This window comes from Anabrus simplex, chromosome 8, assembly GCF_040414725.1.
Source record: "Anabrus simplex isolate iqAnaSimp1 chromosome 8, ASM4041472v1, whole genome shotgun sequence".
Classification (NCBI taxonomy): domain Eukaryota; kingdom Metazoa; phylum Arthropoda; class Insecta; order Orthoptera; family Tettigoniidae; genus Anabrus; species Anabrus simplex.
In genome coordinates, this window is record NC_090272.1 from 123,083,062 (window position 1) to 123,194,740 (window position 111,679).

A 111,679-nucleotide genomic window follows, 5' to 3' on the forward strand; every position below is an offset into this window, starting at 1 on the left:
GAAAAGTCCCATTGTCCAGCTGCCAGTGTTACCTGGTGCCGAGCCTCCGTTTACGGAGAAGGGACAAGCCAAGCCTGCAGTTTAGCTGGGGATAACGTCTTCTTTAATGTCTTCTTCTTTTCTTTATCGCTTGGGTGTCGCGGCATTGCCGTGGTGGTCAATCAAGCCATATCATTCCAGAGATAAACATAATTATAAACATAGAACATACATGCTAGGATAATATAGTGATCACAGTATACTAGGTTTGAGTGCGGGCTGTGGGTTCAATTCTCTTGTCGCTGTAGCCAATCTTATGTGATCGTTGCCCGTGTGCTTCTTGAGGCGCGGGTCGCCTGTTCGTCCCTCGCATTGCTGTAACATAACATAAAACATATAACATAGGATGTAGCTCGAGAGTGCGAAGGTCACCTATTGCCGTTCCATAAGGGAGTTTCACCGCTGCCCGTAGGCATTTGTTTTGTATGTATTCGAGACTATTAAGGTTGGTTTGGCTGTTTATCCCCATGCTGGGGCAGCATACATGATGATTAGTCTGATTAGGGCTTTATACATCTTGAATGCTACCTTGGTTTTTATACAGGATTTGCTGTTCAGTATGGGGTACATTTTGACTAGTCTAATGTGTACTTTTCGCCTTATGTCTCTGACATGATGTAGCATCGTTAGCTTTTCGTCCAGGATTACCCCTGGATATTTAGCTCTTTCGTGCCATTCTATCTGTTTGTTAAATAGTTCCAGTGGTTTGACGTTGGCTGGTTTGTGTGTGCGTCTACTTTTGCGTGTGAACATCACTGCCTGGAACTTTTCTACGTTGATTTTGATGTACCTTTTATTGAGCCACAGTCCTAGTGTGGGCAGCGCTACATGTAGCAGCTTTTGGGTGCACAGGAGCTGAGGGTGCTGGACTGTCATTGCGGTGTCGTCCGCATAGAGGTACGTGGTAGTCAACTCCGCTGTTGGCATATCATTGGTATATAGGACAAACAGGATTGGACTTGTTAGTGAGCCTTGGGCTACGCCCGCTCTGATATTTCGCATACTTCATAGAGAGTTATGTACGTCTACTTGAAATTTCTGGTCTTCTATGTACGACTTGATGAGTCTTACATATCCTGGGTGGAACTCATAATCTATTAGCTTTGCCCGCATGCCTTCATGCCACACTTTGTCGAATGCCTTTTATATGTCTAGGAATACCGTGCCCGTGTCCCTTCGCTTGTTAAACCTGATGGTGGCATGTTTTAGAAACCACGAAAGGAGTTGTGTGGAGGAATGTCCGTTACGGAACCCAAATTTTCGTTCCTTAATATTCTTTTCTCCTTGACGTGTGCTTCGAGCCTTTTAAGCAGTATTTTCTCGAATACTTTGCTTATGGCTTATGGGTCGATAGTTGTTAGGGTCCGATTTGTCTTTCCCTGGCTTCCCGAATACTAGGATGTTCGTTCGAACGTGTCCCATTTGGCTGCTTTACAGTTTAGCCTTCGCTTGGGATTTAGTTCATGTCCCTCTGGGCCTGCATGAAGTGTTAAGACTACTGGCTGGTGTTTTGACGCTAGATCATTTATCACCTTCATACTGTAATCCAGAGAGATGCGGTTGGGTAGGGCTATGTCGAGTATGTCTGAAGTTTGCCCTTTCGGAGCTAAGAATGTGGGTTCCTTGGGTGCTGCTGTTACGTATTTGCGGGCGATCATGTGCATGTACAGTGTGGTGCCTTCTCTATTAGACTTAAGGCAGCCCAGCTTTCGTGTTTGAAGTTGATATCTCCACCTATTATTGTGCTCCTGGCTAACCCTAGTAGTATAGCAATGTCGCCTGTGTTGACTGTCCTTGGGGCAGTGGCGGCTGGTGGTATCTGAAGTTGGGTGTTGCACCAACATTTTCAATGTTGCAATTTTAAATGAGAATCTTACAGAAATAACAAGAATCCCTAGCATCCGTATGTAATGAACTGCATTCCTATTCAAACTGAAATATAACCAGCTATTAAAACACAGGAAATAATAGGCTATTTATACAGTTTAACTACAGTTATTCTTACCTCACTTGAATTGAAAATTTGCCCTCCAGTTTTTCATTGATGCAAACTTGTCAGTCTCCCGTTGATTGAAGTCTGCGATTTTCAACACCAAATCTCTTTCTATAGAAAGCATTGCCAAGGCCGACAATATTTCCTGGGTCATAGAGTTCCTTAAGAAAGTTTTTATCCTATTCAAAGTAGAAAAATACATTTCTGCTTCAACAGACGTCATAGGGATTTTAAGAATTAATCTCAACAGTTTCAAGCACTCACTGAACGTTTCCTATAGGTTGTTGGTTATTATAAACTCTGCTAGACGTAGTTTTAGTTTTAGTTTGTCCAAAAACGTATACACTGAACACACTGTCTGTAAGGTACCTTCAGGTAACTTAGAACAGTACAAGGAGAACTTCTCTGGAAGAAACAATGATGAAGCTACAGGATGACCTGAGAAGCTAAAACGATTTTTAGCCTGGGAAATTATCACATCGCACACTTTCTTTGCTTCTCTTTTCCATTCAGTCTTATCCAATTTCTTTTTCTTCAATGAGTAATCTGTAGGTTCATTACCGCTTGTGAGGTCAATTTTTTCTCGGATCTTAGAGATGTTTACTTCAAATGCTGAAACGGCCTTATGTGCAGAACCCGCATAAGTGTCTCCGTGTTGTAGCTGACCGAAGAGAACTTCGAATAGAGCTTAACTTTACGGAATAATTCCAGCCAAAAATGGAAACTACAACTGGAAAGAACTTTTTTTATGACCAAGAGCCTGACAAATTGTAGGTTCACTCATTACAGAGTCACCTTCCAATATCTGGTTCATACACTCAATAAGATATTCCTTGCAGTCATAAACTGTATTTACGCATCGTGATTGAAAATTCCACCTAGTAGGGTAAGCCCGTGGCAAACGTTTCCTCACTACCTCGTCAAATATCGCGGTCCGCTGTGGGCTGTTGGAGAAGAATGCACAAATTCCTTGCAAACTTGAAAAAAATGTTTTTACATTGCGGTTGATTGATGTCGCCTTGCTCATTAAAAGATTAACTTGATGTGCATAGCAATGCACATATTCTGCGTTGGGATAGTATTTTTTTAATATAGCTTGTACCCCACCAGAGGAACCAGCCATAACGGATGCCCCGTCATATGTCTGTGCAATTAACTTCTGGGGAGTTTCATTTACTTTGTGCTTCTTTAATTCTTCCAATAAACATGCAGCTAATGTCTGTGCGTCACGTTTTGCAGGAGACAGGAAACTCCAGAACCTTTCTATTGGTTTGCCTGTTACTACGTAACGGTACACAACAGTTGTCTGGAATATATTGGAAATGTCACTGGTTTCATCTGCTATAATAGCTAAAACTTCTGATTCCCTTATTTGTTTTGATATTTCTTCCTCTAACATAATTTTCAGAGTTCTTTTTGAATTGTTTTGGATGTTCCTTTGAAAACAGTTACCTTTTCCAAATGACCTTTTAGCACGGCATCCAATTCAGCGCTAAAATTAATTAGTCCTCTGAAAACACCTGGGTTTGATGATGATTCAGTTTCATCGTGCCCCCTTAAGGCCAGTTCAAAAGAACCGCAGAAACGAATATAGTTTATTAAAATATTTAACACATAGGCCTATCTGTTATGCCTAACTTCTTCGTAATACTCCGCAATTTTCCTTCTATATACACTATCGAGTTGTGCAGTTACGTTGACAGTTCCAAAAAGTGTCAGTCTTAAAAACAGTTTTGAATGTGAACAGCTGAAGATTCATGTTTCTTTACTTTAGTTCTTAAATAGTTTATCTCCGTAACTCCTACTTTGGTCCACGCGGGTTCCTCAACTAACAACAAGCACGGGAAGCAGAATAACGCAACCACATAACCAATCACTATTTGTATAAATATCCCTTTTAAACACCCTCCTAAACGGTCGATTTCCAATATTAATATTCTGCACAATATTTAAGTCCGGTAATGGTCTTCCGAGTGTCTTTACGGTAAGTTTCTCCTATTCAGAAAGCTGGAAAAACTCTCTAACTTGTAAATTACAGTATTCATTTTCACTCACACTCCGATACACATGAGATTACACCTTGGAAAGTTAATATTTCAAACCAAACACTCAGTAAAAACAAAATACTAATACACCCACAGGTGATAGATTTGAGCGATAATGGCATGACACACCAACAAATAGTCAAACTAAAGTACACTAACACCGCAGCTTTGTGACGAACTATTACTCACATCTAGAATCCATCAGTTATAATAATAACGCACAGAAAAACTGTCTACAACCATAACACTCAATCACCTGAAAACACACCAAGACCTACACCTGATAAATGTAAACATAACGTCTACAGTAACACCAACAACTCCATGTCGCAAATCGCAATAGTCCAGCCGTTTATCAACAATCAACATGTGACAATGTTGTCACAAAACTCGTTTTACGGTTGACAAAAGTATAACATGAAGTTATGCTGATGAGAAAACGTTTCCTCCGAAAGTATATCATCAAAACAAATTTTGCGATTTAAAAAATGGTCATGATTGCCCATGAAATACAAATGTTGGTAACATTATGAATGGTGCGGTACAGCTTGCCCTAGTGGCGTGGAAAAGAAATTACCGTTGCGAGAGGAGGGAAAGCAGAGATGAAGTCATCTCTGCAGAGTGGTGTAATCTAACGGGGACATTTTTTTTAAAGATAAGATAACTCTTTATTGCCATCCTAGTTTGCACCATCGGTTACATGCAATAAAGAATATGAAATACACATGAACCCAAAAAACCAAACAAAACAATATAAACCAAACAAAACAATATAAACTAACATACTACTATATATAATGTAAAGCTCTTACTATCTACACTAAAACTATTAACTATGAACCCAAAAAACCACACAAAATAATATAAACCAAACAAAACAATTTACTATCTACTCTACTTATTTAGTGGTGCCCGTGCTGGCGGAATCCAGCCTAGCACTGCACCAACTTGCCTAAAACTATTGAGATGCCTCTGGTATGCGAAGAACACCTCCGCATGTTAGGGCATCCCCTACCTTAATTCTAATGTACTAACCCATATCTACTCTCTACAGCTAACTAAACATAAAGAAAAAGAAACTTTGGCTGCACGCGGCATTCCCTGGTAAGGAGAGACCCATCCCACCCAGCACCGCTATCAGCCACACCTCCTAACGGGGACATTTGAAATTGTTTTTCGTTAGGGGACTTGCTGTTCTCGTGCAACTTCCTAGGACCGATACTGGCGGGCTTGCTACCTGATGCTATACATCGTATACAGGCTTAGGTTCGTCCCTGCTGAAACTAAATAGCGGCGCGCTGTGCGCTAGGGAGTTTGGCGTAGGAGTCAATCCCCTGAGTTTGATTTGAAGACGGCGGAATTTAATTGTCCGTTGCGAAGCATTAGTACATCGAACGACAAAAGATGGTTGGTTTTAACACATTTTAGAGTACATGTTAGGTTTATTAAACTGCAAAATAGGAAGAAAAGACGACCAATGAAGCGTAAAATTATTGGGAGTTGTGCAACCCTGCAACAATACCACGCACCGCCCTTGCCTTGAGGGTGGGAGAGTATGTAGCTATGACGTTAATTAGCATCCCGCGTACAAGTAGGCGTATTCCGCATGCTTCCGATGGTGGCATGTTCTGGGACTTCAAGTTCCATATGTTTTAGTTCTCTTCTTACCAGAACTGCCACGCCACCTGTTGTACTTGTGCACTGTGTACCCTCTTATTGTTATCTTCGTGCCAGGAGCTAGTTAGTTCCTTTTACGTCGTACCGACACAGATAGGTCTTATGGCGACGATGGGACAGGGAAGGGCTAGGAGTGGGAAGGAGGCGGCAGTGACCTTAATTAAGGTACAGCCCCAGCATTTGCCTGGTGTGAAAATGGGAAACCACGGAAAACCATTTTCTGGGTTGCCGATAGTGGGGTTCGAACCTACTATCTCCCGAATACTGGATACTGGCCGCACTTAAGCGACTGCAGCTATCGAGCTCGGTAATGTGCCAGGAGCAAAGAATGTCTCCGTGATTAGCGCTACGTGTATTGCGAGTTTTATTAGGGTGGCTTCGAGTTTTATTGCGTATTCCTTCACAGTTCCAAATTAGAACTCGTAGCCAGTGTGTGTTATTTATATTTATGTGATGTGTGTTTTGTGCAGTCATTTGAGGGTATAGAGATAAATGGGATTTACTATATTCCTCAGCCACTTAAGATCCTCCTCCTCGGCCACCCTCGTTAAGATGGAGTTTAGGATGCTGAGTGGAATGTTTATGCCCAATGACTTCAATATGTCTTCGGCTGTGTTAGTCTTTTGGCCTGGAGAATCCTGTGGGGGTTGTGGTTGGGGAGGTGGGTTTGGGGTCGTGTTAATGCTGGTGGGTTCTGTTTGGGTAGCGGATGCTTTGTGTACCGTGCGCTGACTGCGAGGGGTGGAGCAGGAGGTGGATTCCCCCCGTTGTTCCTGTTCGGGTTCCCTGGGTGTGGCCTTTGTTTCCCTCTAGTTGTTGCCTTTGGTTTGGGATTGGGCCCTGCTTTTGTAGGTTGAGGCTTGAGTTCGGTTGCCCGAGTCTTGGAGGGGCTTGGTTGTGTTTTAGCCTCGGGCTGATTGTTTTCGCGTGTTTGTTTAATGTATATTTTGCCTCGGCCTGAGGGACCTGTTCCCTTAGCAGGGCTCTGGTTGCCTGAAGGGCCTCTTTTCCCCGGTTGGCCGGATTTGCCTGAGGTGCCTTGTGTGCCTGATGGGCCTGGGTGGCCATTGTTGCCTGTGGGGCGTTTTAGACCCTCGGGGCGGCCACGCTGTTGATCTCCAGCGCCCTTTGGTCTCTTAGCTCTGAGGGAGCTTTTGTATTCTTTGCGGCTGGGGCATTCTCTGGGTAGTTGACCGCGTTTTCCCCCTCGCAGTTATAACATTTAACATATTTTCTGTCGCCACCGTTCGAACAGTCACGGGAAGAGTGGGACCCAGCGCTCCACTTGTACCTGTGGCTTAGCTTACACCTCACTTGAGAGTGACGGAATCTTTGGCACACTCTGCACTGGGTACACGTGGCTTTAGGCCGGTAGGGCTCCATCTTCACAGCCATGTTAGGAGGGTACACAGACTTTCCATCCTTTCCACTCCCGACTCGTCCGACAGCGTGACAAGGAATAGTTGGGCTTGTTTCCTCCCCTCCCTTGTTCGCATCCGCTGTACACACAGGACAGGGATTTTCTCAGCGAAGATGGCGTCTCTCATCTCGTTGAGTGTGTACTTTGTGTACAGGGGTTCTGAGCACGTACTTCTTAGTCATCCCGCAGTTGAGTAATATTGCACGTATAGCTCGTCAAGTGCAATAGCTGCCAGGTGATAACCTGTTTTCTGAGTACAGTATCAGCTGGACAGCTTAGTGTGAATCCCTCCTGGACTCTACGAACTTGTAGTTCCTATCGCTTGTGGGAGGTACTTGAGCAGCGCGAACTCAAATTTCAGTAGGCCATTAGAGTATATTGTGACCGAGTGGTTTTTCATGTTGTTGTGGTTCCTCTTGGATTTATGTATCGTGGAGTCGAGTGACCCTTCAGAGCGGACAGAGGCGTTAGGGTGATCGTTAAGCTGTGTTTCCTTACCCTGCTTACGCTCCCTTTGGCGTGTCCTTAAATTCTATGAAGCGCCCTTGCTGGCTCTCCGGTTAGTGGGCCGTGGCCTGCGAAGTAGGCGCTTCGTGCTCTGATGCGCCTCCCCCCCTTCCTCCTTCTCAGACGTCTCCGTGGTCTGGGTGGCGAGAGACTCGTCTATCACCAGCTTCGGAATTTCTGAGTTGGAGTCCGAGGCCGAGTCGCTCCAGTCCATTAGTTCGAGCGGGTCCTGTGATTCCTCCGCTTGGGAGAGGACTGGCTCTTCAGGGCACTGCCCTGGTCCCCATTCGCTCTCCCATTCCACAAACCAATTAGTTCTGCTTTCCCTGTGCGGCGTACTTCTAGCTAGGGGCTCTATTATAGAGCGAGCTGGCCAGCTAGGTACCGCTTGCACTGATATGTGAGTCCCTGAGCTCATGGTTGTGGTGGGGATTGTGTGTGTTGTGGTGGTTGTAACAGTATGAGTGGTGTCTGTGCGCGCCATGTTCATAGTGTAGCGCCCTGTGAGTTGGATGTCCTGCTCCACGTATAGTGCCTGCCCATCGGGTGATGAACCCGGTACCAGGTTCACTATACCTGTTCACTGTGACTTGTCCGATCTCGTGAAGCGTTCATTGCGTGGTTGTGTCTGGTCATTATGCGGTACGCTACTAGTATGTGTCGCAGTACGGCCATCTATGCGTGCAGCGCTTAACGGTGTCCCTGCGCACTGGGGGGCAGCCGACATAGCGACCTTCCTCACTTTCAGTGCATCGGTTGTGGATCCGATGGCAAGGGAGTTGTGTCCAGTGGGGAAAGAGGGTAGAGGCGCTGGTCTGGGCAGCTACCAGCTCTTGGAGACCTTGTAGTCAGTGAGAGAGCTATGAAAACAGCGCTTCATTCACGGCCGGAGTTGGGACGCACGCTAGTTGGGTAGAGTGCTGTGATAACAGCTGCTCCGCCCTAGCGGTCGTCTCTGTAAGTTTTCGGTGCTCGTTGAGTGTCTGTGAGGTCCCAGGCTCATTGAAAATTTGCTCTTTCGAAAGAGTATAGCTCATTTAGAAAGAATGAGCCTGGTCGTGTGAATGTAATTGTGGGGAAGAGCTAGAGCAAGTTAGTGAGCGCGGGCTGGTCCGACGTGAACGGGGACCTTTACTCACGGCAATCCCTATCTAACCCTAGGTACCAAGAGACGGTAGCCGGTTGGGGCGAGTGTGTGTCAGTCTCGAAGTTGTCGACAGTCTCGTGGCAGGGCGAGTAGCGCATAGCACTACCCGCAGCCGATGAGAGGAGAGAGAGAGAGAGAGAGAGAGAGAGAGAGAGGAGTGAGAGGCACGTACGTCCTCCCGCTGTTACTGTCCGAGCTGCTCCTCTGAAATGGTGTTTCTTTCGGGGGGCCCCGAATCCCGTCCCCCCCCCCCCCCGCGTGGCAATCGTCTCTATTCTACATCACCTCCGACATTACATTCGTTCTAAGAAAGAGATAGCAAGGACGAGTGGGAGATGATACTACAGGAGTATCCGCCTGTTTCCATGTCAGACATGCTACCAGGCAGATGTTTGTGTCGGTAAGGTGGTGTTGAGGCGAGGTATTAAGCGTCAGGGAAAAGCCACATAGACGGAAAAAGAAAGGCCTACACATAAAACCTGACTCTTGTAGATAGCACATGCAAGGATGTGGGCTGGAAGAATCCAGAGGTTGTGTCAGTCAGGAATATGTGTCAAGCAATCATAACCATTTCCTTGTCATTGTCAATTATTATGGGGATCATTCCTTCTTGTCACTGCCGGATGCGGCTCGGGTCCACAGATTCGTCCCATTGTCCAACTTCCAGCGGTCCCTGGTGCCAAGTCTCCGTTTGGAGAAGGGCATTAAGAGTCAAGCTTTACGTGGTGTAAGGGGCTATCTTCCTCCGCCTGGCAATGTCCCCCTCGTGCGGTGTTGCAGGAACACACTTGCCACTGCAGATCTGCAACTATGCTAAGGTTATTAGGTACAATATATTTACATATACACAGTCGTCCATTAGAGTGCAGGCTTTCTTGCTTGCTCTCGCGTCCAGAATTATACCTAAGTACAGAATAAAAATAACGTAGAATAACCATTTAAATTAGTACTGCTGTCTTCGTTATAGGGCGCGGGCTGGTTTTCCGCTCCCATGTCTCTGTTCGGGGGGCAGAGGTGGATTTATTCGTCCTTGGCCGTCTGGCTGCGCTGCCATCGTCTTCTTGTGTTGAGTTTCTTATCAATCTTTTCTAGCCTGGGTCCCTCGGGGTGAAGACAGCTGTAATCATGGAACATATTTACATAGATAGCTTGTGTCTGCAGTGCAGTGTGTGCTTATGTAATGTATAGGTGGCAGCTTAGGGAGGGGGCCGGCTATCGGCCTCCCGCCTCCTAACCCTGTGGCTGAACAGAATGTGTTTCGGTGTGGGGTAATTGGTGTAAAGATCAACGACATAGCGTCCTGTCCCACTTACTAGTGGGTTGATCTTGTTACCACATGACTTGGTGTACATCCGAAGTGTTTGTTTGCGAATATGATGTCTTATTATGCGAACATTCTATATTTTGTAGAGGTGCCGTAGTGGTGTGTCTCTCGGTAGTTTAGCCGCTGATCGAATGCATTTGTGTTTATGATTTCCAGCTTATCCAGGTTCGTCACCGCAGTGAACCCCTACGCAGGGGCTGCATACATGATTATTGGCCTAATTAAGGCCTTATACATGTTTATAGCTACCTTGGTGTTCATACTGGACTTTTTGTTCAGTATTGGATACAGCTGGCTGAGTCTTATGTGTACTTTTCTCTGGATGGCTTCAATGTGATACAGCATGGTAAGCTTTCTATCTAGGACTACTCCTAGGTATTTGGCTTTGTCATGCCATGCTATATCCTGATTAAACAACTTTAGTGGTTTAATAATGGCTGGCCTATGTGTGCGTCTGTTCTTTCTTGTGAAAAGCACAGCTTGACACTTGTCGACATTGCCCTTGATGCGCCATTTCATTAGCCAGGGCTCGAGAGTTCGTAGTGCTACTTGTAACATCTTCCGAGTGCACGCTAGCTGAGGGTGTTGAACCGTGATAGCAGAGTCGTCAGCGTAGAGATGTGTGGTGATAAGTTCCACTGTTGGCATGTCATTTGTATATAGGACGAAGAGAATCGCGCCAGTAAGGGACCCTTGGGCTACGCCCGCTGTAATCCTTCGTGTGCTTGACAGCGTGTTGTGTACGTTTGAAACTTTTTTTTTTTTTTTTTGTGGGCGAAGAAATGGGGAGTCCCAGGGCGAAACCTATGCCCTTTTAGTCATCTGTTTCCAAGGAATAGCCGATGAGCCGGAAAATCTCAATTGAGTGCACTGGCGGGGGTAAAAGCGATCTGTCTTGTAGGTGGGGGCCTACAGGTCAGAGGAGAAAACCCCCTTTTCGCTACAATAATTTGGAAACATATACTTATGAGTTAATGGCGGTGAAGAGGAAGGAGCCTTCTTAACAAACGGCGCTTTTCAGCGTATAATTTAGTGGTATTTAATGGACGGGTGGTGCTAAAATTTGGAAAAGGCAGAAATTATTTTTTAAGGCGGGTCATATAAGAGCCAAGGGCCTCCGTACTTATAACGAGTATTAGGCTTCTTGGTTCTGATGACCCGCTTTAGTAGCGAGATGCCCTGATCGGTGGACTGGACTTGGAGTGTTCTAGCCTTGGTCATATTGATTATCTTGTTTATCTGAGTTCTAATAGTCGGAATACGGACTTCAGTGCGTATCTTCCTATTAGTTCTCAGAATGGGGGCTCTTGTCATTTTTCTTAATATCTTATTTTGGAAAATTTCTAATTTAGAAACTGCAGTCTTGGGAATATAGCCCCAGGCCTCGCACCTGTAGAGCAGTATGGGCCTGGCACATGCTAAATAGAGCTTTCTCTTGATGGAGTTAGAGATGTATCTATTATAAAGCAGAGGTTTCAGGTTAGCCACACGTGCCCACCTTCGTCGCAGGGCCTGTTCTATGTTCCCTCTCCAGATAAGACTTCCGTCCATTGTTAGGCCGAGATATTTGATTTTATTGGTCCAGGATAGGGGGGTATCGTTTAAATGAAGATGACCAAGACTAGGCCTTCGTCTAGAAAAACTAATTGCTTGGGTCTTGCCGGCATTTATTTTAATTCTGTTCCGAAGGCACCACTTCCAGAACAGTGAGATCCAAGCTTGCAGAGCGGAGATGGTATCTCTGTTTCTCCTTCTAGAGACATAAACAGCTATATCATCAGCGTACTGTTGGATTTCTACTCCCTGCCACTGGGGTAGATCATTCACATATAGGATATAGAGTATCGGAGAGATTTTTCCACCCTGAGGGACTCCGGCTCGAAGCCTCTGAGGGGTGGAATTTTCTCCGTCTACTGTAACGCAGAATTTCCTATGGGTCAGATAGGAAGTAATAACTTTGATTAAATTATTTGGAATTACATTGAGGTCCAGAAGTTTGGCTATTAAATTTTCGTGCCAGACGGTGTCAAAGGCCTTTTCAATGACGAAAAATACCGCTGGCACGCTACGCCGTAAACTGAATGATCTACAGACGTACTGTACTAGCGGCGCTGTGCTTCGACCGGAACCCATATTACACCTTAATTTCGTGGATATTAGTCTTCTTAACCTCGGGCTTAGGTGCGTTTGCTAGGAATTCCGCTACCTTGGCCTCTGTTTGCCTAATAAAGGCGGGGTCTGACGGTTCGTCACTGGGCATAAAGGCCTCTTCCAGCGAGTCGGCTATCACCTCGGCTTTATCTTGATTTTCATATACTGGTCCGTTAGGTCCCTTAATTGTTGGGATCACGTGTGGTTCTCGCGTGAAATATCTCGCAAGTTCCACACCGGTCTGGTATTTGTGTCAAACGTACTCAGTTTGTTATTCCAGATCCGAGACCTATACTCCAATATTTCGGTTTCTATTTCTATTCTGAGTTCATTTTTACGTATCCGGTCTTCATCGCGGTGGTATTGGGCCCAGTTGCGCTTGTGTCTGTTGCGCTGGCGTATTAGATCTTTAATGTGGGCCGGTATTTCGATGTTAGTGTTTTGTCTAGGTTTGTGTACCGGGATGCTGGCAGTTGTGGCTGCCTGGATCGCATTTATGAGTGTTTTTAGGGATTCATCCGTTTGGGCTGGGTTTACTGTTTGTATGTCCTCAGTCCCCTGTAGGAGTGAATCGAGTTTTCTTTCGAATTTACCCCATTTGGCTGCTTTATAGTTGAATCGGCGCTTGGGGTTATTCTCATATTACCGAGCTCGATAGCTGCAGTCGCTTAAGTGCGGCCAGTATCCAGTAAACGGGAGATAGTGGGTTCGAGCCCCACTGTCGGCAGCCCTGAAGATGGTTTTCCGTGGTTTCCCATTTTCACACCAGGCAAATGCCGGGGCTGTACCTTAATTAAGGCCACGGCCGCTTCCTTCCACTTCCTAGGCCTTTCCTATCCCATCGTCGCCATAAGACATATCTGTGTCGGTGCGACGTAAAGCAAATAGAAAAAAAATATTCTCATATTCCTCCGGGTTCGCTTCCAGTGTAAATATTACTGGTTGATGCCTCGACCCTAGGTCGTTTATGACTTTAATGCTGTGTCATTGAGGAATGTTTCGTAGTAGGGCTATGTCCAATATGTCGTCGACCTGATCGTTTGGCGCTAGGAACGTGGGTTCACTGGGGGCTGTTACCACGTAGTCCTGGGATAGCATGTGGTTGTACAGCCTTGTGCCGTCTGCGTTAGGTTTCAGGCATCCCCAGCTGGCGTGTTTCGAGTTTAGGTCTCCTCTTAGGACCGTGTTTCGATTTAGCCTTAGTACTGATTCAATGTCTTGTGTGTTAAGGTTTTTAGGTCCGGAGTATGCCGATATGATATTGACGAGTGTTCCTCGCACTGGCATGGCAATTCCGCATGCTTCCAGCTTGACCAGTTCTGGTAAGTCTATTTCCATGTGTTTAACGTCCTTCCTTACCAGAACTGCCACTCCTCCGACTCTATTAGCCTTGTCGCTTCTGTGTAGTTTGTAGCCTCTTATGGTGAACTTCTTCCCTGGTGGGAGGAAGGTTTCTGTTAGGAGAGCTACGTGTATGGTGTTCGCGGCTAGGAAGGCTTCGAGTTCATATTTTCTAGACCTGACGGCCTGGCGGTTCCATATTAGAACTCGAAGCTCCCGCGTGTTATTATTATTATTATTATTATTATTATTATTATTATTATTATTATTATTATTATTATTATTATTATTATTATCTTCGTTGGGTTGTTCAGCCATCCGGGGTTAGGAGTTCGGAGATTGCATTAGCCAGGGGTAGGGGAGCATGTTGGCCATCATAACCCCTGTGGTTGTGGCTGCCGTGAGGTTCAGGTTCGGAAAGAAGGTTTTCAGGATTTCTTCTATTCTTTCCCTGAACGCCTTTACTGCCATGTTCCCCACTGGCTGTTGTGCCTGTTCCTGTGTAGGTGGTGTGATTGGTGTGGTGTGAGGGGCGGGCATTGGGGGCGGTGGTGCGGATGCCGGCTTACTAACGGCAGGTTCTCTGCGGGGGGTGAAGCTAGCCTGGGGCGGGCCCTCAGGTAGCTCGGTGGGAGCTTGCGTGGGCTTAACCTGCCTTCGTTTCTTTGCATGGGGCTGGGCTTTCGTTTTATTATGGTTTGAGGTCTTAATTTGGACGGTGGTGGGGGCTGGTTGGGCTGAGGGCCCGGGGTTATGTTTATGTTATGTCCGTGTAGGCTTGAAATTTAGGAGACCTCCGCCTGATGGGCGCTGATTGTCTGAAGGACCTTGTTTTTGGCCCTTTGTGCCTGACGGGCCTGCGGGACCTGAAGGGTCCTTTTTGCCATGTGGGCCAGTTTTCTTCTTTCGTGAAGCGACTGCACCTGAGGGGTCTGCTTGGGCCTTAGGGTCGCCACGCTTGTTACCCTTTGGCCCTTTGCCTTGATGGGCGGCTTCGTAGTCCTTGCGGCTAGGACAGTCCTTAAAATTGGCCGCGTGTTTACCCCGCAGTTAGCGCACTTGGAGTACGCGGGGTCGTTGCCGTGGGGGCAGTCGAGGGACAAGTGGGAGGCGGCGCATCTGCGACATCTGGGCTCCAGTCGGCACGCCGCCCCTGGATGGCCATGCCTCTGACACACTCCACATTGGGGGCCAGTGGCTGGGGGGGGGGCGGTACGGCTCGACTGACACCAGCATGTTCGCGAGCATCCGCATTTTCCGCAGATTGTCCGCGTCTGGGGTGTCCGCCACGGCAACTAGGAATAGGTTGCCCTTGGCTGACCTATTCCCTACTCGCATCCGCACTACGGAGAATGCGGGGATATCCTGTGCTTTCAATGCAAGCTGGATTTCGTCCGCATTACTTCCGTTAATAGGGGTCCTCACTACGAACCGCTTCATAGTGCTGTTGGGCAATACTTTTACAAAATTAATATTTAGCCCTTTTAGCACTCCGATAGCAGTTTCGTAGCTCTGAAAGCTTTGCATGTGGAGCCGGATCGCTTCGTGCGCATCAACTCTCGGCCTGGAGAAGTAGTATTTTCTCTGGTCATGCGGCAGCCTTTTGAGGAGCTCCGTTTCAAGTGTCTTCGTGTTGGTAGTATAAACCGTAAGGGGTGGGGGATTGACCCCTTACGGGTGATCGCTTTCTTTTGTTGTGGTGGTGGAGGTGGGCTCTGACGAGTCTGCCTCTTGTGTGTGGTGAGCTGGGGTTGGGTTGAGCCGATAGATGTTTCGGTGCTACTATCGACTCGGGTACTTGGTTTATTTCTCCCGCCTGCCTGGGCCTTGCGGCTCAGGGGCTGGGTTACTTTGCTTTTCCCCTTCCCCTTCCCCTCCTCCTCCCTTTTGCCTCTCTGAAGCCGTCACCCTGGTTTCCCAGCTGCTTGGCTGGGACCTCGGGGTCTCTCCCCCTCGGAGCTTTCAGATTCGGCCTCCCGGGATGCGCCTGAAAGGTCAATCACCAGCGGGGCCTCGTCCGAGTCCGGGTCCGAGATTCTCGCTCGCTCGGGTGGGGTTGGACTTTAATTGGCGCCATTCGCCGAGTCCGGTTCTTCTTCCCTTCCCCTCCCTTGTGCGCTGTTGCCTTTGCGCTCAGGTTGGCGGTACTAGGTCCCGCTTTCCCGGCGTCTGGCTGGCTGACCACTGGGCTGGGTGTGAGGGTTCGGTTCATTTTGGGGGAAGAGGTAGCCTCCAGTTTGTGTTGGTGTTGCTCCACAGTCGCTGGCTCAGTGGAGCCATGTGACTGTTCCTTCCCATGCTCGGGTTCCGGCACATCGGGGCCTAGCCCTGGTTCCCGGTCGTCCGAGCACAACGTCACGCACCCCAGCTCGATCTCCAGGCGCCGCCTGCTCTTACTTCGGGGTTCAGCTTTGTGGCTGTCCGTCCAAGTGGGAGGCGGCTGCACTGGTATATGCGAGTGCAGCGCCAATGCTACCTCTAGTGTATTATATACTAACTCTATGGCTACGACAGCTACCTGGACTCCCTAAAGTTTCCGTAGAAGTAATCAGGGCAATTAACATGTTATCCATGTACAGTCAAAAGACGTGCAGAACTGCGAGTTATAGGAATTAGAATGGGTATTGTTAATATATAGGAATGGTTTCATTAATAGTTGTTCATCATGTCATATACCTGTGTTCATGTTAATCTAGACCCTCCCTCCTACTCCCCACCCCCCCCCCCCCCCCCTCAAATAATTACCCGAAGTTGGCGGCCTGACATTATTAAAGCAACAGCCGCGTGATCTCAACGTGAGTGGTCAAGATCTGAGTTTGCCTATGCTTTAATTAAGCCTGCTCGTCCTAATGTGAAAATCTGTTGTCTGTGATGCGACCGTGGCGAGAGCGCACCGTGACCGTAGGCCTACCCATAGTGTGAATCATCCTTATTACACAACGGATGGAAAAATTATATTCTGTGTAGTATGTAATATAATCAGAACTTTCGAGACTGTCACTCTGAGTGATGCGAAGAAAATTGAAATAAAGAAGTGTATACAATTATTTTGAAAATAAATTTCTGTATATAAAAATGAAATGACGCCTGTCTTCCGAAAAGGTTTCACGTCTAAACCGCTGGGCATAATTTCATAAAATTTTGCACATAAACATTTATTTCAAAATATAGACCTGGAAATATAATATTTGAGAAATATTACATACCGGTAATAGCTTACGCAGACCAGGTACCATGAGCATAGCATAGCAATGTAGGCCTATGTCTGCCCCTTAGTTCTGTTTCCTGATACGGGTTCGCAGATGAGGCGAGATGAAATTATACGTCATACTTTTACAGCTCGGTGCCCTTCCCGATTCCAACCTCAGTTGAGGATCTAATGAAGATGAAATGGATGATGATGAATGAATGAATGAATGAATGAAAATGGTGGTGGTGGCGATAATTGTTTCAAGAGGAAGTACAACTAGGCAACCATTCTCTATTATCGTTAATCAGGTGGGGGGGGGGGCTTGGAGGGGTCCGACACTTCGAAAAATTAAGGTATTGGCCGAAGAAAGACAAGGGCCACGAAGTAAGTGAAAATGAAAGACCTCCTAGGCATCACAATCCTATTAGAATCGGAGTCCAAAAAGAACAAGAGCTGACCAAGTGAGATCGGATAGGATACATGGAAGTGATGATCATGGCACAAGAAAGTCGAAGCAATGCCAGAACTCAGCTGAGGAGCTCGTAGTCGCCAACCCACGCTCCCAAATTAAGGGCCCGTGGGGCATGTATTAAGCTGGGTAGGGAGGTGGAAGAAATAGGCAGTGGCCTTTGAATAAGAACAGTCTGGGCATTTTACCTGGAAGTGAAAATGGGAAACCACAGAAAACCATTCTCAAAACAGCTGACGGTGGGGTTCGAATCTTCTCGACTTCCGAATGCAGAACTTGGCTATATAGTAGTAGCTTAGCGCTAAGCCACTTCGCGGAGATAGCGGGTTCGAACCCAACTATCGGTAGCCTGAAGATGGTTTTCCGTGGTACCAGGCAAATGCCGAGGCTGTACCTTTCCCACTTCTAACCCTTTCCTATCCCATCTTCGCCGTAATACCTATCTGTGTCGGTGCGACGTAAAGCAAATAGAAAAAAATATGGAACAATTAACATTCGGCAGCAACTAGACGGCAGTCCTAGACTTTATATTCGTAAAGGCAACGAACTCGTTCATTCTATCAGGAGTTATCGACGCCGTCTGTGGCGAATTTGAACTTTTATTGAGGGGTCATAACGAAAGGTGGTGGTGGTGGTGGTGGTGGTGGTGGTGGTAGTGCTGGTGGAGGTTGTGGTGGTGATTATTTGATGTTGTAAGGTTAAGTGCAACTCGATAACCATCCTCTCTTAACACTAATCAGAATGAAAATGAAAGAGGTCCGACAAAATGAAAGACTGCCTAGGCGTCGCAAACTTAATACCGTCGGGCTCGAATAGGAACCATAATTGACTGAGGGAGGTCAGATAGGAAAGATGAAAGTTAGGAGCCTGTCACAAATGAAAGCTATGCCAAATTCAGTTAAGGAACCTTGTCCATGTGACAGTGGTGGTGGTGATTATTGTTTTAAGAGGAAGTATTACAAGGCAATCGTCCTCTATTAACACTAATCCATCCTCTAACCATAGGGAAAAAGGACGTGGTCCGCTAGTTCGAAAAATGAAGGTATCGGCCAAAGAAAGAGAAGGGTCATGAAGAACATGAAAATGAAAGACTCGGGTAGGATAGATGGACGTGAGGAGCCTGGCAAAAGTAAGTGGAAGAAATATCAGACTCAGCTAGGAGAACCGTGGTAGCCAAACCACACTCCCAGGTTGAGAGCTCCTGTTCACCCATTTAAACACCTCTTACGACAGACAAGTAATAACGTGGATGTATTCTACTGCCACTACCCACACGGGCTGGCATAATGAAACCGGATGTTTAGCTAATGCGGGAGTATTCAACTATACCGCTGCAATTGATAATGTTTTAAAATAACATTTGGATACTGAAATAGTGTTTAAAAGGACATCGAAGACAATTCAGAACAACCTGCTAAATGCAGTTCTATGAGCATGTTCAAAGCATATTTTTAATATTAAATCAATATTTAATATCTCCAATGAAAACTAATCAGAAAGAGAAAAGGAAGAGGTCCGATCCTTGGAATAATGAAGGCGTCGGTAAAAGAAAGAGAAGGGCCACGAAGGGTGTGAATATGAAAGATCCCTAGATCTCGCAAACCTAATACCATCGGGGTCAGAAAAGAACAAGAGTTGACTAAGTGAGATCAGATAGGAAAGTCGAAGGCGAGGAGCCTGATAAAAATAAGGGGAAGCAACATCAGACGCAGCAAAGAATCCGTGGTCGCCAACCCACACTCCAATCTCCTCTCTTAGGTGTCTTTTATTTACGTCAGGCGCGGGGTATCCTGGTGTATTCTACCGCCCCCACCCACAGAGGAATCCTAAAACAGAGTTGCAGAGTTTGATTAGGGAAAAATTCAGTGCAAAATATGTATACCCACGACTGCGCTTGCCAGATAAATCGCATTTTGTAGAGCATTCTTTCAAGATCTGCAAGGAATAGGCCTCTTTCTTAAGAGCTCCGAAAATAATCGAACTCCTCAGTGATCCATGCTCTGGCTCACATTTTATCATAAAATTATGCCTCACGAAACTGTGCTCTTCCATTGCACCCAGCAAAGGAACACTGATGTTGTTTAGAGTAAAGAATTTCTCCAACAGTTTTTTCATTCGTGTAATTGTGCGCAAAAGTTTTAAGCACGAAATCAAGGATGCTTCTGAGCCTGCGGAACAAACGATGACGTACAGTACTGACTGTGAAATGTCAAATGACCGCATTTCCCGCGTGTTGCCTTAGTTGAATTTTGTGATTTTATAGGTTATTGTCCTTACGTAAATGAAGAATATCTTGTCCTTTCAGTTTACAGTGCTTCTCTGAAATGATATCCATTTCGGATGAAGTGTATGGTCTTTATACTTTGATCTTTGGAAGTCGTTCTCCACTGTCAATTGACTGTCAATAAAGCAACCACTGAGAAGCTTTTGTTCAAGTGTGTGTGCGCGTGTATATGGTTATGGATTAGTTATAGTGGTTTACGTAGATACTGATAACAGATAATATAGAATGAGTTTCCATCTGGCATATATCCAGACGTAGAATAGCGCGTTGTCTGTACAAGTTTACTATGTTGTTTAGGACGGTTTTGATTAACTGTATGGAACTAGAACAGTTAGCCTGATGTGTGTCACTCAACTTTCTTTTAGTATTTTGAGTGCTGGTAACAGCCGGCAAGACGTAGTGTGTGAAATATCTTCCCTTCTCTAATGATAGGATATTTATTCTAGCAGAATTTGAGATGTCGACAGGTTCTGTCATATGTGTTATTGCCATTTTCCTTGTGTGCGCGATATATTCGCGTGAAATACCGTTAAGTGATGATAATAATAGACTTTATAGTGTCCTGGCTTCTGGACAGGGACTCTATGCAAATGATTCAAAAGTTTTTGTTTTGAATGCAACGAATTTTAGGAGCAGTGTTTATAATACTAAGAACTCATGGCTCGTCGAGTTTTATAATAGTTGGTGTGGACACTGTCAGCGATTTGCTCCTGTTTGGAAATCGTTTGCTGCTGATATTTATGGTACGTAAATTTAATGTTTATGATGCTTGTACTGAATGCTCATTATACGGATCTGGTTACCTTTACAGCAATTTAATGAGACAGTTAAGGATCACACTGAGACAACATGCTGTAGGGCTGTGCAGTCTCCCTTTAATTGCTCTTATGAGCACATTGTATAATAGGGCAGTTAAGATTTTAAACAATGTTCTTACATTAAGTGTGTGTTTAATCAACACAATACTTGAGTCGCCTAAAAGCAAAACGGATAAAGTCCACTCCAGCACATTTTGAGAAAATGGCAAAAAACCACTACCACCTTCCATTAAGGCGGTTACTTACAAAAATTAAGCATAAAATCACAAAAAAATTCACTGATTATTAGAGCAAGTAATAATACTCGTAGTATTATTATTTAGACTGTTATTGTTGTTTTAAAAGTGGACTTTATTGATTTTGCTTCTAAGAAGTGGACTTTATTCATTTTGCATGTTAGCAGTATGGATTTTACTCATTTTGCTATTATTTATTAAAAGCACAAAATACAAGAAGACATAATATCCATGTTTCATTCACTATGGTTTAGGAGTGCCCTGGGTAGATATTTAAACACACAGTTCAGGAGCTTCCTCTTTTGCACTGCAAAGTTCATTATCAGCATTTTCGTTGACGACTGATGACACTCCCAAGAGTCGCAGTAGTCAACGTAGAATTTCAGTGATGGGCTCAACTTCCAGTCAGAGCCAAAGTGCAATTCAAGAAACCTTTTCACATCTGACACTTTATTCTTGTTGACTGAAGTAGTGTTCTTTATAACAGGTGAAGGGTTTATAGCTAACACATTCTTCTTACTTTTATCAGGGATCTGTAGGTTCCAGTTCTATCATAGTAAAACAGCTCCCCATCCACAAGGACCATGTGATGAGACGTTTTTAATCGTCTGAAAAAGTAGCACTTGCAAGGCATGCATTTAAAGTGCCATTGTTGAATAGGTTTCATGTGCTCTGTTGCCTCTTGTTTCCAGTTAAATATATTCATGTCAATCCCTGGTTGACGAATGGTTAAAAATCTTTCAACGATGTTAATGTAGGTTTTTGAATCTTCGATTCTTCTCTCTTCTTGAATTTTTTTCAGAGAGACCGAATACCCGATCAGGGGGAATGAAGGAATGACCTCTTACTGGAAAAATTAACTGTACCTCCTCTACGTCTCTTGGTGCTTACAGAAGCCACCTTCGGAGCATAGCTATTATCGTCCTATCGTCAACATTAGTGTGTTCTCTTGTATGAAAGCTCTCTTAGTCGCACTGAGATTGACTCTTTTCTTTCTCACCTTTGATGGAGACACTACAGAAGGTGATACTTCCATTTTCAAAAATGGAAATTAGGCAATCTCTGATATAAAACTAGGAATAAAGCACTAGTAGAAAGCATGCAGCTTTAGCATAATCGTAGCTATGTTATATGTTGTCACATGCCATAGAAGTCAGGTTCTGGTTGGTTGAAGTGCCCTTTACTCATTTTGCTTTTAAAACGCAGTGGACTTTATCCGTTTTGCATCTAACCTGAGTTTTTAAAGGGGAAATACTTAAGGATGTTATGGATTTTGCTAGTATATTATTTCATGCTTCTTTTACCGATATATTTCTACCATTATCTCATTTTTTGTAAAAAGTGGACTTTATCCGTTTTGCTTTTAGGCGACTCACTTATCTTGTAAAAATCAACTGAACCATATACACTGTTATCTGTTTAGTGTAGGGTCAACTGGGGCTAATATGGGACAACAAAATGTTGGGGTAAAAGTGGGATATCATCATAGCTCCTTACGAGTAAACTATCTGTAAGCTTGATTAGTGGCAATGGATTATTTTGAGTTCATTGAATGGCAGACAATGACTAAATGACCAAAAATGACCATGTTATGCACAGCAAAAATAATGAAAAACTAACACTTATTTTCACATTAAAAAATTTGCTTTGTGGTTAGAAATGTATGTAATTTTAGAAAAAAACTGTTGCAGATACAATTAATTTCTTTAAATCCAAATTTAAAGAGAGCATTGCAGAAATTGCCTCTAAAGCCATATATTTGTAGGATCAATATTAAGCAAGAAATTCTTCTTTTCATATTCGGGGCAATTGTAGTACATTTCTGGGGGCAATTCGGGTGACAGAACTTGCAGGTACTGCATCAGCTAACAGAGGTGCAGAAGTGGACATGGTACAAGACTTGCCATATCTGCCTGGAGCGATTTCTGCACGAAGGGAACAACATGCTTAATTGCGTTATCGCAGTTGACTAAACTTGGTTGTGAACAAATCAGAACTGAAGCGTTAGTGGAATGGTGTCTTCTGGTGACATCACGATGACACGATCCATCGTCTATGAAGGATGTGCTCATTTTTACATATGACAGCAAGATGTTCTCGAATGTCATCCTGTTCATGAGGGCCAAGGTAGCCCAATACTACCACACTTTTCTGCAGGGCCATCTGCATTGAACACTTCGGTAGAAATGTCTAGCACTGTTGGACAATGCCATACTCCTTCAAGATAATGCAGTGGCCAACGGCAGTGTGAAGTCTTAGACACTCTTCCTATTCACCAGATCTCAGTCCATGTAACTTTCATCTCATTCTGAAACTGGAGAAGCTGTTGCATGGGATACACTTTGCAGACATGGTGGCTGTTGTAACAGCACATTGGCGACAGGTGATTCATATTGATGCAGCCAACACTGTCGTTTGCATTGGCAAGAATGTGTTGATGCCCTGGTGGACTATTTTGATGAATGTTACCTGCTTGTAAAGCACATTTGTGTTCAGATTATGCTTAAATGAATACAACACTATGTTCTGTGTGCATATCTTTTAGTTGCCACCCCTCTACTGTCACCTGCTGTATCTGGGTTGGCAGCCATACTCCTCACTTTCATCCTTCTTCTCTGACCTCTCTTTTCGTCAGTTCTTGTTTTTTTGTGACCCCGACTGTATTACATTCAACTTTTTCAGCTTATTAGGGATAGAACTTGGGTATAGGCCAACCACACTAGATAGCTGCAGGGTCATGAGGCCTAGGGAATCTTTTATTTTCATGCCAATCATGGTTCTTTCCTTTCTGTTACTGATACCTTCATTCTTCAAAGTGTTTTCTTTTTTTTTTTTTCCTTCTTTTTTTATATATAGTGGTTTAATGTCGCACTAATACATCAAAGGTTTTCAACGATGCAAGAATGGGAAAGGGCTAGGATTGGAAAGGTAGCGACCATGGCCTTAACCCATTAGCACTTGAATTAATTTTTTTTCTGAAATTAATTTTATTGTGTTTTACCATATGTTTGGGACCAAACTAAACTAATGAAACAAGTTCCAGAATTTTGGGACCGCTAGGTCATAAGATATTTGATGTTGCCATGTGGCAACGCTAGGCGCTTGCACTACTGTACCTATTTTTTTAATAATGAGTTTTGATAGAAGAATTTAGGTTACAGAGTAGTTTTTTGTTTGTTGTGGAATAACAGTGTTGAAAAATCTCAGCATTATTTCTAGCATGCTCGGGCAAAAGAGTTTAAGTCAAAAAATTGCCAAAATGAGTTAAGTCCGGATTCTGTGAGGTAGTCATCACTCAGCTATGGTAAAGGGACACACTACTACGACTGCACTTCTTCGGGTAACAGATGACATAAGACTAGCAATGGACAAACGGCAGGTGACAATACTGACACTCCTTGACTTTAGTAGTGCGTTCAACACGGTAAATATAGACATACTATTATCTAAGCTCCGCTTTCTGCATATCAGCCCAATAGCCCTAAATATTTTTAAGTCGTACCTTACAAATCATCGCCAGTGCATAGTGGTAAACAATCAAAGATCTCAATGGGCTGTAAAATCATCAGGTGTCCCTCAACAGTCTGTTCTAGGGCCCCTATTGTTCGTCTTACATTTAATGACGTATCCTCCACACTTCAGTATTACAATTACCACTTATATGCTGTTGATCTGCAGATATACAAACACACCACTATAGTTCAGCATATTAATTCAGATATTGAAAGGCTTACAGCCTATTCTAAAAACAACCGCTTAATCCTAAATCCTCGTAAAACACAAAGTATAGTCATAGGAAACTCTAAATTATTACATGTAATAAGTAATATCAATCCTCCTCCAATCAGAATCAATGACCTTAAATACCGTATGTAACTAATCTTGGAATCTCCATCAATGAGAATCTGACCTGGAATGAACACGTAAGAAATGTATGTAGAAAGGTTCATGCAGCTCTATATCCCCTGAAACATCGCAAGAATTATTTTCCTCAAAAACTTAAAATTAATCCAAGCACTATTATTCCCAGCTTTAGACTTTTGTGATACAGTACTAGTCAATCTAAATGCTGAACAAGCGTTGAAACTTTAGCGAGCATAAAACTCATACATTCGATATGCCTTCCAACTGCGACATTATGTTCATGGTACACCAAATTTCAAAACATTGGGATGGCTATGCATAAATGAATGAAGGTATTTTCACCTAATGACACTTGTTTACCAAGTGCTCTCGATGAACACTCCTACTTACCTATCTTCTAATTTTCGTTTCCTTTCCTCATTCCATGAAATTAGTACACGTTCTGGTTCCCTGCTTGAAATTTCACTAAATCGAACCAATTCCTACAATCATTCCTTTTTAGTTAATACATCGAGACTCTGGAATACACTCCCAACGGACATTTGGCATGTTACTTCCTCTCATAAATTCAAATCTGCCTGCTGGAACTTTTTCCTGGGAACATATAACTAAGTTGTGTGAGTCATTGTGTGTATGTTGTATGAATGGGTTTTCTTTGCCTATTATGGACTTCAGTCATTATTCTTATTATTACTATATTTCCTCTTTATAGTATTATTATTAGTATTGTCACACTAATTGCCATACTGATTTGTAAATTAGTCTTAGAATTACCTGTACGTAGTATTATTTCTTTGTAGAATTACTGTCTCTTACTTTTATGTTGTTTTTTTTAAATTTTATTGTTTATAGTGGTTAAGTGTAAGAGAAGATCGTGAGACCTACCTTCGGCACAAATGTAAGTCAGGAATAAATAAAATAAATAAATATAAGTCTGAAGAGAAGCAATTAGCTGCAAGGGCACATTGTAGAAATAGTATAACTGAGAAAGGAATTTATCTGCTTGGTCAGAACAGTATATGTCAACATGTACTGTTTATACCACTGCACCTTCCTACAAGGCATACTGAGTAAACGAGTACAAGTCATTTCCTTCCTTGATTACGATTGTTGGATACAATTTTGTGCACAGATTGATGCATTAACAATATCAAAGAACAATTCCAGTTATTGTTGTTCATTACTGTGTATAATTATCAGAAGTATTAGTTCAGCTGCTACTTGGTGCTGCTAATAAAGTAGTTTTTCTTACTGTATGAGTGAGTGTTTTGTGATGCAACATAGTATCAAGGGCTAAGAAGATTTTGGAGATGATTCTGGCTCAGGAAGAGGACATCTCCGATACAGAAGGTATAATGATTTGTTCCCCCCCTTTTTTTTTTTTTTTTTTTTTTTTTTTTTACAATTCCTTGCGATACATTATAATATTTTTTAGTGTCAGTATGGTGGATGTTGATGTCATATCAGATCAGCATGAATCCAGTGGAGTTTTCACAAATGAAATGAAATGGCGTATGGCTTTTAGTGCCGGGAGTATCCGAGGACAAGTTCGGCTCGTCATATGGAGGTCTTTTGATTTGACGACCGTAGGCGACCTGCACGTTGTGATGAGGATGAAATTATGATGGAGACGGCACATACACCCAGCCTCTGTGTCAGCAAAATGAACCAATTATGGTTAAAATTTCCGACCCTGTCGGGAATCGAACCCAGGACTCCTGTGACCAAGGGCCAGCACGCTAACCATTTAGCCATGGAGCCAGTAGGAGTTTTCATAACTGAACACAGAGAAGTCGATTCATGGTCTTCCTCGGAACTTAACGATGAAGGGATAAAAACAGCAGAAATTGTTGAGAAGCTCCTGAACAGTAACAGTGACGAACAGTGTGCCATAGAATTCAGTTCACTGACTTCAACCACTTCTAAAAATGCCAGCAATATTTGTACAGAATTGGTTGCAAATTCTAATGAAAACCACAGTGAAATATCCAACTTTGACGATTCTGATTATGACAAGACCTATATTACCGAAAGCAGTGATTCAGGCAGTCCGCAAAACGAAGGCACTTCCAGCTCGCAAATTCATACAAAAAGTGAGAAATGGTGTTGCAGTGTTTTCCAGGAAACTTAGAGCTGAAAGGAAAGGAATGTGTAAACGCAAATGGTAATGTTACCCAGATCTAAGAGGTTAAAGCCACTTGAGGACTGTTGGATGAAGTGTAAGAGGATTCTGGAGGCAATCCACAGGGAGAAACCGATTAGGGAAGAGCTGTTTGATGAATTTTTGTCTTTGCGTGACAGAAACAAAAGGGCTAATTACATCACTCAACTGGTAGAAACGAAACAGCGAGGTACTTCGCGGAAACACACAGATGATCCAGATAGACAAAAAACTAGGAAAGTGACTCACCTGTTTCATTTCAGAGTTGATGGTGAGCGATTTATGGTTTGTAGAGACAGCTTCATGCAGACACTTGATGTGTCACAAACGTTCGTTACTGTTGTTATTGCAAATCAAAGTGTTAGTGTGTCCGGTGCAATCCAACTAGATGGGAGGGGGCGACATCCACCTGCCAACAAACACAGTGACAGTAAATTACAAGAAGTTAAGCAGCACATCTCATCTTTCCTAGCGTATGAATCGCACTACTCAAGGTGGGGAAAAGCAGTCGTCTGTATCTGACACCCCACCTAAATTTGCAAATAATGTACAAGTTGTATCGTGAGAACATATGCGACCTGATATTTCATCCAGTATACGATAAAGAGTTCTATAAAATTAACATTTCTTTTAAGAAAGCCTAAGTAGACACATGTAGACGCGCGCGCGCGCACACACACACACACACACACACACACACACACTTGAAGACCAAGAAGGGGGGTTAAAACTGCAAGAAGAACTTGCACCTCATCATAAACAAGCAGATGCAGCTTATTTACCAAAGGACAAAGACAAACAGCTGTGCAAAGAAGACCTTACGGCCTGCTACTCATTCGATAAGCAACAGTGTTTACCAACACCATTTCTTCAGACATTGTTTCTTTTTACAAACGACAATTGTGGACCTTTAATCTCACTATGTATGAAACAAGGAAGAAAGATGTAACATGCTACTTGTGGAATGAGTCTGAAGGAGGACATGGGGAAAATCAGATCGCAACCTGCGTTTACAAATAATTGATAGGCCTTCCATCAGAGGTTAGAAGGTTACCGTGTACTCGGACACATGCGGGGTTCAAAATAAGAACTTCCATGTTTCCGCTATGTTCTTCTGTGCATTGTACGATAACAAAAACTTGGAATTGATAGAACATAAATTCATGGTTAGCAGCCGTAGCCACTTAGATTCTGATGTTGATCACAGGCTCATAGAGAAGCAGAAGAAGAGACTGCAGTTTCCTATGTATCATCCCCATGACTGGAGCCAGTTGATGCCTTCTGTAGGAAAGGAAAAGAAGTTTCAAGTCATCAAACTTTCCCACAAGGACTTTCTGGATTTTGGAGGCCTGTACAGAACTTCATTTATGCACCGCATAAAGGATAGGCTACTGATGGTAATCCTTTCAGCTGGTGTAATGTAAAGTGGATACGTTATACCAGGGATTGGGGTGTAATGTACTTCAAAACTACACTGAAAAAAAAGAGGACTCGTTTATAGCCTTGGACCTCGAAAGTAAAGTACACATAAAAGAACTGCTTAGACCAAGTAGGTGCTACAACGGCAAACTTCCCGTTTCTAGGGAGAAAAAAAAAGGACATGGGAGACTCTTATTCCAAGTGCTTTCCATCAGTTCTTTAAAGATATGCAAACATCCAGTATTGCAGACGTCCAGATGGGGAAGGAAACGAGGATGAAGACTGAACTAGAAACAAACATTAGACAGTAATTTAGTGATAGCTGATGAAGAAAAGCCATAGATCGAGTTCACCGAATACCTCAGGACAATTACTGACAGCATTTTATTACCATCATTTTAATGCTTTTAATTTTGTGACACTTTTTATATCTCTTGTTTGAAATTAATGCAATTTCATTATGTTTACATATACAATTTGATGTACTTTTAGCTATTCTGAACCTGAAAACATGAATGGTCCAAACAGTATAAGTGAGTAACTGTAGGTAGTAAAACTAGTATAAGTCAACAGTTTTCTAAAATGTCTCATTGAAATAAATTTTCATTTATTTTTACAGCATTTGGACTAAGAACCTAACATTTTTAACCACTCACATGATTTGGAGTAGGTATACTACTTGAATAAAGGAAAAAATGTTTCACTGAAAAGATACTTTTTTTGACTTAATTTATACTCTTTTTGCCAGAGCATGCTAGATTTATTGTAAGAACTAGCTGATGTGCCCGTGCTTCGCTATGGAATTTTCACTCCAAGCCAAAGGAGAAACCCCTTTTCATTGCTAATTTGGTATAAAATGAAAGAAACAGCTATTTTCAGGGTTGAATTTTGAGTTATTTAGTGAATTGTGGTGCTGTAATTTGGAATAGGCCTTAATTGTAATTCTAGACCAGGTTCATACTACTACCGAGTTAGCCTCTGTCTTAAGTGTGCACATTGCTCATTCAAAACAGCGCTTCAGAGTATGGATAGAATAGTGGAATGCTATGATGAACCAGTATGTAATGTACCGGCAGTATCAGCTATTTCCCGCCAATATTCAGTCAGGCTGTTATATTCGGTACGCAGCAGTAATCCCATCTATCGGAGTTGAGTGGCAGCATAAGAGACAAAGAACATCACGAGAAACAATGGTCAATGTAATGTTATTGTTGATCAATGTTCGATATTGTAGGCCTTCGCATTTAGTTTTCTTCCGACTCTGAAATACCACTCTTATCATATACGGTGCGGTAAAACTGAATAAAACATAAATGATCAGAAAATGTATACTCTATAACATTTGTTAGCCTATGTGGTACTTTTCGATAGGACCAATAGGACAATAATAATAATAATAATAATGATAAATTAGCCATGTGAATCCCCTAAGGGTTATGGCCTCCTGAAATGCAGGGACAGTGCTCAGTTTAACTCATCAGGTGAGTAGGTCCTAAAGAGCATTATTATATTGGTATATATTTTTATATATTATTATTATTATATTGTTATCTTACCAGGTATTTAAAATTTAAATTTTAGGCGCCTTCCCATAAACTGCCAATGGCCGTAGCCGTGTTGAAACACCGGATCCCGTGAGATCTCCGAAGTTAAGCAACATTGGGCGTGGTTGAGAAGTGGGTGGGTTGCCACGCGCTGTTGGTGGGGGGTAAGGAAATGGAGGAGCGGAAAGGAACTGGCCACCCTAGCGTACATAAACTCTGGCTCAGGTACACCTCTTCGGAGGTTCGGATCTGCCTTCGGGCAGAACACGCCCCCCTCCCCTAAACTACTATTTCATCCAGGGTGAACAAAATTGTTTATAGCTTATACTGTAGTTTCTTATTCCCCAACTATATACCGATTTTCATTACATTCTGTTAACCCATTTTCTCATGGCTTGGCGTTGATATGGACTTACAAAAACACAAATTCATGAATAACCGTGTTATCATAGCCGGTACGGTAAAAATATATTACATAGGCCCTAAATGATCAGAAATTTAATTCTATATAACTTTCGTTGTGTAGTATTTATCAATAGGAGCACTAATAATATAAATATTTGAGAATTAAATTTTAGGCCTTCCCCTAAACTACCATTTCACTCAGCGTGAATAAAACTATTTATAGCCTAGATTGTAGTGGCTCTTCCCCCAACTTTACATACCGATTTTCATTAAATTCTCTTCAGCCCTTTTCTCTTGATGTGTGTACATACAGACAGACGGACAGTCAGAAATTATGGAAAAGTAAAAAGTGCATTTCCTTCTTACTGTGGACATGACTGATACAGAAATACCATTATTTTCAAATTCTGAGCAATGTACAGACAAAACTCACATTTTATATATATAGATATGGAATATAACTTTTTATTCACATCACAGCTAAAGAAATAGAATTATTGAATAAAGGAAAATCTATTTGTTTGCAGTACAGAGAGTTAGTTTTTTGCCTATCAAAACAAAACTCTCACTGGAACATATAATAAACTCAAAAATAGCAAAGCAGAGAACCAAAGAACTTCAGATGCGGTTACACACTATAGAGTAACTATAGTAGCCAATATTTTTTGAGGTAGATAAAAGCCTTCCCTCATTACTTGCGTGTTAGGCACAGAGATAGAGAATGACAATGTTTTCCTGTCTTTGTATCATCCTGTATGTCCCAAACGGAACACTTGGAGGGTAACTTATTGTATCCAGAAATGAAAAATATGGTGATAGAGCAACAAATTTCATCAGAAGTTATTTGTGGGTCTGTAAAATTTAAAACATTGCATACTTTCTGATCTCTTGAACTGAATGTTCAATCAGCTAGTTATCCACGAACAATTCAAAAATATCAACAATATTCATGGATTTGTACTTGCTGTAATTAGGCTCCAGAAATCTCAAGTCACCCTATATCAAAATTAGCCCCTTCGGTCTATCTTGGTTTGTAATTTGATTTATTATTTTCTCTGTCAGTTACCTGCTCATTTGCAGTTTCAGGTATTGAAACAGATCTTGCATCAGTAGACACAAAAGGCACTTCGTCCTCTGGTAACTCACTTTCACCATCGTAACTAATCCTAATTCTTTCATTATTTACAAGCTTCATTTCAGCACTGGCATGTAACTGTCAAGAACTGAGATTATCAATAAGCCCGACATCATCTTCATCACCAGGCGCCCTCATCTGTAACTACACTTACATCAGGTGGTTCCACTAAAATATCACCATTGAGATCTTCAGTCATTAGCATATCCAGTGCTTCTGAAAGGGAAAATCCCTTCCTGCAAGGAAGATGTATGAATTAGGATAAAGTAACATGATCTGACAGCTGCAGAAATTTTACTGAGTAGGCTATAAATGCCTAGCGTTGCCATATGGCAGCACTTATGATTCAACAAGCACTACTACAGCATTGTGAGCCCATACTATTTCAAATGCTTACAACATACAAGTGTGTACAACACTATTATAAACATAATCTAATGAAACAACTTCATTTACAAATTTTATATGCTTCTTACATGAAGCTGGCAGCCATTTAGTAGGAATTTGAAAATAACCAACAGTCCACCACTCCTTGTGTCACAACAGTAGATTTTAAAATTAAATAAACATGATTACTCAATTCTGATGGTAGGATTCAAACGCACCATCTCTCAAATGCAAGTTTATAGCTACGTGAACCTAACTGCACGTAAAACTCGCTCAGTCTTCGATGTGTCAGCTTTCTTCCATTTTCATTTCAATTAGTGTTACATAACAGAGGATGGTTGCCCAGTTGTACTTCTTAAAACAATAATCACTGCCACTTACATGGAGGAAAAACTTCTGAATAGTAGTCTATAGGAGTTGGTTGTAGATACAATACATTACATACCTCTAGTCGTCATGTCTCCAGTCACCATTTTTACACAAATACTTTTTCTTTAAATATGGGTTCATATTCAAATCACTTTTGATCTGTATTGAACTTCTTGTCAGCATCAGTTCTATTGGCTGTAGTCCATAACTTCTGGAGTGTCAAACTCCATTTATTGGGCCAATGACCTAGCTGTTAGGCCCCTTTAAACAACAACAAACAAACAAACAAACTCCATTGATCTAGTCATCATGGTGGTGTTACAGAAGTTTTGTGATCTTGCATCACTTCTAGTGCTCCTTTTGTAGTAAGTGAAGAGTTGTATGGTACATGCATCTTGGAATTTAATGTGCATTTGCTATTGAATTCATGCAGTTTTATGTTCTATTGTACTGCCTTTCTCAAGAAGAGTTAGTGTTTGCTACACTCCGTCCAGGTTATCCGTTATTTTTTAAACAGTTGCTGCAGCAGCATTGTCAGAGGCAAGCTATCAGCCAACGTATGAAGTAGTTCTGGGAAGAAAAATACTGCATCATAATCAAAACTGATTTGAATGGGAACTCGTATAAGGAAAAGGACCTGTGTAGAAATGGTGACTAGAGACTAGATGGCTAGAGGTATGCTAGCTCTCTTACCTGAACATTTGTATACTGTAGTCTTAAGTTTTAAGCAGTCTATAATTATCCAAATTCATAATAAATAAATATGAATATAACTTACACACCAGCGATCTTCACAACTGTTGACAGAAGATTGTTTTGCCTTACAGTAGAATTCAACCCACAACTACTAGATGGGTGATAAATCGGGTGACGGAGGGGGCCAAGTCATTATACTTGTAGAACTGCTGATGATTCTTTGTATCTTACATACTTCTTACTCAGCTTCGACATATGTTTCGGGTCATTGTCCTGCTGCAGAATAAATCCTCTTCCAATAAGTTCCAGATGGTACAGCTCCTTCCTAAAGATACCTTCCATTCCCACCAAGCCTCCCACCTTAGTTACCGAAACAATCCGTAACCATAACACTACCACCTACCACCCCCATGCTTCACAGTTGGCTATTTCATAGTGTTCACTGACAATGGTTTTCTCTAGTTGTGTTGATTTCGACACAGATTTCCACAGCTGTAAGCCGAACATTGGACTGAGGATAAATGAAAAGTAAATTAAGTTCATTTAAAACCTTGAGTTTAAATCAATAGTACCTTGAACAAAACAGAATTATTTTTTTAATAATCATAGTGGAGAATATTAAAGGAATCCTCCTTAAAAAACCTTTTAATCAAATAAATTAAAATCCTTCCATTATTATTTTTAAAGTAAATTACAATTCATTGGTATTAATAGACATTCACAGAACCTTGATTAGGGTAGAAAAGTTCACAATCCAAATACACAACATTACGAGCTTGAATTTCTCAACTTTCACTTACTGTAAATCACCCGAAATACCCCATCAAAATAGCAAGGAGATATCCAGTAAGAAGATAAACTTCACAAAATCTTGGAAGAAACACACAGCATTACAATTAATAACCACTTAAAAACTTAATACACCATTAAGTTCATGTTAGAATGTACCAAAAAGGTAGACGGTCCAGATCACTCCCATGTCCATTCCCCAAATTCATGCCATGCAACTTGACAACAAAACACATATTGATGAGATAAGATAAAACCCAGATGGGATAATAAGCCCAAAACAAAAATTATGTAAGTTAACAATGACAAGAAAGCAACTACAATTCAAGCTTTGCAATTATAAGAATTGAATCAAATTTGTTTTGAGTATAATACCATATCTGAGATTATTAAATGAAATAAAATCTTACACAGAACAATAATAATAATAATAATAATGATAAACCGTAATAAATCTTTTTTTTACCAAATCAGAGCACACAGCTCACACAAAATTAAAATAAGGGGAAACACACACCAAAGAAAAAATAATAGGAAAAAGAAGAAGAAATTAACATGACTGCTGGATGGGATGAAAGTAAAATATGAAAAATATACACCTTAACAAATCAGAAAATAGTAGTATAGAATTCAAAACACCTATTAAGGTTCAGATCTTCCGTCAAGTTTGCAAGAGCACGTTTAAACTAAATCATAAAGCATTTATACCAGGGAGGAGTCCGGCTCCATGGCTAAATGATTAGCATGCTGGACTTTGGTCTCAGGGGTCCCAGGTTCGATTCCCAGCAGGGTCGGGAATATTAACCATCATTGGTTAATTTCGCTGGCACGGGGGCTGGGTGTATGTGTTGTTTTCAACATCATTTCATCCTCATGACGATGCACAGTTCGCCTACGGGTGTCATATCGAAAGACCTGCACCTGGTGAGCCGAACATGTCCTCGGACACTCCTGGCACTAAAAGCCATACGCCATTTCATTTTACCAGGGAAGAAGAATGTGACATAATATCTCTTTAACACACACACATACATTGAAGGTTGCACATATTGTAGTCAAATATTCATAATAAAATTGTGTAAATTTTTTCACATATTAATGCTCAAATGCACTTTAAACACATGAGAAAACTTCTGGTCGCACAAAATAAGATTCACGTTTGTAGTGTTCATACTTGCGAAATGCTCACGGTGATAATTTCAAATTGGAGTGAAGAGTAACTTACTGCCAAGTCAGAAGACACCCCTCACTGTGCAATTAAGAGAAACCAGCCGAACAATAAATGAAGAAATCCTTTTTGACGGTGCTGGAGATCATTTACATTCAGCCGGTGTCAAGTACTATAGCCCTAGACTAGGCTAGCTTCATTCTTGAAGAGATCTTGATGTAGTGGAGCAGAGCTCCTTCCATTGCATGCTGACAATGACTGACTTTTAGAACATAGCGTCTCGCCTCACGTAGCCATGGTATACAATATGCTCGATATGGGGCAATCACCGGAGTTCGTGCCACTGGCACCAGATGTCAGACCAGTACAGTACAGTACAGGTTGAGTTGCCAAGTAAACAAGTAATAAATATAGAAAATATAGATAAATATATATAAGAAAAATAATTCTCATGTCCACGGCCAGAATAAGATGAACAGTTCCAACTTTAACGGTTCCAGAAAAATAAAATAGATGTGAGGCGTACGTGTAGAATAGTACTCATTGGGCATTAAGAACGCCTCAGTAACCATCATCGTGCAGAGATTCTCACAAAATTCTGAAGTGTTATCTAATGAGACCATATTTTAGCAAGCTCCTTCAAAAAGCAGATGTTGCCTGTTCTCTTGGCAGAATATCTTATTAAACACCTTCAATGCTTACCGGTATCACAATGTTTTTTGGACATTAAAATGCTTTTTAGCCAATACTATAATTTCACAGAGTTTACAGTATAAAATAACACAATCACTACAAAAAATCCATTCCCCAAGTTCTTGAATGATTTGCTTCTGTTGCACACTCTATGAACATATCCCTTTTAGAATCAGAATATTTATTTTGAATATGGGGTACTTTCCACAGTGGCAAAATCATAATACAATTTATGCACACCATACTACTGATAATATAATCTCCTGCTGAGTTCTCCTGCCTTGAGACCTCATTCTACATTTGAATAAATGTACATCTCTTAGGAAAGGGTTGAAGATGTCCATTGGTAAGCTGTTCCATTTTCTTTCACCCCTTCCCACAAATTAATAGGCCTATTTCCTCAGTTACTGGCTTAACCTTATTTGAAACTCACGATGAGACCTACACCTATAAACCCCTTCATTCTTCAGTCTCTTTCCAATATCATCTCATGCACTTTCCCCTGTATATACCACGTTCATACATATTATTGCCCCGCCCCCTGCTCTTAACCTCTTTTCTTTTATACTTTCCCACCCAAGTTTCCATAGCACAATACTACTAACACTGATCTCCCATCACATACCTAGCTGGTTTCCTCTATATCTGCTCCAATGTTTTACATAAAAAAATTCTTGATATGATTCCCATACCCCTTGAGCATACACCAGTTGAGATCTTACAAGTGTTAAATATGCAATCTCTTTTATGCCCATGCTTGCTCCTTGTAACATCCTTATTACCATATGCAGTGATCTAAATGCCTTTTTGACCAAATACCATATATGTCCTCCCCAGTGAAATTTGCAACTCCCTAATGTGACCCCTAAGTGCCTCAAAATGTATCAATTCCCCAGCCATTTTGTAATTGCCCACTATCCTGCATGACTTGTTCCCAAAACTAAGTGGGTGAGTTTTTTCAACATTAATTTTCATCCCATTTTTCTGAGTCCAGATATGTATTTTGTCCAGATCCCCCTGCAATACTTTACACTCCTCTAAACAGTTCACTTTTTCTATATCTTTTGTGTCAGGGACTATAAGTTATGTTATATAGGGTCCTCACAGTCAGACTCGCTGGCTGAATGGTCAGCGTTGAGGTCTTCGGTTCCGAGGGTCCCGGGTTCGATTCCCGGCCGGGTTAGGGATTTTAATTCTTCTGGCCTGGGGACTGGATGTTTGTGTTTGTCCCAACACTTTCCTCTTCATATTCAGACAACACAGTACATTACCAACCACCACAGAAACACACAATAGTAAGTACATCCCTCCATATAGGGTTGGCATCAGGAAGGGAATCCATCCATAAAACAGGACCAAATCCACATGTGCAACATAGTTCACACGCGCGACCCCACAGGGGTGGGAAAAGTGGTGGAGGAAGAAGAAGATATAGGGTCCTCACAGTACAAGTCGCTGGTTTAATTTTCAACATTAAGCAGAAGAAAACAATATTATTAAAACATAAAAATACAATTTTCTGAAATATGTTGATGTAGGCCTATTCATTTCAAACTCTCTACAGTGGGCTAGACAAAAGAGTGACTGAATGGGTGGCTATATTTCTAGATAATAGAACTCGGAGAATTAGAGTAGGTGAAACATTATCTGATCCTGTAACCATTAAGAGGGCAATCCCTCAAAGCAGTATTATTGGACCTTTATGATTTCTTATATATATAAATGATATGAGTAAAGAACTGGAATCAGAGGTAAGGCTTTTTGCGGATGATGTTATACTGTTAGAGCAATAAATAAGTTACAAGATTGTGAGCAACAGCAAAAAGATCTCGACAATGTTATGAGATGGACAGCAGGCAATGGTATGATGATAAACAGGGTTAAAAGTTAGGTTGTGAGTTTCACCAATAGGAAAAGCCCTCTCAGTTTTAATCACTGCGTTGATGAGGGGAAAGTTTCTTGTGGGGATCACTGTAAGTATGCTCCTTAAGGAAAGATCTTCATTGGGGTAATCACATAAACAGTATTGTAAATAAAAGGTACAGATCTCTGCACATGGTTATGAGAGTATTTAGAGGTTTTAGTAAGGATGTAAAGGAGAAGGCATAAAAGTGTCTGGTAAAACCCCAACTAGAGTACTTGATTCGAGAATTGGAAAAATCAAAAGAAAAGCAGCCTGATTTGTTCTGGGTGATTTCCGACAAAAGAGTAGCATTACAAAAATGTTGCACACATTCTCCTTCAGAGAAAGGAGACTAAGCTGCTTGACTAAGTGGTCTGTTGAATAGGTTGAACAATAAATGTACTCCTTTTGTAAACTAAGTGAGATACGTGGTCTGTTCCAAGCTATCAGTGGAGAGATGGCGTGGAATGACATTAGTAGACAAATAAGTTTGAGTGGTGATTTTAAAAGTAGGAAAAATCACAATATGAAGATAAAATTGGAATTCAAGAGGACAAATAGACTCAAATATTAATTTATAGGAAGAGGAGTTAGAGATTGGAATAATTTACCAAGGAAGATATTCGTTAAATTTGCAAATTCTTTGCAATTATTTAAGAAAAGTCCAGGTAAACAACAGATAGGGAATCTGCCACTTGGGTGACTGCCCTAAATGCAGATCAGTGGTGATTTGATTGATTGGTTGATTGATGAAATGTGGAGAGAATCTAGTTTGGGGGTGTGCTTTAAATGAACTGCACCTCTCAGAACCAGAATGTGAGTTTACTTTTCTTTTTTTTTCCTGCAGGTTTGGGTGTGTGGTGGTGGTGGTGCTGGTGGTGATAATTAGGTAGGGGTAGGGTGAAAACCAGTATGGGCACATAGCCTACTACTGAACTCTCTCTCTCAGAATATATTGTACCAGGAATGCCTACGGCTTGGCACATTTTATCTTTAATTTGCAATTTATTTGCGACATGAAGGCACTAGCACTTGAAGACAGGGTGTGAGGTGAATATTCTAGACACAATTGCAAGCTATGTGTATGAGAGGGAGAGCGTTACGTCACAGGCGGGGAACATGCTGGATGACGTAATCTCCACGTGCAGCCAGCTCGCTAATCCAGAGAATGCTATAATATTTTTTATATCTGCTAAACCCTTTTAGCTACAAAATAATAAAGTACATCACCGTACAGCCCACATTTTAAATGCAAACTGGCCAAAGTTTCAAGAAAATTGACCTACAGATTTTCAAGATATTGAGGTGGAAAGGAAACATATATTTTTTCGCGAGAAGCAGGCAGCCAGCCTCGACTTCGGGTATATAAGAACCACAACGAGAGAGAGGTATTATCAGTTGCAATCTACAACTCGACTATGACGGATTGTATGGTCGCCGTGTGCAGGTGTTGAACCTGAAACTTTGTCACGTTACGCGAAGTTAGTCGTCGTACTTATAAAATTTCTGCAGTGCTACGGACTTAGAAAAAATCCGGCGTGTACTAAGATGGACTCTAGTATTTTTGGTGACTTATAAAATTTATATGCCTTTGCTGGCAGGACCTAGTGTTTACAGAGCACTATGTCTTCAGGTATAGGCTAGAGCACCGGGCGAGTTGGCCGTGCGCGTAGAGGCGTGCGGCTGTGAGCTTGCATCCGGGAGATACTAGGTTCGAATCCCACTATCGGCAGCCCTGAAGATGGTTTTCCGTGGTTTCCCATTTTCACACCAGGCAAATGCTGGGGCTGTACCTTAATTAAGGCCACGGCCGCTTCCTTCCAACTCCTAGGCCTCTCCTGTCCCATCGTCGCCATAAGACCTATCTGTGTCGGTGCGACGTAAAGCCCCTAGCAAAAAAAAAAAAAAAATAGGCTAGAGCAATTTTATTGCTTTCATAGATCTGTCTCTGTCTTATCCTTGGCTTTGACAATATGAAAGTGACTGAGGTATGAGCGATGCTAGTAATACCAACCCTAATGCAGCCAGTCCCTGCTATGATATGGTGTGAAAATGTTGCTCATAGGGTTGATTGGTGTATGCATTTCAGTGGGCTTGGCAGACTAATATGTAATAGCAACTGTGGCTCTTTGAGGAAAGCAACGGGAAACTACCTCACTCCTCATTTCCCTAGTACGCCTCTTCAGTGATGCCTAGGCTATCTATGACAGCTGATGGCAGAGCTGTTGAGGATCCCACCAGCGGCATCGCTGTCGGACTGAACATACACACATACATATAAAATTTCTGCAGTGCTACGGAGTTAGAAAAAATCCAGCATGTTCTAAGTTGAACTCTAATATTTCCGGTGACATCTCCAAACTTAGTAAAATTTCAGCATGTGCTAGAATGAGTGTTTAACTTTGGACAGTGACACGTCAGAACTCGGAACTTAGTATTTGTCGTAACCGAGTGGGGACAGTTTTCCCCAAATATTACTTGTATTTGAACAGTGATCTCAAAAAACTTAAGGACATTTTATGGCAATTCCATAAAATATTAATGCAAGTAAAATGAAATAACACATAAAATCCCCTTAATATTTGTGTTAGTAATAATTAGGATCATTTGAACGCATCTTACGTGTATAGTACATGGACTGAACTAGCACTTGATATTCCGATAAGCTTTGAACTTCAGGTTTTATTTTGAACCAAGTATAACGTGTTCTGACTGACAGAAACATTATCATGTGTAAATAGTGTAAATTATATGAACAGTGTTATGAAAACTCGTATTACTTGACTATGCTTAGAAAGTGTGAATACCCAAAACTGTGGAAACTTTCGAACAGTGATGTGTGCTTCGAAACCACAAATGTTTCAGACTGTGCTTTAATTTCACTCAAAAGCCATAATTATACCTAAGTGTGATTCTTACTTTGAATTTTACATAACAGACTGTGATTCAAAGTGTGATTCTGAGTACTGTTTACCAGTGACTTGCTAATATTCACACCGAGCTCGATAGCTGCAGTCGCTTAGGTGCGGCCAGTATCCAGTATTCGGGAGATAGTGGGTTCGAACCCCACTGTCGGCAGCCCTTAATTAAGGCCATGGCCGCTTCCTTTCCTGTCCCATCGTCGCCATAAGACATATCTGTGTCGGTGAGACGTAAAGCCAATAGCTAATATTCACTTGATCAGATAGTGCTATTTTTAACACTCACAAGTAATCGTCAATTGAACTTTCTCGTGTGTCTTCACAATTAAGTGACACGAGAAATCTTCACCGGGTGTTTAATCCTCATATCAACCTAACACCTAACTGGACGTGGGAGATGGTATGTGGTGTAACATGGGATATGGTATGTGGTACAACGTGGTGTTCACAACATCGTAGGAGTTCCAGATGCTGGTCGTAGAACCGCATTCCCCAGCTCCAGTGTCATGAACATTCAGGTGATATGAGTGCATTTAGCTTTAAACTTTAAACTTTTGAACTGTTAAAAGCAGTGATTATTTTGAAACCATTCATAGCACTAGACATTTACAAACTTCCTGAAAAGGCACTTTATTCTTTTCAAGTTTTTTTTCAAGTGCTAATTTAACATCAAGTGATATACTTTCAAGTGATAATATACTTTCAGGTGATAATTTAATTTCAAGTGATAATTTAAAAAGACTATAGGAAATTTTAAGTGCCTTTGCTGGTGGGACCTAGTGTTTACAGTGCACTATGTCTTCTGGTATAGGCTATAGCAATTTTGTTACTTTCATTGATCTGTCTCTGTCTTATACTTGGCTTTGACAATATGAAAGTGACTGAGGTATGAGCGATGCTAGTAACGCCATTCCTTTTGAAGTCAGTCCCTGCTATGAATGGTGTGAAACTGTTGCTCATAGGGTTGGTTGGTGCATGCATTTCAGTTGGCTTGGCAGACTGATATGTAATAGCAACGTCTGGCTCAGTGATGAAAGCAACGGGAAACTACCTCACTCCTCATTTCCCTAGTACGCCTCTTCAGTGATCTATGACAGCTGATGGTGGAGCTGTTGAGGATCCAACTAGCCTTTGGGCTGATGACTAAACATACGGCATACAGGAAATATAAAGTAATTTCATCTTAGAAAGACTGTAGGTTATTCAAATAATATTGTGAAGTGTTCATCTTAGAAAGACTGCAGGTTTTACCAGAGAATGATTTAGAAAGGCTGTAGGTCTTACAAGAGAATAATCTAGAGAGACTACAGGTGATTATTCCAGAACATTCTAGAGGTGATTTTTACTTTACCAAAATTCATGAAGAAAATAATTTCTTTTTTAACTTTCATTTTATCGCAAGAGTTTTCAAAATTCAAATTTTTATTGAAACATTCAAGAATAATTTTGACAGAAAATATTTCCAATTAATTTCTAAATGTCAATGCGAAATAATAATGAAGTTATTTATACACCAAGTCATTTGAATAAATTTTAATTTTTCAAAATAACATCTATTATTTCGCTCCGCAAACTCCTTTCTCTGTACCGGCTCCTAAGGACCGAACACTACCTAGACCTTTCCCATGCTCCTTATTCCAACAGCTGTGCCTGGTACAGTATATGTGCTGCAGATTGGATAATAATAATAATAATAATAATAATAATAATAATAATAATAATAATAATAATAATAATAATAATAATTCTGGGCTGCATTGGCGTTAGGTAATATTCTCTATGTTTTTAAAACTTCAAACTTATGGCATGAAATGCAGCTGCTTTTGACTTATACTCTTTGGCTCTGGCAAGAAAGATATACAGCTAAATCATCTGAAAAAGTCTAATTTATGAGGTCTTAATATAAAAATGTATAGGTGCTACTTTACTGCGCTGCAGTACACCCCTCCCCACTTACTGAGGTTCCAATCGTGACCCATCTACTCTTATTCACTGCCTCCTGAACTTCCAGAAAGCTTTCACCCAATCTGCTACCCTCTTATCCGGTTGTATTTTTCTCATTTTCATATCATGATTTACTCTGTCAAAGGCATTAGACAAGTCTATTGCACTATATAATCCAGCTGTTCACTCTTGTCTAAAACCTCTTACAAATCCTGCTGGATACCAGTGAGCTGAGCTTCACAAGAGTATCCTGCCCTGAAACCAAACTGCCTAGTTTTAAGCCAGCCTATTATGCTCTAAACACGTGTGACCCCATTATGTAGCCAATAATCAAATACACTAGTGTCCAAAAGTTAAGCATAAGTTACGAGTAAGCAGGGCAACAGGAAATAGACCGCAAATCGCACGACATGTGCACCTTCCAACCACAAGGTAAACACAGCCAGTGTCTGCACCCCATATTCCCTCAGTTGTGTTTGCCCTGTTATAGTGTGAGGAGTGTAGCCTCTTAGTGAACATGACAATATAATGGCACATTGACGCCATTTGGATCCCGTTTTGCAGGGTAAACTACTCGGCTGCCTGGAAGCAGGCCAGACACAGGCCGAAGTTGCCGTATCCTTGAACGTGCCACAAAGTGTCATTTCCAGGCTTTGTTATTTTTTTTTTTTGCTTTACGTCGCACCGACACAGATAGGTCTTATGGCAATGATGGGACAGGAAAGGGCTAGGATGGGAAGGAAGCGGCCGTGGCCGCAGGCTTTGGAAACAATTTTACAATTTTGAGACACAGGAGATATTAGTCGTAGGCCAGTACCAGGTCGACCAAGGGTAACCACCCCACAACAGGACCGATATCTGGCCCTAACCGCCCGATGAAATCGGAGTGCACATGCAAGACAATTGTCGGAAGAGCTTGCAGCTGTCTCAGGGGTTGCCGTTTGTTTTGGACAAGTTGTGTGATATATGGTGTGTGAGTCAGCTTTCATTTGTTCAGCAATCCGTCTGACATTCTTATCAGGCGGTATGGCCTCGTTTAGTGTTTATGCTTAACTTTTGGACCCTAGTGTGTAAATCTTAAGGAGGTATAATAGTCCATCCCATTCTCCACTAATGCCGTCAACTCCTGTAGCTTTTCTTGCTCCTAATACCTTAATTTCCTTATAAATTTCACTGTTAGGCATGTTGAGATCACACTGAAGACTGAAGTTACAATCTCAAAACGACAGTTGAAGGGTGGAAGTTAGTTCAGTTGCCCTCGCTTTTTATGCAAACAACGATCGATGCAACATGACCATTGAGGTAAGAGTGAGAGTAAAGTGCCCCAAACCAAGCTGTCTTATTCAGACTACTCTCTTTCACTGTCAAGGTTGTGCTCATTCGGAATTTCCAATAAGCTTTCTTTGTCCATGCTCTTAATACTGCCTGCTAAAATTAGATTAAAGTTTAGAAATATTCTATCCGCAGAAAGACGCCATCAACCTGTTGCTGTAGTAATATATGAAGGTTTGTTACAAAAACTCTCATACCTGTAATATAAAATGCAGTGGAATATGACTTTTGTATAGCATTAAGCAGAAATATGACCAATATCCTCCCCTGGGAACCATGTGACCTTGCCACAGTAGGGAGGCTTGCGTGTCCCAATGAAGCAGATAGCCGAGCCGTAGATGCAACCATATCGGTTGGGTATCTGTCTAGAAACCAGACTAACGAATGGTTCATTGAAAGGGGGTTAGCAGCCTTTCGGAAGTTGCAAAGGCGGCAGTCTAGATGGACTGATATGGTCTTGTAATATTACTTAACATGGATTGGCCATGTTGACACTGATACACGGCTGAAAGCAATGGGAAACTACTGCCGTAACTAACTTCCGAGGACATGCAGCTCTCTCTGTATGAATGATGTGCTGATGATGGCTTCCTCCCAGATAAAATATTCCGGAGGTAAAATAGTCCCCCATTCGGATCTCCAGGTGGGGATGACACGAGAGATCATCAGAAAGATGGATACTGACACTGCGTGTTGGAGCATGGAATGTTAGAAGTTTGAATCATTGTGGTAGGTTAGAGAATCTGAAAAGGGAGATGGACAGACTAAAGTTAGATGTAGTTGGTATAAGTGAAGTACGTTGGCAGGAAGAGCAGGATTTTTGGTCAGGCAACTACAGAATTATCAACACAAAATCAAATAGGGGAAATGCAGGAGTTCGTTTAATAATGAATAAGAAAATAGGGCAGTGGGTAAGCTATTATGACCAGCATAGTGAAAGGATTATTGTTGTCAAGATAGACAGGCACCAAGCTAATGCCCACCACAATAGTGCAGGTCTATATGCCTATTATTTCAGCAGATGAAGAAGAAATCGAAAGAATATACGAAGAGATAGAAGACTTAATACAATATGTAAAAGGCGACGAAAATCTGTGATGGGAGACTGGAATGCAGAGGTAGGCCAAGGAAGAGAAGTTAGCATAGTAGGAGAATTCAGATTGGGACAAGCAAATGAAAGAGGAAGCCGACTGGTTGAATTCTGCACTGATCATAATTTAGTCCTTGCTAACACTTGGTTCAAACACCACAAACGATGGCTGTATACATGGACAAGACCTGGAGACACTGGAAGGTATCAAATAGACTTCATGATGATCAGTCAGAGATTCAGAAACCAGGTGTTGGATTGCAAGACTTTCCTAGGAGCAGATGTGGACTCTGGCCACAACCTGTTGGTCATGAAATGCCATCTGAAATTGAAGAAAGGAAGGAATGCAGGGATGTAGACAAGTTGAAAGAAAAGAGCGTGAGAGATTGTTTCAAGAAACATGTAACACAAGGACTAAATGAAAAGTATGAAGGAAACACAGTAGAGGAAGAATAGTCAGTCCTGAAGAATGAGATCAGTAAGGCTGCTGAAGAAAAGATAGGAAGAAAGGAAAGGTCAAGTAAGAAACAATGGATAACTCAAGAGATACTAGACCTGATTGACAAACAACGAAAGTACAAGAATGCAGAAAATGAGGAAGGCAGAAAATAATACCCCTAGGCGAATAAAGAATGAAGTAGATAGAAAGTGAAGGACAGTTAAGGAAAAATGGCTGAAAGAGAAGTGCAAGGATGTTGAAGGTTGTATGGTCCTAGGAAAGGTAGATGTTGCATATAGGAAAATCAAGGAAACCTTTGGAGAAAGGAAAAACAGGAATATGAATATTAAAAGCTCAGATGGAAGACTACTTCTAGGGAAAAAAGACAAGTCAGAAAGATGGCAGGAACATATCCAACAGTTGTATCAAGGTACAAAGTAGCTGATAGGGTTCTGGAACAAGAAGAGGCTGTTGATGCTGAAATGACATGGGAGACCCAATTTTGAGGTCGGAATTTGACAGAGCTTTGAGAGACCTAAGTGAACAAGGCACCAGAAATTGATGACATATCCTCAGAACTACTGACTGCCTTAGGAGAAACCAGCATGGAGAGGGTATTTCGTTTAGTGTGTAAGATGTATGATACAGGAAAAGTGTCATCTGATTTATGGCAGAATGTTGTTATACCTGTTCCCAAGAAAGCTAGTACTGACAAGTGTTAAAACTACCGCACCGTTAGTTTAGTATCTCACGCTTGCAAAATTTTAACACGTATTATTTACAGAAGAATGGAAAGAAAAGTTGAAACTGATGGGAGAAGATCAATTTGGCTTCAGAAGAAATGTGGGAACATGTGAAGCAATCCTGACTTTATGCCTGATCTTAGAGGACCAAATTAAGAAAGACAAGTCCATGTACATGGCTTTTGTAGATATAGAAAAGGCATTCGAAAATGTTGATTAGACCAAGCTGTTTGAGATTCTGAAGGTGATCAAGATCAGATACCGAGAAAGGAGAATTATCTACAATCTATACAAAAATCAGGCTGCAGTGATAAGAATCGAGGGCTTTAAAAAAGAAGCAGCAGTCCAGAAAGGAGTGAGGCAAGGCTGCAGTTTGTCCCCTCTCCTTTTCAGAGTTTACATAGAACAGGCGATAAAGGAAATCAAGGAGTAGTTTGGAAAGGGAATCAAAGTCTAAGGGGAGGAAATCAAAACCCTGAGATTTGCCCATGATAATGTTATTTTATCTGACTCTGCAAAAGATCTGGAGAACTTACCGAATGGTACGGACAGAGTCTTGGATGAGGAATACAGGATGAAAATAATCAAATCAAATCCAAAGTAATGGAGTGTGGTCGAGCAAAGTCAGCTGATGCAGGAAATATTAGATTAGGAAGTGAAGTCTTAATGGAAGTAGATAAATATTGTCACTTGGGTAGTAAAATATCTAATGATGGTAGAAGTAAGGAGGACATAAACTGCAGACTAGCACAAGCAAGGAAGGCCTTTCTTAAGAAAAGAAATTTGTTCACCTCGAACATTGATATAGGAATTAGAAAGATGTTTTTGAAAACTTTTGTCTGGAGCGTGGCATTATATGAAAGTGAAACATGGACGATAACTAGCTCAGAAAGAAAGAGAATAGAAGCTTTGGAAATGTGGTGTTACCGAAGAATGCTGAAGGCGAGATGGGTAGATAAAATCACGAATGAAGAGATACTGGATCGAATTGGTGAAAGATCGATTTTGCTAAATTTGACCAGAAGAAGAGATAGAATGATAGGGCACATCTTAAGACACCCAGGACTTGTACAGTTAGTTTTTGAGCGAAGTGTAGGTGGTATGAACGGTAGGGGTAGACAAAGATACGAATATGACAAGCAGATTAGAGCAGATGTTGGATGTATTAGTTATGTAGAAATGAAAAGGTTAGCACAGGATAGGGTGGCATGGAGAGCTGTATCAAACCAGTCTACGGACTGATGACTCAAACAACATGAGTAATAGGTCAGAAAGGTGCAAAATATGACTTTTCAAGGCAGTTTCCTGCAGAAGACTTACATGTATGTTTTTACGTAGTTAGAAATCAAATCAAAATAAAGCTCTTACAACAAACATGACTGATGTCCTCATAGAAATCGCCCCTTAATCATCACTATTAATATCATCTTGCATATACCTATTATTCTTATACTCATTTCCCTATCAGATCTGGCACAGGAGGACAGAATGCTCACCGGTACCAAATACCCACACTTCCCCCTCTCTCCCTCCACCTTGGGGGTGGGTCTATACTGTTACATATGAGGTAATGGACAGGCAGGAAAACTCAAGAGTAAAAATCACACAGTAAATGGCAACTTTAGCGCGCCTAGCTTATCTGCCTCTTGTTGACTTATCACTCCCCGCTCTGCGGCGTAGCAGCAAAGATAGTACTTCGCTCACTTTATCCGTGCATGACATGAGATAATTACAGTTAAGAAAATTAGTAATCAAGAATTGAGAATATAAGCTCATACCTTATAACAGGAGATGTTGGAAATGTTCTCCTCCTCCATCCACACATTTGTGGCATCGTCTTAGGAAACTCCAGTTCGCACACATAAGTTAATCTTCTATAATTGAGGCTATTTCTCTCCGGATATGTTCTTTCAGTTCGTCCAACTAGTAAGGGTTTCTTGCATACACTTTATCTTTTAAGCGTTTTAAATTTTAATAATTTCTTAGCCCGCCATGCTGAGCTCTTCGAAACCCCGGCTTCTAGTCCAAGTCATCTAGGATTAGTAGACATATGTTCTAATCTTTCTGCAATTTCATTCACTTTTTGCTTGTTAAGTACACATTTTTTAACACTTTGCTTCTTATCGAGTAAAGAACCAGTTCCTCTCAATTTGTTTACAAGTTTCTGCACACTCTCTCTATGTGGAGGGCGTACACTTAGAAATTGTGTTACAAATCACCGAACTACTTCCCTGCAGGACTTTTCACATAATTATCTTAAATGAATACCCTTTTCTCTACCGTATACACATGTGGAGGCATTATAAGAACTATACCCCGAAGTAACACTATCTATCTATAATATCCAGAAGTGTCTGTGCATATGTGTATGATCCCCAACCAAATTATACGGCAAGTAGAGATCTGAAATTGTTAACGTAGGTGTATTCTTAGATTAATCTGATACAAGTAGTACGCCTCATTTTGGTGCTGCCATTGGTTTTTGGGGTTTCCTTATAACCGCATAACCTTTGGTGGTGCCATTTGAGGATTCAACCAGCCTCTGGGCTGATGACCTATCAGACAGACGGGTAGAGAGATCTGCTTTCTTTCTTTATATGACATTTTTTATTTATTTATTTATTTATTTACTTATTTATTTACCCGTTATTCATTTCATTTAAAATTTTAGGGAATATGAGATTTTCGCTACAGCGTTAATAAAATGTGAACCATATTTTCTTTCAGCCAACTCAGTCCTGTATTTTATTATTTTATTTAGAGGGAACATGTAAATCACATTTAGAGGAAACATATAAAGCCCGCCTGGTGGCCATGATCGTTAAGGCACGAAGTCTATATGGTCTGACACAGTGGTTAGCCGATTCGAGTTTCATTGGTCGAAAAAATTCACTGTTGGAATGTTGGCTGACAGGGTAGGAGAGGTGGTGGTATATCATTTCTAATCACTAGATTGCGTGCTAAACGCCTGGATTAAATTCGAAACCTTTTCGCAGTGCTCATGTGGAGTGAGGGCATATTATGCTGTTGATGGTTATTCGTCCATCGGATAGGGACGTAAAGACTTGAGCAGACCCCTTGGTGCTATTTGACAGGAGTAGTTTATGAGCCAGCATGGGTTTCACCTCTCCATTCCTACTGTTCACATCATTCATTTCATCTCATTAACTCCTCTGATGAGATCGACATCAGAAAGGGCATCCGGTCGTAAAAAAATCGCTACAAAGATTCATCTGACTTCATACCCAACCCCATAGAGAAATGGGACAAGGGTTGGACATACCTACATTTAGAGAGCAATAAAACATGAACATATTGTGTTATGTACTATAAATAATAATAATAATAATAATAATAATAATAATAATAATAATAATAATAATAAAAAGCTAGAAATGGTAATACATATATCAGTCAAGGTGCCATTTTAGATCCATGGCATAGGAAGCCATTTTTGTTCAGTCTGTGATATCCAGAAGTGTTTGTCTGTGTGTAAGTGTGCGATGCCTAGCCAAATCTATGCCATGCAGAGATCTTAAACTTTTGTCAGGTGGGCACTGCATTTCTTGCTGCTGATGATGATGCTTGTTGTTTTAAGGGGCCTAACATCGAAGGTCGTCGGTGCACACTGCATTTCATCGATCACACTTGGCTGTGTCAAAGAGAAATTCATGCTCCAAGAAGTTAAGCTGTCAGCATCATCAACAAGCAACATTTACGGGCATGTCTGTCGACATGACATGTAATACAGACGAGTCTGTCAACTACGCAACAGGGTTTTTGAACAACTTGGAGTTGCCTGGAGTACGCTAGAGTATCTTGGAGCTGACGATTGTGGCACCATTCATCCTTCTCAGGAATATGAATCCACCTTCCCTCTGCAATGGAACAAGACTCTCGGTTAGAAACTGATGCCGAATTATTATTGAAACATCATTACTGGACATGCTGTGGGCCTGTAGTATTCATTCCTTGGATTCAAATCATCTCTTTGGATGTACTGTTTCAATATAGACGTCTGAAGTTCCCTGTTTCTTTCAGTTTTGCAATGTGCATCAGCAACACATAAGGACACTCACTTAAAGTTGTAGGTCTCCATCTTTGGAAACTGTGTTTCTCCAATTGTCAACTGTACGTGGGTTGTTCAAGAGTTGGAAAGGCAGATATTCTATACATCTTAGCTCCAAGTGGAAAGACACTTAATATAGCTTATCCAGAAGCTCTATAAGGAAAATTTTTTTAAAAATATATAATAGGGTCTTTTATATTGTTTTTTTATTTATGATTATTTTTTGTGTTATCCACCAACTTGTATCTTAAGCATTGAAAGTATCAACATTATGATAAAAATAATGTATTTCATGCAATTTATATAGTAACATGCAGTAAATATATCTTTTTTATTTTGCTTTTAAATAAATGGTTTAAAAACATGTAGCGGTTGAATTAATAAACACAGGCGAAGCTGCAGGTACAACATGCTGGTATAATACTAAACTTATTTATATGAATATTTAAGCCAACAAGTTAATAAAAAAATAAAAAAAGTTGTTTTTGCTGTCCAGTCCCTCTCTCCATGCAAGTGCTGTTTGCATGCCAGCATAGTAATTGCTATGGTTTTCCTGGGCCCCTGCTTGCAGCACAATGCAATGTATGGTCTGAATTTCAGTGTCACATTTACACTAAAATGAGAAAATTACCCTACTTGAACATGTCTGTGCAGTTAAGTGTTTTCCATACAGGGTGTGATAATTTCATGCCAGCTGATCTCTTGTAAGTTCGTGGGAAACAGGTTTCATTCCATGTCTTAACCACATGTTGTTGATGCTGAATTTATTTTTCTAATAGAATTGGGGCAGGGCATAGAGATCTTGAATGATTTCTCTACAGCGCAGATATCGTGGTGAATATGCTAGTTGAAGTTGAGTTTGACTTTATGATACTCCCTTGGAAGAGCATTTTATCTTCGCAACTTTGATAATGTCATGTTGCTTAAGGCTGGGGGCCAGTAGAGAGGTGTTTGATCTGGTGTGCTCAGTTATGATCCTCGTAAGAGAATTGAGTTGGGTATCAAATCATCTTCACATGGAAACTGTCATTATTGTTTCAATATTAGTTGTTCGGTGAAAGCATTGATGGACTATCTTATCTTAGAAATTTACCATGCTCTTGTTATATATTTTAAATTAATTTGATTGCTTTATATTTTTAAAATTAATTAATTGCTTTAGTAACAATTCTGATTTCATTCCCAAGAGCCGGACTGAGTGGCTCAGACGGTTGAGGCGCTGGCCTTCTGACCCCAACTTGGCAGGTTTGATCCTGGCTCAGCCTGTGGTATTTGAAGGTGCTCATATATGTCAGCCTTGTGTCTGTAGATTTACTGGCACGTAAAAGAACTCCTGTGGGACAAAATTCTGGCACTTCAGCATCTCCAAAAACTGAAACAGTAGTTAGTGGGACATAAAGCCAGTAACATTATTATTATTTATCATTCCCAAGAATAGCCTGAAACTCTGCTCTTAGGTTCCTCAGGCTCCTTAAATTAATAGTCATCTAAAAATATTTTCTATGTACCTGTTTTTGTCATAATATTTTTTCATTCTTTCTCACTTCTACTTACTCTGTGTACTTTGAACTGTGAACATTGGATTTTTTATTTTGTGAATCTTTCTTTTAGGTTGGAAAAGTGTCGTGAAGATAGCAGCAATAGATTGTGCAGCAGATGACAATAATCCATTGTGTAGAGAATATGAGATAATGCATTATCCAGCTCTCAAATTCTTTCCAGCTGGAGCTAATATTGGTCATATGGGTGTTGAAATTGAAAAACATGAAAATGCGAATGAACTCAGGCATTCCATTCTGGAGATTTTGAAAAAGGAACAGATTGAAGGGAGAGGCAGCAGTTGGCCCAATGTTACTCCTTATAGGTAAGTTGGAATATATTGCAACATAACAAGCATCATCATATTGTACTTTTGTAAAATACAGAGTATGTTAAAGAAAATGCTAAGGAATTTAAAAAAAAGGTAGTCATAACATTCATAACTGTTTTTATATTAATATTTAATTAAATTGATCATTTGAGAAACTCAGTTTTTGTTGAAAATGGAGCTATCATTAGGTTCTTGTACTGCGAGGAAGACTACCCTCTGTGGGTGGGAGACGCAGACAAAGAATACACCCACGGTGTCCCCTGCCTTTTGTAAGGGGTGACTAAAAGTGGCCATAGGGGCTCTCAATTTGGGAAAATGGATTGGCAACCACAGGGCCCTTAGCTGAGTCCTGGCATTGCTTCCACTTACTACTTGTGCCAGGCTCCTCACTTTCATATATCCTGTCCGACCTCCCTTGTTCAACTCTTGTTCATTTCTGACGCCGATGGTATTAGAGCATTTGAGGCCTAGGAAGTCTTTTTCACACCCTTTGTGGCCCTTGCCTTTCTTCATCCATTACTTCATTTTTTGAAGTGACGGATCCCTTATTCTCTCTCTCTCTACCCTCTGTGGGTGGGAGACGCAGATGAAGAATACACCCACGGTATCTCCTGCCTGTCGTAAGAGGTGACTAAAAGGGGCGACCAAGGGATGACTGAATTGGAACCATGAAACTACTTGCAATTGGTACCGTCACGTGGGGTGCACCATGAGTCGCCTTTACTTGCAAGTAGTACCACTATGTTAGGTACACAATAGGTTTGTGATTAGTAGCAGCAGAGAGTGGTTCACTGTGGGTTTACAGTACCTGTGATTAGTACCACTATATGCAGAACACACCAGCTTATGTTGCCTGTGATTAGTACCATTATGTGAAAAACACCACGGGTCTGGGCGTTGCCTGTGTTTAGTACCACTACATGAGCGGCACTGTGGGTCTGCGTTGCTTGTGATTAGTACCCACTATGTGAGGAGCACCATGGGAATACCGGCACCCTTGATTACAAAACACCATTGGTTTGTGTTGCCTATGAATGGCGCCATTATGTGAGTCTACATTACTTACGATTAGTACCACTACATGAGAAATACCATGGTTCTACTTTACTAGCGATCAGTACCATTAATAATACCAATATAAATAGTCTGTCATTGGACCATTATGAGGGGCAATTGACCTAAATTTTGGATCCCTTTATAAAACAAGCATCATCGATTCAGGATTGTGCTTTGGAAGCAGCCCCTTGGTCAGTAATACTATTGTTTTAAGGTAGTTTCTGGGAAGGTGGGTTGTTTTAAGTTCATAATCATTGTTCATAGGTGTCTCTTTGAATTCTAATCTGTGGATCAATTTTGGAATTATTTTTAACTTTCAGTATTGTCAGTTGGATCCGCTGATTACTTTAAATTCATATTAATTCTTCATTATCACGTTTTGAATTCTGGTCAGTGGATGAATTTTGGACTTTCAAATTGTCATTACATTTTGTCTCATTTCGTACCATTAGGGGCCGATGACCTAGATGTTAGGCTCCTTTAAACAACAAGCATCATCATCATCTATGAGGAAGCCTGTGCAGAATTCAGAGAAATACCTTGGGTTCATTCATTATTGACTATAAATTTTACATTTTGATTTAATTTTCTTTTTGATAGAACTCCAGTATAGGACCTGCAGAATAGTTTCTAGATGGTCCACTGCATTGTAATGTATCTCATTACAGCATGGTTGTCTTTTGTTGCTAGCAATTTGATTACTGCCTACAAAGTGATGCCAACTGTTCCAGTTTCTGAAGCATTCCTTTAATGGTCTGTGCACATCTTGACTAGTGACAAAACCCATTGTTGTAAGACGTCAGGGGTGCATAGCATATAGCCTCTCGAAGGGAGTGTGCCCCTGTAGCGTGGCGGTGCTCTGTCATGTCAGATCATTTGCCTAACATCAAAGACATTGTTTAGGAGATTTTATTGTGCAGTAGTTGGAAATGAAATCTGTGTTGAATTCTGGGAGTAAAGTCATATTCCTTGAATATCAGCCAGTGGCAGTGGTACATACTTGCTGCAGGAGGTACGGAAAATGTCACTCGATTTATGATATTAGGTTATAAAAGTAAAGTAGTGTCTAGGGACAAGCATATAGGACCCTAGCTTTGGCACTGAACACTTCACTCTTCCACAAGTAATACGAGGTAAGATTTGCATAATTTACTTTCCACAGAAATGTCATTTATCTTGAAAGTCCATTAATGAAGTTTTTCCTTCTTTCTTATCTGATGGTAGGCAGACAGTTTTATTTGCTTTTTTCAGAAGTTACTTCTTAGGATTGAATCCCACTGTCGGCAGCCCTGAAGATGGTTGTCCTTGTTTTTCCATTTACAGACCAGGCACGTGCTGAGGTTGTACCTTAATTAAGGCCACGGCTGCTTCCTTCTCATTCCTAGCTCTTTCCTATACTGTCGTCGTCATAAGACCTATCTGTGTTGGTGCAACTTAAAGCCAGTTATTTTTTAAAAAATCTTAGGACATGTGGGGATTTCTCAAATGACCAATTCACTTAAGGGGGCGAAGGTTATGCCGAAAGTTTTTAGCAGCGCATAAACCATAATTCTGAGGACAATGGGATTATTTTCATTTGAAAGAGCAATGTTTTTCGACCTTGAAACATGCGCGCGCAACCCCTCCTAGCGGTAGTTCCTCCACAGCGAGGGAAGAAAGCACAGGCAGAGCTGAGTCAGATACGGTGCAAGATGGATCTGTCACGCCGTGATTTTCGAGCAATGACTTTTTATGATTATAAAAATAAATTAAGTGCCGAAGAATGCCGTTTCTTCTTTGCTGCGCATTTTTGGTGAGGCTGCCCCTTCTAGAGTCACAGTTGGAAATTGGTTTCGTGAATTTTCAAGGGGTCGGCAGTCAATTGAAGATGAACCTCGTCCCGGTCGCCCAGCAACAGCTGCGACCCAAGAAAACGATGCTGTGAGGGAAATGATCAAAGCAGATCTTACATTTTGTGACATTGAAAGGACCTTAAATATTGGGTCAAGAGCAGCAATTATTTAGGCCTTATGTGCCCGTTGGGTGCCACATTCTCTAACAGAAAGCCAAAAGAAGGAGAGAGTGGACTGGTATCATTTCATGCTAGAAAAATTTAATGGAGGGCAGTCCGAAGACATGGGTCTACCATTATGACCCTGAAACAAAGAGGAACCACCCACAAAAGTTTGACGAAGTCGGAGCTTCGGAAAGAAGATGGTGGCACTTTTTTTTTTTACGAAAATGGGGCATCTCACCTCTGTGACCTTGGACACCCGTACAGTCAATGCTGAATGGTATGTGAATGACTGTCTTCCCAAAGTCCTCACCACTTGGAGGTCACAGCACCCAAAGTCTAAAAGTGGACACCTTCTGCTGCATCACGACAATGCATCTGCACACAGGGCTGCCAGAACAGTGGACTTTTTGGAAAGGGAAAAAGTGCGAGTGTTATCTCATCCTCCCTATTCACCTGACCTAGCCCCATGTGACTTCTTTCTGTTCCCTAAGACCAAGGAAAAAATACGCGGGCAGCGGTTTTCGTCAGATGAAGAGGCCATTGCAGCGTACGGGAGTGTAGTAAGTGACATCCCGAAAGAAGCTTGGACTGAAACGTTTTCTAAGTGGTTTCAGAGAATGGAAAAATGTATACGTGCTAATGGAGAGTATTTTGAAAAGTTGTAATTGTTGTTTTGCAAATAATTTTTTTTCCTCACACTCTGCTAAAAACTTTCAGCATAGCCCTCGTACAAGAATGTTCTACCTCATCATGCCATAAGTTTTATACCTAGTTTATGGAGTTAGATATATGGTGGCTGGCACACCTGCAGTGGTATTTACAACAAAGCAAACATTATCATCCGAGCTCTTGGGATGAAGAGAGTTGAGATAGATTGCTGCACGCTTGATATGGGGTGGAGAATGGGAGAGAAACATGTTGGTTTGATCACTTGATAAGAGTGTAACAAGACTCCATTAGAGATTTCTTACTTGTTAAGACTGCTGTAAATAACTAGCAAATATGTGTTTTGAAACTTTCAATGATACAGTGGGACTTCTGTCAACAGTGCTGGAAGTGCTTTACCATCAAAGTCGTCACTGAGAGAATTCAAAGAAATCCGCTCCATAAGCAAAAAAATCACTGCTCGGGGAATGAGAAACCTACCACAAACACTGTCATGCGTCATTAGGCTTCGGGGTGAAGATGCCTGGGATAGTGACTCTTAGTAGCTTTAAGTTAGATAAAGAGTCGAGAAACTGTTGACAAATGGCAGTCACCACTATATTCTCTTCATGGGCAAAAATGTTTTCACCATGGAAGAAAACTGAACTGCTAGAATGATTGAGTGTATACTTACAGCTTCTGGGAAGCTGCTGTCAACTTCTCAAAATGGGAAGAAGTTACCACCCAGGCTCAGTGATGGTTTGGTGGTGAGTGTCATGTGAGGACGACACATCATTGCATTTCTACAAAAGTGGAGTGAAGACAATTGTCACCAACTATCAATGCAACATTCTGGAAAGGGTTATGAAGCCCCTAGCCCCACCTTGTTCTCAGGTACCGGTAAGCTCTGGATATTCCAGCAGGTCTCACAAGGAGACCATGCCAAAGTATTCTGCGGATTTGATCCATTTTCAATATATATGCAGGCCATGGCGAGAACCTTTACCGGTTCATATTGCAAGGAACAACGCCTGCCTAATTCCGAGAAAATGGAATTTGAATACTGTATTTTGAGAGTGCTTTAAGCACGCGACACATTCTCAAAATGAACGCACAGTGCACTGAGCAAACTTCATGCTTCACAAGCTTGAGATCCACAGATTGACTCTCCTCCATAAATGTTTTTTTTTTTTTTTTTTTTTAACTTTCAATTTTTACGTTAATTTCATTACAATAATATTAAAGGTACGTACAGTGATATATATTTAACAGTATTGGTTCACTAGTGTCCGTATTGTCATCTGCTTCTCTCTGAGAAAATCAGATGTTATGTATTGAAAATGTGAGTATCTTATTGTTAAAATGTTCATTGTTTTGAGAACTACTTAAGTACAAGTGATGATAATGATTTGGTATAACAATAGAATAACCAGCATTTGAGCAGTTTTTGTTTTATGTTTGGGTAAAGGATTGTGACCAAAGCATCCACAGAATCATTTCAGATGTCTTCGTCATTATATTTGATGTCTATCATTTATAGTAGAGTACCTTGGACCTATAAAAAGTAGCAAATCAGGCGAGTTGACCATGCAGTTAGGGGCGCGCAGCTGTGAGCTTGCATCCAGGAGATAGTGGGTTTGAACCCCTCTGTCGGCAGCTCTGAAGATGATTTTCCCTGGTGTCCCATTTTCACACCAGGCATCTTAATTAAGGCCACGGCCGCTTCCATCCCATTTCTAGGCCTTTCCTGTCCCATCGTTGCCATAAGACCTATATGTGTCGGTGCGACGTAAAGCAAATAGAAAAAAAATAATAATAATAACATGGAGACAAGACTCAATCCATGGATCACAAATATGTGAAGCTGGCAGCTTGCTCATTGGGCTGTGCGTTTGTTGTGGGCATGTGTTGCGCGTTGGAGTGGTCTTGTGAAGCACACTCGATATATTCAAATGTTATTTTCTTGAACTTGCAATGAACAAGTGAAAGTTTTCACCATAGTCTGCACGTATATTGGAAATGGGTGAAATCGGTGAGGACATGTTGGCAAGGTCTCATGTCAGCACAATGCTAGCTGGAGCAGAATGTGCCCAGATTCAACACCGCATGTCCAAGCTCTTCTGGCCACTAGGACCCACTGTACGGGAGGCCAGGCTGTGCCTGTCACAAGTCAGGATAAAAAGGATTAACGCCTCTTTAAAATATCTTGGTCCACCTGACCTGGTTGGTAGCACCTTGTAAGAGCCCCCTGCCAGGGTTATAGTGAAGTCCTTAACTGTAACTTTGGTGGTAGAGACCTTTGAAAGGGTGGTGAGGTATTCCAGTACTCAATATGCTGTCTTGTGGATGAAGTAGAAAATTTCTCTATTTTTGAAAAAGTTTCTCTACTTTTGGTTCAGTAAATTTGCAGCTTAGAAATAAAAAAAATAACTGTACAGCCTCGGCTGCTGTGTGCAAGCATTTTAATTTGACGCCATCTGCCTGCTTACTCGTCAATTTCAGCGTTCCATTTTACTCTAGGCCTACTAGATGGAAGAGTAAACTTAATCTCTCTTGGGAGTCTATGGCTGAGTTTCAATTAATTTTATTGAGTAAACATCAAATGTGTCACCAGAGATCTTTTATATGCCGATATTGTATGACACGGAGTGCCGAATGGACATTTTTTCCATTTTTTCCGCCCTTCAAATATCTCTGCCGGATTTGAACCCGCTATCTTGTGATCTGGAGGCAGACAGGCTGACACTCTACTTCTCATCCACAGAGGAAGCTAGCTTAGAAATAAATTTGGATGAGACAAGACTTTCAAATCGGTATTTCTAATGAAATAATACCAGGTCATATGATAGGGTATGGAATCCCATAGCCCCATAATATGGTATTAAATTTATTATAATAAATAGCATTAATACTGTTCTTAACTATATTAATTGAATTTTGACTTAACAAAATTTTTTGAAGTAACACTATACTGTTGATTGATCTAAATACAATTATTAGTAGGCATGTTGACAATTTCCATACACAAGAAGCATTCAAAATAAAATTATCAGTTTGTAAACTCATTTTGTAAATATAAGTTTGTTGGTCTCAACACACAGCTTAAATTGAAATTAATGTAGAGAAAATTACTGGTAGGTGAAAATTCTGATTTTTTTTTTTTTTTTTTAAATTCTGATTTACTTGTTTTAAAAAAATCTTATCACATCACTTAACCAACCCTGGTTCTGGATCTGTAGAAGTGACATTTACATTTACTGGACAATAGGAAGATAAGAACTTACTGGTAAGAACTGGAATGGGTGCTCAACATCTCCCCAACATGAGCGAACTACTGTTTGTGGTATTTCTATTCAGAATACAGAATTTTCAACATAATTTGTTTGTACTCTCCATGCTTTCTTGAATATGTGAATAATAGCATACCATTAACTTTTTGCTTTGGTGAAGGATCAGGAAAAAGTTCACTGATTGTCTCAGGACTCCTTACTCTTTGTTTGTAAATACAGTATCTTAATAAACAAGTGGTGTATGTTGGGCGACTATGGTACAGCAGAATTGGTCATTTCACTGACTTAATCAAGAGTTATTGGTGGTGTCCTTTTCTCTTCCGCCCATCTCTAACATAATTAATCTCAAGTGTCAGACTAACACACTGTAATGAAAGGCTGGTGAGAAAAGAAGTCCTTTAATTTTAAGGTAAATTTAATATGTAGGTTGTTGGTGGATGTAGGATTATTAATGTTGTTCCTTTTTTGTTTCAGGAGTAATGATGTGCAGAATTTATGGAAATATGCTCCCGATTCAGTTCAGTTCACCATTCTGATTTTTGAAGACACTGATTCTGATGTTGCAACCCAAGTTATTTTAGATCTTAATCATGTTAAAGATGTTCAAATTAGGACTGTGTTAAATCAGAATGAAGCCCTTGTCAAATTAATTGGTGTCTTAAAATTTCCATCAATAGTAGTTCTACAGCGAGATCTCGCTGTAAATCATCTGAAGATTATAGAAAACTCTCGAGAAGCATTCCGTGAGGCAATAAAATCATTTCTGAAATCTAGAAATATTATTGTTGCTGAAGATGATATAAATGATTTTAAGAAGCCTGTTTTAAATGAACCAGCAGAAATGCAAGGTGTTGGAGTGAGACACCTGGATGATGTTGTTTATCAAGTAGATTTAGAAAATACAATCCAGTACTCTTTAAAGAATGAAATACCTATTCATAAACTTATAACTGGTGATGCTCTTCAAGCTCTTAAAAATTACCTGAATGTTTTAGCAAAATACTTCCCTTTTGGAGAAACAGGAGTAAAATTTCTTAAAAAGCTTCATGAAAAGGTTGAAGATATTTTTGAAATTAAAGGAGAACAGTTTTACAAGTATGTAGAACAGTTTGAATCAGAATTGAAACCAGTTTTCATGAGCACTGATGGGTGGATTGGATGTAAAGGTAGTAGACCTCGTTATCGTGGATATCCATGTGGCCTGTGGACTACCTTTCACATGCTTACTACAAATGCTGTGATTGAGGAAGGACATAAAAAAACATTTGATCGTTTGGAAGTTTTAAATGCCGTATTAGGATATGTGACTTACTTCTTTGGTTGTCATGACTGTTCACAACACTTTCAAGAAATGGCACGGAAATCTATGTATGCAAATGTTACTGGGCCTGATGAAAGTATTCTCTGGCTATGGAGTGCTCATAATCAAGCCAATAAACGTTTAGCTGGGGATATGACAGAAGATCCACAGCATCCTAAAGTCCAATTTCCAACTAGAGAGAGTTGTCCAGCCTGTAGAAGCTCTGATGGTAGATGGGTGAAGAAACAAGTCCTGATCTTTCTGAAACAGATGTATAGTAAAAAGAATATCAGTCATATGAAGGTTAGTAATGATGATCTTCCAGAAATTCCTGTACCTGAACCTCATGCTTCCGATGTTTCGGTTGTCACAGTCCAGAAAAAGCGGTTAGGTTGGAATTTTAATATATTTGACATAAGTCTTTGTGTAGTCCTCTACTTTTGTTCAGCAGTTATATTAATTTTAGTTTTTGTTAAATTTATTGTAAGGAAACGATATAGAAAGAAAATGTATATTCACGATATTCTGGGAAAAGTTTAATGGGATGAAGAAAAACTTTCTGTTCACTAAAGGTATATTTACTGTGTTACTAATCCTTGATTAGCAATGGTGATATTCTAGACTTGAGAACCAATCAATCATTTTATTATAATCTCTGGTTGTATGTTGGTGTTTGGGATTGTGTGGTTGTATTTATGTGTGTATTTGGTAAGCCATGCACTTGTGCTTGGATGACATTCTGTGATTTTTATTCAATTTTACCATATATTAAGGAAGAATTGCTGAATTTTGTAGCAACAGGGGACTTCTTGACAGAATTACTTGATAGATTGGCTATTATGTCTCTTGTTTTATATTACTTGGAATTGGAATCACTTGTCCAGTTAGCAGTAACATTCCCATGCAACTCTTAATTCATTTTAAAGTTAAAAATTGAGATAGTCAACTAATGACAGCCCTTAAGACTTTGTTGGTCTTCATCTCAGTGTATTGGAGAGAGTGGATCTCAGTATTACAACTATCAAACACTGGGAATTAGGAGATGTAACTTGAAAATTGTAAATCTTCTCATACAGGTTGAGGTCTTGTCATGCAAATAGATTTATAGCCCATTGAATTGAACCGATGACAACACAAAACATATGAATGATGGTTTCGTCTTGCTGTTAATTTCTGCAGCATTTACAATTTATTTTAATACAGATTTCTTTTCAGGGAATTGTAATTTCAGATAAACAGTTCACAAGTCTTGTAATGCACATTCAAGAAAGCATAATGTTGGCTTCCAGTGCTTGAGATGCTTTTCTCCACTTCTGGAAAGTTGGTGTGATTGTTCATACAGCAAGTCAACCTAAAACTTGTGTTCGATGAAAAGCATCCCTGCAACATTCTTTGCTAATCTTTCCTCTCCTTTTCCAAGGAGTGTATTGTCTTCACATTTACATCTGTTAACTATGCTGTATTATCCTGGTATCATGAGTGAGGGAGTGTTTTATGATTAGCATTTTATGGGCTTAACTTCATGATTAATAAATGGCAGTTAACAAAAAAATGTTTGGACAAGACTGACAAAGATCTAGTGTTGTTTTAAGGAGTAAAATGGTGGAATTATCAGCCCCAAGGAAGACAGTATAGAGTATTGTGTGTTATCTGAGGGAAAATATGTTGAATTCTCTTGCAATTGCACCAGAGTGAGTGGTTCTGGTGGTAGAGCACTGGCTTTGCCAGTCCCAGTTGGCAGGTTTGATTGCAGCTCTGTCCTGTGGCATTTAAAGGCGCTCAAATACTCCAGCCTTGTGTTGGTAGCTTTATTGGCACGTAAAGGAATTCCTGCTGGACAAAGGAGGTAGTTAGTGGAACATTAAAACCTGTAACAGAGTTATTCTTACAATTGTCATCTATGTAAGCCACTGGAAATACAGGAATGACATTACCTACTCTAACCATAAATACAATTTTGAATGTTAATATCATACCCCTTTTCATCTGAAAAAGAGAGTATGTTTTTCTTGATTCATCTCACTTCATACCCAACCCCATTGAGAAACAGGACAAGAGTTTTACTTACTTACATACATACCAGGCTTTTTTTTTTTCTCTGGAAACAAGATAACAGATACTCATTCGACTCATCCCAAACAAAACATAGAGTACTGGAGTCGCAGGCTACAGTTGCAATAACACATCAAAGGTTTTTTGGCGACTGAAGGATGGGAAAGGGAAGATTGGGAAGGTAGCAGCCTTATCCCTGTTCTTAACAGCCCCAGCATTTGCTTGGTGTGAAAATGGGAAAGCACCAAGAACCATCTTCAGATATGGTGACGGCAGGGTTCAAACCCACTATCTCCCGAATGCAAACACATCTGCGTGACCCACACAACTAACTCGCTTGGTGGCTACAATTTCTGTGTTGTCATATAGTCATATTATACTACCAGGTAGCCAGTTACAGTAAATTAGTTCAAAATATTTTAAAACACGTAGTGTTCCATATTTTCTAACCCAATGTACAGGGCAAAACACAATTTAACCTAATCTTTACTTAACTTTCAGATTTCAACATAGGTAACTAAAATATTCATAAAAATGAATACATGACATTAGGACCTTTTACATTACAATAACTTCCAAATTGGACCTGTGATGCTGGTGCTGCTATCTTCGCGTGAACGTTCTTTGCTCTTTTTGTCTGTCACAAGATGTCTTCCTTTCATGTACCAGGAGTTGACATATGGTAGAGGTTGAAAATGTCATAGAGGAGGAAGATCTACCAATGTGGTAAATATCAGTGAACTCACAGTTTATTTGTAAGAAGCTATGTTCACATTCAGAGGGGTAGAAGTGAGAATGCTGTTGATGGTGTTTACAAGTGGTGGTAGTAGTGACACTGGTATTTTCTTCTCAACAAGGAATTCATAATAACCTTTTAGAACTTGTCTATCTTGAATCCTTAATTGCCTATACAAATTTTTTACTTCAATTTCACCAAAAATGACATTCTTCTGAACATTATCTGGCCAACATTCAGGATACAGTACTTGTTCATTCTGGTATTTGTGTGTCTTCTTTTGTTAACAGACAATTTTCCATCCATCGTCTTAAGCTGTCATAGAACATTTCAGGATCAAGAGGGCTTTTTTACATTGGCAGCTCAACTATTTTTCTCTCTTCTCGAGGGTAACACCCTTGAATTTAACATTCTCAGCTGCACTTTGAGCTTCACGACAGCAAGACCCACTATTAAATTTCCTACCTTCAAACAGAAGGATCTGCCTGGATATTACTTTATGAGCCTTGTAAAGAATCATATTGTGTGCTTGTAGTTCAATGCTGAATTGTGACAACTCCTGAAGAGTTGTTGACAGTCAACATTCATTTTTTTTACATACCTCTTTCACTCTTATCCCTGTTCTAAACCTGTTTTGCTCTTTCAAAATGTGCCACAAGTAATCTGTAGTTTTAAAAATCTGTAGAAACACTACTGTAACATGAAGCTACCCAACAAGTATTCAGAAATCAGTTGCTGCTCCAGATCATTAGAAATATTTCTCAATTCTCTGGCAGTTTTAGGTGACTGGTGATAAAATGTATAAAGTTTGTCAAGAAATGACATAAAATGATTCACTTGTGATGAGAAGTTGTTTGTAACTACATCTCCAACAGAGTGGAAGAGTTCAGGTCTATGGTTTGCTCAGTGCCAGAATAAGAGATATGGATATTGATCTCTAATCAAAGTCGTTACACCTTTTCTTTTCCCTAACATCATAACAGCTCCATCAAATGCTATTGCAATAAGGTTTTTTTTTATTTTTCAAAGTTCTTCAGAGAAGCCCAATTTATTAAAATCCTTAATCAAACATTAAAAAATAACCTCGGAGAAATACATTTTACAACTCAACAATATCAATAAATAGATTTGTATATTCATGCGCATCAGGAAGCATTGACCTTACATATATTATTAAAGATGATAATTGGCCAACAGTAGTGCTCTTGTCAATTAAAAATGAAATCTTGGAATTAGATTAAGTTATTTTCTTCATTAGGGTTTTCTTAATTTCAGCTCCAGTATGCTGAACTGTGTTCATACAAGCATTGGTCGAATAAAGAATTAGGCCCTTGTTGGTACCATTCACTTCTTGGAGATCAATTTCAGATTCCAAATCATTGAACACCTGATTTCTTTTGGGCAATTTTGTAGGCTGTTCAGAAGATTTTGGACGTTATCTCTCTGTTATGTTCAAAAGCTTCAGTAAAAGAGACCTTCAACTTTTTTCTTTTGCAACAGTTAATATGTTAGTGGCAGTCTTGTGAGTGGAACTAATTTTATGATCATGGATTTTTTTTTGTAAAGAAGCCATTTTAATTTTTTTAAATTTTCACCAAAAGAAGTAATCTGAACATATTTAGCCCATAGCTTAGAAATACTCATACCTTATTTGTTTCTGTACGGGCCCTAATTGATTATTTCTTGACATATTTTACAGCCAAGATTTTTATTTTTCATGATTAACCAGTCATGTTTTCCCCTCAAAAATCAGTTTTTTGTTGCGAAATCCAACACACTAAGATTTTCAATCGCAACTGCATGTTCGTTAGTCACAACCGTCTGTTCAGCTTTTACAGATTCCATCGCAGCATTTTCCCCAAACTTGTTTTCAGCTCACTGCATTCACTCTATTCACTCAGAAAGATTCAAACCTTCTGGAGCAGAAGAGAAGAACAGTGTTTTTTGACTTCATTGCACTTGATAAAGACCATAGTAAACAAACCAATTCACATATAGAATGCAGAACAGATGCAAACACAGCACACAAAGCAACAAAGTTAGGTAAACAGGAAGTGAAGTCACTTGAAGGAAGTTCCTATATTTTAAGCAGCAAGCATGTGCAGTTGAAAGAGTAGTGCTATTGAACTGGATCCATATCATATACTTTGATAGAGTCAATATCTGTAGATGAGAGTTAATCTATCAACGTAATTCAACTTCAAGCAATGATGGCACCACGTAAATGGAGACACGCTTTTAAATAATCAATCGAAATCTTCACCACAATTTTTACAATCTAAAGTTTACTGGTACGCGTACCAGAGCGTACTGACAGAATAAATCCTGCATACATATACATACCCGGTCTAGAAAGCCAAGAATAACTGTCGAGAGGATTCGTCGTGCTGATCACACGACACCTTGTAATCTGTAGGCCTTCGGACGGAGCAGCAGTCGCTTGGTAGTCCAAGGCCCTTCAGGGCTGTAGTGCCATGGGGTTAGTTATACATACTGAAGGAAGGGGCCAGAATCCTTCAAGAAATGAGATGATCATTTACATACTGAAAAACACCAGATAGTTTATTTTGACCATTTACCCTTTGCAAATATATTTTCAAGAAGCGGCAGTGCGCCAGCCTCTCACCGTTGGATACTGTGGTTCAAATCCCGGTCACTCCATGTGAGATTTGTGCTGGACAAAGCGGAGGCGGGACAGGTTTTCTCCGGGTACTCTGGTTTTCCCTGTCATCTGTCATTCCAGCGACACACTCTCAATATCATTTAATTTCATCTGCCAGTCATTAATATTGTCCCAGAGGAGTGCGACAGGGTTTGGCAGCTGGCACAATTCCTGTCCTTGCTGTTAGATGGAGGCTTCATTCCATTCCTGACCTGGTCAAATGACTGGAAACAGGTTGTGGATTTTCATTTTCAAATATATTTTCAAGTATTTCACTGAGACTAGGACACACTGTTGCATCATGGAAGGATAGCTACAGAATTGTTAAGACTGAGTATTTTTTTTGTTTTTAATTTCCCACTGTGTTGGTGTGCAAGGAAGAACCTCTGTGTGAGGAGCAAGAACATATTGACATCCTTAACATTACAGCTGTCATACAAGTGCAGTACTCTCTATAACACCAGCGCATTTCAACTCAATGAATTTGAAGACTAAGATCCCAAAGAGAATTGGTTTCAAATATTCCAATCTTATCCATCACTTAACTGGTTATTAATTTAAAATTTCTAGCATTTGTAGATTTCAGGAGCCAAGATAAATTCAGACAAACAAACAAACAAACAAACAAACAAACAAACAAACAAGGGCTGCCAACAGTGGGCTTTGAATCTACTATCTCCCGAATACTAGCTCACAGCTGCTTGACCCAAACCATGTAACCAACTTCCTCAGTTGAGGCCTGAGTAAATTCAGACCTACCACCTTAAGGGAACTGTAAATTTTGGTGGAATAGATTTGTTGCAGATGCAAATAGCTGTGCTTGCATTATAGTAATGTGATCTTTTGTTTTATTATGATTTGTTGCATCTGATCAGAATTCCTTTAGACCTGTACCCAAAAATGTAATGTTCACATAGTTAGCAATTACTTAAGTATGCATGGCCTTTTACATGACCTTTGTTTGTTTGAATTTATCTTGGCTCCTAAAATCTACAAATGTCAGAAATTTTAAATTAATAACCAGTTAAGTGATGGACTAGATATGAAAGCTCTAATATGTGCCAAAATATGAAATCATACCTGCTGGCAAGAAATGGGAAGTCTCAACGAAATCTCTCGTGCTTCTACTTTGTCTTGCACATATTCCATTTACTGTATTTACTGTTTTTACTGGAATGATTTCTGTTACTTTTGAGATGGTGTAATGCCATTGGAGTCATGGTAATCTTATACTGTACTCAATTATGTGAATTATTGTTGATCATGAGAATGAAAAATGTGTCGGTAATGCATTCATATTTTGCTTTGAGGGATGGTTTTAGTTTTTAACTTTACACAGGTTGTAGAGAAAGAGAGGAGATATTATCAAGCATGAAATAAATTTTTTCAAAATTAAATGTTCTAAATTTAAACCTCTTGGCTAATTCATCATATTGATATGCAGATAGGATTCCTTTGAAGTTTATTTTCACTTCATAGCTATATGTTAAGGATGTGCTGGTGTACATCTACAAGTAGTATAGGTCTTAGAAAAAATTGTCTGTATGATAAACAGATCTCTCTGCAAAAAACTTTGTAAATACAATTTTTTGTATGTTGTGGAAGAGACTTTTAAAATTTAATTTTCTGGTTAGATTTTTACAGCAATTAAGTGAAAGCATACATTTTAGGGTTTATAGAAGTCTTTTAAAAATTTTACATTCTCTCAAAAGTAATTAAATACCATACACGCAGACAGAATTTTATATTCTCAAAAGTAATGAAATACTTGTGGAATTTTATCTTAAATACTACTGTCTTGCAAACAAGCATAATTCATGAGACTGGTAATCCAAAAGATTTTGTGCTCAGATCTTGTGATCACATTTTTTTTAAAAATATTTCAAATTCCCTGTTCTTCAGAATGTTATCAGTTGATGTGCATCTACTTTTAAACTAAAATATTATGGCTTACTTTGTGTTGCTCATTTGCCTGACAGTTATTCTTCAAGAACATGCAGTGTAACTTCACATATTTTTTGGTTAAGATATTTGTGCTCTTGTCTGTTGTAAATTACTGTAATGTAAGATGAAAAATGTTCTCTTTGAGGAAATATAGTATCACTAAAATTAAAAACAGAGAAGCAAATTAGTCAGCTATTTGATGCAAAGTTGACTTGATAATATTGTAATACGGTAGAATTTGGTTATAACAACATCCAAGGGACCTGATAAATTATGTTGTTATTAACGAGTGTTGTTTTAACCAAGATTTATGTTTTCAGTTGAGTATATGTATGTGCAGTCCCATTTCCTGATACGAAGTTGGGGATAAGGTAGATGAAATTTATGGCATGTTTGAATCTCCTTTCAAATTCCCTGTTCTTCAGAACGTTAAGTTTGTCGAGTCAGTTAATGTGCGTCTGCTTTTAAACTAAAAGGCTTACTTTTAAAACATAGTATCCATGTCATAATTCACTAACTAAAATATAAAATTGTATGAGTGAGGTGGAAAAATGATAAAGATAATGTAACTAGGCTTTGTTAAATTGTACATATTTGCTTTTAAGCCTGACATTGAAGTGCAAAACTGAAATGCGTACAGTACAAAATACAGTATTGAATTTCTTAGCTTGTAGAATGCTTATTATTATTATTATTATTATTATTATTATTATTTATTTTCCACTAATTGTAGTTACAATTTAGGGATGGTGAATGGAGAAAGGGCATAGCCCCATATACACAAAAGTGCCTCCATCACCACTTAAAATTATAATATACAAATATACAATTACATTCTACATGATGTTCTTATATACAGTTAAAATATTTACATAGGCATATTTACATACAGTAATACTCACAAGACCTGTTCAACATTCAAGTCATTCGACACATACACATACACACACACACACACACACACACACACACACACACACACACAGAGTCTCTCTCTCTCTCTCTCTCTAGAAACCCCACATATATTTTAGCTAGGCCGGCTCACTCATACCCATTTACCGTCTCAATCACTCGGGACCCCATAACTTTCATCCATCCTCCCACTCATACTGAACATTCTCACAGTAGATAAATTATGTTTTGTACAGAGGGTTTCGTTATATATACATCCGTTTTACGTCTTTACAGAAATTTTCTGCAGGTAGTTCTTTTATCTGCGGTGGGAGTTCATTCCACAACCGAGCAGAATGACTAAAGAAGCCACTTTGATATGATGCTGTTCTTGCAAATGGAGGGAAAAGGGACACACCTCGACCTCTTTGAGCGGAACGATAGTTCAGCTGTAAGCGGTTGAAAGGGTTTATATGAATGTTACCTGCGAGGGATTTTCTCAGGAAAGTAATATCTATTTGTTTACAGAGGGATGTTATGGAGGGCAGTGACCTGGCTGTATTTAAATGACCGTGTTGAGTAATTAGTCGTTCTGCTCGGCGTTGAACTCTCTCTAGTTTCGTCATGTTCTCCACTGTATAGTAGGGTGCCAGGAAGGAAGCCCGTACAACAGTATTGGCCGTACTAATGATAGATAGGCTGTCTGAACAGCTTTCTTCCTGGCTCCCAGTAGAGATCTGCGGATGAATTCCAGAACTCTATATGCTTTACACCTTATTTCCTCAACATGTTTATTCCATTTTAAATTGCTGCAGATGTGAATGCCAAGCAATTTTATTGAGGTACAAGGCATCAGGTTTTTACCACACAGTGAAATTTCGTGTTGTAACTGTGATCTTGCTCTAGTAAAGCGGATATATTTACATTTCTGTACATTTATACACATTCTATTTATTTTGCACCACAGAACCACGTTATCGAGATCTGACTGTAACTTATTTACGTCGTTCTCATTGCGAATGGCTCTGTAAATGATGGTGTCATCAGCGTACTGTGCCATAGAAGACGATACACAACCTGGTAGATCCAGCGTAAATATTGTGTACAGCAGCGGCCCTATCACGCTACCTTGAATCACACCTGAGGTGACTGAGGTTTGTTTTGACCTGGCCCCACTGAACACAACGCTCTGCGTCCGACCTACCAGGAATGATCGAAACCATGCCTGCAGGTTGCCTTGAATGCCATACTTGTTAAGTTTTAACAACAGTCGTTGATGAGGTACCTGATCAAAGGCCTTACTCCAGTCGAGAGTTACGCAGTCCACTTGGGATATATTAGACTGGTCCAGGGAATGTTGCCACTCATCAATTACTGTTGTTAAAAGTGTAGTACAGGATTTTCCAGGGAGGAATCCATGTTGGTTGTTATTCAACAGGTTTCTCTCATTCAGAAAATCCAGCACATGTTTAACAATTAGGCGTTCCATGCATTTACATAAGCCAGATGTAATAGAGACTGGGCGATAGTTGTCTACATTTTCCCTGTCACCATTTTTGAATACGGGAACGACATTTGCTTTCTTCTATTCTTCTGGAACAGTCCCACTGTTCATTGAAATGTTAAATATTGCACAGAGAGAAGGTGCTAATGCTTCTGCACAGCGATGGAGAATTCTGGCCGGCACGTTGTCTGGGCCGTTCGCAGCATGAGGTCTAGTTCTCCGAAGACTTGTTACGACCTCGTTAGCAGTGAAGTACAAGCTAGTTAGGGGCAGAAAGGGAGGGGTTGACCTTGGAGTGAACATGTCTTCTTCCTTGTCAGCAGTGGAGAAGTTATTTTTAAATTTACTATTGAATGTGTCTGCTATTTCTTGGGGGAGAGGAAACTGACAGTCCGTTGTACTTGAAGACGGATGGAGCACTTTTGCCACTTTTGTTTCTAATGAAAGCCCATAGCTCTTTACTATTGGAACTAAGGCTGTGGATATATGAACTGTAGGCATCACGGATTAATGATTTGAGTTTGTTCCTAGCCAGTCTGTACTTCTCCCACCTACTGTCACTTGGGTTTTCCTTCCATTTCCTGTATAAACAATTTCTCTTTCGAATACCTGATGTTATCTCTTTATTGATCTATGGCGTTTTTCGCTTATCAGAGATAGAAACTTTCAGCACAACTTGATCGACACATTCAAAAAATACTTTTTTCCAGTTTTCCCAGATCTCGTTGATATTTATATCGCCGGTGAAGGACGCGAGGGGAATAGGAAGACTTTTTGATAGAAGAGAGGAAAGATCGTTCCAGTTGGTGCGGGAAAAATTATATATTGTTCTGGAGTGGAGTTTTGGGGAGGGTTTTCTGTAGCTCAAAGTTGTAATTATGGCTTGGTGATCACAAAATCCAGGTATTACGTCCAGAAACTGGACGGATGATGGAGAGTTAGTAAGGAACAGGTCTAGTGTGGAGCGGGAATTTTGAGTAATACGAGTCGCCTCGAACACTAACTGATGGAGGAAAATATCGTAGAAGGTGGAGAGAAAACTATTAGCAAGAGGATTGTTTGGTACTGGGGCGGCATTTCTAGACCAAGTAATTTCAAGATTGAAGTCACCAGCAATATAAATTGCGTCATAATTATTCTGTACTTGTTGCACACGATCCAGAGAGGAGAGCAAGGCATCGTTCATTGTTTGTGAGGACTTCGGTGAACGATATACAGATCCGATGAGGAATTTATTACTACCGCACGTAATTTCTACCCACACGGCTTCAGCTGTCGTCTCCAACTCGGGACGTCTAGTTGGATTACACTCTGGTTTTGCGGCAATAAGAACTCCGCCTCCTGTGGTTAGAGTGCGGTCCTTACGGAACAGGATGAAAGAATCTGGTAGCACTTCTGAGTCATTAATTGTGTCTGAAAGCCATGTTTCACTGATACAACAGAGGGATCTAGGCTTGAGAGCGAAGCGAGAATATATTCTTTTCTACCTGGACGTAAAATGCTGCGTGCGTTAAACGCAAAGAGAGTTAGATTATTATTTATATATTTACAGTTGTAGCTATTTACAGAGTCACTGGTAACGTCACTGGTATTGGTAAAGAAAGAGTTCGTTAGTGGCGGCATTTCGCATTGCCAGCAAGTCCACGTTCTTCCTCCCTTCTTTAATTTCCTGTATTCTGAAGTAGAAATTTGTGCACATGTCCTATGACTGCTTGACGAACAATTATTGCAGTTTACAAATAGTTGATTACGACGCCCGCTGCTTTCACATATTGTACAATTCTGAGGTCCGGGGTTCAATTCAATGTCTCCAATTAGCGCGAGAGTTAGGCACCACAGCGGCCGCCCAGCAATCGGAAGTCTGACAACTCTGCCTTCCCCATTACGACGCGGCCGCCCTACCGCCAGCAGCCCAAGGCTTTCACTGCCACACCAAGTGAGACACTTAAGAGAACATTTCTCACTTACCAACAGTTTTTCCAGTAGATGAACCTTCTTCAAATCACCACAAGACTTATCCGAATGCACTGTTACACTTTTCGCGTACGTCACGGCACTTTTTATCAACAAAACTATGATTAATGCACGGAGAACACTTGTAACGACCAGCATGCACGCCGCCATCTTGTCTCTATTGATTGCCAAGCTTCTTCATTTGGTAATGAAGATGAGTAATTTTTGTCTGTCTTCTCTTGTTTGAACAATGCACTCCTTCTGAATTACACTCTCTGTTTATAATTTCTCACAATTTCACTGCAACCTCCCCTAGTTTCATAGAACTTGTTCCCAACTCGAGTGGCTTCTAAATCATCAGTCATTGTTGGGATAGGCACTTCAGACTTTTCTTTTTCCTCTTCTTCATGTGGTCACTATGCCAGAAATTTAATAATGGTAGGAGGGCTGGTATGTGGTAAAAATGGTACATGCAGCTCGCCTCCATTGGGGTTGTTCCTGAAAAGAGCTGCACCATCTCGGAACGAGGACACAAGTTTACTCTTAGGGTCACTGTGGCCTTTATTCCTCACTTCACTTAACTTGCGGTATCTACAATATCATCATCCGTTTGTGTTTCCGTTGATACTAAACAATAATCTATTGTTGCATACATGTCATAGCCACATTGATTGAGATCACATTCTGTTTTTCTCAGCAATTCATATATCAACAAACTGTCATCAATATCATCTTCAGCTTCAGAATATTCAAGAATCAGTAGATATCTTAAAATAATTTGTTTCTTAGAAATTCCTGATCCAGACTGAGGTTTAAAATGACGTTATATACAAGGTATATTTGTTGTGTAAGCAAGGCTGCATATGAGGAATATGAGAATACCAGACACTGTAGAGGAGGTGCCACTAAAACCAATTCCTCTTCTATTGTGGGTAGACTATTTTCTAATTTGTCCTTATAATATTTGATGTTATAGCTTATATGGTGCAGAGTATAAGTTCTTGTCTAACACATGGCATGATGACATATCTAGTCATCCGTGTATGTGTTTGTTTGATTTAATCTGTGATCTGGATTGTTTCGTTTATTTCCGAATAATAGTGTCTGAATATGATCTTCATTGCTTCTCATCCTTAATGGTGTATTAATAAATTCTAGGATTAATATTATGAAATTTGGATTTGAGGTATTTACTAACTATTTGTTAAAAATTAAAATCACCTTGGTGGTAAAAATAAATGAATGGTGCTGTGTATTCTTGGCATACTTTTGAGTAATAAAATATTTATTTATTTTGAGTACAGAAAGGAGAGTAATAAGTATGGGTCCCATAAGTAATTGGAATAAATCTAAGTACTGCATTCATTAGAGTGTAATGAAAACCCTTAAATTGGTCATTATACTGACACACAGATGAATTTCCAATAAAGAGGAATTTATTGCAACTAGTTATATTTTTTGCTATGTGCATATTTTGCTTAGTAGGCCTATACAAGATACATTTGGGTGCTTTATAGCACACTTAAATATTATTTTATTATTATTATTATTAAATATTATTTAAGTGATATTACATTTCAAGATTCTCTTTTGATTGAGGTTCCCAGATGCTTTTAATCTGTAGGCTGATATTCTAAATTACGCATATTTTCTCACTGCATTTTTTTTTTTTTTTTTTTTTTTTTCTTCAGAAATGCCCATTTATAATATGTTTCTCCACTGTGTAGCTAACAGAATGGCATTGCTGTAACTAACCTTTGATCCTTCCAGTAAACTTATGAAAACTTTCCTGAATCCATTCACTGGTGGCTGCCACGGAGAGAAGCTAGTACTGAAATCATTCAACTTTCATGGCGCTCTTAATTAGCCATCTAGTAAAAGACATTTATTATTTTTTTCTTTAGTCAAAAGTATATATGGTACCATATGTATCAGGCTGAATGACTCAGACGGATGAGGCACTGGCCTTCTGACCCCAACTTCGCAGGTTCGATCCTGGCTCAGTCTGGTGGTAGTATTTGAAGATGCTCAGATACATCAGCCCCGTGTCGGTAGATTTACTGACACGTAAAAGAACTCTTGCGGGACTAAATTCTGGCACCTTGGCATCTCTGAAAACCATCATAGTAATTATTATTACTGTATATTATTATTATCATTTATCATTGTTGTTGTTATTATTATTATTATTATTATTATTATTATTATTATTATTATTATTATTATTATCATCATTACACACATAATAGGCTGATATCAGACCACGTGGAACATTGATGACTGTTCTTCCTGTTCTTCCAGTGTTCTTTCATTTGGTCATTATTATTTGTATGTGGAGAAAATAACTCGTAAGTTTGACCTGTAAATCCCTGAAGATATGACCAAATATAACAGAGTTTTAATTCACTTTCAGCTTGACTTATAAGACTTGCTTAATACCATATTAGATATTGCAGATCGTCTAGAAGAATTCATGAAAACATAGAATGGTTAATCTTTAAAATATTTTTTAAGGAAAGAATTTGAACTACTCTCTGCATTTTTAATGAAATTTTTAAAAACTCACGTTTGGGGAAGGACCATGATATAGCTTACCTGGACAGTTTTTGTTTATTCCTGAACTATCTGCTCAAACTTCCAGGAGAAGTAAATATTGGTTCCAACTCTCATGATTTGTGGCATTTTGAAAGTTAAGTGCTGAGTATAGGGTCTCATTATTATACTAACAGATATTTTGTTGTATTTTTTCTTGCAAGTTTAAATATTATTGCAGTAATTTATGTTAAGTAAACATCATTTACGTTATCACAAAATAAAAAGATTTTACGTTATTTTGTAAGAATATTTTATAGTGCTTAAATTTTATTCTATTACATTTAAAAGTTATTATATACAGGAGTTGATTCAGGAATCATGGCAACTTTTATTTTCTCTCTTGGAAAGAGCTTCACCACAGGAAATGTACGAAGTAAATTTGAAAGTGTACAACAGGACTTTTTATAAATGACACCCCATAGTGTAGGGATGCAGGAATCTCTGGTAAAGTAGGACAAACATAGCATTTTGAAATCCTTCTTTTATTTGTTTTATTGACATGCATCCTTCATACAATCATTTGTACATATCATACAAGCTGTTTATCATCCTTCAGCATAGTCTCTCCTAGGTTGACCATGGTCCATTACCACCGCTGAGGAAATCTGAAAATAGCATCAACACTATGAGATTTGTTAACGTGCACTATCTTGTGTTGAAATGCTCGTACAATGTCTTGTTTGTTGACGAATTGTTTCTCACACAATGGGTACTTTGGGAATAAGATCGAAGTCACATTGACTAAGATGTATGAATGGTATTCGCCTTTGACTACTTCCATCACGTACCACTGCCATCAGATAACTGACATAGGGAGCATGATCACAGTCAGAAGTGGTGGTGGTGTTTATTGTTTTAAGAGGAAGTACATCTAGGCAACCATCCTCTACAGCCTAAAACACTAATCAGAGAGAAAAAATGGAAGGGATCTGACACTTCAAAAAATGAAGATATCGGCAAAAGAAAGGCAAGGGCCATGAAGGGCGTGAAAATGAAAGACTCACTTGGCCTCGATTGCTCTAGTCGGGGTCAGAAAAGAACGAGAGTTGACCAAGAGAGATCAGATAGGATACATGAAAGTGAAGAGCCTGGCACAAGTAAGTGAAAGCCATGCCAGGACTCAGCTAAGGGCCCCATGGTCGCCAACCCACGCTCCCAAGTTCAGAACCCCTGGGTTTTAGAGCCAGAATAATGCGCCAATACCCCAACTGCCGGCAACATTACAATGTTTGTGTAATATACTTTCAAATGTATATTGTCATCGTGCCTTGAAATACTGCTATGTGACAATGTTATTGGGAGAAATACTGACCTGCAGCACATGTATCACTAAGAACGAAAAGTAGTTGATATAGTTCATGCACTACTGAACCTTAGATGACAGAAACTTTCTGATCAGAGTTCTAAGCTGAAATATAATAACATAGCAGTTTTTCTATGCACAACGATGATAAGTTACATGTTTGGCATGGACACAATTTCAGGGAATAAAAAGTCATTGCCATGACTTCTGAATCAACCCTCGTATTATTATTTGTAATATATAGTATGTCTTGGGTGTCAGGAAGTGTGTTTAGCTGTAAAAACATGCCATATAAATTTATCTTGCCTCATCCCCGACCCCATATCGATAAACAGGACTGAGGGATATCAAACGGTTATATATTGTCTTGTTTCTTGGTTAGGGTTGCCAGATGCACAGTTTTACCCAGAACAATACAGTTTGTTTTCATTTTGTTCTGCATATGGTGTTCCCTTTAAATCATACACTGAATGTTCCATTTTTCAGGAAGCAAATTCCTCTTTGGCTTTAATGAAATATCAATTGTCAGTATCGAGAATTGTAAGAAATTTCACGGAAGAGTTTTGTTGCAAAAGAAACTGTTAAACATAACATGTTCAGATGAGATATATTAGGCCTGTATCCTTGATCTCTTCTTTCAATCGTTAAAAGACTGCAGAGCTTGGTTTTTGTGCTATAAGGTAAAGAAATCAAAGTGTTCCTTATTTGTCATCTGGAGATCTGGCAACCCTATTCTTGATAGCAGTATAAAAAAGTGATATGTTCAGTGCTTTCATTGCTACATTGCAGGTCTATATTTTGTTTGGCTTGATGATAAATGTTACATTTATAATTGACTTAGAATCATAGTGGGTAAGATTAAAATTAACTTTGTCCTAAATCTCTATGCTACACAAATTCGAGTTGCAGCTAAAACAGGTTAGAAACCCCTGGAATGAGCATACTGTGGTAGATGATGTGAAATTGTTAACCATGTAACTAAATGTCGTGTGTTTTTTTTTAATTTCAAACACCTGTGAAAATGCCTTTTTTAATGGAAGCTAAACACCATTCTGGTTTCTTAAAACCAGAAGAATAAACATGTAAAATGCGGTTGAGTTTTAATCCAAAACTAAATGAAGTTTGTGGCATGCAAAGATAGACGTAACAAAAATCTCCTTTTGAGGCAAGTTTCTCTCCCTTTTCCTCTACAAAGGAAAATTTCCTACCATCTGACAGCACTACTATGACACCCCAAAACTTGGTAATCTTCACCACTAGCATCCTCCATAAGGTTTGCACACTACAGGCATGATCTTCCTTTTACTAGGCCATCCATCTTTAAAACCATCCTCTGGTGCCTTGAGTGCTTATCAACTCCCTATCTTTGCATGGTCAGTACTGTTTTTTCTAGAAGCACTATTATTAGATACTATACCACTTTAAGGTTACATGACTGCACCCAGTTCAGTATTATCAGTGATATTGTTATGTGGGATGTACTGTATTATTGTATACCACTAAATTCTACTTGATTGGTGCAGATACTTATTGTTTTATGAGTTTAAAGTACAGACTTACCACTTCCTGTTCTGGCTTGGTCTTTTGTAATAAGATACGGTTAATAGTTTTTTGTTGTGGCTTACTCTGAATATTGATTGTGCAAAATGAGCATCAAGTCAGGCATACTTATTGCTTTTGCCTGTGTTATGGTTTATAGCTATGAGCGAATTTATTCCTATGGAGGCCTGCAATGCTGTATGTGCAAAAGGGGAAGACAAATTTGTTTTTTTCAGTCTAGTTCTCTTCATTTTTCAACCAACTTCACCATTTTTCAGGATTAAAGAGCTTTTCTTGTCATTCATGCCACTGAATTTTTAGATATTGTTTTATCTTCTTCGTGAGCTGCTTGTTAAAATCATAGATATTCTAATGTGAATATATTGTCTCATCTAGTCTAGTATACTGTAAGTCTATAATTTAGTAATAAGCTTTGTATATTAACATATTGTATCGAATGTCAACATCGATTTTTTATTACTATTTATTTATTACTGAGATAAGTTAATTATTATCTAAATGTTTTTTAAAAATAGTTTTGTGTTTTTATCCTTTATGTTTAACATATAGTTTATAAAGTTTGTTATTTGTTATCCTTTGAGAAGTCAATATGAGATGTGTACTGACAATTAACATGTTAAAAAACTTTTTTATAAGTGATAGACTGTTCTCCACTTCCCAATCTGGGCATGTCCAGTAATACTGCTCTGTTTTAAGTCTTACTAGAAACTCAAAAGTGTTTCTAGGTTGTCAGATAGTATTCTTGCCACTTATTAAAAAGTAGGAAGTGCAGATAGATCATTGGAATAGTCTCCTTGTATTGCATGTTGAGTTCATAGCCCTAAGGTTGGTTGGATCCCCAAAAATTCCTCCATCAGCTGTCATAGACTAGGAAGAGGATTGTATTAGTAATAAATTGCTTTCCCATTTTGTTTTAGTCTCTTTCCCTTCAATCTTTTGGTATTAAGGGCAAGCCAAATCAGACTTTCCTTGGTACACACAGACATTTTCTTCATCTTCTTTTCTTTTTTTTTTTTCTTTTTTTTTTTTTTTGAAATAATATTATTAATAATAAAAACATATCACAATACTTAGGATCTTTCTTCTTTTAGGATGACAGCCCTAAATACAGGTGAATGCTTGATTTAAATATAGATTTATCTTGAAGATAAGCATGTATGTGTAGATAATTTTGAAAAATCAGTGTGTGTTTAGGTCTTTTTTTGAAGTTTTTAAAGTGCTGTAAAGAAATATTGTGAGACAAACCACTATTTTAAGGGCCCTCAGATCTAACAAAACTATCTAGATAGACTGTATTGTGGAAATACTCCATAAAACTGTTGTCATCATTACCTCTTGTGCACTCCAGTACTCGAATGTGGGACCTTGAAACTGTAGGAGAAGAAATAAAGTAAAATACATTTAATTGCAGTCAGATAGTCGAAATTGAAGATATTTGTGAGCATTGTCAACGAATATTACTTTTGTTAATTAGATTAACTGTATGTCTTTGGATAGATCATGGGAATAATTGAAGCCTAAGGGACAAAATACAGATGATACAGATGCATTTTCTGAATGCATCCTACATTAAGCAGATCCATTGTTCAAAGATGAATGTAATGAACTTCTAGACATTCGATGATGCTTCCATGATTACAGGTGCAAAAAGAGAAGTTCAAGTGCTGGGCTGTGCAGTTCAGACGGTTGTTGAAGTGCTAACCTTTAGAGTCCAAGTTGGCAGGTTCAATCTTGGCTCAGTCTGATGGTATTTGAGGGTGCCTCGTGTTGGCAGATTTACTAGCATGTAAAGTAACTCATGTGGGACAAAATCCAGCACCTTGGCATCTCTGAAAACCATTAAATTAGACATAAAGCAAGTAATTATTATTATTATGAACTTCACACATTCCAAGTCCAAAACATAAGTATTTGGCATTTTGTTGTCCTATCTAGCACTCTCAATTTGGGGTTTCTGTGAGTTTTCTGAATCCTATACGTTGAAGTGACAGATCTCCTTGCAGGCAATGACTACATGTTCCACAATAATACGTATCTTAAGAGAGAGAAATTCACATCTCCATACAATAGGGTGGCCGACTTAAGTTTTCCAACTCAAATATATTCAGACTATTGAAGATAGCAATGAGCAGTTTCCAAGATAGCAATGAGCAGTTTCCACCTCAGTGAGTAACAATAAGGGCCACGTGAAAGAACACATAATGTGTGCCCTGTGCTTTAATAAGCACCCAGGCAGTGATAATCACATATATAGTTAGTCATAGGTAGCCATGCAGAGATGCAGTTATTTCCATAGTCAGGCATGTAGCATTGGCAAAAAAAAAAATTGATTCTAAAGTATGAACGTTGTCAGATGTGGCCCCAGCATTCTGAACATTGAAGACACGGTGAGGGTGATGCGTCGGAGATATTTTGTATGTTCACTCTCCACACTTGACATCAACACGAAGTACGAGTTATATGTAATCCTAGTCTTCTTGACTTATAGGCTGCTAGCTCCTGTTGATCCCATGTTTGAAAACATGCACACTTAAATACTCCAGATTGCCAATGTAGTATAATTTCTTTTTAAACAACTTGGTATTACTGTCTTGGTACTAATTAAAGCATGGGACAGACGTTATAAGGTACAGTACAGTACAGTCTTTCACATGCTCCTTATTGTTATTTACTGAGGTAAAAACTGCCTAATGCAATCTTGAATCAGTTAGAAGATATTTAAAGTGAAAGTCTTGTGCGTAACCTCTACTTGGGACAAGAAGCCAATGTTAAAACTGAACATGGTGAAACAGAATGGTTCCCCATTAGCAGAGATGTAAGACAAGGCTGTATACTTTTGCCTTACTTGTTCAATTTGTGTGCTGAGTACATCATGTGGAAATCTGGATTTGATGAGTCCTCTATGGTTTTAAGATTGGTGGATTGAATGTACATAACTTAAGGTATGCAGATGACATCACTTTCATTGCTGAAAGTAAGGAAGAGCTAAAGGACATCATAATGAAAGTTAGAGATCCAGAGTAAGAACATGGGCCTGTAGCTGAATATCAAAAAGACCAAAATCATGACAACAGGTTTGTCATCGAACATTGTGATAAATAATGAAGTATACGTTGAAGGTTAGGTCAAATGTTCCACCTTTACAATACTAAGATTCTTTATTAACTAAATATTTACATGATTTTTAATTATATCGGGACATGTTTCGTCTACCTTGTAGACATCATCAGCCATAAAATGAGAAAAAGCTACAAGGACAAGGACAAAGTAACACATTAAAATAATTCGGGTAACCGAATATGTCATTTAAAATGGTGAAGAATTCAGAACTGTTTTGAGCACAGCACTTAAGAATATCGTTGACATTAAAATTAAAATTGTCCACATGGGATGATACAGTAAAAACTTGCGTTAAAATTCTTCTTTTTTGTGTGATGTGTTAATATATAATATTCTGTTATGTCGTGAAGGCTTGATAATGAATTGCACAATGTTCATTCCAATAGGATAATAACGATGTATAAGAAATACAGCGAGCATATGTTAAAGCCGTCTTATTGGTGTAGTATTGGCATTTCCTGTTGAGAAGTTAGGTGGAAAATTTGAACGTGATGACGTAATGTGGAATGTGCAGTAGAGGGCCGTTCTCGCCTGTCTGACAGCGACTAGTTCAGTGTGGAAGCCTGTGGTTCAACCAGCCTGTGGTTCAACCAGGCTTCCACACTGAACTAGTCGCTGTCAGACAGGCGAGAACGGCCCTCTACTGCACATTCCACATTACGTCATCACGTTCAAATTTTCCACCTAACTTCTCAACAGGAAATGCCAATACTACACCAATAAGACGGCTTTATCATATGCTCGCTGTATTTCTTATACATCGTTATTATCCTATTGGAATGAACATTGTGCAATTCATTATCAAGCCTTCACGACATAACAGAATATTATATATTAACACATCACACAAAAAAGAAGAATTTTAACGCAAGTTTTTACTGTATCATCCCATGTGGACAATTTTAATTTTAATGTCAACGATATTCTTAAGTGCTGTGCTCAAAACAGTTCTGAATTCTTCACCATTTTAAATGACATATTCGGTTACCCGAATTATTTTAATGTGTTACTTTGTCCTTGTCCTTGTAGCTTTTTCTCAAAAGTTTTTATGGCTGATGATGTCTACAAGGTAGACGAAACATGTCCCGATATAATTAAAAATCATGTAAATATTTAGTTAATAAAGAATCTTAGTATTGTAAAGGTGGAACATTTGACCTAACCTTCAACGTATACTCACGACAATACGGGCTTTATAATGAAGTTTATTTTATGTAAAAATAATGAAGTAATCAAAGTGGTGAATAGTTTCTGTTTGTTGAGATCGACTCTAAGTAGATGTGGCTTAAACAGTACAGAGTGATTGCTGATGCTACGGAAGGTCGTGCATAACTGTTTAGAACAAACACAGAACAGCTGGTCCAGTAGACCATAGAATGCTCTTGGCAGGATGCCCTACACAAATTATGCCTGCATGATGTTTCATATTTCTTACGATCGGTTTCAGATTCCATGTTATGCCTAATTACTCTTCGAGTGTTTAATTACCTTAAAATTTAATGACAAGCTGCGACCTTGACCACGTCTTTTGACAGACATTTTTCTCTATGTTGTAACATCGCTTGTTTATAATGCATATATATACTATTGCCTTGGAGAAATAGTACATAATTTATTGAACCATTTTATTAGAACTTTAAATTTTATCCAAGAAGAAGATCTAGTTTTAATCTCAGACTACATTATTTTACAATTACCATAGATAGTGCTCCTTTGACATTTCATCATGAGTTTATCAAATGTTATCCATTTCACAATATATGTACCAATATTTTAGATAATCAGGTTACAAGGCTAATTTTCTAGCTTCTTTTTTAGTGTTCAAGTGTATTATTTTAAGATTGTATTCGAGGCTGAAGATGCCCTTAAATGGGGCGAAACATGTCCCGAAAGTGATAAATGATTGTATTTATAACCACATATAAGTGGATAAAAAGTATTGAATAGGTGTATTAATAAAATACTTTCATTGGATTTTAAGTTATAACAATTTTCAATACGAATAAAACATGAGGTTTTTGACATGTAACAGTACAGAAATTTGTCGAAGACTTGCCCTTGGAAGAGTACCATTCAAGGGACTGGATAAGATCTTCAAGTGTTCAGATGTATCTTTGCATGCTACTTAGAATTATTAAGGCATTAGTCTTTCCCATAGCTACATATGATTGTGAAAGCTGGACCATAAGGAAGTGAGATAGGAAGCATATTGATGCATTTTAGCTCTGGTGTTGGAGAAGGATATTGCATATCTCTTGGACAGCCAAGAAGACAAACGCATGGGTCGTTCAGAAAATCAAACCAGATCTGTCTCTTGAGGCATTAATTTTGGTCACATTATGAGACACTCTGATTCATTGGAAAAGACTGTTATGCTTAGGAAAGAGGAGGGATCTCAGAGATGAGGGCAGCCAGCATTAAGATGGATAGACTTCATCAAATCCAACATAAACATGTCACTGAAGTATATGGTTGAAAACCAAAACATCTGGAGGCAGTCCATCCATGCAGTCGCCAGGAGCCGACGTTGACTTGATGGCACCTGATCATCATCAAGAAAGTTCACTGCTCATCTGAACTGAGTGTGGACTTAGGAAGATTATTATTGTGTATTTAACAGTCCCCAATCAAGAAAGTCAAGCAATTCGACTGAGGAGTTTATCACACTGCTCATGTGTCTTCAGTATATGCAGGCTATTCAGCTGGACAGCAGTTATCTTAGCTGACCACTGTGTTTAATGGGCCATAGGTACCATAGGTTTCTCTCATAGTTAATACTCGTCCTTCTGCACCCTTTTTATATTATGAAGATGTTCTTTGTAAATTTGAGTTCATATTACGTTGTTGGAATGCTTTGAAACACGAACAGTTGAAACTGTAGTTAAAAGTTGTCAGTTATTTTTGGAAACATATAAGCTTGCTTCTGACTTGATGCATGTTATTTATTCAAAATAAATGTAAAACCTGTAAGTCAAAACTTAATTCCCCAGAAGGCAGCCATAATTTAATTTCATTGATTGCAGATATTGTAATGAGTATTCAAGCTCTTCAGGCTGCAAATGCCTCAGCAAGCAGAGGTACATATCTCCTCTAGTGTACTGACTCTGCATGTGAACTTCAAAGGTGGCTTGCAGTAATGTTTTAACAGCACACTAGCTGTCTGTATCTTAGAGAGATGCAATAAACCTGCTGATGAGCCTGATGCCACATTGGGGCAAAACCCTAGTTATTTCATAATTATTGAAAAAGCCTGAAGAGCTTAAATAGTTACTTATAAAACTTGTGTGGTTGTGATATGAGGAGAAAGCACAAATTTTATAGCTCTCTATTGAAGAATGAATGTAATATTTTTTCCTCAGATATTGTATTTTTCTTTTCACTATTTTAATATTTGTTCCATGGTTACATTCTGAGTATGCTCAGTTGAGGTGCTGGTCTTCTGACCCCAACTTGGCAGGTTCGATCCTGGCTCAGTCTGGTGGCATTTGAAGGTGCTCAAATATATCAGCCTCGTGTCAGTAGCTATACTGGCAGATAAAAGAACTTCTACGGGACTAAATTCTGGCACCTCGGCTTCTCCAAAACCTGTAAAAATCCTTAGTGGGACGTAAAAACAAGTATTATTATAATTATATTTTGAATAGGAATTTCAGTTGATATATTCTTTATTCATCACTTAAATGATGATCTTTAAAATGTTTATTTTTGTATTTTATCATGTAAATGTTTCTTTCTCCATTTTCAGTGAAAACTGCATGCATAATGAAAGTGTTTGTTAGTGAGACATCCTTTGATTTCCTGGAATGCCTGGGTGATAATCTGATAGAATATTCTTCAAGAACTGTAGTCGTAGGAAATGTGCTGATTAATTTTCAATGAGATTGAATTCTGTCCGTATGTTTGTCAATGGGTCTTCAATAAAGTAAACAATTGTTCTATTTGAATGGTGGATATTATTGCATTTATTTACAGATACAGAAGAAAAGAATATTTATGGTGGTTAAGCTATCCAGATATTCATTTGAATACATTTTTATAGTTGTCATTGATGTATTTGTTGGGCTTGCATGTGAGTTACCAATTTGTTTCCTCTTCTACCTAATGTTTATAACTTCAGTCATTGTTTTCAGCATTCAGAAGTTTTACAATCCATGAGAAAGTATGTATATTTGCAGTAATAGCCATAACAGTAAAATCCAGCCGTTATTGACTTCATATATATACAGTATACGCATTAAGCAACACTCAAGATTCTTTTCTCATTACATTTTGTCGAGCTCTGTGCAGAGCGCTGCACAGATGCAGATATCTGCGAAGCTAGTGTCTTGACAGATGAAAATTGTATGACAGTGTGGATAATTGTGATAATTTCTAAATAATGAAATTGATTGATTTTCACTCAGGTATATTCTTATTTTTGCTTGTGGTTAGGTGACCCTTGACACTGGTATGGGAGATTGGTGATATATAAAGAACCTTGAGACCATAAAGCCCTCAGTCTGACCTAAGCCTAACTAGTTTCTTCCTGCAGTTAGCGAAAGGAACAAAAGTTCTAAAAGGAAACTGCTCAGTATGTTGGTAGTTGTCGCAAGAGAAAATCCCTTATAAACCTGTTACTGTAGGGGGTCTGTGCCAGGTATAAGGCCTGTTGTATTATGTCAACAGATCCATCTGTTTCAATATCTTGGGTGTAATATAGTTAAATATTTACATTATCCACAGAAAAACATTCACAGATGCGGATAATATTTTGTATATCCGCGCAGGACACTAGCTCTATGGTGTTAAATACAGTACACCTTCCTTGCTGAAGGTTCTGATATGTAAGAAAGTGTAAATTTGTGAGACCCTTCTTTGTAGATTTTCTAACATGTTAAAGAACCCTGTTAGGGCAGAATTCCAGCATGATGGCATCATTTGAGGCCATAAGTATTTTAAGGGTCATTAAGCATACACCATTAATAATAGCATATTGAATTTAGTGGTGTCCAGAATCTCTCAAACAGCACCATGTGAGGATAGTTAGAGTGCTCAGTATTCTTAAACTATGCCATAAGGTATTTAGGGGCTCTATCTGAAGATAACAAGAGAACTTTATTTTATTTATTAAAACCTCCATTTTGCCAATTTTGGGGATTCCTGAACTCTTTTGGTAGACTAGCTACTTGTTTTGTCTCTTGTAACAAAGTCTTCTAGAGCACTTTATCCCACAGAGACCTATAGTTTGTATCATCATAATTTTACAACAGTCCTTGTAAACAGTGTTGTAAAAGTAAAGAAATATCTTGTTAGTGCCCAGTAGGGTTGGGCACTATGTCCCTGTTTTGGCACACTGTGCCGGTGCACAGTTATGTTCCGTTGTTCTGGAACATGGAGCGTCAGTTGTTCCGAAACATTCTCAAGCGAGACCAAGACAGTGACTCGCTATCCCATCAGAAGCGCCACTACGCACTGCCCTTCGCCCACTAGCTGACTTTCGACACCGGCAGTGTACCGCCATATGCTGGAGTGTTCCATCGTATCCTCTTTGTTCTGTGAGTTACGTTCCACCGGCAACTGGTCTTCGGTACATGCGGATAGCTTAATGTGTTCTGTTTTGTAAGAGTGTTTTCATTGAAGCCTAGTAATATATACCATACGAAAGACGGTAAACTTTTAATAATGTCGCACTGGAGTCCTGTTTACGACGTTTTTACTAGAATAAAATCGGACAGAGTGAAATCCAATTTATGTTCTTCTATTTTGTCTGCAAAGGGATCTTCAACCGGCACAGTGACGAGAAATTTGAAACTTAAACATCCCACAATTTTTATTTTTGTGTTCTGCTTGTATAGTTTTATTTTTAATCTTATGTTCCGCTTGTATATAGTGTTTAATTTTTATCTTTGTGTTTTGCTTGTATGGTTTTTTTTTTTTTTTTTCGTGTTCTGCTTGTATATTGTGTACGTAAATAGTGTACTGACTAATGTTTCTTCAACTGTGCGAGTATATTTTTAATTGGTGAAAATAACATTGTGACATTTGTAAACACATCTACTGCCAGTGTAATTGTGATGGGTGTATTTCAGAATGAATGAAAACATTCTTATCATGAAAACAGCATTTAGAAATGATATTCTGGGTGCCTATTTCAGAGTTCCGACTGCTTTTTCACATGCCGTGAAATTTTATCCTGGCCCTAATTACTTACAGTATAGGCTGATACATTCAACCGGTGAAAATATCCTTGATTAGTTAGTTTTAAACACCTGTACTGCCATTGTAACCATGTTATGTGTATTGAGTGACAAAATCTTCACCTAAAAGCAGCCTTTAAACGTTATTATTGGGCGCGAATTTCAGTGTTCCGACTGTTCCTTCACGTAAATACAAAGTATGTTACAAGTGTTATTTTTAATATCCACCTATTCGATACAAAGAGATCGAGAAAATTAAGAATTAAATCTTATTATAAAATGTTACAAGGGACATGTTTCACCCATATTAAGGGCATCATCAGCCTCAAATTCAAACCTGTATGGTGAATAATCAGGATCCTGATTGTTCTTACAAATCATAAAAAGAGGATATTAATGTAGGTGTTTGTCTAACATAAAATTATTAGAATGTCCTTGGTTAAAACCGTAGTATCAAGCTGCGTGTCACAAGTTCACAAGAATACGCTTTCCGAAGCGCTGAGTCAATGCGTCCAAAAACTGTTGAGGGTAGAGCAATAAAGAACTCAATCTTTATAATAAAATAGAAATGTGTTTCCTTGAAATACTCCTATTAGAGGATAAGAAAAAATAAAGCTGATAGACTGTTAAAGATGTTAATTTTGTAATTTAAGAGAAGTCAACAGTCTTCTTAAGTAGATCTCTTTGTATTGAATAGGTTTATATTAAAAATAACACTTGTAACATACTTTGTATTTACGTACATTTCAGTACTGCTACCTTTCCACCCACGCCATTTGCCCCATAGAACCACATGACGGCATGATAATCCCCAAAATATCAGGATATCGCCATATAGCACCATACGCCAAGGCGTTCGATGGTAAGGGACCTTTTTAGTCTAGAGTCAAATGCCACCTCATCTGGAAAGAACGAAAAAGAAAATCTTATTCTTTGATGGGTGAGCAAAAGCTCTTCCGACCATGCAAGGATCAACTGCACCTCTCCGTTCCATAGAATCAAACCACTGGCCTCCCAGGGCCATGGTGCGTTCGCGGCAAAAGATCAAAGAAAATAACGCATAACTAGCTTAAAGGCATAAATGAACGGAAGGAAATTTGGGATGCAATGTTTTCCAGCAAAATGACAGGCAAACAAAAGTTTAATTACCTATTCATTAATCCTTGATAAATCAATTTCATTAAAATTTACCCTGAATACCTATAATATAATCATAATAGAATATGCAATGTCCGAAGGACTAAATACAAAATTGTGAAAAGTCAAAGTTGATTTCTCCTTTCCCTCTTTCCAACATGACGATAAATATTACATTAAAATTGGTATAACATTTTTTTTTTTTTAATCAGAAATATCCTTATAAATGCAATGGTTATCATGAAGAACTTTCTTCACTATCAGAAGAAACAATTATCTATACAACAACAACAAAATTTGAAGATAACTTGGAGTGGTCACCTAGATTCTAACCATGAATATGTTTTCATTTTGCCATGAATATTACATTCATTTTAATCTGTCATTCACGTTGCATACTGATCCAATTATCAGCATCCCATAATTTGAACAACCATAGTGTTCCTTCATATAATAATTGGTCAGCAACAACTGATACACTGCAAAAGGTTGACAAGGATACTCAGAACAATCATTAATAAAAAACATCAGGTGGATGGACAGTGGAGATTATTGCCTAATGCAGTGGTTTATAGGGAAAGTGAATCAATAATAGATACGCTGAGAAAAGGGAGAATTCCCTTTTTCTGTCATCTTTCTAGATTAAATGATAATAGGATAATAAAACAACTATTTAATTACTTTTGGAAAAGTAAAACAAAAAATAATTGGTTTAAAGAAGTTCAGAATGACTTAGAAGAGCTGAATATTACAATGAAGCAAATTGAAAATAGAGAAGAAAAAAGGATTCTCAAGAACAAACAAGACTGTCATTAAAAACTGTACAACACAAACAATATGTCATATCTGATGAAGAAAGGGCAGCCAGGTCAGCCAGAATGAAGAGGTTTTGGGAAAGGAAGATGATGATGCAAGCTAAATCTTCAGTTAATTCTTTGTTAACGTATATGTATTTGGGTTTGATTTAAGTGCTCCAATGTGGGCGTAAACTATGTAAATAAATAACTAATAATTGGTCAGTCCTATATTCCTAAATATGACATTACCATGCCTAACGCCCATTTTCGCAAAAGTCAGCTTTTGAAATGATCTATCAAAAAATTCTGAAAATGCCGAAAAAATAAAAAAATGTGAAAATGCCAAAAATACCTAACATTGTAAATGCTCAAAAATGCCGAAAATTCCCCACGTTGGGCGCCAAATGCTACCTCTCCACCCTGAAATACTAGTAAAGTCAGAACACCAGCAAACCGTGGTTCTGCCTTGAATCCTCCGCGTCAAGTGGAGTGGTGTCATCACTGCCACCCCTTTTAAAAGCTTTCCCCTACTCACGCAACAGACAGTGGCTAGTCCCCACTATTTTTTTTAATTAATAGTTCAACATGTCGTATGACATCGGTAATATGCTCAAATGCGTGACTCAGACTCTTAAGTAATCTAGTTATGTGCGGAACCTGCATCGATTGGCCGTTTATTTAAATTTAATTATCAAAATAATGCCCCTACAGAGTCTCCCATGATGGTTCTGCGTACATAGTGAGCGTACTGACGCTAAGTTGTTATATAATCCAAATGATCGCGTATTTTTCCACAAGTTAATATTTTATAAAAAATTGGAATTTTGGCAGAGGTCTATTATGAAACCATGTAACATCCCGAGGTTTCCCATACTAATTGTTATACATATCTCGAAATCTTATCATACAAATGAAGCTTGCAAGCTGGCATCGCCGCGTTTCGGCCATTTTTTCAGCGGGTGGAGGTATCATTATTGATTTTTCTTGCTTGACATTTTTCATCTCTCTCTCTCTCTCTCTCTCTCTATCTGGGGATTCTTTTAGTTAAGACGGACTTGTGTTTACCAGGCTAGAAAAGTTGTGTAAGCATGTGCAACCTAATGCAACTTTCTGTAACATGTACAAGGGAGCTTAAGAAAGGTTTTTCACTGCCTAAAATAATAAATAAATAAATAAATATGTACATGACCGATATTGTCACAGTACAGACCCAACATGAGAATTATAACGTGTAATATTACTTCACGTTCCGTGCAGCTTTACGCTGGCCGTAATTACACACAGCACGTCCGGTACAGCAGCACATTCCTGCTGATGCAGAGCATGTCATCTTGCCTCACGAAGTTATAGGGAGCGTGCACGGCCGCTCTTAGCGCCTCTAGCGGAAGAAATCAGTAACAATTTCGTAATCTTGTCTTGAGCGGTCAGTCCAGGCTGTGTAACTGTGGGTGTGAAATTGTGGTAGTAGTAGTGTATCAAAATGCCGAAATCAAATAGAAACTGTTGTGCAGTGAACTGCCACAACACACAAAGAAACACACATGGAAAAGGAATTACATTTCACACATTTCCTGATCGTCCATAGGAAGCGGGCAGCTGCAGGAAGTGGATTTCGGCTGTGGGAAGGATAAAATAAGTTCAGTAGGCTACCTTATTTCATTTGTGACGTAAATCACACATTTCAAACATACCAGGTATGCCAAGTCAAGAACACGTTCATTTAAGTACACTCTGAAATAGTACATTTCATTTCAAGTATGCATTGCAGCGGGTTTGTATGTTTACATTCATGTCCTTCCATGTGAACGTGTCTTGACTTAAGCCGAATAATAATAATAATAATAATAATAATAATAATAATAATAATAAATGTTTTCCTGCACTTCAGTGCAGATGAAACTCCATCGGAACCCACCAAATGCTCCGTCATTTGCAGTGAACATTTTGTTGGAGGAAAGCCAAGTAATATTGAAAATCATCCATCACCATCTGTGTTTCATGAGAGCTATAAGAAGAAACCAAAAGAGAATGTGATATATCCCAGTTTTAAGAGCGAGTAAACGAATGAAATGCTCAAATATACATACGTCTTCTAATCAGGAAACTCATGAATTTATTGTGAAAAATGAGTGTGTGAAAAACTACGTAAGTCGGTGCAAGGAGCATTTGAGATGGAAGCAACGACTTTCGAATTCACTTGTGTTTATAGTGGGAATGATGTAGGCACACAGTGCTACTCAAGCACAGTACCTTCAAGTATTTCGGAAAAGGTGGATAAAAGTTTTGGTCCCAACACACACACACACACACGGACATAATTATGCAGAGGATTTCATGGATACCAGAGCATAAAAAGTGAGGCACAGTTGAAGGATTTAACAAGTGTTTCATTTGAAATATTCAGTTTTTTTATTTTCTTTCTTTGTTTCTAGAGTGTCTATAAACATAAGTAATAACGATGTTTGTTTACTCTCTTGACAAATGAAAATGAAATTGTTTTGTGTACATCGGACTACTGCTGTTGCGAATATTTTTTATTGCTCTCGGACTAGTCAAGAAACGCACTTCTAATTTTATTTTCTGGCCTAGCAAACTATCCGTGCAAAATACTTTGCCTCGCGCTTTTAAAACATATTATCCTGACATATGAGTTATAATAGATTGCACAGAAATGAAATCAGAAACGCCAGCAAGAATATATGAGAGATGTTACATGTATTCTCCGTACAAGTCATGTTATACATTTAAATTTTTATTAGCTGCGGCCCCAAATGGAGCTATTGTTTTTGTTTTCCCTTGTTATGGTGGAAGAACTAATGATACTTTTATTGTTAACAATTCAGGCTTCCTAAATCTTTTGAGTGAGAGGGACCTTATATTAGCCGACAAAGGATTCCCAGGTATTAAAACAGTCACCTCATTCTTTACTTATGCCGCCTTTTATTTACAATGGGAGATTTACAGAAAATGATGTGTTACAAACTCAGAGTGTAGCAAGTGTGCGAATTGAGGAGCGTTTCTTCAAAACTCGACATTTGCAGCAAACATCATTTTTCAGGAAATGTTTTTTTTATTTCCACTTAGAAGCATATGCATGAAACATTTCAAATTTTCGTCGATGTTAGTTCTAATAGAGACAAGCACGATGTCTGAATAGAACTTGTTGAAACTTAAGGTGGATGAGGTAAGATTAGAAGATAATTTTCTCAAGTTTTTTCAAAAGTCGATATATGCAAATATTCTGGTAAAATGGAACTTCACATTAATACCCTAACTGAATGATATACTTTTGTTTATGGAATTATTTACTTATTTTTATTTTTGATATTTTGTGAATAATATTTTTTGAAAATTTATTTATTTTTGAGCTCCATTGTCATACATGTTTTAATATAGGCTACTTGGTATTGTAAGATTACATAATATTATTAGATTCTAATATACTGAGCATCAAGCAGTGTAACATAAAACAAAATAAGGTATTAATCTATAATATCAATCCTATTGTAATGAATGAACACATTAATATCACGCAGGTTAAATTCAAGTCTTACAAAATAAAGTCTGCTCCAAGAACTCATCAAAACACTTAGCCATCAGAAGGCTGTTACTTGTCTTCTAACACGACCCTGTAGAAATCCACAGCATCATCTGGTATTTCAAAAAACTTCAACAGAGCTTGAACATCTTTCTTCTTTTCTTTGCTCACCATATTTTTCTTTGGTAAAACAGAGGATTTTAGCAATACTTCATGGCTGGATTTCAACTTCCACTGGGTATGCGAAGTAGGTATCCTGTACTGATACGAAGACTCTCTTATGTCTCTTATTATATGTGATAACACGTTGACTATTCATTTTAAATGGCAACCTAGCTCGTAGTACCTTCTGTGAATTCTCTTTTAGATCTTTGATTTCCCAGTTCCTGCTCAGAATTTTAAGGGTGCCATGCTTCTCTAAGATATCATAGCATTGTTTGGGAGACAGTATGTTTTCCTGTCTTCTGTAAGATTTCTCAATTCTACCGAACACACTGTCTGGAGCTATGTAGCTGTGTCCCCGAATAGGGAAGAAATGTAGAATATTTCTGAATAATGTGCTTTTTTCCAAGAAAGCAGTAAGTGTGGCCAGGATGACACTGTTTTTGTTTTGGCTGCTACAAGAGTCTGAGAATAAATGTATCGTGGTAGGGCTATCTTTGTGCAGTTTCTTTTCCAGGTTAAAAAGAAAGTCCAATAAAGCCGAAGCAACTTGGTTGCAACCTCGTGAAGATTCTGTTTCTAGCCAAGTATAGAAAAATATGTCTTCCTTTCTCTGCTCCTTTGAGTGAATCATGATGCAGAGATTGTATAACCACACTTGTCTAGCATAGAAAACCTCACTCACTGATAACTTTGGAATTGGTTGATCCTGTTGCATGTCAAAACATATCTTGATGACACCTGGGTTTTCTTCTTTTTTTATTTGATAAAACCGCTTTGCATGAAGTTTATGTAATCTATAACTTGTCCTCAGTTCATTCTTCTTCTCTAGGCATGTTTCTGTCTTTATTTTCATTAGACTAATTTTACAAGTGGAGCAGGTATCAGTGTGAGGAGTTTTGAATGACAGATTGAAGCACTTATAGAATATGTACTTGTATTTTGACAGCGAGCACAGTTTCAATCCAGAACTTTTCCTTTCTTCACAGAATGTCTTCCACATCTTATTGACTGAGAGATATGACGGTAAATATCCTTTCTTAGCCTTTCCTCTGCCATGACGGCTCTCTCTGCATTTATACCTTTTGATGTGATTCTTAATGGCAACCGTAATGTCCTTGTGTTCCTTGCCTGTTCTGTCACCACCTCGATTTTCCTTAGATAACTTCCCAGTGTGATGAAACCTACTAGCCAGGTAAGATAATCTGTCCTTTGGAATAACTTACCAAGGGAGATGTTCAATAAATTTCCAATTTCTTTGAAATCATTTAGGAAAAGGCTAGGAAAGCAACAGATAGGGAATCTGCCACCTGGGCGACTGCCCTAAATGCAGATCAGTATTGATTGATTGATCCTAGAAATTCCTTGAAAAGTTGCAGCACAGACAGGAAGCATTTCACCAGTTTTCTTCCTAATGCTGTACTTCACAGAAACAGTTTTCTTCTTCCTAGCACTTTCAATGTTCACTACCCTGCGCTGAGGTGTGGAAATGTGCATATACTTCAAAAGAAACTTGTCTTGATCAATCTTGTTTAAAGAAGTCACATGATGATGGAATTCTGTGATATCTTCATAGCAGAGTTCAGCAGCTTTGCATTGTTTCATCGTTTTAGCTTCTGTACTTGTGGGCAAGTCTTTGAGTCCATGCATGCATTTAATATTAGGTTCGTTTTTAGTTCTAGTCAGCTTTCCAGCTACTCTCTTCTTGTATCTAGACTTTTTTCCACCGACACATTACTGAACTGGCACGCCAGCTTCAGAATCTTCAGATTCATTATTCATACTGTTGTAGAGTAAAATAGTTCCTCACGCAGTAACTTGCTTAAAACTTCTCAAGAAGTGAGTTTTATTCTGCCGACGACAATGAGAGCTAATCGCGGGAACATGTGGCATGCAGTTCCAAGAATACATCCTTTCAATAATGGAGTCCGGCATTCCATTGTACCACAGAATAACACTTCCGATTATCCATGAGAATGCCACATGATTAATAGTTAACTGCACTTATCGAGTTTTGCTTGAACTTTCCGAGAGTGTATATCGACTTTTGCAAAAACCTAGTGATTTCAACCACTTCTATACACAGCAAATATCGACTTATGCAAAGGATGATTGCACAGGATGGTGAGCAAGGTCAAACTGATAACATTAGCATGCATAACTCAATTTCGAAAAATTTTGCATTTATCGAGTTTTGAAAAAACGCTCCTCAATTCATGTTGACAGATGCATACAGAGGGTGAAAATTTTCAAAATCTTGAAAAAATATTCCTAAAGATCTGTTTCCGTATATCAGGGACATTGTTTACATAGCTTGTGTGCTAGCAAATTTCTTGCCACTAATAATAAAGAACGTAGAACTGTAACCCCTGCACATAATCCACTCGTATAAATCTATCTTATCAGAACTTCGCTTAGGAACATGACGTGTTATCTACTTATTCCAACTGAATTCCTGTTTATTTGCTTACCAGATGCTGCCCATCAATAGCTTGTGAAAAGCACAGTCAATTTCACCGGAAATCTCACTCGCGAAATTTGAGTTTTCCCAGATTCATAGATATGAGATAGTTAAAATTTGTTATTCATTTCGCCCTGTATCAGGTTTAAACGTATTTTTATATGTACAGCATTACAACTTCCATAGCATTACTTCATATTTATCTTGACGACAAAATGCAACGGTACTTTTTGCCGTAACTATGAAGCAAGTCTTCCAGCGGAACGCACTGTCACCGTATTAATTCTCGGAACTCCGCTAGAGCGCTCTGTTACTTGTACCGTGCACGCTCCCTATAGTGCCGTGTGCTGGCGCACTGTACCAAAACACTCCACCTCAAGTTCCTAATGTTCCAGACCAACTGACTGTTCTGGTCTGCCCAACCCTAGTGCTCAGTCCACACCTTCTGAACATTAGACTTCCAAAGGAAGCCATCGGTCATTTAACCATTGCCAGTCTTAAATTTCATCACTTAAAGAGATTCAACTTCCATGATCGGTAATATTGATATAAATATGGTCCAGAACCTCTTCACAACAATTTCATGTACGTTTATAATGATCAACTTGATGTTTTGTAAACAATAATAATCTTCCACCATGGTATGTAATAAGTCTTCTTAACCTGTAACTTGATCACCAATTGTTTAGAAATCACCTGGGTCATGGGACTCATCATGAGAATTAGTTTGCTACTCTTCAGTAAATGTGTCCAATATAATATAATTTTTTAAGTCTATTTTTAAGAAATTCTGATATTAAAACAATGTTAACAAATGTGATAAGGCAATAGAAATAAAATATGAGTATTTTGTTAGATGTTTTACATTGCCCCTCAGTCCTGGAAAGTGTATTGGTGCAATTTTATTAAACTGACATGTTCCATCTCAACCAGTTAAAGTTTTATATCATTTGTGTGTGTCCCTACCATGAAAGTAATTTCCAACTGGTTGCACCATACTAATATAATCAGCACTTTCATTAGATTCTGTATCATGGTCACTACATTTCCACACGGTCTCACGGCCACTTAAATCTTCGTTACTTTCCAACAAAGCAGTATGAATGTCATTATGACTAGCTGCAAACACTGAAACACCAGAAAGGAAAACAAATAATATACAAAATGCAAGCAGTAAAGGTTCATTGGGTCTGCCAGATCCAGATGCTAATGATGCAAGGCAATAAACAACTGTATATAGCCAACTATGACATGCTACTAGCTCACTGGACATTAGGAGACTACTGAGAATTCAAAGTTAGTTGTAGCAACTTTTACCCAAGAGGGAGAGAGAAACAACATTCCTTTGGGGCCTCAGGACTGAGGAAATCCAGTTACAGGTTAATAACAAATTTGTAACTTCTTGTTCATGTTATTTACACTTGCAACAGGCATTCCATTTTGACCAGTTAGCTTCTTGATTGAATAGTAGCAAATTGTTATTTTAGGCAAAATGAGATTATTAGTGCCTTGTACCCGTAGCTCAAGGAGAAAAGGAAAGAAAAAACTACCTTGGACTTCCATATGTAATACAGTTACATTCAGAAGAGATTATGGGTTGTCAAAGAGAGGTTGGCCCGAAAGGCTACAAATGAGTGAAAGCAATGCCATTTAAATGGGGCTTTGTATTTGTTAAGCTTTTATTACTCATTTTTAATGGCTTCATTTATATTTTAAAATTTTGCTTGACTGACTGGAAAGTTTTTGCTTTCTCATAATTAGCAAGTCCACACTGAAAAAGGGTGGCTTCTGTCCAATCAAACATTTTTCTTCTCACACTGTTTCATATTGGGAATAAATAAATATAACTAACTCAACAATTCTCCATGGATTGTGTTACTTTATGAACATTGGTACTTACGTACGGGATGTATTCCTTATATATGGATTCCTAATATAGAGAGAAGGAACATGGGTCCAGAAATGTATAATTGCAGTTATCTGACCTTTAGTATTGTTACTGGAATCAGGTACTTCCAACACTGTTACACTGAATACATCCATAACGCCATCTAGAACATACTGTTAATGTATCAGATGAAATGTTCAAAGATGACCTCTTCCTGCCTGTATGCAGGCCTCCACTCATCTTTGCATTGATTGCCACATGTGATCAAAGTAGAAATGCTTCATGTAACATGTACTGTCTGACAGGCTGCCACAATGTGCACACAGAGAATTGGTCCATCATAAACAGCAATCGAATACACACCAGACTTTGTATGTCCCATATGGTAAAATCCAGGGGGTTTAAGTCAGGAGGACCCGATGTGATGGCCAAGCAAAGGTTGTATAACTCTGCAGTTTCACATTTACAGACTGATGTTGATATATCCTTTCCTTTTTTCTTCCTTCCTTTTTTTCTTCTTTCTTTTTTGTCCTATGTGAGGAATTCATTCCTGAAGTTTTGCCACTGGGTTTTAATACACACTGTATATAATAATAATAATAATATAATAATAATAATAATAATAATAATAATAATAATAATAATAATTCATACTGTGAAGAAACAATGTTCTATTTTCTGTTAAATTGTATAATTCTAATTTAGAATTCTTTCTAAGTCAAGCCCTTTATGAATTAGGGGTATAAGATATTTGAAGTTTTTGATAAAAATGTTTTCTGTATCTCCAGACATTACTTGCACTGAAGTTTCATATATCAGTTCTGTATGTTACTTCATATTTCCATTTTTTTTAATTTTTTTTTTTTTGTAAATAATAATATTTGTATGGATTATCTAGTTTTTACAAAGTAATAGTGCTTATTTGGTTTCAGTGTAGCCTACATATTTGAAATTAAATACAGTATTAGATATTTAAACAAAAATTATTAAGAAAGCCTTTTTATGGCATGTAATTGGATTGTTAAAATCATATCCTTTGTTGATTATACAGTCTTTTACATGAGTTTTAGTGTATGTAATGATAATCAGACCCCATTACAACAGAGTTTAAGCGAATGAACACTGGGAAGAGTTACTGGGATCCAGACCCTTTTTGAAGTATTGAGAAATGTAAAATACTATTGCTATTGCTGGAAATTTCCAGCAAGCAACTAGAGGACCAATTACAAATTGCAAGACAGTGCAAGGAATCAGAAGCATCAATCTTAAGGAGAAATATCTTCCTAAACAATTATTTTCTCTGCATATGGGAATTCAGGTTGCATGCATATATGTAGGAACAACAGACTGAGTCATTCTGGTTCAAAACTTTACATTTTTGTTTTTGTATTGTGAGTCTTGTAAATAACCAATACATTCTGTTTTAAATTGGTAAACTTAATTAAAAGTTTGAAATTGCTTGTGAAAGAAATTGTATGGTACAGTAGAAATTGATTCATATTTTGTATAATATGAGATGTTTAGTTTGCCCATGCTACATGTAATTATGTGTGTGACTGAGAGAAAAGAACACAAGTTCTCGTTGTGGACCTACCTCATGTGTATTGCCAACAATAATTAATTGGGTAAGAAATGAGTAATAAGACCATTTGCAGAACAAGTGATGTGTCCTGTATGAGAACAGATAATGAAATAGTGTTTCATGTAATATTCTGTGACAATATATTATTCCTGTTGAGTAGTTTTGCTATAATCTGCATTTTTTTTTTTTTGCAGCCAGTGTATTATTTCATGCTTCTGTTTTTATTTTATATGAATGACTGATGTTTAGTTTAAGCATTCCTATTAAATGTTAGATTATTTGAGACTGTTTTAGAGAGGCTTTATAACAGTTTTGTTATTAATAATTTACATGAATGGTGGTTGTGCTAGCATTTTTATTTTATGCAATTTCTTGCCAATGAATTTTGAATGAATCTTGTAATTATTTATGTACAGTAAAATGTGAAATGAATAAAGTAAAATGGTCACATTATCAACATTTTCTTGTTCATACCCTTGAATTTAACACTCTCTTGGTATACAGAAAAGCAGTAAAAGAAAGACATGGCTGTGAAGCTAAAAAAGGAGAATGAATGCAGTTTCAAGCCCAGTGGCTTCTGCGTGCAAAAATATTTACAGTAACCATAAAATTTTTTGTTTGTATACAGTGCGGGCTTCTCAGGATGCTGGAGATTTCTGTAGTTTTTCACTCAACATTTGTTAAATCTCATAATGAGCAGCAGTTCTATGAAGATCATTAAGAAGGTAATAAGATTAAGCTGAAAGGTTGGAGTTACTTGCTCAAGTTTTAACGTTGCAGTAATAAGCTTCCTTTGGAGATGGTTATTTATTTTTTTCCAATAACCTCTTGAACTTAAAATATTACAATATTTATCCCTTTCATATATCTGAAAATGTTTAAATTTCACTTTTGTGTACAAGTGCTTTAAAAAAAGGAAGCTAGAAGGTATTTTGACAGATTATAGTGGAAATTTATGAAATATATTTGAGGGTGACAAATGGAGGAAGGAAAAGGTACAATTTTGAAGTCTATCTTATTTCTAGAGTTTCATGGGACTTAAGAAGCATCATCTCAGGATATCATTGTAGCTACACTCAAAAGTTCCATAGCTATGCTACAAATCCATGTCTACAACAATAGTTTACATGCTAGTATCCAAACCAAAAGCAAGAACACTATTGTGTTCTGTAAACTGGCTCATTATTAATTTTCTACGTTAGGTCTTGTGAGGTGGTAATGGATGGTTTTATATCTGTTTTTTTCTTTTTTCCTCATGTCAGAAATTAATACTGTATTGTGATAATACTGTACTGTTTGTAGGGACCTGTGTTTATCACTATATTTTTTGGTGAAAATTGGTGGGGTTTTTTTGTAAAGGATTTTGCATTTTTTCACTTATATGAAATATTTAGGAATTTTAAAGGAAAATATCTTATTCAAAATCAAAAACATTTTTATCATATCAGCTACCCAACTAAAATAGTTTTCATCATCATCATCGTTCACCAAATCCAGACACCCAAGTTTGGTATATGATTCTCCTCCATCTCTGTCTGTCCATGAACCACTCTTCTCTCGTAACTTTCTCCGAATCTTGTGCTCTCTCCCAGAAGCAGCTGGTGGAGGGGCACTCGTTTTGACAAATTTACGTTCCTACTAAACACACACAAGTAAACAAATGTTTACCCGGATACACATTATAGAATGTTTTAAATACTTGATCATTACTCGTCTACTTCACTGTCTTCATTTTAAGAGAAAATGTGGAATTAAATGTTGGTGTCCATTCAAAGAAGGTAGCGATCCAGATTCTTACTCACTTGAGTATCTTGAACTGTTTAAATATACAGTACCTACTGTTACTCAAGTATCCATCAGTCTGGCTTGAGCAAGTGAGGAGCAAGTTCACGTTGTACAGTGCATGTCGTAAACATGGTTGGTATCGAGCAGTACAGGCCGCGATTGGGAGGTGGCAGCTGAAACAGAGGTAGGAAGCGAAGAATGGACTGGCAATAAGAAAAGAGGAGGTAAAATGGGGTGAAGCGATGCTGGTAGCAGCAGTGTTAACTGTGCTTCTGGTCATTGGGGGGGGGGGGGGGGGGGGGTGGAATTAAACCCAGGCCCAAATACCAGTGGTAAATTCAGCACTTAAGGTGGTAGTGAAGGGAGTGATACAAGAAAATTATCAGTGGGATAAGGTGCAAGAAATAAAGGACATGATGGAAGAGCAGAGAAAGGAGATAGGGAACATGAAGAAATGGTTAGAAACGAAGACTGAGGAATCGAACAATGGAGTATGCAACAATGAGAAAGAGATAGAGATATTAAGAGGGAAGGTGAAACATCTGGAAGAGGAGGTGATGATGATGAAGAAGGAAACAGAGGGGTACAGGCATGAGAGAATGAAGAAAGCCATATTTATATACAGTGTGGAAGAGGATGAGAAGGAAGGAAATATTTAATCTATAAGGTGGTAGAGGTCATACGGGATAGGATGAAGATAAATTTCAGTGAAGTTGACATAGACGATGTGGAGAGAGTGAGCAAAGCAAAAGGGATGGAGACCAATTAGGGTACAGTTTTTCTCTACCCTAATGGCAGAAATTGTGTTAAGAAATGGCAACAACTTGCAGGGTCAGAAAGTATGGGTGAAAAGAAGGTGGGGAAAATATGAAGATTCTGAACAGGCATCTTTGGAGAGCAAGGGCTAAAAGCCTGCATAAGAGGTCAGAGACTAGTGATGACGAATGGAAGATGGGTTAGAGAGCACCCAGTGTCGAAGCTGAAAGAGATGGATGAACACGTCAGTTCCGAGGGGGGAGTGATGGCAGTGCAAGATGGAAGGCAGGAAGCAGAAACAACTAGGGGTGAAGTGGAGGAAGGAGTGGAGATCAATCCATGTGGAAGTGGACAATGCAGTGTGGATACAGAAGAACAGAGCAGTGAGGGTGAGCTGCAAGAACCAGCAGGTGCAGTGTGTAGTGGTTTAGAGAACAAGAAAAGACATGAGAAGAGTGATCGACAAAAAGGTAAAGATGTTGTGAACAGAGGAAGAAGTAGGAGCCTAAAAGACTTGTGGGATAAAGTGTGCAAGGGGGCAGAGGATAGGGAAGGCATGGAACGGCAAAGAATGTTAAGAAAAGGAGAAATCGAAACGGAATGAGGGGGCGAGAGCTACAAGGAATAAGAATAAGGGAGGGAGGATAAGTTATAACTGTATTGGAAAATAGGGTGTGTGAATATTGAGGGGTTAAGAAACAAAATAGGAAATAAAAAGGTTAGAGAAGTAGTAGAAAGTTTAGATGTTGTGGCACTCTTGGAAACGTGGTTGGAAACAGGGAAAGAGATTTCATGGAAGGGGTTTGTATATAAGTATAGAAGAAAGGAGAGGAATAAGGGACGCGCCCCAGGTTGAATGGTAGTATTAATTAAGGAAGAAATTAGTGAACTAGTAGAAGATATCGAGACATATGCAAGAAGCTATATGGATGAGATTTACTATGGGATGGGTAGAGGGAAGGATGAAGAGAATAAATCTAGTGTTCGTGTATTGCCATCCTAGTAGTTCCGTATACACAAATAAGCCTCTTTTTGAAGCGCTATTGGTGGAGATTAGTATGATAAGAGGGAAGTTGGAAAAAGAAGAGGACATGCTGCTATTTGAAGATTGGAACGCGAGAATAGAGGAACAGAGCCCAGTATATAGGAGGGAAGAAGGGAGGTGTATGTTGAGAAGTAGAAGAAGTGAGGATAAAATTATAAACAGTTATGGGGAGAAGCTCTGAGTTGTGCACAGCAGGGAATTTATGTATTCTGAATGGATAGAAGGAGGGTGACAGTACGGGGAAATTGACCTTTGTTTTAGAGCAGGGAGGTAGTGTGATACAGTTTTAAGCTCGGAGCAAGTGTTAGAGGATATTGTAAGGATGGAAGTAGGAGACTGGATTTAATCACACCATTTCCCAGTGTGGGTTCTGTTAAAAAGTGGGGAGGAGAAGAATATAAGGAAAGAAGTTAAGATGAAGGATGAACTAGGGAGTGGGTATAATAAGTACAAATGGACATAGAAAGTGGAAAGGGATTGGGATATGGTAGCAAAAGAAGAAGTACACTTAACTGAAATATAGATGAGAAAGAGCGTTAGAGGAGAATAATATCGATAAAGCCTTGAAATTGCTGCTACATCCAATAAAGATGAAAGCGCAGACGGATAAAGGTGGTAGAAGAAAAAAGAAAGAGGGAGAAGGATGGTTTAATTAAGAGTGTGAAGGTATGTGAAATAGGGTGTTGGGAGCATTAGGAGAGTATAGAAAAAAAGTGGGAGCGCAGAAAGAGAGGTCTTCTGTAAGTTAAGGAAAGATTACAAAAAGAAAATTTGTGAGGTAAAAAAGGCGTGGCTAGAGGAACAAACTGAAGCCATAAATAAATAATGTAAGTTGAACAACACTGAAAATGTTTGGGGAAGGATAAACAGAATAATTAAGGGGGGAAGGAATTTAGAGAAGACTAGTATTGAGGATGTACAGTGGATTAGCTAGTTTAGGGAATTACTTGGGGGGGGGGGGGGGAGGGAGAGGTATGGTTGAGGGAGACTGGGGATGAAGCATTTTGGAGGACTAGAAGAGTGGCAATTTACGAACTAGACAAGGAAATTACAAGAGAAGAAACTTTGGGAGTGATAAGAAGAATTAGGGGCAGGTCGGCGGGGGGTTGCAATGGTATCAATAATAAGTTTTGGAAAGAAATTAGCAAAAATGGGACGATGATAGAGGGCATAGTTAAACTATTCAACAAGATTTTTGATGAAGGGAAGTACCCTAGGGAGTGGGAGACAGGAATTGTATATCCAATATATAAGGGAAAGTGTAGTAAAAACAGTATGAATAATTGTAGGGGAATATCTATGTTAGATTCGTTAAGTAAAATTTATACAGGGGTGTTGGCGAACAGGTTAAGTGAATGGGCAGAAAGAAACGGAAGTATTGTCAGATTACCAATGGGGATTTAGAAAAAAGAAAAGAATAGTAGACAATATAATGATTGTGAAGACGGTTTTGGAGAAGTATATGAGCTTGTCAAGAGGTAAGGTGTATGTAGCGGCAATTGACTGAAAAGGTGTTCGATAAGGTGAATAGAGGGGCTCTATTAGAGAAATTGGGTAGGTTGGAGGTAATATGCTTACAATATTGTGATTTTTTTATTCCACCTTTTCAATACAATTGGTTTTATGTTAGAAAATCATAATGCTAAAACACTATTTTACAGGGACATGTTTCGCTTGATTTCAAGCATCCTCAGCCTATATACTCATCTCAAGGTTAAGACCTGTCATTTTTTATTTGTTTTGACAAATTTGTGCTTAATTAATTCTAAAATTAAGTAATAAAATACATTAAGATAGGAATTTGTGAACACTTTAATGGTTTAACAATATGAATGACTACCTATACTAAAATTGGAATATCCGTTAATTCTAAAGATATTGACGTCCAAAACACAGTATCTTCAAAATGTTGAAAATTTGGCTAAAATTGTTTTCCCAAAGTTCTAGTTTATTAAAAACAATTGTAATTTGACTTCTATGTTAAATTTTTTTTTTTTTTTTTTTTTGTTAAAACTTACTGGTGTCTGAAGATTAAAATCTTGGATAAGTTGGAGTTCTGCTTCAGGTATTAATTTTGAGGCATGCTACTGTAATTCATTAGTTTTGAACAGTAAAATGCTGAATTAGAAGCAGAACTCCAATGTATCCAAGATTTTAATCTTCAGACACCAATAAGTTTTAACAAAAAAAAATTTAACATAGAAGTCAAATTACAATTGTTTTTAATGAACAAGAACTTTGGGAAAACAATTTTAGCCAAATTTTCAACATTTTGAAGATACTGTGTTTTGGACGTCAGTGTCTTTAGAATTAACGGATATTCCAATTTTAGTATAGGTAGTCATTCATTTTGTTAAACCATTAATGTGTTCACAAATTCCTATCTTTATGTATTTTATTACTTAATTTTAGAATTAATTAAGCACAAATTTGACAAAACAAGTCAAAAATGACAGGTCTTAACCTTGAGATGAGTATATAGGCTGAGGATGCTTGAAATCAAGCAAAACATGTCCCTATAAAATAGTGTTGTAGAATTATGTTTCTCTAACAACATAAAACCAATTGTATTGAAAAGGTGGAATAAAAAATCACAATATTGTAAGCATATTATAGCAAATTTCAATACGGGTCTAAACATGAGATTAGTTAAATGTAATAGGTTGGGGGGTGTCGGAAAAAATGTTAAGGGCAGTGGAGGCGATATATAAGGTGGTTAGGTGCTGTGTAAAATTGGGTGACGATAGGTTGAGCAGACCACTGGAGTCTAAGGTGGGTTTAAAGCAAGGTTGTAAATTATCGCCAATATTGTTTATTTTATTTATTAACGATATCCTGGATGGACATGGGGGAAACAATTGGGCAGTGCTGGTGATTAATGGGTTGGAGATACCGGGATTGATTTTTGCTGATGGTGTGATATTGATGACTCTAACTTCAGGAGGGATGCAGAGGTGCTTAAATGCGGTGTCGGATTTCACAAAGAATTGCACCTTGAAAATTAATGGGAATAAATCGAAAGTGCTAGTAGCCCAGGTACACAAAGGAAGGAAGGAGGATGGGAAATGGGTCGTGCAGGGAGAAAGCAAGTAAGATGGAATATTTAGGAGCCATTATTAACAGAAAAGGGACTTGGGACAATCAAATAAGAAGAGCGAGAAGCAAAGGTATGGCTGCCCTAGCCTCAGTCAAAAACTTGTTGGCTAAATTTCCGGGTATCAGTTATAAAACCTTGAGGTTGTTGATAGGCTAAACAGGGGTGGGATGGTATGATGGTTGATGGGACTCCACAAGAACAAGGGGTGGTTAATGGGACCCCCCCCCCCCTCTTTTAATAGGTCTTATTGTATACTGGAATTTTAATTCAGCTAGCTGATGAAGAGAATGTATATATATTCTTGAAACATGTACTAAACGGAATGTTGTCAAAGGTAAATAAAAATCAATATATAGTATTGACTAGGCGGATCATTTACCTACATATTTTCTGTGATTAAGTCAATACGGATCCAATACTGGCCACTATGGTCAAGATTATTAATAGTTAGTTTTAAGATCGGTGGTTTTTGGTAAGGGTAATGTATGGGGCTGAAGTATGGTGGTTGGATGAGAAAAGAGTGGAATTAAGACCAATCATTAGTAATTTCGGTAAGTCGGTGATGCGGCTTTCGCAGTGCACAGCTAATGCAGGGGGGAAATTACTATGTGGGGAAGATACGGAAGTTGAGTGTGTGAAAAGAATAGTTAAATATTGGATGATTTTGAAGAGAGAAGAAGGCGGGAAATAGTTGCAAGCCGCATACGAGCAACAACTGAAGAGCATGTATAAGGGATGCTGGCTAGAAAAAATTAAAGGATATTTGGAGAAGATAGGTTTTGGGGTACATGTGGGATGCGGTTTGGTCGAAGACAGATGCCAGAGGGTGGAAGGTACTCCCCAGGAGGATTAGAGATATGCAAAGGCAGAGATTATTAGAACAAATTAGGCTAAGAAGTTCCCTTAGTGTTTTGAATAAAGTATTAGAAGTATCGGGGATAAATATTAGGTATATTGATAGGCTAAACAGGGGTGGGATGGTATGGTGCTTGATAGGACTCCACAAGAACGAGGGGTGGTTAAAGGGTAGAGATAAGATGGTATGTATATTATGTGGGGTAGTAAACTACAATTTTCATTTAATTAGTAATTGTAAAGAAATAAGTAAGGAATAGTCTATTGAGTGTCAAACATCATGAATAATTAGGAAAAGGGGATGAGAGGAATATTATGAGGTGGATTATCAGGCAATGGGAAGATGGGAGAGTTGAACAGGTACTTTTGTGCCATTAAAAAAGAGTGTGGGAGAAAGTTGAGAGAGGATGAGGCATAGGAGGAATAAGTGGATGGGTAAAGGCTGAAAAGATGGAGGTGTGTTTAAGTCATTGAAAAAAGGAAGGTGAGTGTAATGTTTTAAGTTAGGGGGCTGATTTGATTTTGTAACTGTAGGAGGCCTTATGGATCGTGATATGGAAGGTGATTGTGTAACTGTTGACTAATAGTGTAATGGAATTCAGCCAGAGTGGGTCAGTGGACAAGAAATGGGAACTCAGTAGATAGGCAGGCAAGGTCATGTGCTAACATTTGATGAAACTTGATGTCGGCGGATTTTGTAATGACAACCTGATATAATTGCTACGTGTAGAATCTAAGGATAGAGTAGGGCCAGATTTGATTTATTTAGGACTGGAATTGCAGGGTATACAATTATTTTATTTTTATGGTAGTTAATTGTGATTATTATTATTTAATTATTATTTATATTTTATATTATTAATTGTAGTATGTTAGCAGGATGGCACTTAGTTGTATATATGAGGGCATGTGCTGTTTTCTCACTAATTATGTATAGTAAATGGGTAAGGGAGAGGAAGACATCCTCGTAAGAGGATGGGGTAGGACGGGTCTACCCCAAAGAATGATGGAGATATATGTGGGATGAGGAGTGAGAGAGGCGGGTAACAGGACGAGCGGTTTCAGCCCCAAGTGGCCAGCCGCAAATGGAATGGTGAGAAAACTGCACTGTCTCTGGTAGGGGTAGCGGGGGTCCTCTTGTGGACCCCATGGGTAGGGCTGGTCGTGCCATCACTGGGAAGGGGAATGGCCTTTTTCTCACCAGGGGTGATTACACGGCTGGACAGTAGTAGTAGGTAGCTAGCTTATATTAATATTATCTTTTATTTTTGTTTCTTAATATTAAATGGAGACGATGCACGTGGCACGTAGGGACTGAGGATGACTGCCATGGTGGCCCTCCGTTGGGAGTGTCACGTTTCCGGAGTATCTGATGGACCTCATGGCATGCCCAAGGATTCTAATGTTTCTTTTCTTTTGCTGTTATTGTTTCTGCATGGAAAGGGACATTGTGAGCATGTATCGGGGCTAATCGCTTGTTATGTTTAATAAATTCTAATACTCAAGTATCTTGAACTGTTTAAATGTATCTTCTGTCACTGAAGTCAATCTGACATACATTCACGGCCCTATATACATTATATGAACAAGTATAATTTGAGGCGCCGCCTGCTCAATACACAAAATAATTCGTTGCCAGCCATCAGTGATGCCGGTACCTCCCTCTAGTAACTCATCCTTCAGCGCCCGCTCTAACATCCTTGAGCCCCGAGTTCCTGCTCCGACGATCCCAACCAGCATCTCATCCCAACCCCCAGGCACCAACTCATCAGCGACTGCTAGTCATCCCCCCAGTACATCTGGTCACCGATGACCACCTTGCAGAAGACCTGCCAGCTAACCTAGTTGAGAACCATCCCAAGAGCGCCAACGCAGAGCTAACTGTCCCCACACCAGACGATATGCGGGATCGTGTAAACCAGCATACCACCAACCTGCCACCCCAAGCACTTCAACCAGTGCCTCACCTAGTAAGTCCCACCAACCTACATCTGTGAAGGATACTACGATGATGACATAGACTACCAGAGCGCCCCTAATTCACTAAAATTCTAGCGGCCTCCAAGAAAGAGACTATGACTCCCAGAATACCCCTAATTTTGATGACGATGCTTTTCCAGCAACTGGCAAACACCAACTCAGCCATTTCCAAATTTAATGACTGGAGAAATTCAAGATTGTCACAGAGTGGAAGATCTTTGAGCGAACCAGCAAGGAAATGATCGAAGTTGTTAGTAGCGAGAGAGTTAAACACCAAACAGCTGCGAACGTGCCAAAGAGTGTCAAGGATACCAACCAGTGAGCTTGAGACCAATCATTTTGATAGTAATGCCAAGGGACGCCACAATTCAACGCCAAGAAAGCCTCCAGAATCCAAAAACTCTACTGCATGGATTGAAAGAAGGCCGTGAGGCAGATCCTCTGACAAGAATTCCCCTACTGTCTAGTCTCAAAAGAAGAGCTAGAGATGCACTTCAAGGGAGTTCACCAGACCAGGGATGGCTGCACCATTGACCCAGCACCAGATGCGATCCCGAGACTCCTGAGAATCGAGGACTCTGTTAACCCCATAGACGGAATCATGCTAGAGGAAGTCGCTGAAAGGCTCAGTAAGACACCGAACACCGCACCGAGACCTGACTCCCTACGCCAACTGGAAGCAGGTTGACAAAAACTGAGTCATCCTTGCATTGATTTTCTACACCTGCTTGAGATTCTCTCAGGTCCCATCATCCTGGAAGGGCAGACTGTACTGATATGCAAGAAGGGAAACCAGGCCGACGTCTCCAACTGGTGACCGATCGCACTATTGAACTGTATTGGGAAATTCACTGTGCCATTCTTGCCTCCAGCTCGCCGCAGGCATCATCATCTCCCCGCATCAAAAGAAATTCATGCCATCGAAGGGCTGCCTCGAGCACAACTTCGTGTTCCAAACTATCCCAGTGGATTCCAGACGAACAGGGAAGGAGGTAGTGTTATTCTGGCTGGACCTGGCCAGTGCCTTCGGTTCTGTACGCCACTCGACCATCTTGAGGGTTCTTCAGGGCATTGAAGCAGGTCCTCACTTCAACATCATGAGAGACCTCTACACGAACAGCTCCACTAAGATCAGATCCACAATGGGGTAGATGAAGCACAACCCCTTCAATGCTGGAGTGTGTTAGGGATGACCCCTCTCACCAATTTTATTCAATATCATCACAGAGTACCTCTTGTGCATCACCATACCACCTGCGACAATGACAGCTACACCATGAGAGGCCACACTAACATCCATCCTGGCATTTGCAGATGACATTGCTCTTGTAGCAAAATCGGAAACCAGCATAAACACCTTGCTCGAGAAGATGGGCAACACGGGAAATTGGCTCGACTTGCAGTTTGCAGCCGCAAAAATGCGCATCTTAGAAGTTTAGGAAGAATATTACTCTGAATACAGAGTAGGCTACTGTATCTCCGGGGGAACCGTGAAGATTCTTCATGAAGGTGACCCCTATCAACACCACTGGACACAGAGTAGATCAGACTCCCAATGATGCTATTGAGCATATTGAGCAGGAGGTCGACGCCATCTTCAACAGTGTCCTGGCTCGAGGCAAAAGTTCGATGCTATGTGAACATTTCTCTACTCCGCACCTTGAGTTCATGCTGTGGACTTCGAGGGTCAAGAAGACTTTGTTTTGACGACTGGAAAACAAAATCAAGTCTGGTGCCAAAGTTAACGTGAACATCCCACAACGTGACAGTGCTGACGGGGTCTACCTCCTGATACGCCAAGGCGGCACAGGCGTTCCACCGCTTGCTGATGTCTTAGATTTAGCAGCGATTAATCACGCATTTAGGCTGTTAACATCATCCGACTTCAGTATAACATCACTCGCGCAAGAGAGCTCCGGGTTGTTATCAAGAAGAGATCGGATGAGTTCCAACACCACGGGACATGGCAACCTATCTCTCCGGGTCCATGGAGGAGCCCTTTGATAGGGACTCGGGGCCGTGGGGACACTATGGTCTCAAGCATATCTGCAATGCACTAGCTCTAAGCAAGAAGAGCTGTAATTAATTGGGGATGGACCGAAATGCTACAGAGGTGGAAACTTCACCTACCCCACCCGGAATCGAACACCAGCATCGCTGACCAAGGGTCAAGCACTGACATGGCAGGGTTGCTCTGGAACTGCTTGCTGGAGCATTACAGGCACAGACTCCTTAGCAAACCTGATCAGGGCAAGGTCTTCCAGGCTTCCTCCTGCAACGTGTATTAATCAGTCACTACTGACCTGCATTTAGGACAGTCGCCCAGGTGGCAGATTCCCTGTCTGTTGTTTTCCTAGTCTTTTCTTGAATGATTTCAAAGAAATTGGAGATTTATTGAACATCATCCTTGGTAAGTTATTCCAATCCCTAACTCCCCTACCTATAGATGAATATTTGCCCCAATTTGTCCTCTTGAATTCCAAACTTATCTTCATATTGTGATCTTTCCTACTTTTAAAGACACCACTCAAACTTATTCGTCTGCTGATGTCATTCCACGCCATCTCTCCACTGACAGCCCGGAACATACCACTTATGATATGGATGTTGATTCCCATAGGGAACCTGAAATCCCGAATGAGTAAATTTATAATACCAATATAAATGGCCCATTATTGGACATTATAAATTTTCCAGCTAAGTCATTCCTGGTTACCAGTGTTTCGCCCCAGTGTGCAAAGTTGGGCTCATCAGTTGGTAAATAGCACAACTACCAAGACGCATGGCTACTGCATACCGTGGAGGCCACTGCATACGCTACTTCGAGCCACTGGCAGTGCCAGTGCACTATAATGCCTCATTATAATGTCCAATGAAGGACCATTTATATTGGTATTACATACCACTTAATCGAGCAGCTTGTCTTCTTTCTCCCAAGTCTTCCCAGCCCAAACTTTGCAACATTTTTGTAACGCTACTCTTTTGTCGGAAATCACCCAGAAAAAGTCAAGCTGGTTTTCTTTGGATTTTTTCCAGTTCTCAAATCAAGTAATCCTGGTGAGGGTCCCATAAACTAGAGCCATACTCTATTTGGGGTCCTACCAGAGACTCATATGCCCTCTCCTTTACATCCTTACTACAACCCCTAAACACCCTCATAACCATGTGCAGAGATCATAGTTATTGTCGGTGGAACCAACGACATAGCAAGAAATGAAGGCCATCAGGCTGCAAGTATTCTGAAAAGGACTCTAGGTAAGCTGACCCATACAAATGTGATAGTGACAAACGTACCCCATAGACATGATTTAACAGACTGGTCAATTGTGAATAAAGCTGTCAAGGACACAAATGAGAAATTCAGGCAAATATGTAGTCATTTCAAAAATGTTACACTGTTAGACATTAGTAAATTAAACCGAACATCTCATACGAGGCATGGCATGCACTTGAATGGACTTGGGAAGCAATATGTAAGCAAGTTAATAAGTAACATCATTACAAGTAAAGATCAGGAAAAGACTGTCCTAGAACTACCTAGTCCGGGAAACGTGTGTTAGATTCTGGACCCAATAACATTTCAATCGAAAATGTGGGTCCAGAATTAAATACCGGTAATGACTTGGAGGGTAGGAATAGGCGGTTCAAAATATTTCATCAGAACATTCAATGTCTTAAAAATAAAATTTTAGAATTACAAGTAATTTTAAATTCAATACAGGATGTTATGTTTATCTGTTTGGATGAACATTGGTGTAATAATGATGAACTTGAACTCATTAATATTGAAGGTTATTATCTGGCAAGTAATTACAGTCGGGTTAATAAAGAGCATGGGGGAGTTTGTATTTTTGCTAAGTCAGGAATTGAATGTAAAGAAAGGAAGGATCTTGAAGTGCATAATTCTGAATTACATTTTGAACTAACTTCAGTGGAATTTAAGCTTCCCTATGGTAAAAGGGTAATTCTGTTAACCGTGTACCGTTCACCGGATGCTGATGTGGAAATTTTCTTAGAAAAATTAGATCAAGTCCTTCATAACATTTTCGGTAGGAATAGCAGCGCAGAAGTAATACTTTGTGGTGATTTTAACATAGATTTTGCTGAAGAAAACCTTCCATCAACATCACAACTACTGCATGTTCTTCAAAGCTGTAATCTAAAACACTTAATTTTTACACCCACCCGGGTAACTGCCACCTCAGCTACAACGATAGACAACATTTGTATT

At 39.2% G+C, this 111,679-nt stretch overlaps 1 protein-coding gene across 2 annotated transcripts; it reads left to right on the forward strand.

Moving 5' to 3' along the window:
• Nucleotides 1-19,753: 19,753 nt before the first annotated feature.
• Nucleotides 19,754-84,271, forward strand: LOC136879190 (sulfhydryl oxidase 1). Of its 2 annotated transcripts, XM_067152963.2 has the most exons (4): nt 19,754-20,330; nt 51,324-51,576; nt 59,044-60,172; nt 83,935-84,271. In XM_067152963.2, the coding sequence occupies exons 1-4, from the start codon at nt 20,045-20,047 to the stop codon at nt 83,935-83,937; spliced, it is 1,671 nt and encodes a 556-aa protein (XP_067009064.2). In that variant the 5' UTR covers nt 19,754-20,044; the 3' UTR covers nt 83,938-84,271. The 2 variants fall into 2 exon arrangements, with proteins under 2 accessions (XP_067009064.2, XP_067009063.2); XM_067152962.2 differs by lacking the exon at nt 83,935-84,271 and having other exon boundaries at nt 59,044-61,836.
• Nucleotides 84,272-111,679: the final 27,408 nt, after the last annotated feature.

What these genes read in the sequence shown, in the direction of transcription:
- LOC136879190 (XM_067152962.2), top strand. Translation starts at nt 20,045, where the DNA reads ATGTCGACAGGTTCTGTCATATGTGTTATTGCCATTTTCCTTGTGTGC. An exon ending in GTTTGCTGCTGATATTTATG is followed by an intron (nt 20,331 to 51,323) that starts GTACGTAAATTT and finishes TCTTTCTTTTAG; the next exon opens with GTTGGAAAAGTGTCGTGAAG. An exon ending in CCCAATGTTACTCCTTATAG is followed by an intron (nt 51,577 to 59,043) that starts GTAAGTTGGAAT and finishes TTTTTGTTTCAG; the next exon opens with GAGTAATGATGTGCAGAATT.